The sequence below is a fragment of the Scyliorhinus torazame genome, chromosome 3 (assembly GCF_047496885.1).
Source record: "Scyliorhinus torazame isolate Kashiwa2021f chromosome 3, sScyTor2.1, whole genome shotgun sequence".
Classification (NCBI taxonomy): Eukaryota; Metazoa; Chordata; class Chondrichthyes; order Carcharhiniformes; family Scyliorhinidae; genus Scyliorhinus; species Scyliorhinus torazame.
The window spans coordinates 22290439-22412334 of record NC_092709.1 but is presented as its reverse complement, the minus strand read 5'-3'; the positions used below and the strand labels follow the sequence as shown (position 1 = coordinate 22412334).

General features: G+C 49.7%; 1 protein-coding gene across 1 annotated transcript; it reads left to right on the top strand.

Annotated features, from left to right (window-relative positions):
- Positions 1-7942: 7942 nt before the first annotated feature.
- tex15 (testis expressed 15, meiosis and synapsis associated) lies at positions 7943-103166 on the top strand. Its single transcript, XM_072495400.1, has 9 exons — positions 7943-8242; positions 49410-49484; positions 67064-67176; positions 71466-71631; positions 73058-73295; positions 82280-82426; positions 83996-84155; positions 86145-93307; positions 101779-103166. The coding sequence occupies exons 3-9, from the start codon at positions 67080-67082 to the stop codon at positions 101854-101856; spliced, it is 8049 nt and encodes a 2682-aa protein (XP_072351501.1). The 5' UTR covers positions 7943-8242; positions 49410-49484; positions 67064-67079; the 3' UTR covers positions 101857-103166.
- Positions 103167-121896: the final 18730 nt, after the last annotated feature.

Here is a 121896-nt window from a genome sequence, read left to right as displayed (position 1 = left end):
GATGTCAGGAGTGGCATTTTCCACTAAATGGATATGGCTATCAGTTTAAAAAGTTATTCTGCCTACTGTACAATTGTGTATGAATTTTGGTGCCCATGTGATGTGCAATACATAGGCTGTATGCCCAAGCAATTGGCTGACCAAATTAAATTGCATGTTTTCTCAGTTGTCCAATATAGGCTGTGTACGGACTGTACTCAACCAGCCCACACTGGCAAATCCCAAAATAAAATATTTACTGTTAGTTGTGATTCTGCGATTGGGCACCACCTGCTGAACAATCCTGAATGCGCTAGTAGCTACACTAACACCCAATTTAAGGTAATCAGTTGTTATCATTTACCCTTGCTAAAAGCGACATACCTGCAAACAAAAGGAATATGTTCAAGCTTTGTTCCTTTTTTGAATTACCGGGGAATTTGGAGAGCCTATAGTTCCCCCATTGCTTTCTCCATGGCAACTCCTTGGCCAATCAGGGTCAACTTGCAAACAATCGCCCTTTTCTCCTGGACTATAAATTGTTGTGGTTGTTTGAAATGTGGTATTCTTGCCATTGTCCTGAATTCAAGATGAGTGCAAGACAAACATTTTACACAGTCTAGTCTTTCATTTACTTCGTAGACCTCAACTAAACTGACACTGATTCTAAGTCCCTCCAAAGTATAGAGACCCATGATTTGGAAACAGGATTTAGGCCAGATTGTAGGAGACCTCAGAAAAGAAGATTGGAAATTGCACATCGAATGTTATGTTTCAAAGAAATATTCCCAGGAACATGGGGACAGACTTTCCAATTGGACCATAGATTGGACATCACACAGGGGGTTTGTCGTTTTCATCCTGCCTGATCCAATTATCATTGGATAATAAATCAGGATGAGGAAGAACGCTCTATTTTCATTCAACCATCCAGGTGCACACTTTGCACTCCCCATTTCTGCATCAACGATTTTGTTTCTATTAAATCCATTCTCAAGATGTGGACTTCACTGGCAAGTACGGAAGTTATTGTTCACCTCCTGCTGCCCCGAGAATGCGGTGCAGGCTTTTTAATAAACTGCCGTAGCCCGTGTGGTGAAGGTACTCCCACAAGTTTTGACCCAGCGACGATGAAGGAATGAATGGCGTGTGACTTGGAAACGATTACGCAGCTCCTGCCATCATGTTAAAGCAGTGGAGGTTGTAGTTTGGCAGGGACCTCCAAGGAAACACTCCTGATTTGTTCAAGTGTATTCTCTGAAAAACAGAGGAACTGACTTCCCTTAGAAAAATCCCAACTCATTTGTTCACGGTTCAGAAATAATTATTTATATTTACCCAAGATGTTGCCTTTAACAGACAACCAGATAATATTACAGGATAACATCGATCCACTCACCAGCCGGTGAATAAATATCATTTTGAAAAGAATCAATTTGCGTTTTTAAAACAGTAGAGTTGCTCTCAAATTAAATGCATTGCATTATAAAATCAATTGAAGAGACAGCACCGCAATTCATATTTTAAAAACCGATATTCTGGAATTTTAGAATTGGTTTTCCAGTGTGATCTTTAAAGAGGACTTGGTATTTTACATAGATACATACATAGAGGTTAGGAGCAGGAGGAGGCCTTTTGACCCTTCGAGCCTGCTCCTCCATTTATCATGATCGTGGCTGATCATCCAACTCAATAGCAGAATCCTGCTTTCTCCCCATAGCCTTTGATCCCATTCTCCTCAATGAATGAAAATCGCTTATTGTCACATGTAGGCTTCAAATGAAGTTACTGTGAAAAGCCCCTAGTCGCCACATTCCAGCACCTGTTCGGGGAGGCTGGTACGGGAATTGAACCGTGCTGCTGGCCTGCCTTGGTCTGCTTTAAAAGCCAGCTATTTAGCCCAGTGTGCTAGATACAGTGTGCTGTATCTAGCCAAATCTTGAATATATTCAATGTTTTAGCATTAGTTAATTCCTGTGGCAATGAGTTCCACAGGCTCACCACTCTTTGTGTGAAGAAATGTTTCCTCATCTCTGTCCTAAATGGTTTATCCTGAATCCTCAGACTGTGACCCCTGGTTCTGGACACACCCACCATCGGGAACATCTTCCCTGCATCTACCCTGTCTAGTCCTGTTAGGATTTTATAAGTCTCTATGAGATCCCCCCTCATTCTTCTGAACTCCAACGAGAGGCAATCCCAACCTAGTCAATCTCTCCTCATATGACAGTCCCGCCATCCCTGGAATCAGCCTGGCAAACCTTCGCTTCACTCCCTCGAGAGCAAGAACATCCTTCCTCAGAAAATGAGACCAAAACTGCACACAATATTCCAGGTGTGGCCTCACCAAGGCCCTGTATAATTGCAACAACACATCCCTGCTGCTGTGCTCGAACCTTCTCATAGTTCATTTTTTCCCCCCTTTGTGATAGGTGTCATTAGCAGGATGGTGAATTGCACGCCCTTGCAATGATTGTTTGTCAGAATGGCAGTTCTCCAGGGACAGCATTATAAAGATGTGTCTTTTCGAGCTCGGCTGGTGCACATCTTGAGCAAGTTGTCCTCTGGGACACAAAGTACCCACTGGAATACAGAGGAGGCAACCTTTCAGGGGGAAAAAAGCTAATTTACCACCTTGTGGATCTGCAACTTAGTTTATGCTTCAATCACCTAACCACTGATTAAATGAAAGCATGATTCTTATTTGCAATGCAGTTCTTGAATGCAATGCAGCGCCGGAGTAGTGCAAAACCAGGAATAAAAATATAAAGATAATAATTGATTTCAGTACATTTTATCACTAAATTCTGTGCTGGGCAACAGAAATCAGAATAATATTCGGGTCAGCCTGCATGATATAAACAGGTCTGATTCATCATGCAAAATATATATTTTTTAAACTGCAAAACATAATATGCACAGGTGAAACAAAATGCAACAGAATTAATCAGTAAAGCCTTGCACAGCTGCTCCCTGAAAAGGTAAGCTGGCAACTTGTAACCAGTTATTTCTAACCAGACTGCTTCTAACCAGACTGTTTCATGTCTTCTGTGGAAACCCTGAAGATTACATTACTCCACCCAGCAATAGTCGGTGAGCAAATGAAAAAGATGTAGGATTTGCAGGGTTCCAGCAAAAGAGGGGGGGGGGGGGGAGGGGAAACAAAGGCCAGAGTCACAGGTGAGATGGGGGTGGGGATATGGAAGTCAGGTTGAAACCAGCAGGTGAGGGTGAGATGTGATGGGGAAGGCAGCAGGGACAGTTAGGAGGAGTGTTTACAGTCAGATGTGGGACAGGTTTGACTGAGGGAGGAGGGCGGGGGGGGGGTCGGTGAGTGTGGTGTTTGAGGAAAGAAGAGCCTGGACTTTGCTGACCCTGATTTGAAGGAAGGAAGGAGGTGGGCGGCCGTGTGGCTGGAGCCCGGGGCCAGTGGAGAGGCGGAGTGTTGACTGAGAGGAGGAGGAGGTCGGGGAGCAGCCAAGGAAAGAAAGGCGGAGGGTGAGCTGGTGAGCGACGCACTGGGGGGAATTCACGACCGCCTGGAGATTTGGGCGGTGCAAGGTAGGAATCGCTCTTCCCCCTGACAGAAAGGATTGTTGACTTGGAAATGAGAGTTAAAATGGGTTGAAGGCTTTGAAATGTAACTCGAAATATCTCAGCATTGCTGCAAACCCTCCTTGGCAAATATCAAAAATTGAGTTAGGAGTTGTTGCTTCATACAAACAATAATTTAGTCACCTGGGTTGTTCCTGATAACCACGATTTCTACTGTTATCTCAATCCAGTAGTTTAACCGAATTTATACCATTCGCCATCCTAAACAAGAACTCGAAAGATAAGTTAGGCTGATTGGAAAACATGTTTGTTTGTTCTTGAATAATTAAATCGTCCAATAATTTGAATCAAGCAATGCAGATAATATAGCACAGTGGGAATGGAGTTCTTTCAGAATGAATAATCAGGTAATTTTTAATTTACTATTTTGTGATTTGAGAATAATATATTTTTTTTCTGTATATTTGACGTACAAGTTCCAAAGTGCTGGAAAATTGGGATTAGAAGAGATGGGTGCCTGATGGCTGGGGCAGACACCATGGGCCAAAGGGCCTGTTTCTGTGCTGTAAAACTCTTATGACGACAATGAAAATCGCTTATTGTCACGGGTAGGCTTCAATGAAGTTACTGTGAAAAGCCCCTAGTCACCACATTCCGGCGCCTGTTCGGGGAGGCTGGCACGGGAATTGAACCGTGCTGCTGGCCTGCCTTGGTCTGCTTTAAAAGCAGTTATTTAGCCCAGTGAGCTAAACCAGCCCATTGATTGAACGTGAGATGCTGCTGAAAACATCTCTGCAGTTTACAGCAATGGGTTACGCACCAGCACTGCTCGTGTCACCACATATGTTAAGTTCCCTCGCCATGGAGAACTCTTGATTGCAAATGTCTTCTGAGGAAATAAATCTGCTTTCCTTACCTGGTCTGCTCTACATATGACTCCAGAACCACAGCAATGTTGTTGGTGCTTTTTTAAAAATTATTTATTGTCACAAGTAGGCTTACATTAACACTGCAATGAAGTTGTTTTTTAAAATAAATTTAGAGCACCCAATTCATTTTTTTCAATTAAGGGGCAATTTAGCGTGGCCAATCCACCTAACCTACACACCTTTTGGGGGCAGACACAGACACGGGGAGAATGTGCAAACTCCACACGGACAGTGATCCAGAGCTGGGATCGAACCTGGGACCTCGGTGCCGTGAGGCAGCAGTGCTAATCACTGCTCCATTGCGCTGACCAAACACTGCAATGAAGTTACTGTGAAAAGCCCCTAGTTGGCACCTGTTCGGATACACGGAGGGAGAATTTAGAATGTCCAAATTACCTAACAGCACGTCTTTCGGGACTTGTGGGAGGAAACCGGTGCACCCGGAGGAACCCCACGCAGACACGGGGAGAACATGCAGACTCTGCACAGACAGTAACCCAAGCTGGGAATCGATCCTGGGACCCTGGCGCTGTGAAGCAAAAATGCTAACCACTGTGCTACCATGCCGCCCGTTAACTGTGCTCTAAATTGGCGAGCAAACCACTCTGGTGTACCAAACTGTTACAGAAAAGTCAGAAAGGAAGAAAATTATACAGACCACCTGTCATCGACCTAGGCACTGGAAACCACAATGGCACACCCCTGCTGACCTGCACAGTCCTCCTTATTAACATCTCGGTTCTTGTGCTAAAATTGGGAGAGCTGTCTCACAGACTGGTCAAGCAACAGCCTGATGTAGACATGCTCACGAGATGATAGCTTACAGTTCATGTCCCAGACAACACCATCACCACCACTGGTTATGTCCTTTCCCACCGGCAAGACCAACTCAGCAGAGGTAGTGGTGTACAGAGTCGGGAAGAAGTTGATCGAGGTGCTCTCCATATTCATTCCGGACCCCATTAAGTCTCGTGGCATCATGTCATACAAGGCAAGGAAATCATTTGATGTTGAACACCACTTGGAGGTAGCACGGAGGGTGGAAAGGGCACAGAATGTACTCTGGGTGGGGGACTTCGAAGTCTAACACCAAGAGTGGCTCAGTAGTATCACGACTGGCCAAGTCATAGATCATAGAATTTACAGTGCAGAAGGAGGCCATTCGGCCCATCGAGTCTGCACCGGCTCTTGGAAAGAGCACCCTACCCAAGGTCAACACCTCCACCCTATCCCCATAACACAGTAACCCCACCCAACACTAAGGGCAATTTTGGACACTAAGGGCAGTTTATCATGGCCAATCCACCTAACCTGCACATCTTTGGACTGTGGGAGGAAACCAGAGACGGAGGAAACCCACGCACACACGGGGAGGATGTGCAGACTCCGCACAGACAGTGACCCAAGCCGGGAATTGAACCTGGGACCCTGGAGCTGTGAAGCAAGTGTGCTATCCACAATGCTACCATGCTGCCCGAAGGTGTACAATTTGGACAAAAGTCATGGAATATATAGCTGCCAGACGGGTGAGCGAACCAGCAAAAAGGAAAAACATACTTCACCTCGTCCTCTCTAATCTAACTGTCGCAAATGCATCTGTCCATGACAGTATCGGTAGGAGTGACCACCGCACAGTCCTTGTGAAGATAAAATCAATCGTGCTAAATTATTTCAAACAGATCTAACTGCTCAAAACTGGCGCTGTGGGCCATCAGCAGAAACAGAATTGTACTCCTCCATAATCCGTAACTAAATGATCTGGCATATCTCTCACTCTACCAATACCTTCAAGCCAAAGGATCAGCCCTGGTTCAATGCAGAGGAAGATGGTGGTGGTTGTTGAAGAATCATCTCAGTCCAGGGACATCGCTGTAGGAGTTCCTCAGGGAAATGTCCGAGGTCTAACCATCGTCAGCTGCTTCATGAACAAACTTCTTTCCATCATAAGGTCAGAAGTAGGGATGATTGCTGATGATTGCAAATGTTCAGCGCCATTTGTGACTCTTCAGATACTGTAGCAGTCAGTTTCATATGAAGAAAAACCCGGATAACAATCAGACTTGGGCTGATAAGTGGCAAGTAATATTTAATATTTGTGCCATACAAGTGCTAGACAATGACCATCTCCAACAAGAGGAAAATGAATCATCTACCCTTGATGTTCAGTGGCATTATCATCTCTGAATCCCCCACTGTTAACATCCTGGTTGTTACCATTGACCAGAGACCTAACTTGACCAGTTTTAAATACTGTGGGTACAAGAGCAGGTCAGAGGTTGGGAATCCTGCATTGAGTAACTCACCTCCTGACCACCCCAAAGCCTGTGCACCATCTATAAGGCAGGTCAGGAGTGCGATGGAATACTCCCCACTTGCTGGATGAGTGTGTCTCCACCACATTTAAGAAGCTTGACACCGTCCAGGACAGCGCAGTCCACTTGATTGACACTCCTTCCGCCACTTTAAACATGCACTGCAGCAAGTCAACAAGACTCCCTCAACATCAACTTCCAAACCTGTGACCTCTCCCATCTAAGAGGTACACAGGCAGCAAATACATGGCAACACCGTCTGCAAGTTCCCCTCCAAGCCACACACCATCCTGACTTGGAAATATGTCACCGTTCCTTCACTATCATTGCATTTACATCTTGGAACACTCTTCCTAACCGCACTGTGGGTGTACCTGCACCAGCGGACTGTAACGGTTCAAGGCGGCGGCTCATCAATACTGTCCCAAAGGCAATTGAGGATGGGCAACAAATGTTAACCCAGCTAGCGAAATATTTTGTTTAAAAATGCAGATCAAGAATATTTGTATGACTGTGTCAATTGGACAGTTTAATTCTGGTCTCTGCAACTGCCTTACAATTCTGTTTTATCATGTTCGGTTACCCATACCTTTACAAAATTACTTGCTTTTTCCTTTTTGTTTGAATGTGTGTCTTGCTACATTTATTAAATTAATGTTTTTGAAGTTCCAACACTGTAGTTCAAAGCAAAGCCAAGCGGATGGGATCAACGCCAGCAGAATGGCACCAATCCTGCCGTACTGTCATTTTCATCAGCATATTTTTGAGCCATTTCAAATGTAAACAAGCGGCAAAGTTACCAGCCATTTGTGACAATTGTATTGCATAGTCACAATATTCATACTCTGGAAGTTTTCTCTTGCAACGCAATATTTTTAAAATTAAGTTTGTGAGCAAAATAGGAACTCAAATTTGAATTTCTATCGGTGACATGAGTATGAATTTGACTTCAAATCAGGCATGGCTCCGCCACTGAAAGTGTGGACCACAATATCACACCCATTCATCATTTGTTTCTTGCATTCTAATTTCAGAAACAAATCACGATTCCAAACAGTTTAAAGGACAACACATTCCATCTCACAGTTGCAGGCAGCATTCTGTGCATTGTTTCCCTCTTGTTCTGCATTCCGTAAAACATCTGCACACGTACGCACCGGGTGACCAACAAGACAAACGGGGACCAGGAGGCCCATTGATCCAGAGGGAGAGGCCTACCCCATCACACTGCGACACCCAACAGGCCACTGGGCGTCACCATTACTCTCATTCGAAGTCTGTTTCCAGTGTTGATGACTGCTTGTGTGAAGAATTCTCCCTGACAGCAGTCCTGAATTTGCCCTTCAACGGTTTTGGCCCGTGCTACTGTGTAGCCGCTCTCCTGTTTACCTCATGGTCCTAATGCTCCGGATTTAACTCCACGCCACTTAACATCTTGCTAGCAGATCTTCTGTGGCACTGCTCATGGTGAGTCGCAGGGTTATCAACAAGGTATGACGGGATTGTGTGACATTTGCGTTAACCGTTTCAAATGGGGACAATGCAAACATAATCATAGAATCCTTACAGTGCAGAAGGAAGCCACTTGGCCCATCGGGTCTGCACCAACTTGGTGGAAGACTAATGAAAGACTTCTGTCATAGCAGCTCTTTTTGGAAATGTTCATAGGAGGTTGGATGAATTTTTCCAATATAGAACAGAGAACATAGAACATAGAACAATACAACAGAACATAGAACATATAGATGTTATGAACAAACTGTCATTAGGAATGTGTGACAAAAAGTGTAGGAGCAGAATTAGGACATTTGGCCCATCGAGTCTGCTCCGCAATTCAATCATGGCTGATCGGTTTCTCATCACCATCCTCCTGCCTTCTCCCCATAACCCCAGATCCCCTGATTAATCAACCTCTGTCTTAAAGACACTCAGTGATTTGGCCTCCACAGACTTCTATGGCAAAGAGTGCCACAGATTCACCACCCTCTGGCTGAAGAAATTCCTCCTCATTTCAGTTTTTAAAGGGTAGTTAGTCCCTTCCGTCTGAGATGGTGTCCTCTGGTTTTTTTAGTTTTTCCTACAAGTGGAAACATCCTCTCCACATCCACTCTATCCAGGCCTCACAGTATCCTGTAAGTTTCAATAAGATCCCCCCTCATCCTTTTAAGCTCCAAAGAGTACAGACCAAGAGTCCTCAATCGCTCCTCATATGGCAAGCTCTTCATTCCAGGGTTCATTCTTGTGGACCTCGTCTGGACCCTATCCAAGGACAGCACATCCTTCCTTAGATACGGAGCCCAAAACGGCTCTCAATACTTCAAATGGGGTCTGACCAGAGCCTTAGACAACCTCAGAAGCAAGCCTCACTCTTGCATTCTAGCCCTCTCGGCATGAATGCTACCATTGCCTTTGCCTTCCTAACTGCCGACTGAACCTTCACGTTAACCTTAAGAGGATCTTGAACAAGGACTCCCAAGTCCCTTTGTGCTTCTGATTTCCTGAGCCTTTACCCATTTAGAAGATAATCTATGCCTCCATTCTTCCTACCAAAGTGCATAACCCCACACTTTTCCACATTGTATTCCATCTACCACTTCTTTGCCCACTCTCCTAGCCTGTCCAATCCTTCTGCAGCCCGTCTGCATCCTCAATACTACCTGTCCCTCTACTGATCTTTGTATCATCTGCAAACTTAGCAACAGTGCCTTCAGTTCCTTCTTCCATATCGTTAATATATATTGTGAAAAGTTGTGGTTCCAGCATCGACCCCTGAGGCACACCTCTAGTCACCGGCTGCCATCCTGAAAAAGACCCCTTTATCCCCACTCTCTGCCTTCTGCCAACCAGCCAATCCTCTACCCATGCCAAGATCTTACCCTTAACACCATGGGTTCTTAACTTAATTAACAGCCTCTTATACGGCACCTTGTCAAAGGCCTTCTGGAAATCTAAATAGATCAGTTCCACTGAAAATGAAATGAAATTTGCTTATTGTCACAAGTAGGCTTCAAATGAAGTTACTGTGAAAAGCCCCTAGTCGCCACATTCCGGCGCCTGTTCGGGGAGGCTGGTACGGGAATCGAACCGTGCTGCTGGCCTGCCTTGCTCTGCTTTAAAAGCCAGCGATTTAGCCCAGTGTGCTAAAACAGCCCCTTATTTATCTTTATCACCAGGTTCTTCTTTATCTAACGCCCTTGTTACCTCCTCAAAAAATTCTAACAGATTTATCAGACATGACCTCCCCTTGACAAAGCCATCCTATTTTATTATGCACTTCCAAGTACTCTGCAATCTCATCTTTAATAATGGACTCTAAAATCTTACCAATGACCGAAGTCAGGCTAACCGGCCAGTAATTTCCTGTCTTCTGCCTCCCTTCCTTCTTAAACAGTGGTGTTACATTAACCACTTTCCAGTCCTCTGGGACCTCCCTGCCTCCAGTGATTCCTGAAAGATCACCACCATTGCCTCCACAATCTCCTCAGCTATCTCTTTTAGAACCCTGGGGTGTAGTCCATCCGGTCCAGGTGATTTATCCACCTTTAGACCGTTCAGTTTCCTCAGAACCTTCTCCTTAGTGATGGCCACTGCACTCACCTCTGCCCCTTGATTCTCCTGAAGTCTGCATTCCTCCAATTCTGACCTCTCCTACATCTCCAATTCTCTTTGCTCCACCATTGGCAGCCATGCCTTCAGCTGCTTCAGTCCTAAGCTCTAGCATTCCCACCGCATACCTCTCTCCATTAAGATGCTCCTTAAAATCTATCTCTTTCACGATACAGTATGAATATTTTAAAATAGGTCACTGTCAAATTTTGTGCGATAGCATTCCAGTGAAATTCTTTGGGACATTTCATTTCTTTAAAAGGTGTGAAGATAAATGCAAGTTGTTGTTGTAGTGCATGTCCTCCGACATGGAAAGTTGGAATTCATGGCCATCTCTTTGTGTTAATGTTCCTGTCTCCACCTTCTTCTCAATGTCTCTCTGCTGCTTCTCCATCTTTGTTTTCAGGGAGACGTGTCTTTTGTGGCTTTCTGCTTCTAGCACTCTCGCTCTTTCACTTTTTCAGTAGGGTAGGCTAATCACAGCGCATCGCAATCCAGCCACAAGGTGGAAGTGGATGGTGGGAGCTTGTGGGATCCAAAAATGGCGGGAGGCAGTTGGCAGACATGGATGGAGGGTTTGGGGTTTTTTTTTCCGAGTCGTGGGCACTGATGTGGAGTAGATCGCTCACTTATTATAGGACCTGTTCAATTTTCACCTTGTTGATTTTATTGCGATGAAAATCAGAGGGGTCCACAACAGACTAGTGACCTGTTCCATCACTTTACTGCTCAGATAATGACATTGGAATTTAACCTTGTGATCCGTTCATGGCTCCAGGTTCTACCCCTCACTCGTGGTTGATCCCAAAGCCATCTACCCAACGCCACCATGCCCCAGTCCTTCTATTTCCAGCTCACCCCCATCTCTGTGTCTCATGATATGAGTGATCCCCGGGACAATTTCCTCCCTTGAAAGATCCACTTTTGCTTGGCCGCTGGCTGACATCACACCCCATTCTCTCCATTGTACGATTTTTGATTCACTTCTCCTTCACACTCCCCTCCTCCTGGTTGGCCCCTCCCCCATCCACCATAATTCCCACCCTTTCTCTGAACCCTGGTACACAGCCTGGTCCAAAGCCCTTAATTTAAGATGCTACGCTCTTTTCACAAGAGTGTTTTGAGAGCTGGGTGCCTCAAAAACATTTTCAGGACTGCTTCCATCTCACCAGTTTTATTGGCAATGAGACGGGCAGCAGGATGGTGACGAGTGAGCCGGAGAAAGGAGGACTTTATGTCCTAAGTTTAAAAGGTATTTGCAGCAGCACCGACGTGAGCCGCAAGTCGGGACATAGGAAGGAGGGAGAGAAAGATTCGGAGTTCAGGCTGGAAGCCTTGCTGAAGAAAGATGCAGAGATGATGGAGAGCAAATTCACTATTCCCTATTCCCTCATAAGTGGGAATAATCTTTCCCTGTATACCCAAACTGCAGGCCTCCATATTCTACAGACTCTTTTTCTGCTTGCCCCTCTCAATGCCATTCCAGCTCACCATGTTGCCCATGCTGCTCCCAGTGTAGTGTTCAATTGTTCTGTGTTTGATTATGTGAGTCTGATAACAGATCGACACTCATTCGCTTGTTTGGTTAAGTCTGGCTGTTGAATCAGAGAAAAGTAAACAGAAGCACAGAAGCTACTAGAAGCTGAGTTTTGAAGCATGGAGTAGACATTTTAAAAGCACTGTAAATAAAGTTACTGCGCACCTGGAAGTTGGTGTCATCTCTACATAGATCCGAGATTTAAAAGCTACGACACCAAGCTCTGTGAGAAATTCTCAACTCCGTGCTGACTCACTTCCCCCTCTCTGAAGTCAGTGTCGCACACTTTCCAAAGCCAATCTCTTTCCCTGAGAGCTGTCATTCAGCGATACTTAACCCTCGTCTTCTCACCCGTCCAGCCTACCGTCTCTTTTGCCTGAACCACAATCTTCCACTTCCCTCAGCCCCTGGCCACCCCAAGCCCGGCGGCGAGCAAACTGCGGGCTGCGACTCCAACTGCGACCAGAGAAACAACGATTGAGGTCGGGACAAATAACGCCACATTAATACCTCCCCTGCCCACATGGGCAGCCGCCCCCACACCCCACCTTGTATTGTTCTGTTGGCGGTTGATGAATTACTGGTGGCACAGTTACTTTTCCTGCGACGGCTCTGATCAGGCATATTGTGATGTACCAATAGATCAACATAAATACATGAGAGGTTTCCTGGAATGCCTGGTCGCAATGGGCACGAATTTAGTGCCCAGCAACATCCCGGTGACCGAGGGCCTGGGACTTTCATCACGGAATTTCATATTGATGTTGATCTGTAATATGCTAATTTTAATGATATACTGTATGTGACAATGCTGTTTTATTGCTATTTTGTTGGTGCCTGGGGTTGTGTTAATTTTTTACTATCGAAATGGGTTTGTTTGGACAACAGTTTGGGAAGCACTGCCCGGGTCCCTATTCTTCAAAAGCAGCTCCGCACCTCTCTATCCTCCATGGAAATAACGTGCATCTTTTGCTTCCATGACTTGTAACTCCACTTCCAGTGTCTCCCTCACCAGCTGTATATCGAGGCACAAGCCATCAACTGGAGCGATTATTAAGGTGACTCTTGGGATTTTGAAGGGAAGTCTTCAGGAGCCTCAGTAGGTCAGGACGGATTGTGCTGTACACTCCCAAACGTGGTTACTTGTTGTGCCCTACGTAACGTCAGAAAATAAGGAAATAGGCTCCCATTTACTTAGAAATTCCAGAACCTCAGAATATGCCAAACCCCTTTCAGGACAATCAAGTCAATGTTGTAATGTAGGAAAAGCGATAAAAAGGTGATCGAGACATTGGCCAGGATACTGAGAAAAACTTCTCTATTCTTCGAATTGTGCCATGAGGTCTTGCAGTCCAAACGAGAGGGCAAAAGGGGCCTTGGTTCAGTTTCTCATCTGAAAAATGGCATGTCTGACACTGCAACACTTTGCCCGCACTGCGCACTGAAGTGTCGGCTTGGATTTTGTGCACATGTCTCTGGAAAGGGAAGGAATGGAGTCGGCACCTTTGGAGGGAATAGGCTGTTGAGGAAGCTGAGAAACCTGAAGTTTAACCGACTTGATCAAGCACGGATATTGAAATGTTTTGGCGGACAACCCTAAGATATAGGAACAGGAGTAAGCCAAGCAGCCTTACAAGCTGCACCGTTTAATAGGATTGTGGCTGATCTAACACTCACAAAGTCCACTTTCCTGCCTTATCTCTGTGACCCTTAATTCCCCCACTGATTAAAAACCTATCAATCTCAGCCTTTAAAATGTTCAGCGACCCTCAGGTGCTACAGCTTTCTGCAGTCTCTCTCCATTTAAAGAATAATCCGTGAGGCCCTGTGAGTTCGGAATCTCTGAGCATGTTGTGATACATATGAGCATACGAATTAGGATCAGGAGGCCACCAGGCCTCAAGCCTGTTCCGCCATTCACCAAGGTCACGGCTGATTTGATTCTAACCTCAAATTTACTCTCTTCCTGCCCTCCGATGACCTTTCATGCCCTTGCTAAACAAGAATCCATCTACTTCTGCCCTTCCCTGCTAACCAGGATTTGGGCCTAACCTTTCTCTGCCTAGCTCTGCTTGTTCTGTGTAAAGGCACAAATGGTTTCATTGGTTACCTCTGCTGCTTGGCAATTTTTAACGGTCGTTTTTATTCATTACTTTTACTAGTTCATTGCTTTGACATTGATTTTTACCTTTTCTTTACACTTGAACATCTTTTTCCTTTTTTAAAATCATGTTTATTGCTGTGTGTGTTAATACCAGGTATTGCGGTACCTGAGAGGTGGATGACCATTGGTTAGACCCAGGAGTCTACCATTGGCTGATGTACATAGCTCCGCCCAGAGAGGCGGGGTATAAGAACCGATGCCGTCCCAGCAGCCTTCACTTTCTGTATCGAAGCTGCTGGGGAAGAGTTCTACCAGATTAAAGCCTATTAGTTATGACTCACCTTGTCTCGAGAGTAATTGATTGCGCATCACTGTGCCAAGCCAGAGCTCAGGCAGCGGCTGCTGGGTTTCCTGCTGGGGATGAGAGGCTCACGAGAAGTCTTGACTGCTTTTTGGAGGGCTGGCAAAAGAGGTTATGTTTGCTCCAATAGAAAGGCAAATGATCAAAATGCCTGGCAGCATGTGTGCAGAGAGAAACAGGTCCGTGACCCTTTGTTCGAACCAGTGCGGGTTGTGGACCTGAAGTGTTGACTCGGTTTCTCGCTCTATTATATGCTGCCTGACCTGCTGTGGATAATGGGCGATAAGGACTGCCTTGAGGTGCTGAATCCGTCACCTATGGTCTGTCGCTTCAGAAGCTCAAAACGAACATCCTCTATAATAGAGAACTACACATGATGGGGTGTGGGGTAGCTTTAAGCTAATTTTGCTGGATAAGAAATGGGAAGGGGCTCAGTTCAGCCACCTGTTTAGTACTCTCTATCGACGTCCATGGCAGGGTAAAATCAGGAGGGTGTAAAGTGGGCTTCCCACGGGCAGTTAAAATGACTACTCTCTTGCCCATTCTTTATAAAGCATCGACGATTGCAACTGCAATTGAGGTACCTGCCCCCTGTTGTCTGCACAGGATGTCCCTTGTTCTGTGAATTGGAAAACGGCCCAATGAGACAGCAGCAAAGGAGCACGGTCTGCATCATCCCTTTGTGATGGTGTAATCCAGACTTACAGTGAGAAATAAAGAAGCTTGGCAAAAGAGCAGCCTATCTAGACACACCCCACACTATCCTCGTAAGACCATAAGACATAGGAGCAGAATTAGGCCATTCGGCCCATCGAGTCTGCTCCACCACCAGGAACCATGCCTAACCTTTCTAGCACCGCCAGTCCACCTAACCGGCACATCTCTGGACTGTGGGACGAAATCCACGCAGACACGGGGAGAACGTACAATCTCCACACAGTCACCCAAGGCTGGAATTGAACCTGGGTTCCTGGGTCCCTGGCACTTGTGAGGCAGCAGTGCTAACCACTGTGCTCCCGTGACACCCTTAATACCTCCCATTCTTCTACCTCACGCACCCACTGCCCCACAGCTCCGCTGCTTCCCCAACTACCTGTTACTCTCCCCAAGATATACTCCCTCCCTCTCAGCTGGCTACTCCCCCAGCTCCTTTAGCTCCTCCCATGCCCTCTCGCGAATCAGTCTCTGTCTCCCAAACAGCGTAGCCCCTCACACGGGTGTGATCAATGCCACAGATTATATGCCGTCCCTCGTAAGGCACTTGAGACTATTTTGAACCATAGACAGTGGAAGGGGATGGCAGAGTGGTAGAAAAGCAATGCAATCAGAAAGAGGCAGGTTGGAATATGACAGGAGGCCGATCACTGATACCCAGAATCAGCCTGGCTGTGTGTGCTGATCGCCCACAAGCAATGTTGCCGATCACATCACTTGGTAACTGGTACGTGTCACACTCCAGACAGCACCCGCTAATGTTGCTTGCTTCTGACTGGCTGCCTGAAACTGATGGGAGTTTCCAAACTGCAACATTCACTGGCCAAGGAAGAACTGAACCCGGGAAGACCCTGGGGTCACTTTAGAAAGGTGCTGTCGGCCCCCATTTTGTTTTGCCAGCCTATCAACTGCACTCCGGTGAATAAAAATACAGTTTGTAGCATGCATAATTTTCGAACCTTTTTCAACCTTCTTGCAAGATTAGCCCAATTGCAGTTGGAAATGCGTCTGTAAATGTTCCTCGCTCCCCACTCGCGGCCGAGGGCCTGAGTTTGGTGCCAGTGGTGTGTCTTCTCTGTGAGTGACGCGACCACCAATTCACACGAGACAGAGAATGAGGTGTTGGGTGCTCTGAGGTACAGACGAACCAACACGGTTGCGATTGGTACAACGCAGTTTTATTCCATTCAACTATTTATACATCAGACTTGGTACTCAGCACGTTGTGACTGTGTAAGTGTCTTGCTATGAGGTCCTGGCCCTGTGCCGTCTCCAGGTGGACTGCCCAGGAAGTGTCGTGTTTCTTGTTTTATACTGTGACTGCTCTTGTCTGTGATTGGCTGTCGTGTAATGTGTGCTAATTGGTCCGTTGGTCTGTCTATCATTATGTATGTGTTATGATGTATGTTTGAATATCATGACATCCCCCTTTTTACAAGATTATGTGCCTACGTGGTTATAAATATAAATGTGTCCTGAGTGCAGCTAAAGGTGTGTGTGTGTGTGTGTGCGTAATATTTACATCATGTACATGGGGCTTAACTATATACAAGGGGCGATGTCAGGTGTGACATGCTAACGAGGTTGTACCAGAACAAAAAGAAGAACAACGTGGAAATTTGGAACGATCAAACCAAGCCTGTAACGCTAAAACAGTGACATGTTATAAAACAGTGGTTGCAAAAGTTTGACGTGTGAACAGTCTCATAAGTCCAGTCTAGTAGGTGGGCGCCGAATTCGGGTTGACCGCCTCAAGGGTGGGTCAAGAACCACCGGCTGAGGTGCGAGCCTGGCCACGGGCGGCGACAGAAGGGGCATGGTCTGTGGCAGCTCCACGAAGTCGCTATCAGGAACCAGTGGAGGACACGGCGTCTGTGTAGGGTCCCGTTGCGAGCGTGGAAGTAAGCGAAGGGCTCGGCGATTGCGCCTACGCACGGATCCATCCGGCATGCGTACCAGGAACGAGCGGGGAGCCACGCGTCGGAGAACTTCGGCAGGTGCTGACCAGCCACCGTCTGGTAGGTGGATGCGGACGTTGTCTCCAGGGGCCAGGGAGGGAAGATCAGTTGCCCGTGTGTCGTACGATCTCTTCTGGCGACTGCGCTGCAGTTGCATCCTATGCAGTACCGGAGCATGGTCTATTGTTGGTGCCAGGATGGAAGGCACAGTGGTTCTGAGGGCGCGACCCATCAGCAGCTGTGCTGGTGAGAGACCAGTGGCTAGTGGGGCCGAGCGATAGGCCAGCAGGGCGAGGCAGAAGTCCGACCCGGCAGCAGCAGCCTTGCAGAGGAGCCGCTTGGCAATGTGAACACTCTTCTCTGCCTTTCCATTTGACTGGGGATGCAGAGGGCTGGACGTCACGTGTGTGAAGCCATACGAGGCCGCAAAGGACGACCATTCATGGCTGGCAAAACAGGGCCCATTGTCCAACATGACAGTCATCGGAATGCCGTGGCGAGCAAAGGTGTCTTTGCAGGCCCTGATGACAGCAGACAACGTCAAATCGTGCAGGCGTATGACTTCAGGGTAGTTTGCGAAGTAGTCAACTATGATGACATAGTCCCTGCCGAGCGGGTGAAATAGGTCGACACCCACCTTCGCCCAGGGGGACGTCACCAGCTCATGGGGCAGAAGCGTCTCAGGAGGTTGCGCCGGCTGAAACCTTTGGCAGGTTGTACAGTTGAGCACCATGTTAGCAATATCGTCACTGATGCCCGGCCAGTATACCGCCTCTCGGGCCCTCCGTCTGCACTTCTCGACCCCCAAGTGGCCTTTGTGTAGTTGATCGAGAACCAGCTGGCGCATGCTGTGCGGAATCACAATCCGGTCCAGCTTCAGAAGGACGCCATCAATGACGGCCAGGTCGTCTCGGACATTGTAGAACTGCGGGCACTGCCCTTTGAGCCACCCTCCCGTCATGTGGCGCATCACCCGCTGTAGAAGTGGGTCGGCCGCAGTCTCTCGGCGAATACGGGTCAGACTGGAGTCGTCAGCTGGCAGATTTGCCGATCTGAAAGCCACCTGTGCCTCGACCTGACATACGAACCCCTCCGCATCTGGCGGCGTGCTCACTGCTCTGGATCGGGCATCCGCAATGATGAGGTCCTTCCCTGGGGTTTAGACCAGATGGAAGTCGTACCTCCTGAGTTTAAGTAGGATGCGCTGGAGGCGAGGGGTCATCTCGTTCAGGTCCTTGTTTATTATGCTGACCAGGGGGCGGTGGTCAGTTTCGACAGTGAACTGGGGAAGACCATATACATAATCATGGAACTTGTCTACACCGGTTAGCAAGCCCAGGCACTCCTTTTTGATCTGCGCGTAGCGCTGCTCTGTGGGGGTCATGGCTCGCGATGCATAGGCAACTGGGGCCCATGATGCCGTGTCATCCCTCTGCAGGAGCACTGCTCCAATGCCGGATTGGCTGGCATCAGTCGAGACTTTGGTGGCACGAGACGTGTCAAAGAACGCCAATACCGGTGCAGTGGTGAGTTTGAGTTTGAGCTCCTCCCATTCCAGCTGGTGTGTGTGTTGCCACTGGAACTCTGTGGACTTTTTGACGAGGTGGCGCAGAGCCGTTGTGTGGGAGGCAAGGTTGGGAATGAACTTCCCCAGGAAGTTGACCATGCCAAGGAAGCGTAGGACAGCTTTCTTGTCGGCCGGCTGCGGCATGGCTGTGATGGCGCTCACCTTGTCTGCATCCGGACGGACCCCTGACCGGGAGATATGGTCCCCCAGGAACTTCAACTCGGTCTGGCCAAAGGAGCACTTGGCTCGGTTGAGGCGCAGGCCGTTTTCCCGTATGCGGGCAAAAACGCGTTGGAGACGATATATGTGCTCCTGCGGTGTGGTGGACCTGATGATGACATCGTCCACATATACGCGCACCCCTTCGATGCCTTCCATCATCTGCTCCATGATTCAATGGAAGACCTCGGATGCCGAGATGATGCCAAATGGCATCAGGTTGTAGCAGAACCTGCCGAAAGGGGTGTTGAAGGTACATAGCTTTCGGCTGGACGGGTCCAGTTGGATCTGCCAAAATCCTTTAGAAGCATCCAGTTTTGTGAATATCTTCGCCTGGGCCATTTCACTGGTGTTCTCCTCCCGTTTGGGTATGGGGTAATGTTCCCTCATGATATTATTGAGGTTTTTGGGGTCAATACAGATCCGGAGCTCGCCGGAGGGCTTCTTGACACACACCATGGAGCTGACCCATGGTGTGGGCTCCGTGACCCTGGATAGGACCCCTTGGTCCTGGAGATCCTGCAGCTGCTGCTTGAGGCGGTCTTTAAGTGGCGCAGGAACCCTGCGAGGTGCGTGAACGACTGGGATGGCGTCCGGTTTGAGGCGAATTCGGTAGGTGTATGGCAGTGTTCCCATGCCTTCGAATGCCTCCTGGTTGTGGGCAAGGAGCGATTGGAGCTGTGCGTTGAACTCTGCAACCGGGAAGTCAGACGTGCCGTCTGGAGAGAGAGAGAGGATTTGTTGCACAAGGTGGAGAGCCTTGCATGCCTGTGCGCCCAGCAGGGAGTCCTTCGATGAGCCGACTATCTCGAACGAGAATGCGGCCGTGTGTGTGTTGTGTGTCACCTGGAGCTGGCAGGATCCCATGGCCAGGATGACGTTCCCGTTGTAGTCGACCATTTTGCACCGGGATGGCCGAATTGGTGGTCTGACCTTCATGGCGTAGAAGGCGGACCATGTTATGAGGTTGGCGGAGGCGCCAGTGTCCAGGCGGAAAGTGATCAGCGATCGGTTGACCGTCAGGGTGGCACTCCATTCATCGCCCGGATTGATGGTGTTGACCCGGTTCCCATCAATGACCGCAACCCGGAAGGCATCTTGGTCATCTGTGTCATCGGTTTGGATGTCGTGATGTGGATGCTGAATGGTCCGCACGTTCCTGCGAGGTTGTCGGAGATGTGGAAGATCAACAGGTTGAGCCGCTCGACAGTAGGCAGCGTAGTGGCCCATCTTGCCACAGCGTAGGCATTGTCGGGTTTTTGCAGGACATTGCCCTTTTAAATGTACAGCTCCACAGTTGCCGCACGTCATGACGTCATGGCGTTCGTTACGCCACTGCGCATGCGCAGTTCGGTCTTGCGTCGGGCGCGCCTGCGCAGCACGTCCCTCAGTGTTGCCGTAGGTTTTGGCGCGCACAAACGCAGGAGGCCTTAAAAGCACGCGAAACGGACGCCCTCGTCCGGGCCGCGGGCCGGGAGAAACTCGATTGCCTGGACGCCTTCGGCCTCGTGGGTGGCCTGGCTTGCCGATTCGGTCGCGTGGGACCCCCTCCGTGCTGATTCCGTCGCCTGAAATTGGGCATATCGGCTAGTCGCATTCTCATGCAGGACACAGGCTTCAACTGCAGATGCTAAGGTCAGGCCTTTTATTTTTAGAAGCAGCTGGCGTAGGCCACTGGAGGCAACGGCAAAAACGATCTGGTCCCGGATCATGGACTCTGAGGTGGTGTCGTAACCGCAGGACTGCGCGGGCATGCAGAGGTGGGTCAGGAAGGACTGAAAGAGCTCATCCTTACCTTGCAGGCGCTGCTGAAAGACATATCTCTCAAAGCTTTCGTTGACCTCAACGTTGAAGTGCTTGTCGAGCTTGAGGAGGACCGTGTCATACTTAGCTTTGTTCTCGCCTTCCGCGAACACCATGGAGTTGTATACATCGATGGCGTGCTGACCTGCGGTAGTGAGGAGCATGGCAATCTTTGTTTCGTCCCAGGCGCCCTGTTTTTTATTGGCTTGCATGAAGAGTTCGAAGCGCTGCTTGAAGATCGTCCAATTTGTGCCCAGGTTCCCAGCGACTTGCAACGGCTGCGGTTTGTTGAGGGTGTCCATGGCTCAGGATGGCAGATTTGCCGGTAGGTATCGATTCACTTCTGGTATCATGAAGTGTTGGGTGCTCTGAGGTACAGACGAACCAACACGGTTGCGATTGGTACAACGCAGTTTTATTCCTTTAAACTATTTATACATCAGACTTGGTACTCAGCACGTTGTGACTGTGTGAGTGTCTTGCTATGAGATCCTGGCCCTGTGCCGTCTCCAGATGGACTGCCCAGGAAGTGTCGTGTTTCTTGTTTTATACTGTGTCTGCTCTTGTCTGTGATTGGCTGTCGTGTTATGTGTGCTAATTGGTCCGTTGGTCTGTCTATCATTATGTATGTGTTATGATGTATGTTTGAATATTATGACAGAGAATAGAAGTGAACTGTGGCTTCAATCAACTAGAACAGTGCCTGCCTGCGACTGCTCTGCAATGAGAGCTGCCTACAGGGCAGCTGCTCTTTATACCTCCACTCAAGGGGACGGAGCCCACAAGGGCACCAACATGATACAATCAGTGTAGGACAGTACAATGGTCCATAGGTGGAGCCCACATGGGCAGCAGCATGGTTCAGTGTAGTACAGTGGTGAATAGTTACCATAATACGTTCACCACAGTGAGCAATGCCAAAGATAGCTGTGCCGTACAGCTCTGCTCGTCCGAAGCCTGGCCTGCCATATCCCCCCTGGCTCGTTTCCATCCTATAGTGAAAGTGACCTGTCATTCTCAGCATGTGTGAATCGCTGGCCAAGGCCACACTTGCAACCCTTCCGCATAGTCATGAAACAATGGTGGGTGGCCGCCTTCTGCTGCCGTCCACATGGTGCAGGCACTGTTAACAATGCTGCTCGGCAGTAAGTTAGTGGCTTAAGGCTCGCTATCCCACAGAAGAGGGACGTTGAGTCGACCAGATGTTGTGGAACCCGGGCCATATGTGTATTTAATGTTTATAGACCAGACCTGATAACATCGACAGGTTTCCATCACGAAAGGATATTAACAAAAAAAAAACAACCGATTCACTCGTGACCATTGAACAGCTTCTTGATCACATTTTATGACACCAGCCATGGTGTGATTTGAACTCGCGTTCATCTGGATTATTAATCCAGACCTTTGGACCACCACGCGGTGTCCTTTAGGCTCCCATAGTCCAATAACGTAACCGTCAGACCACCTTACCTTCACTCCCCCATTCCCCTCGACAATTGTACCATTCCCCTACTTTTTGTCTTCTGCCATGTTTGGCCCTTCGTGACTTGATGCTACATTTAACTTTACGCTCCACTTCCTTGATGGAATGGGAATTGCCGCAGATTTTTAAAAGTAGGAACATTGACCACTGCAATGAGACTGATGCTGAGGAATAAATACTTCAAACGGAATGAAATATATCTTTCAAATATTATCTGACAATATTTGAAAGATAAACCAAAGACACACGAAGTTGGAGTCACTGCTAATGTCAAATACTGATTTCAAACACCAGGTGGCAGCGTTAACACTCAGAAGCATTCTCCTTATTCCATCAGTTGGAAAATCAAAGGACAAACTCACAAATTAAGGTTGCCATGTTAGCAGACAAGTAAACACTTCTTTGCCTGCCGTTTTAGTGTGCTGTTTTATCCTATTTATTAACCACAAACCACTGGCAGCTGGCTAATTGGGAATCTAGATGTGGCTAATTGTATTTTGATTAGAAATGAACACCATGCACTGTCATTAGGTGTGCGATAAAGCAGATTGTCAGGTGTTTTACTTTCTGGGTTAGGGGATGGCGGTGGATCTGTGGCACAGTGGTTAGCACTGCTGCCTCTCAGCGCCAGGTTCAATTCCGCCCTTGGGTGACTGCCTGTGTGCAGTTTGCACGTTCTCCCCGTGTCTGCGTGGGTTTCCTCCGGGTGCTCCGGATCCCTCCCACAGTCCAAAGTTGCGCAGCAGATTAGGTGGATTGGCCAAGATAAATTGCTGTCCGTGTGGAGTTTGCACATTCTCCCCGTGTTTGCGTGGGTTTCGCCCCCACAACCCAAAGATGTGCAGGTTAGGTGGATTGGCCAGGCTAAATTACCCCTTAATTGGAAAAAAATCAATTGGATATTCTATTAAAAAAAAGAATGTGCAGGTTAGGTGGGGTTACGGGGATCGGGTGGGGGAGTGGGCCTGGGTAGGGTGCTCTTTCAGAGGGTCGTTGCAGACTCGATGGGCCGAATGGCCGCCTCCTGCACTGTATCAATTCTATGATAATTTCTCTTTCTCTACGAGCGAAATACATTACGGGATTGTGGAAGGGCCTTTCTAGAAGACTAGATACACGTGGCTAAAATGGTGTTGCTGGAACCTCACTTGTAGCTAGTCAATTGTTCCTATTGGACAGCACTGGTTTAGTAGTGGAGCTGTTAACCTGTTTAAATTAAAAGGACTGAAGCCGGCAGTAACAAAAATTTCACCCTGTATTCAAATAACACCTTTAACACTGAAAAACATTCTGACAAGCCTCACAAGAGCATAATCAGACTCAAATTGACACAGAGCCAAAGAAGGAGAAACTAGACAAAGAACAAAGAACAAAGAAATGTACAGCACAGGAACAGGCCCTTCGGCCCTCCAAGCCCGTGCCGACCATACTGCCCGACTAAACTACAATCTTCTACACTTCCTGGGTCCGTATCCTTCTATTCCCATCCTATTCATATATTTGTCAAGATGCCCCTTAAATGTCCCTATCGTCCCTGCTTCCACTACCTCCTCCGGTAGCGAGTTCCAGGTACCCACTACCCTCTGCGTAAAAAACTTGCCTCGTACATCTACTCTAAACCTTGCCCCTCTCACCTTAAACCTATGCCCCCTAGTAATTGACCCCTCTACCCTGGGGAAAAGCCTCTGACTATCCACGGGTGGTTTGAATAACAGCAAAGCACTGCCGATGTCAAAAGTCTGAAATTAAAAACCAAGTGTGTTGGTAAGAGTCAGCAGATCTGGCAGCATCTGTGCAGATTCCAAAGAAGAGTCACATACAACTTGAAACATTGGGCGCGATTTAATGGAAACATTTCTGAGTGTCATTTTGGGCGGATTAGCAGGGTGTTACTCAACGGCCGTGTTGGGGAAATCACAGCCCGGATTTAACAGCACTCGGTGCCGGGAATGAGCCCCCACAAGATTCTCAACATTACTGGCTGGCCGGTTCGACCAGACGTCCCGCCGCTAACAAGGGGGAGCAGCTATTAATCGCTCACTCGCCGCTCACTCCCAGTCGACACACAAGAACGGCAGCGCGCAGACCTGCTCCTCGCTTTGGGGGTGCCGACCTCACCGGGCTTCTCGAAGCTGCGGATGAGGGATGGGACACCCTCCTGTTCCTCCGAGGGGCTCGGAGGACCAGCAGCAGGGTCAGCTGTACCGCCCGGGAGGCAGAGGCAGCGGCTGTCAGGTCGGGCAGCATGACAAGGAGGAGGACCGCTGTCCGGTGTAGGAGGAAGACAAACTACCTCCACCGAGCTGCATGGGTAAATAACCGCCTCTCTCCTGGCATCGGTTCCACCTGCCACCCCTCGATTTGCCAACCCCCCACAAACCACCTCGCACCCTCCCCACATGTGATCTTAGCACTTGTCTCTCAGAACCCCCTGGCCCCCAGCAACACAACCTCTTCATGTCCAGGTGCGGTGCCCACACATGCTACCTGCTACAGACCCCCCCCCACCCTGATCCATCAAGCACGTGGCTCACATAGCCCTCTCTTTGTCCCCACAGCAGAAGATAACTGATAATAAGCGGGAAAGGACCAAGATGGGGGGGGGGTACCAGAGATTCGAGTCTTCATCCCCTATGAGGAATGGGCCCTGGAGATCACGGGGTTGTCCGAGCAGACAGCAGTCACCGACTGTGCGGTTGGCGTGCGCTGCCGAGGTGATGGTCCGCTGCCCCTTCACCCAGATGACCTGCCTCAGGAGAGTTATTCATGTCAGACAAAATTGTCCTTCCCTCTCACTGACCATGTGTCCATTGTCTCGCAGGATCGCCATCCGATGGGACGGGGCCATTCTGAGTCCTCCCACTACCCAAGAGACCACCTCAGAGGAGAGCTCCGAGGAGACCATGATCGAGGCGTCACACCTCTCACCCCATCCTTCCACCAGCGCAGAGACACACACCTCGGTGGGTGACATTAGTGGACAGGCTTCTGGGGCACAGTCTGGTGAGCAGCGCACAGTTGCTGTTGCACAGAAGGTGGAGGCAGGAACATCCAAGGGAGACATCTTACGGAGGTCGGCTGGACCCCAGGACTCAGCTGAGTCCCAGTCAGACGCCGAGTCGCTGGACAAGGTTATCCCAGAGCTGATGCAGATGCTAGGGCACGGCCGTGAGATTCAGGAGGGGATGTAAGCAGTATGCCAGCGAGTACGTAGCCGATTGGCGGAGCCCCAAAGGCTCCGGGTACAGGAGATGATGCCGACAGTGCGTGGCACCGAGGCCAACACTGCTGGGGTGGCGACCACAGTGGAAAGCCTGGAGCACGAGATCAGCACCTTGAGTGGTGGTGCCCAAGGCGTGGGTCAGTCCGTGGTGATCATGGCTGAGGGCCTCGACATCAATTCCCAATTACTGAGGGATGTGTCCCAGACGCAGGCAGACATTGCCGAGGCACTGCAGAGCATGGTGAAGTCACTGAGGGGCATCGCTGAGGGCATCAACACCATGGTGCAGACAGTGGTCATCTTCCATCCTCCCTTTCCGTACTCCCGGCTACAGAAAATGAAGGAAACAGCAGCAGACTCTGTTATTCTCTAAGTCTGAATAAAGATTATAGACTTCCAGTTGACACTAATACTTTATTCAGTGGGTTCGTTCTGTCTCCAGAGCTCAACCAGACGTAATACAGTCAAGAGGCAAAACAAGAGAAGCTAAGGTAAGCTGCCTATGCTGAGCTGTCTCTGTGTGCTGCTGCTCACTAGCCCTGTGCTTCTAAAAGAGACGGATCCTTCCTTGGGTCAGACCCTTTATTCCCGCCTCTGATGCTGCCCTCTAGTGATGCTGTGGCTGCTACATCTGTGCTGTAGTCCCTGGTGTATGTGCAGATGTACAGATCACTACATCCCCCCCCCTTTTTATTTGACATGTTTTCTGTACTGGTCTCAAGAAAACTGTACATACGCTGGTGACAGTGCTGTTCCCGCCGACTAGGTGCACCACACGTCCGGTGTGGCGGCGACTTTGAAAATTTGGGGGCAGTGGAGACGCCACAGGAATGAGGTAGAGGCTTTGCTTTGGTCCCCGATCCGAGAGAACCATCGGTTCGTCCCGGGGAGAATGGATGGAGGGTTCCTGAGCTGGCACAGGGCAGGAATTAGAAGGATGGGGGACCTGTTTTTCGATGGGACGTTTGCGAGCCTTGGGGCGCTGGAGGAAAAATTTGGGCTTCCCCCGGAAATGCCTTCAGGTTCATGCAGGTAAAGGCGTTTGTAAGACGGCAGGTGAGGGAGTTCCCGCTGCTTCCAGCACGTAGGATCCAGGATAGGGTGCTCTCGGGGGTGTGGGTTAGAGAAGGCAAGGTCTCGGCGATCTACCAGGAGATGCAGGAGGAGGAGGAGACCTCGGTGGAGGAGCTAAAGGGTAAATGGGAGGAGGAGCTTGAGGAGGAGATAGACGAGGGCACGTGGGCGGACGCCCTGGGTAGGGTTAATTCTTCCTTCTCTTGCTCCAGGCTTAGCCTGATACAATTTAAGGTTCTTCACAGAGCGCATATGACAGGAGTGAGGCTGAGCAGGATCTTTGGGGTGGAAGACCGGTTTGTCAGGTGCTCGGGGAGCCCAGCAAATCATACCCATATGTTCTGGGCGTGCCCGGCGCTGGATGGGTTCTGGAGGGGCGTTGCGAAGACGGTGCCTAAGGTGGTGAACACCCGGGTTAAGCCGAGCTGGGGTTAGCACTATTTGGGGTATCGGACGAGCCGGGAGTGCAGGAGGTGGAAGAGGCCGGTATTCTGACCTTTGCGTCCCTGGTAGCCCGGCGGAGGATTCTGCTACAGTGGAAGGATGCGAGGCCCCCGAGCGTGGAAGCCTGGATCAGCGACATGGCAGGATTCATTAAATTGGAAAGGGTAAAATTTGCCTTGAGAGGGTCTGTGCAAGGATTCTTCAGGCGGTGGCAACCGTTCCTAGACTTTCTAGCGGAGCGTTAGGGGAGGGGAGGGGGGTGTACTTTGTGTTTACTACTGTGTTTATGTATTTGTAAGATGTTTATGCGATCTTTGTTTTTCCTTTTTCTGTAAGGGGGGGTTTGTTGAAAATATGTAAAAATTTGAATAAAACTATTTTTTAATAAACAAAAACTGTACATAACAAGTGGTTGAGTGGGAATATTCATATCTGCACACTTTGAAAATAATAATGGTGATACAGAGCCAATTAACTGTGTTACGAGTCCATTGTGAGAAATGTCCGTTGTCACCTTGTTCGTGTTTTGCATTTTCGTTATAAATCTAGTCGGTCGGGTGTCTTGCTACTTCTGCTGGAGCGTCTTAGCGGTTGGAGTAGTGATGATAGTTTGATGTCGTCGAGAGTGCTGTCTGGCATTGTGTGGTGAGGGAGATCCTGTTGACGAATGGACTCGTTCACGTCAAGTGTAGGAATTACTGGTGTTTGGGGTCGAATCTCTAATAGATCCTGGCGGTTGCGCCGAAAGAGTATTCCTGCTGCCGATTTGACAATGTAGGACCGTGGTGCCGCCTGCCTGATCACTGTGGCTGGATCAGACCATCCTCCTTCTGGGTCCCTAATTCTGATGGTGTCACCTATTGTCAGTGGCTTGAGTGGGATCGCGTGTTGATCGTAGTATTGTTTTTGTTTGCAGCGTAGTACCCGCATTTTGTCGAGAACCGTTGCGTTGCCGGGGTCTCGGAATTGCTTTGCCGGTAGGGTTGTCTGGATGTCTCTGCCGAAGAGCATTTGCGCTGGCGACAGTCCTGAGCTCAATGGGGTTGCTCGGTACGATAACAGAGCTAGGCTGATGTCAGATCGTGAATCGGTTGCCTTGCTGATGAGTCGTTTAATGATGTGGACACCTTTTCCCCTTTTCCATTCGATTGTGGGTAGTGATTCTGTGTTGCACCGTTGCCTGACCTGGACTGTTTCCTGTGCTTGCAGTATTGATTCTGTATGTCATCTTTCTTGAACGCTGGTTTGCTTGTTTGCTGTGGGGCAGATATGAATTTGCGAGATTCGTTGTCATGCCATGTTATGTTTGTACTCTTGCCATTGTTTTGAGCTGTGCTGTTACATTGCCCTTCATGTGCAGAGTTGTGCCATGTTGTACAGGCCGTTGTTTCATTGTTGTTGTTTTTGTTGCCTCTGTCTTTGTTGTTTCCGTTGTTGTTTTTGTTGTGCGTGTTGTTTCTGTTATTGTTGTCTTAGTTGTTGGCCTTGTTGTTTTCATCATGCTTGTTGTTGCAGTTGTCGTTTTTGTTATGCTTCTTGTTGTTTTTGTTGTTGCTACTGTTGGTCTCGTTTCTGTTGTGCTTCTTGTGTTTTTTGTGGTTCTTGTTGCGCTCAATGACTGTTCCGTGTGGATAATTCGAGTCATTCTCAAAGTTATTTGTGTCAGTGTCTTTTTTGGCATCTGATGTTTCATTGAGCGTTTCTTCTTGAGGATTGTGTGAATGATCTGATGTTGCATTGATCTTGGTGACATCAGTCATTTGTGGTTGATGTGATTCCTCTTCTTTGCTTCCTTGGTGCTCCTCTTCTAGAGTCATTTCTGGTTCACTTGAATCTGCATTGATTTCATGGTGCTCCTCTTTTGGAGTTATTGCTGGTTCATTTGAATCATTGTTGGTTTCTTGGTGCTTCTCTTCTGGAGTCAAAATTTTCAAGATTTCATTTTCTGGTGGGTAGTTTAGAGTAGATGAGGTTTTAATTGACGTGGTCTCACTGGACTCAAGAATAGTTTCACTTTCATTGTTGAGTGCTGCTGTACATACGAGCTAAGATCTGTCAGTCTCGCTGTAATCGTGCACATCTTGTATGTTGATCGTGATCACATTGTCGCTATTCTCACATACAGTGGGTAGGCATTTAGTGTCTTCTTGTTGGTTAAATAAGCTGGGTAGACTTTCATAGTCTTCTTCTGGTGGCTCAGATAAGGTTGCTAGACCTTCATGGTCTTGTTCATGCATGGACTTCGCTATGGATTCTTGAGTTGCTCACTGTGTGGAGTCGTGCAGTGGTCTCGCTGTGGAGTCTTTCATCGCTCTCTGTGTGGAGTCGATCTGTGCTCTCTCAACGGAGTTGTTCTGTGCTCTCTGTGTGACGTTGTTTTCTCCTTGGCTGATTGACAGGTTGTTGTCATCCAATGTTTCAACGATCTGCCATTGCGTCATGGTGTTGGATTCATCTACGATGAGTAGATTCGTATTGAGCTTTTCAACCATGTTGCTGATGCTATGAACATCATGTCCGAAGAACTCATCCATGTCTGAGTAGTATTCTTCAATGTACAAATCATCTCTTTTTGTTTCGCATTCGTTATTGTGCTCGTCATGTTCAATGAACAAATCCTCTTCTTTGGTTTCGGATTTGTCACTGTGGCCTTCATGTCCAATGAACAAATCATCGTCTGAGTGGTATTCTTCAATGTGCAAATCCTCTTCTTTGGTGTCGGATTTGTCATTGTGCTCTTCACTTTGGGTGATGCAAACTGCTTGATCCAGGGAGCTGCGGAGGTTATATTCAACTGCTGGTAGAAGCTCAGGCTGTGTCTGTCTTTCCAGGTAAAAAATATTGTGTTTTGTAGCTTTAAAACTCTTTTGTTTCCATTTTTTGGGCATTTCCCCTTTAAGTGGGCGTGGTCCGCGTCCTCTGACGTCATGAGTAGGGCTCGATTGCGCATGCACAATCCGAGTTTCCTTTACTGTGTGCTCTTTTCGCAGCTGCGCATGCGCGGCTTCTCGCGCATGCGCAGAACACTTTCGTCGGTTTGCATCTTTTAGGGTAATGCGCATGTGCGGACTGGCCAGACTGCACATGCGCAAGATAGCTGCCGCTCAGAACTTCCTTCTTCTTCTGTTTAAACCCTGCCTCTGCCTCGTGGTAAGTATTCGCGCCATTTTTACCGATTTCGTTTTCTAGATAATGATTCTGTGTTTGTAGAGACTCAAAGTATTGATTTTGTTTTTGTTCATAAGCAAGGCATTTTTGTACAGCGATTTCTAGAGTTAGATACTTATTTTGTGAAAGTTCTTCCCTCAAATTTTTATCAGGTAGTCCAGAAATTAGTTGATCCATTATCATAGAGTCTCTGAAATCAGCATTATCAAAGCCTTGTGGTATTGACTTGAGATTGTTAATAAAATCAGTGATGGGCCCTCTGATTCTCTGGCATCTATGACAAAAGTTAAATCTTTCCAGCATCTCACCAGACTGACTTTTACAGTGTTCATCAAATTTTTTGAGTATTACTTCTAATTTGGTGTTGTCTTCACCATCTAATTAATTAAAGCAATTGTAGATGTTTCTCGCTTCATGCCCTCCTGTTGAGAGTAGTAGTGCTATTTTCGTTGCTTCAGAGGCCGTGCTTAACCCATTAGCTGCGATACATATTTGCAACATCTGTTCAAACATTTTCCAGTTACAACTTAAATTACCGGTTGTTTCCAGCTGCCATGGAGTTCCAATGATTTCCATCGAATCAGTTAGTCGTCGAGGATCCATTTGCTGCGCAGTCTTCCTTGGTTGAATGTCCGGTTCAAGATTTTCTTCTCTTGCTGGTGTCTAGCTAGCTTTTCTGAAATCACTCCTGGTATCATATGTTATTCTCTAAGTCTGAATAAAGATTGTAGACTTCCAGTTAACACAAATACTTTATTCAGTGGGTTTGTTCTGTGGCCAGAGCTTAACCAGAGGTAATACAATCAAGAGGCAAAACAAGAGAAGCTAAGGTAAGCTGCCTATGCTGAGCTGTCTCTGTCTGCTGCTGCTCACTAGCCCTGTGCTTCTAAAAGAGACGGATCCTCCCTTGGGCCGGACCCTTTATACCCACCTCTGATGCTGCCCTCTAGTGATGCTGTGGCTGTTACATCTGTGCTGTAGTCCCTGGTGTATGTGCAGATGTACAGATCAGTACAGACTCCAGACGTTTGCTGCTGCAGCAGCAAGCAGCAAACACAACCTCCAGCACCACTTGAGAATATTTTGTTGATTATACGGTCAATCTCACAACTAACAAGGCCAATTCCTCATTAGCAACAGCCTCCAGCTGTGAAGCTGGACACTGCTCACAGTCAAAGGGAGTTAAAGTGACCTTCAGCATAGAACCAAGAACAGGACTCTGTCCTGGAAGTGTTTGGTAGGACCGACCAGGAGCAGGTATAGTTGCTCCTGTTATGGGTATGCACAATATTTAAAGATGGCTTAAAAGCCTCATAGACAGAAAGCCCCTCTCCACCACCCCCCACACCAGCCGAGCCCAGGGCTGACCCTGGAACGCTTCAGCCCCCCCCCCCCCCCCCCGAGCACTTGAGGCAGCAGCGCAAAATGGGAATGGCTGCTCACCTCCCCAGTTCCCCTCAGCAGCCATTGCACCAGCCTCCTGTTTTTAGAATGGCGTACTAAACGACGCCTGCAGGATTTCTCACAGGGAGGAAACAGAGCGGGAGGAGAGGGCAAGTCTGCTGGATGAGATTTGGAGAGGGGACAGGAGAAATTCAGAGGCGCTGGAGGCAGGGTTGTTGAAGGAGAGGCAGACACTCTCTGTGCGGAGTCTGCGCGTTCTCCCCGTGTCTGCGTGGGTTTCCTCCGGGTGCTCCGGTTTCCTCCCACAAATCCCGAAAGACGTGCTTGTTAGGTGAATTGGACATTCTGAATTCTCCCTCTGTGTACCTAAACAGGCGCCGGAATGTGGCGACTAGGGGATTTTCACAGTAACTTCATAACAAAGATTATTATTATTATTACTCACTAGAGAAGATGCGTGGAGAGATCAGTTCAGTCCACAAGAGGGTCATTCAGGAGTCTGGTAACAGCGGGGAAGAAGCTGTTTTTGAACCTGTTAGTGCATGTTCTCAGACTTTGTATCACCTGCCTGATGGAAGATGTTGGAAGAGCGAATGACCTGAATGGGAGGGGTCTTTGATGATGCAGCCCGCTTTCCCAAGGCAGCGGGAGTTGTAGACAAGAGTCAATGGATGGGAGGCAGGTTTGTGTGATGGACTGGGCTGTGTTCACAATTCTCTGAAGTTTCTTGCGGTCTTGGGCCGAGCAGTTGCCATACCAGGCTGTGATGCAGCCAGATAGGATGCTTCGTATGGTGCATCTGTAAAAATTGGTAAGAGTCTGATCCCAGATTTGAGGGGATTAGATTATGACGAGAGGTTGAGTAGACTGGGACTGTACTCGTTGGAGTTTAGAAGGATGCGGGGGGATCTTATTGAGACATATAAAATTATGAAGGGAATAGATAGGATAGATGCGGGCAGGTTGTTTCCACTGGTCGGGGAAAGCAGAACTAGGGGGCATAGCCTCAAAATAAGGGGAGGTAGATTTCGGACGGAGTGTAGGAGGAACTTCTTCACCCAAAGGGTTGTGAATCTCTGGAATTCCTTGCCCAGTGAAGCAGTTGAGGCTCCTTCTTTAAACGTTTTTAAGAAAAACATAGATGCCTTTCTAAAGAATAAAGGCTCGGGGATATGGTGTATGGGCCGGAGAGCGGAGCTGAGTCCACAAAGATCAGCCATGATCTCATTGAATGGCGGAGCAGGCTCGAGGGGCCAGATGGCCTACTCCTGTTCCTAGTTCTTATGTTCTTATGGACATGCCAAATGTCCTTAGTTTCCTGAGAAAGTATAGGACCTGTTGTGTTTTCTTGGTCGTAGCGTCGATGTGGGTGGACCAGGACAGATCGTTGGTGATGTGCTCACCTAGGAATTTGAAGCTGTCAACCATCTCCAGCTCGGTACCGTTGATGCAGACAGGGGTGTGTACAGTACTTTGCTTCCTGAAATCAATGACCAGCCCCTTAGTTTTGCGCCCTACACTCGACCTTCAGCTGTATCAGCCCCAAACCTGACTCATCGTTGTTTGAGATCCGACCGACTACGGTCGTGTCATCAGCAAACTTGTAGATGGGGTTGGAGCCAAATTTCGCCACAGTTGTGTATAGGGAGTACAGTACGGGGCACCAATCTGCCATAACCATAGGTTTGCGCTGGCGGTGCTGGATGTGAGGTTTAGGGACTGCCGGCAGGTGGGGATTGAGCACTTTGGGGACATGTTCATAGGATGCAAATATGCGGGGCCAAAGGACTTGGAGGAATGTATGAGTTACCCAGGGTGAATGGCTTTAGGTACCTGCAGTTTCGGGACTTTGTGTGGAAGGAGGTGCCATCCTTCCCGGGGCTGCCTCCCCTGGGGTTGCCAGTCAAGATGCTGTCGAAGGATGAAATAGGGCAGGGGAAGGTGTTGGATATCCGTAAGGAATTGATGGAGTGGGAGGGAGAGCCCGTGGTGGGGGACATTAAACACAAATGGGAGGAGGAGCTGGGAGGGGAGGTGTGGGTGGGACGAGGGCGGAGGCCTTGCGGATGAGGCTAAGCCTCTTCCAGTTTAAGATGGTGCACAGGGTTCATATGACGGTGGTGAGAATGAGTAGCTTCTTTGCGGGGGTAGAGGATAGGTGATGGCGGTGCGCGGGGGCCCCCGCGAACCTCATCCACATGTTCTGGGCGTGTCCAAGATTGTTGGGATTTCTGGCAGGGGTTCTCGGACGTAATGCCCGTCCGGTGTGCTGGGTATGGGGCTGGTTCCCGGTCCAGACGTGGCAATGTTTGGGGTGTCAGAAGCGCCGGGAGTCCAGGGGGTGAGAGAAGCCGATGTTTTGTCCTTTGCCTCCCTGATACCCCAGAGAGGGATTTTGCCAGGGTGCCGTGACTCGGTGCCGCCGAAGGCGGGAGTGTGGGTGAGTGACCTGGCGGAATTCCTGAGGCTGGAAAAGGTCAAGTTTGCTTTGCGAGGGTCGACAGCGGGGTCACCTGGAGGTGGATTGAGGGGTCAGCGGGGTTGGGGGAGGAAGGGGGTTAAAATGGGAAGGCGAAGTGTGGTGGGGTATTGCTGTCGGTGGGGCAGGTGGGTAATGGTTGTTTAATGAGCTGATGGTTGTTCTTCTGATACTTTGTGCATATATGTGAAAATGCCTCGAATAAAATGTTTTTCAAAGCTCCACACCATTTTGAACACCTCCCCTTGCTCTCAGGGGAACAGTTCCTGCATAAAGGAAACCCTTCATCCTTGACCATTTTGGCGTTCAACGACCAATTGTTGTAGAGAGGCAGTGAGGCAGGTCAGCAGGAATGGCCCGACGCCGGAGCCAAGAGCGGCGCGAACCACCCCGGCGTCCGGCTGACCAGAAGGTGCGGAATCCTCCGCACTTCCGGGGGTAGGCCGGCGCCAGAGGGGTTGGCGCCGCGCCAACCGCTGCCGAAGGGCCGCCGCGGGCTGGCGCGAGTTGGCGCATACGCAGAACCTCTGGCGTGATCCTTGCGCATGCGCAGGGGGTTCCTTCTCAGCGCCGACCATGACAGAGCCTGACAAGAGGCCGGAGCGGAGGGGAAGAGTGCCCCCACGGCACAGGCCCGCCCGCAGATCGGTGGGCCCCGATCGCGGGCCAGGCCACCGTGGGGGGCCCCCCATGGCTGGATCCACCTGCGCCCCCCCCCCCCCACAACCCCCCGACGACTCCGGTAGTCGGCCTACCAACCAGGTCCCGCCGTGATGGACCATGCCTATTTCACGCCAGCGGGACTGGCCGAAAACGGGCGGCCGCTCGGCCCGTCGGGGCCCGGAGAATTGCCGGGGGGGCCGCTGCCAACGGCCCCCGACCGGCACGGCGTGAACCCCGCCCCCCCCCGCCAACGGCGCCAGAGAATTCGGCAGCTGGCGTCGGAGCGGCGGGGTGGGATTCACGCCCCCGGCGGGGGGTCGGAGAATCCCGCCCTCTGTGTCTCTTTAGCTTCCAAGACTATTATGGAGCCTGCAGTCACCCTCTGATAATGCAATGTCGTGGTAAAATACAACACTTAGCTACTGTCAAAGAGTCAAATCCTAGCAAAGTAAACAGTGAGAACAGTGTGTGAGGGGGGAGGGGGGAACCTGTAGCTTTTTCTGCTTTGCTTTCTTTCACTTTTCTGACTTTTTCCTGTGAGCGTAAATCTGCTGCCTGCTGTGTTTTGAATGTGACAGTGTTGTGAGCCCTGACACAGATGTGGAAAATGCTGATTTGTTGATCGAGGCAGAGAATGTTCCGGTACCTGCCCCTCTTAAGGAAAGATGTGGTTTTGATGCTCTGGGCTAACAGTTAGAGAAACCGCTGTTTGTTCTCCAGCTGTCAGAGAGACAGGTCTCCGGTTGTACTGGTGCACAGATATTGGATGTACTGCCTACATATCGGACCTGTATTATAAATTGTTCAGAGTACAGTAAACAATACGACAGGCCGTGTCCACTTCTCTGGTGAGTGTAAAATTAATCTTAAGTAGATGGAATTTTTTTGACGTGTGTTTTGAAATGTTAAAGGAGCAGGCAGCTAACGCAGCAGTACGTTGAAAATGGTACACTGTAATCTTTAGATTCAATGGCTAATGGAAAAGATTTAAAAAATCAAAACAGTCAAGATAAATATCTGGGTAAAAGGAATTGGTACTGAAGCACAGCAGCGGCGAGAGGAGATAAACGTGGAGAGAGCTGTGAGTAACGTGAACAAGGGATAATAAGCCCGGGAGAAAATGAGGGAGAACTGAAAATAACCATTAGTTTGTCTTGAAAAGCCACCTTGTTGCCTTTGGGTTGTCTTTCCCTTTTCCGAACTGAGGGATTATAAATATGGGGTAGGACTGAACAAGCCGGATCTTAAAACAAGTTTTTTTTTTAAACAAAGCTGAGGAGTGACCCGATAGAGGTCTTTAAAATTCTGGTTCGTCGTAGAAAAGGCATTTCCACATGTGTTGAGTTCAAAGCGAGGGGATTATAAATGTGAGACGGTCACAAACCAACTCGATAAGCAATTCAGAAGAGACGTTTTTACCCCGGAGAATGGTTAGAATGGAGAGCTGGCTACCAAGTGAGTGGTACCGCGGTGTGTGTTTACGGGGAAAGCAGACAAGAACCTGACAGAGAAGGACGCGGAAGGTTAGGCTGACAGGATGAGATGAGGAGGCTGGGGTGGAGCATAAACACTGGTGCAGACCAGTTTGGCCAGATGGCCTGTATCTGTGTAGAACTATGAAAATGTAAATGTCGCCATCGTCCCAGAGGACCTCAGGCTGATCCCCCCCCCCCACCCCCTTTGATTCCTGACTGGTGGGGATTGAACCCCCCCCCCCCCCGCCCCCTTCCCAGTTTTGATAAAGTGAGCAAGGGAAAACTGTTCCACTTGGCAGCAGGATTGGTCGCCAGAGGACTCAGATTTCAAGTCATTAACAAAGTGTTGGGGGAGGTGGGCTGTGGAGGTAGAAATTTGCTTTCCGCACAGAGTTGAGAATTCTGGAATGCACTGCGCGAAAAGTGGAAGGAAACACAAATGTAATATTATAAAAATCTATATTTTATTCAAGGCATTTTCATATGAACAAAAGCAGAACAACCAAACAAAGTTATAAACAACCAACACTCACTCTTATCCTCCCCCGCTCCCCTAATCCCTTCTCCCACCCTGCCTTTCCCATTTTAACCCCCCATTCCCCCCCCCCCGCCCCATTTGATGACCTCTCAAACCTCACTAAAGAAATCAATAAACGGCTTCCACCTGCCATCCACTGACCGCCCCCCCCCCCCCCCCCCAAAGACGGATAGCACAATTGCTTCACAGCTCCAGGATCCCAGGTTCGATTCCGGCTTGGGTCACTGTCTGTGCGGAGTCTGCACATCCTCCCCGTGTGTGCGTGGGTTTCCTCCGGGTGCTCCGGTTTCCTCCCACAGTCCAAAGATGTGCAGGTGAGATGGATTGGCCATGATAAATTGCCCTTAGTGTCCAAAATTGCCCTTAGTGTCGGGTGGGGTTACTGGGTTATGGGGATAGGGTGGAGCTGTCAACCTTGGGTAGGGCGCTCTTTCCAAGAGCCGGTGCAGACTCGATGGGCCGAATGGCCTCCTTCTGCACTGTAAACTCTGTGATTGACCTACTCCAGCCTCAGGAATTGGCGAGGTTGCTCACCCACATGCCCGCTTTCGGCGGCTCCGCGTCCCTCCACCCGATCAAGATCCGCCTCCGGGCTGTCAGGGAGGCAAAGGCCAAAACATCGGCCTCTCGCATCTCTTAGACTCCCGTGTCTTCCGACACCCCGAATACCGCCACCTCTGGACTTGGAACACCCTCCACGCACAGCGCCTCGGACATCATGTCCCCGAACCACTGCCACAACCCCTTCAGCTTCGGACATGCCCAAAACATGTGGACGTGATTCATGGGCCACCCCGCACACCGCCCACAGCCGTCCTCCACCCCCTCAAAGAACCTAGTCATCCTCACCACCGTCATATGCACCATGAGAACTACTTTAAACTGAATGAGGTTTAACCTCACACATGACCAGGACGCATTCACCCTCCGCAGGGCCTTTGCCCTTGTCCCGGCCTCCACCTCTCCTCCCAGCTACTCCTCCCACCTGCTTTTTATATCCCTCACCAGGGCTCCTTCCCAGTCCATCGACTCCTTGTAGGCCTCGGACACCTTCCCGTACCCTATCTTGTCCCTCGCCAGCACCTTGCCCTGCAACCCCAAGGGGGCAGCGCAGGAAAGGATGGCACCTCCTCACAAAATCCCGGACCTGCAGGAACCTAAAACCATTGCCCCGGGAAGCTCGTACTCTTCCTCCAGGTTCTCCAATCTAGTGAATTTGCCCCTTAGGAACAGGTCACCAAATCGCCCGCTCCCTGATCGCTGCAACCACGGAAACCTCACATCCAACCCCACGCTACAAACCTATGGTTGTCGCAGATTGGCGTCCATACCGAAGCACCCACCAGTCCCAAATGCTGCCTCCACTGCCCCCACACCCTTAGGGCCAACACCACCACTGGGCTCACGGAATACCTGGCCGGTGAAAACGGCAGAGGCGCTGACAACAAAACCCTCACACACGTTCCCCTACACGATGCCGCCTCCATTCGAACCCATGCTGACCCCTCCTCCACGACCCATTTCCTAACCATAGTGATATTCGGCGCCCAGTAGTAGTTCATCATGTTTGGCATGATGAACAGCCCCGCCCCCACCGGTCCAGGAAAACCCTCATAACCCGTGGGGTCTTTCCCGCCCACACAAACCCAGAGATCAACGCATTGACCTTCTTGAAAAACGACTTTGGGACGGAAATTGGGAGGTTCCTGAAACACAAACAGGAACCTTGGCAGCACCACCATTTTTACTGTCTGCACCTGTTCCGCCATCAACAACGGCAACACATCCACTTGCATTTGCGCCATCAAACGGCTTGTGCGGCTGCACCCAATCCTGAGTCACCTGAATACCCAAGTATCTAAAGCTCTCCCCCATCACCTTGAAAGGCAGCTCTCCGAACCTCCTCTCCTGCCCTCTAGTCTCAATCGGGAACACCTCGCTCTTTCCCAAATGCTGTACCCAGAGAACTGTCCAAATTCCTCCAAAATCCCCTTGACGTCACTGATACTGCCCAATGGGTCTGAGATACCTAACAACAGGCCATCCACATGCAATGAGACCCTGTGCCCGGCACCCCACCTACACAATCACTCTCCAGTCCCTCGACGCCTTAGGCATCATTGCCAGTGGCTCTATTGCCAAGGCAAAGAGCAACGGGAAGAGCAGGCACCTCTGCCTCGTCCCATGATGCAGCCCAAAATATCCCAAACTCACTCAGTCCATCCGCCACTTGCGATCAGCTTCTCGTATGGCAACCGGACCCAGTCCACAAACCCCTGCCCGAACCCAAACCTCCCCAATACCTCCCACAAATACTCCCACCACCCGATCAAACACCTTCTCCATGTCCATCGCCACCTCTACCTCCACCTCCTGCCCCTCCGAAGGTATCATGATTACATTAAGCAGCCTCTTAATTCGCCATCAACTGCCTCCCCTTCACAAACCCCGTTTGGTGCTCAACTATCACCCCCGGACGAAGTCCTCGATTCGTAAAGCCAGTAACAATATCGGGCGGTAAGACCCGCACTGCTCCGGATCCTTGTCCTTTTTAATTATTAGAGAGATAGAAGCCTGCAACAGTGTAGACCAGCAGTGTCCACAGGTCTGCCCCAAACTTTTTATAAAACTCCACTGGGAACCTGTCCGGACCCAGGGCCTTCTCTGCCTGAATCGCCCCCATACTGTCCATCACCTCCCTCAACCCAATTGGGGTCTCGAACCCCTGAACCATTTCCTCCTCTACCTTGGAAAACTCCAGCCTGCCAAAAAAACGGCGCATTCCCCCCCCAAAAAAAAAAACTGCCCCCCCCCCCCTCATCCTACACAAACCACCTTGAGTGCCTCCCACAGCATGACGGTGAGACCTCTTTCATGTCGTTTAGCTCCACACAGCCCTCACCCGCTCGCACACCCCCTCCTCCGCCAACAACCCGCTATCCCGCCTCCACTGCGGGCGCTGCCCCCCTCCCCCCTTTGCAAAAAGGCCACGTGTGAACACACGTGACCCTTTGACCGGCACATTCAGCACCCTCACGTTCCACATGACCAGCCTGGTCGGGGACTCCCTACCCCACTCCTTTTGGGGCCAGCCCCCGGCCCGTGTCACGCAGCCCTCCAGGGCCACCCCCCCGGATGTCCACCGTTATTGATCCATTTCCAACTGCACCATATCAACCACACCCTCTTCAGCAACTTACTGCCCCCAGTCCTGAACAAAACATCAACCCCATCCCCCCCCCTGCGCCTGCCTCCTGACAACCCCCCACTTCGCTCCTGTTAACTGGCTCGCCCAGCTAGCATGGTGGCCCCCGCCCAAGGCCTCCAACTTCTCTACCGCCCCAACCCCCCCCCCCCAATATACACCCCTAAAGAGCAACTAAAGGTGCACTCACCTTTGATGTTCCCCATGAAAAGCCTGCCCTCCAGAAAACCCGCAGTCAAAAGACTTTTTTTAAAGAAAAATCTTTTCAAAAATGCCTCCCACACCATCGCCATCAGTGGCTCGCCCGCCTGCGGCCTCCTCATTAGCGCCTGGTGCGCTCGATTGACCTCCAGGGGCCGGTCAAAGGCCCCCTCCCCCATCAGCTTCTCCAGCACCTTGGCCACATCCACACCAGCCTCTGCACCTTTGTATCCCCACGATCCTGAGATTTTGTCTTCTGGAGCGATCCTCCAGATCCTTCACCTTCTCTTTCAGCCTCTTCTGGGTCTGCCACATCACCCCCACCTCAGCCACAAATGTGGCCAGATGTCCCTCGCGCTCCCCCACCACCTCCGCCACTTTCTGGCTCAGCCGGGCCTAGGACTCCAGCCTCTGCCCAACTCTCTCTCAATCCCCGACTTAATCGGTTCCACCACCTTGGCCAGGTCTTCCAAGGCCTCTTTCCTCAACTTTCCATTGAAGAACTCTCTTAACTGCTCCGCTGACCACTGGGCAGGTAGAGCAGCCCCCTTGCCCTCCGACATCTTATCCTGTGGCGCGCCACGACGAATCTCCTCCTCCTTCTTGCCCCACTCCCTAGTCCATGGATCCATCCACATGCCACACTGGAGGAGTTACACCTTCCCCAGGCACTCCTGCACCTCCTACACTCAAATACTTCACCTTTCGGGCGGGGAAAAGACCAAAGAAATCCGCCTTGAGCGGGAGCCGCCAAATGTACGACTGCTCACTCCATGGCCGCCACAGGACGTCTGCAATTGTAACTTTAAACAGGGAATTTTATATGCGTTTGAAAAGGAAGAGAATGTGCAGGGCTCTGGGGAGAGATCGAGGGAATTGGACGAAGTGGCTAGCCCTTTCAAAAAGCTGATGTGATGGGCCAGATGTCCTCGTTCTGTGCTGTATGATTCTATGAAAAGAGGAAACAAATTTTACCAAATATCTCAGTAACTGCACTCAGTTCTACAAAATTATTCTGCTTCAGGAACCATACTTTCATTCAGAATCTCCCACCACAGTTTAAGAATGATACAGTCCTTCCAGGATTTGATGTCCATGTTAATTGTTTTTATTTTGGCTTCTCTTTCAGTATAAATATATTATTTAAATTTATTCTCAGGGGCTATGGATGAGGACTTGAAAATCGGATCACAGAGATGGCTTCCAGTGTGTTTCCCGCTGTTTTCCCTGAGTCAGCTGTTAAGGTCTAACACTGCCATGCAAATGTGGGCGCAAGGGGGAATGAAACACTCGCCTGCACACCAGAATTTTGGACAGATGCATTTAACATTTTCCTGTCTTTTTCCTCCCAGCCCCAGTTCAGCGTTACTCCCCATGGCAACTCTGAAGATCTCGCCCCCACCCTGTGGGCAAAAGCTCCTTTGGCCTGGACGTAGGCAGGGGTCTGAGGAGTCTCCTCACCTGAGCGGCCAAACAGCCACCCCTCTGAATATACTTTCCAGCCTGGAAGTCATGAGCACTATGCAATTTCCACAAAAAAAACACGTCATTTGTTATTCAAGAAGGGGGGAAGGGATAAACCAGGAAAAGACAGGCCAGTCAGTCTAACCTCCGTGGTGGGGAAGCTACTAGAAGAAATTCTGAGAGACAGAATCAATCTTCATTTGGAGAGGCAGGGATTAATCAAGAACCGTCAGCATAGGTTTGTTAAGAGGAGGTCATGTCTGACCAACTTGATTGCATTTTTTGAAGAGGTGACCAGATGTGCAGATGAGGGCAATACATTTGACATTGTCTACTTGGACTTCAGCAAGGCTTTTGATAAGGTCCCACTTGGGAGTCTGATAACGAAGGCAAGAGCCCATGGGATCCAAGGAAATTTGGCAAATTGGATCCAGGATTGGCTGAGTGGCAGGAATCAAGAGTGATGGTCACAGGGTGTTCTCTGACTGGGAGCCTGTGTCCAGTGGGGTCCCGCAGGAATCAGTATTGGGGCCCTTGCTGTTTGTGGTTTATATAAATGATTTAGACTTTGATGTAGGAGGGTCAATCAGTAAGTTTCGAATGATATGAAAATTGATGGGGTGGTAAATAGTGGGGCGGATAACCTTTGATTAAAGGTGGGCTGGTCAGATTGATTGATCAGTGACAAATGGAATTCAATCTGGATAAGTGTGAGGTGATGCACTTGGGCAGAACAAACAAGGCAAGGGAATACATGATAAACAGCAGGACCCTGGGAAGCACTGAGGATCAGAGGGACCTTGGTGGTGTAAGGGCCCTTCTTGTTTGTTCCTGTTTATTCCCTTATTTTCCCTCTCTTTTACATTTGCTGTTACATTTTTGATCCATGGACATGTGACTTTAAGGCAGAGCAGCCTGTGAGGAGCCTGTACCTTTAATTCAAACAGGAGGGTCCAGAAGGCTGTGCTGTTTTAGACTGACTTTGACTGACATCTTGGTGACTCGGTTTGATTGATTTGGCTGGTGGACAATGAATTGGCCCAAAGAGCTGTGCTCTGCTTGGTAACAGGCGGTGATTGGACCTGATCCCACTGGAATGTCTTCAAAGTCACAAGACTCCTGTTTAGTTTCACTTTAGGCAGTATGTGCATTCCCCAAACAGAAACCATGGTTTAACCGGGAGATCCACTCCCTACTGAAGGCCAGGTCTGAGGCATTCAAGACGGGTGACCCTGACCTCTACATGAAATCTGGGTATGTCCTCCGTAAAACCGTCAGGGAAAAAACAGACTAAGCTAGAATCCCAGACTAACGACACAAACTCTCTTCAGTTGTGGCAAGGCTTAAACAATATAACGGGCCGCAAAGCAAAGCAGAGTATAATCTCCAGCAACAGAGCACCCCTCCCTGATGAACTCCATGCATTCTATGTTCATTTTGAGCAAGAAGCCAGCGAACCGATGTCTCTTGCTCTAACAGCCTCGGACACACCCATTCCTACCATCACAGTCTCAGAAGTTAGATCAGCCCTCTCGAAAGCGAACCTGCGGAAAGCAACAGGCCCTGACGGAGGCCCTGGTCATGCACTCCGATCCTGCAGGGACCAACTGGCGGGTGTGTTCACAGCCATCTTCCACCTCGCCCTACTCTGTTCCAAGTTCCCACCTGCTTCAAGAAGACCATTATCACACCAGTGCCAAAGAAGAACCAGGCAACGTGCCTGAACAACGACTGATTGGTGGCCCTGACATTTATTAACTGTTTTGAAAGGTTAGTCATCAGACATATCAACTCCAGCCTTCCAGATTGCCTTAACCCACTGCAATTCCCCTACCGCAACAACCAGTCCACAGCTGATCACCCTGGCCCGACACTCATCCCTGGAGCATCTCGACAACATGGACACCGACATCAGACTCCTGTTCATTGACTACAGCTCCGCCTTCAACAACATAATCCCAGCCAAGCTCATATCCAAACTCCAAAACATAGGACTTGGCTCCTCGATTTCTTGACCCACAGACTGTAATCTGTAAGGATAAACAACAACACCTCCTCCACGATAATCCTCAATCCCGGGGCCCCACAAGGCTGCGTATTTAGCCCCCTACTATACTCCCTATCCACACATGAGTGTGTGGCAAAATTTGGCTCCAACTCCATCTCCAAGTTTGCTGATGACACAACCTTAGTGGGTCGGATCTCAAAAAACAGGAGGGAGATAGAGAACATAGTGCCGTAGTGTAACAACAACAATCTCTCCCTCAATGTCAACAAAACAAAGGAGCTGGTCAATGACTTCAGGAAACAAAGTATCGTATATGCCCCTCTCTGTATCAATGGTGCCGAGGTGGAGATGGTTGACAGTTTCAAATTCCTAGGTGTGCACATCATCAACAATCTGTCCTGGTCCACCCACGTTGACGCTATGCTCAAGAAAGCACAATAGCGCCTATACTTCCTCAGGAAGCTACGGAAATCCGACATGTCCACATTGACTCTTACCAATTTCTATAGATGTACCATAGAAAGCATCCTATCCGGCTGCATCACAGCCTGGTATGGGAACTGCCCGGCCCAAAGACCAGGCGAAACTACAGAGAGTCGTGAACACAGCCCAAAACCCGCCTCCCATCCATTGACGCCATCTACAATCCCGCTGCCTTGGGAAAGCAGGCAGCATAATCAAAGACCCCTCCCACCTGGCTTACTCACTCTTCCCAACCTCTTCCATTGTGCAGGAGCTACAAAAGTTTGAGTACACGCACCAATCAATTCAAAAACAACTTCTTCCCCGATATTTCCAGACTCCTGAATGACCCTCTTGGATTGGATTTGTTTATTGTCACGTGTACCGAGGTACAGTGAAAAGTATCTTTCTGCGAGCAGCTCAAACAGATCAATTAGTACATGAGAAAGAAAATAAAAGGAAAAGAAAATATATAATAGGGCAACACAAGGTCCACAATATCAATACATAGACACTGGCATCGGGTGAAGTATGCAAGAGTGTAGTATTAATCAGGTCAGTTCATAATTGGGCAGCACATTAGCATAATGGTTAGCACAATTGCTTCACAGCTTCAGGGTCCCAGGTTCGATTCCCGGCTTGGGTCACTGTCTGTGCGGGGAGTCTGCACGTTCTCCCCGTGTCTGCCTGGGTTTCCTCCGGGTGCTCCGGTTTCCTTCCACAGTCCACAGATGTGCAGGTTCGGTGGATTGGCCATGCTAAATTGCCCTTGGTGTCCAAATTGCCCTTAGTGTTGGGTGGGGTTATGGGGATAGGGTGGAGACGTGGGTTTGGGTAGAGTGCTCTTTCCAAGAGCCGGTGCAGAGTCGATGGGCCGAATGGCCTCCTTCTGCACTGTAAATTCTATGATAAGAGGGTCGTTTAGGAGTCTTAGGGTCTGAACTGATCTGGGCTGAACTGATCTTTCTATGCATCTTCTCTACAGGTGCAGCACTATATACCGTATACTTCACCCGCTGTCTATGTTTATATATTTTCATTCTGTACCCACATGTATTTGATGTATGTTCTATGTTTTCATATACGGACGATCTGTCTGGACTGTACGCAGAGCATTACATTTCACTGTACCTTGGTACACGTGACAATAAATCAAAATCTTTTGATTCTGCAGCTTGGATGGAGGGTTCTAATTATTTCTCTCCCAAAAGATCCAGCTAAACTTTCTTCAGAAGGCCTCACAGTGAGGGCCGACTCTCTCCAGCAAGTTGGGGCATTGTTCTCCGGAGGCTGCAGAGGCCTGGATTAAAACCGCGAGCTGGAAGCAGGATGTGATGCGAGACGACGTGCCTCAAGAAGGTAATAGGCCTGAGGCTGAACCTCGATCTGAAGGCCCAGCTTAATAACAACTAAAGTGTCCCTCCAGAGGAAAAGCTGCTGCTTGTGAGTACTGAATGAATGACCCTACAAGAGAGACCTTATCAGCTGTAATCCAGAGGCTTCAATCAACCAGCATGCTGTGTGGAACGCGTTCTTCGGAATGATCATTCAAAGTTTTTGACCTTCATCCTTATTATGTTTACCCTCCCCCACCCTGTGTTTGTCTTTCTCATGAGTGTGTGGGGGGGGGGGGGGGTGAGGGGGGGGACAGTTAAAGGGGGTTAGCTTGCTGTTATTCAGTTGCATTTAGTGCACATTTCATCTTTATTCTTGATATAAATAACAGTAATTGCGTTTCAACTTACAAACCTGGTGACTGTAATTATCGGGCGGCCAAGGGCCAAAGACTGCATGAATTCTTATCAGAATTATTGGTTAATTCACTTGTGTGGGGACGAGTGGGGCTAGAATTGACCACGCACTTGCCCAGGGTGTTGTAACAGTGTGCATGTGCACAGGTCCCTTAAGGTAGCAGAGCAGGTGGATGCAGTGGTAAAGAAGGCGTATGGTATTTCTTAGCCGAGGCAGAGAGCTTAAGAATCGAGTGGTTATGCTGGAACTGTATAAGACGTCGGTTAGACCACTGCTAGAGTATTGTGTGCAATTCTGGAATCCACATTATAGGGAGGACATGATAGCACTGGAAAGGACGCAGATTTACCAGGATGTTGCCTGGGACGGAGAGTGTTAGTTATGAAGAGAGATTGGATAGACTGGAGTTGTTTTCATTGGAGTAGAGGAGACTGAGGGGGGACATGATTGAGATGTATAAAATTATGATGGGCATAGGCGAGTAGGGGCTTTTCACAGTTACTTCATTTGAAGCCGACTTGTGACAATAAGCGATTTTCATTTCATAGAGTAGACAGGAAGAAACGTTTCCCCTTGACGGACGGATCAATAGCCAGGGGGGCATAGATTTAAGATAAGGGGCAGGAGGTTTAGTGGGGATGTGAGGAAAAATCTTTTCACCTAGTGGGTGATGGGTGCCTGGAACTCACTGTCTGAAAGGGTGGAACATAGGAATTAGGAGCAGAGCAGGCCATTCAGCCCTTCGATCCTGCTCCACCATTCAATCAGATCGTGGCTGATCTCTTCCTGGTCTCAAAGCCATCTCCCTACCTGTTCCCCAAATGCCTTTAACCTGATTTTAAATCAGAAATGTATCTATCTCCCTCTTGAACCGATTTAATGATTCGGACTCCACCGCACTATGGGGCGGCAAGTTCCACAAATTCACCACCCTCTGCGAGTAGTTCCTCCTCATCTCAGTTTTAAATCTACCGCCTCTCAACCTACATCTGTGACCTCTCTGTCAACATTCACCTGAGGAAGGAGCTGCTCTCCGAAAGCCAGTGATTCGAAACAAACCTGTTGGACTTTAACCTGGTGCTGTAAGACATCTGAGTGATAGCATGGTGGTGTTGTAATTCACCGACTGACCACCAGGAGTCTTACTAGTACATAAGTGAATGTAAAGTCAGCTGACCAGGGACTGGCTAGATCTACATTTGCCTTTCTTATTACACTTTTTAACTGCACACAGACCTTCTGCGATTCATGAATAAAGACACCCAGACCCCTCTGCCCAGACGCATTTTGAATCTACTCTCCGTTTAGATAATAATTTGCCTGACTATTTTTTTGGCCAAAATGGACAACCTCACACTTATCCACATTAAACGCCATCTGTCAAATTTTGGCCCAGTCTCCTAGCTCATCCAAATCCGTCTGTAAAATCTGCATCTCCTCTTCACTACCTAGTTTAGTGTCATCTGCAAATTTTGCCACGTTACACTCCTGTCTCTGCTTGTAGATCATTTGTATAGATTGTAATCAGTTGAGGTCCGAGGACTGAACCCTATGGGTGGTGGAGGCGAGGATCCTCCAAACATTTAAGAAGTATTTAGATGTGCACTTGCGATGTCAGGATATACAAGACTACGGGCTTCAAATGGGATTAGAATAGTTAGGTGGTTGTTTTTGACTGGTGCAGACGTGATGGACCGAACGGCCTTTTCTGTGCTGTGGACGGCTAACTGTAAAAATGCAGACCATTCCATTGTTTCTCAGGCATGACCTGAAAACGCCCATCCAACCCCCTTCACTGGAGGTGGGCACCTCAGCCTCTCGCTCAAAACAGAGGCGCTTCCGAGGCGTGTCACCCAGAAAGAGGTATGAGTACAAAGCAAAAGTTAAAGAACCGTGGAGAAAAAGGTAAACCAGGATGGACCCGGCTAAGAAATGGTTTGGGAATTTTACTTGTCGATTTCGGATTTGTCAGGTGCATCTTACCATGAATACGGGACCACGTGCTAAAGAAATGTACTGCAATATCTATTACTGTTCAACATGAGGGAACTGAAATTTAAAGTAAAGACTTGAGGCATTTGGTTGCATATTATCACAATCAGTAATTGTAATCAACTAGAAAATAGTCGCATTTTGCTTTGTAATAACTACTCAGCTTGACACAAATCCGTACCGCAGTGGAACTGGCTTTTGAAGGGTTAATGACGTGCACCTGTACATGGTGACCGAGGCTGTCTGAATTAATCCTTTGTAGTTGGTTAAAAGTTCTGATTCGCAGATGACAACCACCTGCCAGAATGTTGCCAATGATAATAAAAGCCTTATGGGTTTTTTTTTTAACCCAAGTGTTTAGATTGCTCTCTGCCCTGCTGACTCTCTGCGGTGATGTACATTTGTTGAGCAAGTCAGTGGTTTTACCTCCATACTCAGTCAATGTGGAGCAGCATAATTGGGCAGCGACAACGAGGTGGCAGCCTGATTGGTTGGCTTACTTTTGGGAAAGTGTTTGTGTTGCAATCTTATTCTTTCCTAAAACATTAATGGCTTCCCAACTGAAGGGCAACCTTCTGATATCAGGGATAAATCTTGATTATTCCAAAAATATATGATTCTAAAATTTGGAGAATAAACCCCTCAAAACCTGGAGATGCCCGTGTCAGATGGGCACAGTCTTTTCTCTGAACTCGGTTGCCATCGGAAAAGCAGCCTCGCAGCACTTCCTGGTTCTCTCCCCTGCAGCATGTGGCAGAGGTGATGCTCACCACGGTAAACAACTCCATCATTCTTCCTCTCTGAGGGAAACAATAAAAATCTCCGTGGTTTCTCTGGCATGCTGTATTTATTTTGTGCACTGACCGTAGCTTCACCTCGCGGGATGCCTCAGGGCAGCTCTGTGAGTTTGCAGTTCCCAATTGCCGGCACCTGTTGTGAGGATCTGCTTAAAGAAATTATTTCCGCGGAGAACAAAAGTGGCTGGGAATACTCAGCAGGTCGGACAGCAACTGCAGAGAAGGGTCAATGTTGGACTCGAAGTGTTGGGCGGAGTTCTCCCATGCCCCCGCCTGCAGGATCAATGGGTGTGTGGAGGGAGGGTGCAATTTGTCAGGAGGCCCAAAATTCGGTTGCACGTCAGCGCGGAATTGCGGTGGGATCTTCTGCTGGGGTCCGCCATGGTGGATTGGGAATTCCACTGGAGGCTGGTGTGGAACCGATTTGCATCCCTCTAATTGGACTGGAATCTTCACCCCTGCCAGATTCTGGCTAGCAGAAAAACACAGAACATGTCTGGACCAACCTGGGGTGCAAAAGTCGGGACTTGCCGGAAGAAGGCCTGAGGTGGCCACCGGAGTTTGGGATGTAGACCACCTGTGACCCTGGAACGCCACAGCAGTGGGTGGGCGGAGCATCCAGCAGGTGTCTTCGAGGAGGTCCATCTTCCAGCTTCAGAGTGTTCCTGGAGATCCACCTTCTTTCTTCAACGGTGTGTCACTGGTATCGGGGGTGGGGGGGGGGGGGGGAGGGGGGGGGCTTCTAAGTATGGCGCACAGGACAGCGTGCCATCAAACCCACTCCGTCGCAGACAGTGCAAAACCCCCAGATACATAATTCATTACACGGGGGGTGGAAGACATGGCGTGGTTTCCCACTGCCCTCGGGACAACGGGACCCTGTTCCCGCCCCCGGAATTCCGCTTGTTAATTCTGTTTCTCTCTCCACAGATGCTGCCCGACCTGTTGAATACTTCAGATTTCCAATACCCGCCGTGTTTTGCTTTAAATTTTACAAAGAGACAGGTGAGCTCAGAATACCTTCCGCGGTCGACGATATTTTATTAACCTGCGTGGGTTTCTACTCATGCTCTCTGTTTTGAAGTTGGTTTGTGGTAGGGTTGCTATGGTAACAGTGCTTCACAATCACCCTGTAATTCTCCATGACACTCTAGGGATCGTGGGTGTTAAGTTTGACTCTGGCTTGTTTTTGTAAGTGGGAATATCTTTATGTTGTATTCCCCCAGATCCCACAATGTCCCACCTGTTGCAGCCACGGGCGGCACGGTAGCACAGTGGTTAGCACTGTCGCTTCACAGCTCCAGGGTCCCAGGTTCGATTCCCGGCTTGCGTCATTGTCTGCGCGGAATCTGCACGTTCTCCCCGTGTGTGCGTGGGTTTCCTCCGGGTGCTCCGGTTTCCTTCCACAGTCCAAAGATGTGCAGGTTAGGTGGATTGGCCATGCTAAATTGCCCTTCGTGTCCAAATAAAGGTTAGGTGGGATTACTGGGTTATGAAGATAGGGTGGTGGTGTGGGCTTAAGTAGGGTGCTCTTTCCAAGGGCCGGTGCTCCTCGATGGGCCGAATGGCCTCCTTCTGCACTGTAAATTGTATGAAAAATTCTCTGAAAGTGATGGTCAGTCAATTGGCACGCAGGATTTCCCCATTGCTGCTGTTCAACTGGTTGATCAAAGGCAATCTGCTTCAGGGAATGCTGGAGCGCAGCCAAGGAGAGGGCAGACTGGCGCTGCCGAACTTTAGCAATTATTATTGGGCGGCAAATATAGCCATGATTAGGAAGTGGGGGGAGGGGTCGGTGTGGGAGCGAGTAGAGGCGGCATCATGCAAGGACACTATTTGGGGGCATTGGTAACTGCGCCTCTGCCATTCCCGCTGGCACGGTACTCCACCAGCCCCGTGGTGGTGGCGGCCCTGAGAGTCTGGGGGCAATGGAGGAGACATGTGGGAGCGGAGGGAGCATCGGTCTGGTCCCCAATCTGTAATAATCACCGGTTTGCCCCGGGGAGTCTAGATGGAGGTACCGGAGATGGCAGAGAGTAGGGATCGAGAGGATGGGGGATATGTTTATAGAGGAGAGCCTGAGGGAGTTGGAGGAGAAATTTGAACTGACGGGAGGGAATGAGTTTAGGTACCTACAGGCGCGGGACTTCCTACGCAGGCAGGTCGCAACCTTCCTGCTCCTACCACCAAGGGGGATACAGGACAGGGTAGTTTCCAGAATGTGGGTGCGAGGGGAGGATTTCGGACATTTATAAAGAACTCATGGGGTCAGAGGAAACGCAGATTGAGGAGCTGATACTCGAATGGGAAGAGGAGTTAGGAATAGAGATAGAGTAGAGTCAACGCGTCCACAACATGTGCCAGGCTCAGCCTGATTCAGTTTAAGGTCATTCACCGGGCCCACATGACAGTGGCCCGGATGAGCAGGTTCTTTGAGGCGGAAGACAGGTGTGCGAGGTGTGTGGGAGGACCAGCAAACCATGTTCACATGTTCTGGGCATGCCTGAAGCTTAGGGGATTCTCGCAGGGGTTTGCGGATGTCATGTCCAAGGTGTTGAAAACAAGGGTGGCGCTGAGTCCAGAGGTGGCGATTTTCGGGGTGTCGGAAGATCCGGGATTCCAGGAGGAGAAAGAGGCAGACGTTCTGGCCTTTGCCTCCCTGGTAGCCCGGAGATAGATATTATTAGCTTGGAGGGACTCAAAGACCCCAAAGTCAGAGACCTGGCTAACTGACATGGCTAGCTTTCTCTGTCTGGAGAAAATCAAGTTCGCCTTGAGAGGGTCAATATTTGGGTTCGTCCGGAGGTGGCAACCGTTCGTCAACTTGTTTGGGGAAAATTAACCGTCAGCAGAAAGGGGGAGGGTTGGGGCTTAGTTTAGTGTAGAGTAGGGGGTTAGAAAAGGTGGGACCTGTGAGGGAGGAAGACGGCTTTTGCACTGTTTATATTTGTATGTACACTGTTCCTTCTGTCAATGTTATAAAACCATAAATACCTCAATAAAATGTTCATAAAAGAAAAGGCAATCTGCTTCAGGTAATGTAGTGATTATGCAATTGCCCCAGTAACCCAAAAGGCCAGGACTAATAATCCCCTGACTATGGGCTCAAATCTCTGAGCAGATTGAAAATTGAAATTCAGTTTTTCTTTAAATCTTGAAGTGAAATGCTGGTATCGGTAAAACTGACTGTTCAACTATCAGATTGTGATTCAAACCCAATAGTCCCACTAATGCCCTTTAGAGAGAGATACTTGTCATCATTGACTATACATGACTCCAGTGGTTCTCTGGGAAGAATAATATTTCCTAATGCCACCCATTAGGGCCGCACAGTGGTTAACACTGCTGCCTCACAGCACCAGGGACTCGGGTTCGATTCCGGCCTCGGGTGACTGTCTGTGTGGATGTTTCACATTGGATTGGGTTGGATTGGATTTGTTTATTGTCACGTGTACCGAGGTACAGTGAAAAGTATTTTTCTGCGAGCAGCTCAACAGATCATTAAGTCCATGAGAAGAAAAGGGAATAAAAGAAAATACATAATAGGGCAACACAACATATACAATGTAACTACATAAGCACTGGCAACGGATGAAGCATACAGGGTGTAGTGTTAATGAGGTCAGTCCATAAGAGGGTCATTTAGTAGTCTGGTGACAGTGGGGAAGAAGCTGTTTTTGAGTCTGTTCGTGCGTGTTCTCAGACTCCTGTATCTCCTGCCCGATGGAAGAAGTTGGAAGAGTGAGTAAGCCGGGTGGGAGGGATCTTTGATTATACTGCCCGCTTTCCCCAGGCAGCGGGAGGTGTAGATGGAGTCAATGGATGGGAGGCAGGTTCGTGTGATGGACTGGGTGGTGTTCACGACTCTCTGAAGTTTCTTGCGGTCCTGGGCCGAGCAGTTGCCATACCAGGCTGTGATGCAGCCTGATAGGATGCTTTCTATGGTGCATCTGTAAAAGTTGGTAAGAGTCAATGTGGACATGCCGAATTTCCTTAGTTTCCTGAGGAAGTATAGGCGCTGTTGTGCTTTCTTGGTTGTAGCGTCGACGTGGGTGGACCAGGACAGATTTTTGGAGATGTGCACCCCTAGGAATTTGAAACTGCTAACCATTTCCACCTCGGCCCCGTTGATGCTGACAGGGGTGTGTACAGTACTTTGCTTCCTGAAGTCAATTACCAGCTCTTTAGTTTTGCTGGCATTGAGGGAGAGATTGTTGTCGCTACACCACTCCACTAGGTTCTCTATCTCCCTCCTGTATTCGGACTCATCGTTATTCGAGATCCGGGCCACTATGGTCGTATCGTCAGCAAACACATTCTCCCTGTTTCTGCGTGGGTTTCCTCCGGGTGCTCCAGTTTCCTCCCACAGTTCAGAGATGTGCAGGTTAGGTGGATTGGCCACGCTAAATTCCCCCTTAGTGTGCAAAAGATTAGGACTGGGCCGAGGCAGGGTGGTCTTCCAGAGGGGCGGTGCAGACTGAATGGCCTCCTTCTGCATTGTAGGGATTCCATGGATTCTAACTCTTTGCACAAGAGCATTATATTCTTGCTTCATAGTTTGCATCTGAAATAACCTGTCCATTTCCCAGCTCTGTGTGTGTGTGTGTCTCCTCACATCCATCTTAACACGGGGGCGTCTCATTCTTAAACTGTGTCCCCTGGTTCTAGTCTCTCCCACAAGTGGGAACATCCTCCCAGTTTCCGCCCTATCAAGTCTCCCCTGGATCTTGTTTGTTTCAATATTTCGCCTCTCATTCTACGAAACTCCATTGGGAATAGGCCCAACCTGTTCATACCTTCTTCATAAGATAAGCCCCTTATCCCAGGAATGAGTCGAGTGTATCTTCTCTAGACTGCTTCAAAGCAATTGCACCATCTTTATTTTTTCAAATAAGATGACAAAGACTGTACACGGTATTCCAGATGTGGTTTCACCCAGGCCCTGTATTTACAACTGCAGTAAAACGTCCCTCATTTTATTTTCCATCGCTTTGCAATAAATGCCAACATTCCATTTGCCTTCCGAATGTAACATTCCCAACACAACCACAACACCAATGTACCCTAATTTTCTACAAGGAAGTACATTATGTAGAAAGGCAACATACTGAGGGTGCTGGAATCTGAAACAAAAACAGAAAATGCTTGAAAAACCCCAGAGATCTGGTAGCATCTGCGGAGAAGGAAAACAGGTGACGTTCAGAGTCCGTAGGTCTCTTCTTCAGAGTGGCATTATTTATAAAGTTTGTGGAGTGGAGGGTATGATCAATCCCTTTCCTTTAGCATTGCTAAATATTTTCACTCCTCCCCATCTTTGTGATCTTCACCAGTCTCATGCACCCCTGTGATCCTCGCATTCCACCGACCCCTGGCCGCTTGCACTTCCCTATTTTAATCGCTCCAGTATTGGCTGCGTTGCTCTTAAACGCTGGGATTCCTTCTGAAACACCTCTGCCTGCAAATCGCTCTGTCTTTCTTTAAAATGCTTCTTGACAACCTATCTGTTTGACCACCTGGGTGGCTTGTTTTTAAATTTAATAACACTCCTGTGAAGTACCTTGGATGGTGGAAAGACAGTCGCCTGTCCAAATTCGCTGATCAAACAAAGATAGCATTATAAGCAGTGTTGATGGAAACATAACATTACAAAGAGATAGTGATGGATTAAGTGAATTGCCAAAACTGTGGCAAATGGATTTCATTGTTGGTAAATGTGAGCTCACCCAAAGAAAGATATTGTCATATCCCACGTGGGATAGTCAGAAACAGGGGAATGTATAATAGGGGACAAAGAAATGGCTGAGCAACTAATCACATAGTTTGGTTCTGTCTTTACAAATAAGGAAACAAATCAGATACTGGAAATGTTGGGGAACGCAGGGTTTATGAGAGGGAGGAACTGGAGATCAATATTAGTAGAGAAATGGTGTTGGGAAAATCGATGCATTGGGCAGCACGGTAGTATCGTGGTTAGCACAGTTGCTTCACAGCTCCAGGGTCCCAGATTCTATTCCTGGCTTGGGTCACTGTCTGTGCGGAGTCTGCACGTCCTCCCCTTGTCTGCGTGGGTTTCCTCCGGGTGCTCCGGTTTCCTCCTACAGTCTAAAGATGTGCAGGTTAGGTGGATTGGCCATGCTAAATTGTCCTTAGTGTCCAAAAAGATTAGGTTGGGTTCAGGGGATAAAGGGGATAGGGTGGAGGATTGGGGCTTGAATAGGGTGCTCTTTCCAAGGGCCGGTGCAGACTCGATGGGCTGAATGGCCTCTTTCTGCACTGTAAATTCTATGATTTGTGATCTTCTTCCAGGATTCTATAGATTCTGGAACAGATTCTGCAGATTGGAAGCTAGCTAATGTAACTCCACTAAAAAGGGAGGTTGAGAGAACGCAAGAAATTATAGACCAGTAAGCCTGACGCTGGTTTTGGGGAAAATTCTAGAATCCATTATCAAAGATTTTATATCTGAGCACTTGTGACAGTGGCAGGATTAGACAGAGTCAGCATGGATTTATGGAGGGGAAATCATGCTTGACAAATCTACTGGAATTCTTTGAGGATGTAACTAGTTGACGAGGGGGAGCCAGTGGATGTGAGACCGAGACAGCACAGAGACCGAGTGCCATCGGTCATACCGTTGACGACCTGCAGGGCGCACACGTTCGGAGTCTTATGTACACAGCGGTGCCAGATACACATTCATTCGACCAACTTGTGGCACAATATTTTAACCCAACCCCATCAGTGATCATTCAAACGTATTGTTTTAATATGGCGGAGAGGTCCCCCGGGGAGTCCATCACAGAGTTGATATCACGGCTGCGGAAGATAGCCGAGTGATGTGAGTATGGAACTGCTTTATCAGAGATTGTTTGGTCTGCGATATAAACAATATGGTAACACAAAAAAAACGTTTTGGCAAAACCTCCCTGACTTTTCAACAGGTGCTGCAGACCTCTTTGTCCTGAGAGAGCGCAGAACGTGGCGTCCAAGAAATGCAAGGGATGGAGGTGAATTTTTGGGGCCGTCGCCCCTTATATGGTATCCCCACGGCCCAGACCGACCACCGCAGCGACTCGGGCCTCTGGACGAACGGCCGGCCGTCGAGATGTGAGACATCTCGGGACTCGGCTGAAGGGGATTCCAGTCCGTGTGCGATGTCTGGGCACCGGTCTAGGTATAACCGCAGGCAGCTGGAGGATCAGTGCTTTAGGTGCCCCGGTCGAGGTAGGCATCAGACCCAGGGCTGGGCCTTGTATCTGGATGACCCAGAAGAGACCGAGGATGAGGTTGAGATGTAGTTACACTGTTTGGCAGCACCCCAGGTGGCCCCTATTCGGGTTCCGATACAGGTAAATGGGCACATGCTCCAAATGGAATTGGATACGGGAGCTGCCGTTTCTGCGGTGGTGCAAAACAACTTTGATCTTACTAAACGGGGTGTGCACACTTTGACTTTGGCTGACACGGCGGCTCGTTTGGCCACTGATGATGCTGGAGAGGGACTGAATATTGTGGGGACTACTCTTACTTCGGTAGTTTATGGGCGGCAACTGGTTCACCTTCCTCATTATCGTGCAGGGAATCGGCCCGAGCCTGTTGGGCTGCTATTGGTTACACCCGCTGCAGCTGGATTAGCAACATATCGTCGAAGTGGGATCTGGTGGTCTGGGTGAGGTTCTGAGCAAGTGCCCGAGGTTTTCCAGCTAGACTTGGGTACAGTTAATGGGGCCGTAGTCAAGATCCAGGTGAACCCAAAGGCCCAACTCCAATATTTCCATGCCCGTCCGGTCCCCTACATTTTAGCGCGATCAAACTTCAGCGCTTGGAAAGTTTGGGCATCATTAGACCCGTGTGCCTCACTGATTGGGCAACACCTGTGGACCCCGTCATGAAGCCAGATAAGACAGTCCATCTCTGCGGAGACTATAAATTGACGGTGAACTCGGTTTGAGGATGGACCTCCTTTACCCCGCATCGAGGATCTTTTTGCTACATTGGCAGGTGGCTACACATTTATGAAATTAGACATGAGCAACGCTTATCTACAGCTGGAGCTCGATGAGTCCTCTCGAACGTACGTCACAATCAATACGCACAAAGGGTCTCCGCAAGTACACCAGATTACCATTCGGAGTATCCTCGGCGTGCACTGCCTTTCAGCGTGTAATGGAAAACATCCTGTGCGGATTGCCGCATGTTGCGGTGTATTTAGATGACATGCTAGTCACGGGGGGCCTTGGACTAGGAACATTTACGGAACCTCGAAGCGGTGTTATTACTTTCCTGAATATGGTGTCTGCCTGCGCTGCGCAAAGTGCGTGTTTCACACAAAATAAGTTGTCCACTTAGGATATCAGGTAGACCGAGATGGCCTGCACCCAGACGCCAAGAAAGTTCGAACCATCCAGCTGACCCCGCCCCGCCAGACGCCACGGAACTTTGTTCCTTTCTTGTATTGGTCAATTATTATGGCAGATTCATTCCTAATTTGGCGACCATTCTGGCCCCCCTTCATCTGCTCCTCAAGGAGCACCAGCCTGGGTTTGGAGTGAGGCCCAGGATGAGGTGTTTTAAAAAAAAATGAAACGGTGGTTGTCCTCTTGCGGTGTGGACGCATTTAAATCCTTCAAAGCCATTGTCATCACATTTGATGCATCGCCGTATGGGATTGGGGCAGTCCTGTCTCATCAGATGTGCGATGGCCGTGAACGTCCAATCGCCTTTGCTTCCCAGACGCTGGCTATGGCTGAGCATTAGTACGTTTAATAACGGAGTCAGTCGAGTAAAAATAAAGTACTGGGGGTGGTACCAGGGGATTGGAGAGTGGCGAATGTTGTGCCCCTGTTCAAAAAAGGGACTAGGGATAACCCTGGGAATTACAGGCCAGTTAGTCTTACTTCGGTGGTAGGCAAAGTAATGGAAAGGGTACTGAAGGGTAGGATTTCTGAGCATCTGGAAAGACACTGCTTGATTAGGGATAGTCAGCACGGATTTGTAAGGGGTAGGTCTTGCCTCACAAGTCTTATTGAATTCTTTGAGGAGGTGACCAAGCATGTGGATGAAGGTAAAGCAGTGGATGTAGTGTACATGGATTTTAGTAAGGCATTTGATAAGGTTCCCCATGGTAGGCTTATGCAGAAAGTAAGGAGGCATGGGATAGTGGGAAATTTGGCCAGTTGGATAACGAACTGGCTAACCGATAGAAGTCAGAGAGTGGTGGTGGATGGTAAATATTCAGCCTGGATCCCAGTTACCAGTGGCGTACCGCAGGGATCAGTTCTGGGTCCTCTGCTGTTTGTGATTTTCATTAATGACTTGGATGAGGGAGTTGAAGGGTGGGTCAGTAAATTTGCAGACGATACGAAGATTGGTGGAGTTGTGGATAGTGAGGAGGGCTGCTGTCGGCTGCAAAGAGACATAGATAGGATGCAGAGCTGGGCTGAGAAGTGGCAGATGGAGTTTAACCCTGAAAAGTGTGAGGTTGTCCATTTTGGAAGGACAAATATGAATGCGGAATACAGGGTTAACGGTAGAGTTCTTGGCAATGTGGAGGAGCAGAGAGATCTTGGGGTCTATGTTCATACATCTTTGAAAGTTGCCACTCAAGTGGATAGAGCTGTGAAGAAGGCCTGTGGTGTGCTCACGTTCATTAACAGAGGGATTGAATTTAAGAGCCGTGAGGTGATGATGCAGCTGTACAAAACTTTGGTAAGGCCACATTTGGAGTACTGTGTACAGTTCTGGTCGCCTCATTTTAGGAAGGATGTGGAAGCTTTGAAAAAGGTGCAAAGAAGATTTACCAGGATGTTGCCTGGAATGGAGAGTAGGTCTTACGAGGAAAGGTTGAGGGTGCTAGGCCTTTTCTCATTAGAACGGAGAAGGATGAGGGGCGACTTGATAGAGGTTTATAAGATGATCAGGGGAATAGATAGAGTAGACAGTCAGAGACTTTTTCCCCGGGTGGAACAAACCATTACAAGGGGACATAAATTTAAGGTGAAAGGTGGAAGATATAGGAGGGATATCAGAGGTAGGTTCTTTACCCAGAGAGTAGTGGGGGCATGGAATGCACTGCCTGTGGAAGTAGTTGAGTCGGAAACATTAGGGAACTTCAAGCAGCTATTGGATAGGTACATGGATTACGGTAAAATGATATAGTGTAGATTTATTTGTTCTTAAGGGCAGCACGGTAGCATTGTGGATAGCACAATGCTTCACAGCTCCAGGGTCCCAGGTTCGATTCCGGCTTGGGTCACTGTCTGTGCGGAGTCTGCACATCCTCCCCGTGTCTGCGTGGGTTTCCTCCGGGTGCTCCGGTTTCCTCCCACAGTCCAAAGATTTGCAGGTTAGGTGAATTGGCCAATGATAAATTGCCCTTAATGTCCAAAATTGCCCTTGGTGTTGGGTGGAGGTGTTGAGTTTGGGTAGGGTGCTCTTCCCAGGAGCCGGTGCAGACTCAAAGGGCCGAATGGCCTCCTTCTGCACTGTAAATTCTATGATAATCTATGATTAATCTAGGACAAAGGTTCGGCACAACATCGTGGGCCGAAGGGCCTGTTCTGTGCTGTATTTTCTATGTTCTATGGTTTATTCACAACAAAAACGTGTATGCGCACAGGAACGGTGAGGCTTCAACAGGCCTTTCTCTCTGGAGGCCTGGTACAGTCAGGTCCACCTTCTATAGTTAACGGGGCAGTGCATACTCCTCGAGCCACACGATAAATATCATCAAACCTGTCCCATGTGCTTGGTGTGGGATATTACATGGCGCCCAGATAGAAAAAGAAATTCTGGCACTTGTATTTGGCATGACGAAATTTCATCAATACGCCATTTCTTTATCGTGACAAATCACGAGCCATTGCTGGGCCTTTTCCGCGAACACAAGACGATCCCGCCAATTGCTTCCGCAAGGATTCAGCTCGGAGCCTTGTTACTGGCGGCTTACGAGTACACTTTTGAGCACCACCCAGTGACCCAGATGGCACACGCCAATGCGTTGAGCCGCTTCCTCTGCAGACCAAGTCTGCAAATCCCCCTACGACGGACGAGGTGGTCGCTGTCCTGAAGTTTATAGACAATCGCCCGTCACTGCATCATGTATTTGTGACTGGATGCAAACAGACCCTATCCTTGCCAAGGTGCGGCAACTGGTGCCAAACAGGGCCAGCATCAACGGCTAGCAGGCGAGTTGAAGGTTTTCTCCTATAAGTTCTCTGAGTTAACCATAGAAGACGATATCCTCCTGTGGGACACAAGGATTGTTGTTCCAACGAAGGGCCAGGAAATCGTATTGAAGGACCCAGGAATGTCCAAAATGAAGATATTGGCGAGAAGCTATGTCTGGTGGCTGGGTTTTGACATCAATATCGAGATGTTGGCTCAGCAGTGGTCCATCTGTCAAGAGTACCAGAAGCTCCCTGCGCCAGCACCCCTACACCCTTGCGAGTGGCCAGGATGACCTTGAACTCGCGTATACCCACTGATTTTGCCGGTCCACTCCGGGGTTCGATGCTTCTTGTCCTGCTGGACACACACGCCAAGTGGCTGGAAGGTCCGAAAGATGGCGACGATTACCTCTGCGTGACTGTTGACGAATTGCGCATTTCCTTTTTGACCCATGGACTCCCAGAGGTGCTCGTAACATATAACGGGGCCTCTTCCACGAGTGCAGACTTTCATGAAGGGCAACGGGATTCGGCACGTCGGTACTGCCCCATTCCATCCGGCATCCATTGGCTTGGCAGAAGGGCTGTGCAGACGGTTAAGCGGGGGGCTAAATAAGCAGATTTCAGGCTCAATGGACACCAGGCTGGCACGCGTTTTGTTCTCGTACAGGACCATGCTGCACACAGTAACTGGAGTGGCCCCCGCTAAGATGCTGATGGGTCGCCGGCTTCATAGCCGACTTCGTTTGCTTCTCCCAGACAGCGGCATAGAATATAAGAGCAGGCAGGGTATTATGAAGCTGTATAAAACACTCATTCAGCCACAGCTGGAGTACTGTGGGCAGTTCTGGTTGCCACACTGTAGGAAGGATGTGATTGCACTGGAGAGGGTGCAGAGCAGATTCACCAGGATGTTGCCAGGGCTGGAGCATTTCAGCGATGAAGGGAGGCTGTTTAGGCTGGGGCTGTTTTCATTGGAGCACAGAAAGCTGAGGGAGGACCTGATTGAGATGTACAAAATGATGAGGGTCATAGATTCTTGATCAATAAGGGGATCGGGGGTGATGAGGAGAATGCAGGGATGGGAAAAATATCAGCCATGATTGAGTGGTGGAGCAGACTCGATAGGCCGAGTGGACTAATTCTGCTCCTATGTCTTATGATAGGGTTATTAGGAAGGAACCTTTCCCCTTAGTAGAGAGGTCAATAACCAGGGAGCATAGATTTAAGGGAAGGGGCAGGAGGTTTATAGGAGATGTGAGAAAAACCCTTTTCACCCAGGGGCTAGTTGGAATCTGGAACTCGCTGCCTGAAAGGGTGATAGAGGCGGAAATCCTCACAACATTTAAGGAGCATTTAGATGAACACTTGAAATGCCACAGCGTACAAGTCTACGGACCGAGTGCTGGAAAATAGGATTAGAGTAAATACATGCTTGATGGCCGGCACAAACACAATGGGCAGAAGGGCCTCTTTCCGTGCTGTAAAAACTCTATGACTAATCAGCCAGGAACATGTTAACTCGGTCAGTACCGATAACGTACTGGTGACTCTTCTGCAAACACAAGTTGAAGTATAATATCGTGTCTCAAAAATTAAACGATCTGTTGTGATGGAACATTTGTCATAGAATCATAGAATTTACAGTGCAGGAGGAGGCCATTCGGCCCATCGAGTCTGCACCGGCCCTTGGAAAGAGCACCCTACTTAAGCCTACACCTCCACCCCGCCTAACCTTTTTGGACACTAAAGGGCAATTTAGGATGGCCAATCCACCTAACCTGCACATCTGTGGACGGGAACCGGAGGAAACCCATGCAGACACGGGGAGAACGTGCAGACTCCGCATAGACAGTGACCCAAGCCGGGAATCAAACCTGGAACCCTGGAGCAACATTGCTAACCACTGTGCTACCGTCATGTTTTGTACTTGATTTCTTAAGTTTCCATCTTTATTTCCAATTGCATTGGCCTCCAGGGCTCTGACACAATTTCCTGGCACCCTCCTTTGATGAGTATTCCATTGAGTTGACTAAATTGTTCAACAACCTATTGACATTCTTAATTGCTGGTCTGCAGAGATTGGACATATTGAATGTTGAGTTCTGCCTATTGCTCACCCACTGGCTTGTCTACCCAAATAGTTTATGCAGCTAGATTGACACCCACACCTCATGCTTCGGGCTGATACTCACCTGGGGTAGTTGGGAAAGTTGACAATCTTTTGTCAACATTTCCCAGTTTAAATCCTTCCTTTGTCTCCTCACTCTTCGATGTGCTTTGCCATCATTCATGTTCCACAATGGAAATAAAAATTGAGAGAGCTGTGAATCGAGCTACCACGTTGCTGTCAGCCATGTTACCTGATTGCACAAAGTCAAGTTCTACCCCAGTGGCTTCAACTTTTTCTTTGGCCAGCAACTTCTGTGCAGTTGCTCTTGCTCTTGCTTCACCAGCATTGCTTAGCCAGCAATATGTCAGAACCCCATTTCCATGCATTGATGTGACATGCTACACTCTTAGCAAATTGTTGCCAACAACAACTTTTCTTTCATTCCCACAGTGCAGAAGGAGACCATTCGGTCCATCGAGTCTGTACTCACTCTCTGAAAGTGCACCCTACCCAAGCCCACTCCCCCGTCCTATCCCCGTAATCCCATAACCCCACCTAACCTGCATATCTTTGGGGCAATTTAGCATGGCCAATCCACCTAACCTGCACATCTTTGGGGCAATTTAGCATGGCCAATCCACCTAACCTGCACATCTTTGGGGCAATTTAGCATGGCCAATCCACCTAACCTGCACATCTTTGGGGCAATTTAGCATGGCCAATCCACCTAACCTGCACATCTTTGGGGCAATTTAGCATGGCCAATCCACCTAACCTGCACATCTTTGGACTGTGGGAGGAAACTGGAGCACCCGGAGAGAACATGCAAACTCTACACAGACAGTCACCCAAGACTGGAATTGGACCTGGGTCCCTGGCTCTGTGATGCAGCAGTGCTAACCACTGCACCACCGTCCCTTATATTTATATTGTATTTTAAAACTTTTAAAATTTGTATCTATATGGCATCTTTAATGTAATGAAACGTCTTAAGGCACTTCACAGGAGCATTCTAAAACAAAGAGTGACATTGAGCCACGTAAGGAGATATTAGGCCAAATGGCCGAAAGCTCGGTCAAAGAGTTAAGTTTTAAGAAGTATCTTAATGGCCTAAAGTGCGGTTTGAAGGTCTCGTGAGGGGGTTTATTTGGCGGGGTGGGGGGGCACTAATAATATTAAAATGAATGGAAATTTATGGAAAAGAGGTAATCCCATGATGCCAGTGGCGAGGAGACGAGGAAAATTGGGAAACGCGACTCTCCGGCGGGAACTTTCCCGATTCTCGCGAGATTCTCCTCCCTCGCCGCCGATCACGCGGGCGGCGGGGGCGGCCTCAAGTTTCTGCCCATTGTTATATTTATGTATTTCTAGTCTATTTGAGGACCCCATTCATCAGAATGACTTGGTTCTGTAATCTCACGGTCAGTGTTTGCATTCTGTTACCAGAGCACCCGCTCGCTACAGAAATCAGAGGAACGGTTATGATCTAAAATCACTAATCGATGGTTGAAATCCTATTCTTTGGAGATTCATTGCAACAGTGAGTGGAATCTTGTACTCTACTGTGTGCATTGGTTTGGTGGTGGGGGAGGGAGGGTGACTGGGGTGGCAGGGGGGCGGTGGTGGTGGGTGGGAACCCTGCCACCTTCCTGTGTCCATCCCGTGGTGAAAAGGCCCTGCCAACATCTGGGGCCCTTAAGTGGGAAATTAATGGTAATATTAACAAAATGCTGGGGGTGGGACGGGGTGCTGTCATGCAGGGAACACAACAGGCAAACTTGCTCACAGCCTCCGAGGGGCTTGACAACAGGAAGCCGGTGCACAGGCGCACTGAAATCCAATTCCTGCCCCCATGACCACCCCCAGCACCATCACTTTTCTGTGACTTGGTCCCTCTTTGATTCGAGGCAGCCAGCACCTCAGCAGTAGTACCGCCGGGTACAGGAGAGTTGCCTACCTCTGATTGGCCGACAGTACCCTGCTCCCCCCCCCCCCCCCCCCCCCCCCACCCCAGGTCCTTGATCCCAGGGGAAGGTTTGCCATTGGCAAGTGCCGGTGTGGCGCACAATGCAGCGGCATTCTCTAAAATAGACAACGCAGGCATCTTGCTGGCTCTCCAGCTGGCCATCGAGACCCCCGTTTGCCTCCACAATATTCAGCCGGTGTCGGAGTCCCATGATCAAGAGGTCAGTGTAAAAACAGGATGGAGAATTAAAGATGTCAAGCGCCGGGGGTCATGCTTGTGGACTGAGTGGCAATGTTTAGCCAAAGCGATCGCCGAACCTGTGTTTGGGAGGGGACTGTTCTGTGAGCAGTGAATACGGTCTACCAAGCTGAAAGAGGTACAAGCCACGTCACCCGGAAAGAAGGGTTTGGACTCTGCACTTGCTGTTCAAGCAGCAGTTTCCTAACTCGTGGAAGGAAGGTTCATGTATTTGCAAAATACCTTGTCACATCCACAAAGGCTGCAGAAAATCGATTAGTGTCTGAAGCACAGTGAATTATTGTGAAGAATGACCAACAATAATTATAACATCTTGAACTTCCTTAGATCTGAATAGAGAAAATTGTCCCAATTAAAGCACTTCACAGGGGAACCTGGGCAAAACTGGCGACGTTGGGCAGGGTGATATAAAATTGGTCAAAGGGAGGCCCTAAAGAGGGAGAATTGGAAGGAATTTAGGGAAAGCATTTGGCCTAGATAGCTGAAGGCACAGCTGCCAATGGTGGGGCGAAAGAAGTAACCAGTTTCCTTTCTTGCTTCTTGAAGTGTTAGCACAGCCAACGTTAATTGTCCAGGTGGTCGTCAACCGCCACCTTCAACAGCTACAGATCGCGTCGTCCAGCTACACCCACATTGCTTTTATTACTGTGGTTGTGGGTATCACTGAGTGGCTTGGTAGGTCATTTCAGAGGGAAAGTAAGTCCCAATCACATTGATGTGGTTCTCGAATTGCATATAGGCCAGACAGGGTAAGAACAGCAGGTTTCCTCCTCTGTAGGACATTGGTGGACCAGATGGATTTTTACGATAACCCGGTACTTTCATGATCATTACTCATGAGACTAACATTTTATTCCAGATTTAATGTCCCTCTATCTGAATCACCCTGCTTATCTTTCCAATGCTCATGGTAATGGTTTGGAAAAGGTCTGTATGAGTTTTCGGGCCTATGGGTGGTGAGATCACAGCAGTCTGCGGTGACTGCTGCACCCCTAGGTGTAATAATAATAATAATAATTGCTTATTGTCACAAGTCGGCTTCAATGAAGTTACTGTGAAAAGCCCCTAGTCGCCACATTCCGGTGCCTGTTCGGGGAGGCCGGTACGGGAAGGAGTCTCTGCTCCTTTCGGTGTCATCACAAGTTGGAAGGTGTGCAATTTTTAAATTCTTCCCAACAGGACGAGCTCACGCAACCCCCCCCTCCCCTCCCCGGTAGACACGTGGGATTCTTAGGGATCTTATCCACCGGTCAGATGTGATTTGTTTCAGCCGTTCAAGCTCGATGTTGGCTTCTTACGAGCGTGCCAGAATTGCGGGCGTTATGCCTCCACAGCTAACTCATAGGCACTTAGGATGGCAGTCTTGATCTTCTCAAATATTCCGGGACACATGATGAGGCAGCATGGAGCAGACTTTCTGGGTTTTCCCTGCCTGCTGCCCCCCAATTTAAAAAAATTCACAGATCTCTGATGGCCATTTTAACTGTCCTGCCATTTTCTCGAAAGTGGCAAAGAAATGAGTCCACGTCACTGTCTTTATATTTGGGAATGAATGTCACATTACCTGAGGGCCTCAGAGAGTGGTTCCAGGATAGAGGGATAAGGGGTACCAATAGGTAGAGAGAGATTTTTCCCTCGCCGCTTCCAATTGTCTGGCCTCTCTCTTGCCTTGATCTGCTGGCTCCGTTTCCAGTTTGTTTGGAGCTGTTTCCCTCTCCTGTGCTTCCCCCACTTTATTTCCTCTCCCAAGATTCTAGCTGTAATCTGAGTTTTTCCAACTCGTAAATGGACAGGGAGGGGGGGGGATTTGGTGTCATGGCGGAGATCCACGCAACTTCTGAACTGGCAGCGTGAGATCTAAATGAATCGACCAACGACTGGATCAGTTCACTTTGTTTGATTTTGCTGGACAATTTTAACTTTCCTCAACCCTTTAATTTTCCTCAACCCTCTAGTTTTGGAATGATCCCATCCCTTACTAATAATCCCACAGCAAACTCGAGAAAGGGTTAATTTATTTTGCACACACTCAAAATGCAAGAAGAGTGTTGGCAATGCCCCCCACCCCCCGCGCCCCACCACCACCATCCATCCCCTTTTTGCATTCATGCAATAAAAATGGGATAAGGGAAAGAAAGAGGTACAGGGGAAAGACTACAGGTAAATTAGGAATTATTTACTGATGTGGGGTAATCCACTTTACCAGTAGCGCTGACTTCCACATGGGAGAAGAACCCAGAGATGAAGTAATCTTGCAGTAGGCACTGATACCGAAGTTTCGATGTTCCAGTAAAAATAGTGAGGATGAGGGCCAGGCAATGGAAACCTGGACAGACCTCTCGTTCCGCTGTTTTGTTGATGGAACATGGCAGACCGCCTTTCTTCAGCTCCACAAGGCTAGATTATTGGTTCTCGCTGTCTAGCAGCTTGGCGAGAGGAGGGGGGGCGGGTGGGGGGGGGTAGGAGGGTTCACGTCACGTAACTCCCACCTCTTCCCCTTGGTTTAAGCAGAGGATGTATATTCCCCATCAGGATTCTTCAGATGGTCAACGTTTCATCCATTAACAAGTCTACCAGAGGTTTCAACGTCCTTTGCCCTCGCAGATGGATTGTCGCCGTTGACCAGAGCTTTTGCCTCAGAAAAGTAGAAGGGGCCTTACTGCAATTCCTTGGAATTTTATTTCCACAGTCAGAGGGGGATTAACGCCTCTTTCGAGATAGCAAGTCTGTTGTGGCTTTCTGAAGACTAGAAATTCCTTTTGTGTGAGTTGTAGCCAACCATGGCCAACCTTTGTCCATTATAAACATGTTTTTAATTATTTTATCATGTCACCAGGATAATATCAATATGTGTGTAGATTTTCTTTCATGTCTTTTTGGCGTGATAACTATTCATTGAATTTAAACTTCCAAAGCAGCCGTGGTGGAATTCAAAGTCAGGTCTCTAGGCTTTTGGATTGCTAGTCCATTAATATGACGTGTTGTTGTGTAGACAAGTTGGGCTGGTAAATAATTTGAAATGTGCATTGATAGTCACTCAAAGCTGGTTTCCTTCATTGAATTCCTGCTTTTAATGCAGTATAAAACCATGAGGAATGGAGCCAAACAGCAAGACTGAAATCTCTTACATCAACCCAAACTTAGACAATTTGAAAAAGTTCACAATACCCAAGAAAAAGAGCACTGATAGAGGTAAGTGGCTGAAAGGAAATTTGTGATGGAATTATTTGTACTTGTTCTCAGGAGGATGAATTTATTGCCCACCCATAGTTGCTCTGGCAATTGAATTGGTTGCGAGGCCCCGTTGGAATGCATCAAACCTTATTCGCATAATGTGAGCCATGTGTAGGCTGGACCAGGGAGGAATGACACTCTTGCTTCCCTGAAGAACATTAGTGGCTTTCATAATTAACATTTTGTGGTACAAGCCCACAAATGACTGAAAATATTGATATCCATTTTGCAACACCTAGCAAAATTCAGCCAAGAGGAATCAAGCATTCACGTAGGGCGAAAAACAGGGAATTAGCAAAGGTTGATCTTCATGCCTGTTGGAGATGTATATCTAGGTTGGGGTGATGTGTAATTCGGAGTTGGTGCTATTCCCATGCACCTACTGCACAGGGTCTTTGAAGCGGTGGAGGTCAAAGGTCAAGAGTGCAAGAAACCTTGGCAAGTTGCTAAAATGCACCTTGTAGAAGATGCACACTCCAGCCCATGGTGGACTCGGGGTGAAGGGAGTGAATGTTTAAGCTGGTGGCTGGGATGCCAAACACTAAGCCAAGGCAATGCGTACCAGGCACTTACCACCCTCTGTGTAAAAACAAAAACCTGCCTCGCACATCTCGTCTAAACTTTGCCCCAAGGACCTTAAACTGATGCCCCTTGGTGACTGACCCCTCCACCCTGGGAAGTGCCCATCTACTCTGTCCATGCCCCTCATAATCTTGTGGACCTCTATCAGGTCACCCCTCAACCTCCGTTGTTCTAATGAAAACAGCTCTCGTCTATTCAACCTCTCCAGGTGGCTAACACCCTCCAGATCAGGCAACACCCTGGTTACACTTCCTGCAGACTGTAGTTGACCGGAACGCTGGCAGTGTCACAGATCTCCCACATCTCACAGTTCGAGCACTGCATCCCGCTGAGTTACATTTAAGCACTAGTTAATTGATTTAAAATAAATACTTAAATAGTTATTAGATTAAGTTACGATTAACTATATGGTCCCTGGCGCTAGATTTTTACAGTAAAATTAAATGCTAAATATTAATCTCCGCCCTCAGATTTAGTTACTCCTCTACCTAGTTTATTTATTAGTTTTAATTAGATTTTCAATATTTTTTTCAAATTTAACACAGATTCCCACCAGCCAATCAGGTCACAGCTTTGCTGTGAGGTCACTTCTCGGTTTTTTTCATCCCAAAATTTGAAAACACAGAGAGACACAGACACAAATTCCACTTACCTTCCCAGTCTGCACTCCGGATTTCTCCTGCTCAGAGACACAGACACAAATACCACTTACCTTCCCAGACTGCACTCGGGATTTCTCCCGCTCAGAGACACAGACACAAATACCACTTACCTTCCCAGACTGCACTCCGGATTTCTCCCGCTCAGAGACACAGGCACAAATACCACTTACCTTCCCAGACTGCACTCCGGATTTCTCCCACTCAGAGACACAGACACAAATACCACTTACCTTCCCAGTCTGCACTCCGGATTTCTCCCACTCAGAGATAGTCACAAATTCCACTTACCTTCCCAGACTGCACTCCGGATTTCTCCCGCTCAGAGACACAGGCACAAATACCACTTACCTTCCCAGACTGCACTCCGGATTTCTCCCACTCAGAGACACAGGCACAAATACCACTTACCTTCCCAGACTGCACTCCGGATTTCTCCCACTCAGAGACACAGACACAAATACCACTTACCTTCCCAGTCTGCACTCCGGATTTCTCCCACTCAGAGATAGTCACAAATTCCACTTACCTTCCCAGACTGCACTCCGGATTTCTCCCGCTCAGAGATAGACACAAATACCACTTACTTTCCCAGTCTGCACTCCGGATTTCTCCCGCTCAGAGATAGACACAAATACCACTTACCTTCCCAGACTGCACTCGGGATTTCTCCCGCTCAGAGACACAGACACAAATACCACTTACCTTCCCAGACTGCACTCCGGATTTCTCCCGCTCAGAGACACAGGCACAAATACCACTTACCTTCCCAGACTGCACTCCGGATTTCTCCCGCTCAGAGACACAGACACAAATACCACTTACCTTCCCAGTCTGCACTCCGGATTTCTCCCGCTCAGAGACACAGACACAAATACCACTTGCCTTCCCAGTCTGCACTCCGGATTTCTCCCGCTCAGAGACACAGGCACAAATACCACTTACCTTCCCAGACTGCACTCGGGATTTCTCCTGCTCAGAGACACAGACACAAATACCACTTACCTTCCCAGACTGCACTCGGGATTTCTCCCGCTCAGAGACACAGACACAAATACCACTTACCTTCCCAGACTGCACTCCGGATTTCTCCCGCTCAGAGACACAGGCACAAATACCACTTACCTTCCCAGACTGCACTCCGGATTTCTCCCCCTCAGCTCCCATATGAAGGACTTACCTGCCTTACCTGCTACTCACCAATCAGCTCTCTCCCTTGTAGTCACCTGCAGCAGGGAAAGGCCACTCACTGAAAATTTGAGTGTCACAAGTGAAGGGATTAAAAGCACCTCCTCCCACCCAGCCTGGAATTCCCACCTAGCTTCAAATTCCCAGCTCCCAAAGTCACTCTTCGATGTGTCTCACTCTGGATGTGTCTTCTCTGATTCACTGGGAGTGCTCACCTGGACACTATTCAGGTTTGTGCTAATGAGTGGGAAGTAATATGTACACCACATAAGTGCCAGGCAATGACTATCTCCACATGTGAGAATCTAACCATCTTAAGAAGATCAGAACTAGGAGCAGGAGTAGGCCACCTGGCCCCTCAAGCCTGCTCCTCGCCATTCAATAAGATCATAGCTGATCTTTTTGTGGACACAGCTCCACTTACCCGCCCGCTCACCATAACCCTTAATTCCTTTATTGACCAAAAATCCTATCTATCGTTGTCTTGAAAACATTAAACGAGGTAGCCTCAACTGCTTCACTGGACAGGCTGTTACACAGATTCACAACCCATTGGGTGGAGAAGTTCCTCCTCAACACAGTCCTAAATCTGCTCCCCCTTATTCTGAGGCTATGCCCCCTAGTTCTAGTTTCACCCACCAGTGGAAACAACATCCCTGCTTCTGGCCTATCTATTCCCTTCATAATTTTATATGTTTCTATCAGATCCCCTCTCGTTCTTCTTGCTTTTCAATGGCATTACCATCACTAAATCCCCCACTATTAACATCCTGGTGGTTACATTTAACCAGAAACTGAATTGAACTAGCCATATAAGTACTGTGGCTGTCCTCCGGTGACGGCATGTGAGAGCAAGTCGCCCAAAAGGTGAATCCTGCCAGGGCCTTTGCTTTTTATCCCTTTTGCCCATTTACCAGCGGAATTTTGGTTCCAAACTTAGTGGGCTGATCCAGCGAACATTTGCTCGAAGGAGTTATGTCAAAAGGTTCGCTGAAAAAGCCCGTTGGGGAGAAAATCCAGGTGGTAGTCCGTTGAAGGAATCTGAAGGGGTGAAGATGGCGGAAGCAAACGCGCCCATTACACGCCAGCAGTAGTGATGGCGCGGGATCTGTAAACATTTGGAAAGCAGATGAATACCGTAGCTACAAGAGCAGGGTCGAGGCTGGGAATCCTGCACAGAGTAACTCACCTACTGACTTCCCAACGTCTGTCCACCATCTACAGGGGACAAGTCAGGAGTGTGAAGGAATACTCTCCACTTGTCTAAACGTCTCCACTTGCTCTAACAACACACAAGAAGCTCGGCAACATCCAGGCCAAACTAGCCCACTTGATTGGCACCCCATCCACCACCTCCAACTTCCACTCCGTCCACAGCTGACGCATAGTAGCAGCTGTGCGCACCATCTACAAGACGCACTGCGGGAACTCATCAAGGACCCTTGGGCAGCACCTTCCAGGCCCACACCCACTACCATCTAGAAGGACACGGACAGCAGATAACTGGGAAGCCCACCACCTGGAGGTTCCCCTCCAAGTCACTCACCATACTATCTTGGAAATATATCACCATTCCTTCACTGTCGTTGGGTCAAAATCCTGGAACTCCCTCCCTAACAGCGCTGTGGTGTATCTACACCACATGGACTCCAGTGGTTCAAGAAGGCAGCTCACCAGCACTTCAAAGGCAATTAGGGACGGACAATAAATGCGGGCCAGCACCCACATCCCGTAAATGAATAATTGTTTTTTAAAAAACTAATTCTTGTTGCCATCTTTGCACTACTGCCCTAATATGAACCACTTTATGTTTCCAAGCTTACTTAGAAATTTGTCACACGGATTGGCGCGAGTACAGTTTCATACAGTCAACGTTAGATGGGTCCAAGCTTGACAGCAGTTACAATTTGAACTTCCTGTGGAAGTTTGGTGATATGAAACTCATACACAATGTGAAACTTGAACAGCGTTTTGCAGAGAAGAGGTATGTACAGGACAAAAATTGGTATAAAATGCATGTGCGATCTGCAGTTTTTGAGCAAAGCTGCTCCACGATTCTGACAGGCTATGAATAAAGCTTGAGGTGTAATTTGGGGTCGTAATTGGTTCCCCTTCTAAATCTGTCCACACATTCTGCCTCAGGAAGCAGTGGTGGGGGTTGGGGAGGGGGGGGGGGGGAGAAGAGGAAACTGGATGGGTGCTACAAGGGGAATGATGCCCAGCATGATGTGGTTAAGCCCAGAAGACCCATATCCACTGAGAGCAGGCACAGGTACCCAAGAAGGGCCAGGGAAGGTTCCCCAGGATTTAAAAGAAATGTGAATGCAATGCTCCCCATAATGGGAGTTTTAAGTGTTTCACGGCCAGTTGTCTTTGGATACTGTCAAACCCCCTCAGAATATTACATGTTTCAATATGGTCCCCTTTCATTCTTCTAAAACTCCAATGCATGTCAGCCCCCACCTGATTAATCCTTCCTCTGAAGACAACCCCTTCATCACAGGAATCAGCCTGGTGAACCTTCTGGGAAGTACTTCTTTAAAAAATGTTTTTTTCATTCTCCTCACTTTCCACATTTTCATCAAAATACACAACAAAAGATAACCAACAATAACAAATACAATATCAATCCCCCAACCAGCATTCCCTTCAATATACAAACCCAAACATCACCCATACATTCCAAGTAAAACAAAGCAAAAAGACCAAAAGAGAATCAACAGTCATCCCATAAACAATATGCTCACCCCCCCCCCCCCCCCCAATAGCTCCACCTTCCCCCCCTAATGTTCGATGGCATCCAATTCTTGAAATGCAAGATAAACAATGCCCATGAATTGTAGAACCCTTCCATCCTCCCCCTCAGCTCAAACTTCTGTGAAGTACTTCCAATTAAAGTTTATACTTCCTAAAGTAAAGTGACCAACACTGTACAACCCGGTACTCCAGATTTCGAGGCTCAGGATTCCACTTTTAGCAAGAATGATTAAATTGTCTGCCTTTCTACATAATTGACAATCTGTTGTTGTAATTGAGGGAATATTGTCATTTTAAATTGTGCAAACGCCAACCAATTTTTTGTCAGGTTGTTAAGTAATTGGGAAATTTTGATATTTTTCATTATGAAAGAAACTTCCTTTTGGGCGAGAACTTGATCAGGCTTGTCTGTGATGCCCATGCAGTTGAATATCCTGCAAACACTCAATGGGTTGACCCGCACGCAAAGGAAAGCTACCAAAGTGATTGGCCCTCGGACTGCCATGGCCCATTGAAATGGGCCTCGCCAACCTTTAAAGAGGAAGGGAGGAAATTAGAAAGGGGAGTCCTAAGTGCAGAAGTTCTTTACCAGTTGACTTCACCTCTTAATCCTGTAGTGACTGTGTTGCATTTCAAACGACTTTTAACACCAGGGCTAAGCTGCGCGAGGATGGCAGACGTGGCAAAGAACTCGAAGAAAACACATTCTTTTTGGTGACATCCTACAGTGCAGCTTCGAAACTGTACCAGGAAGGATTGAACATCAACTTTTCTACTCTGAGGGCACTAGGAAATCCAGCTTGCGGTGTTTATCTTCATCGACATATTGATGTCCTCCTGAGGTACCATCAGCAAAACAACCTGGTCACAGAAACAATTGTCTTTTTTAAGGTATGGTTATTTAACTTTTAGCAAATTCATAGTAGTGTACATTTCAACTGCCCTGTGGTAGAAAGGTTCGCAGCCTCTGGCCTTCGTTTATTTATTTAGAAACTCCCTTGATTCTGAAACAAAGACTTCCTTTTTCCTGCAAAGTCACTGACTTTCAGCGATCATCCTTCGACTCCCCGGGTGAACCTAGACCCTGCCCTGCTCCTGCGCATTCCTCTGCAGCGATCCTGCTGATGGCGGTCTGTGCTGCTGATTTCATTAGAATAGCCGACTTCTAAATTCAATACAAAGCCAACTTCTTTGAACGTTCCAGTGAACCAAGCACATTTTGTGAATGTTAACATCAGCTGGTGAATACTGGGCCTCCTGAGCAAGCAGGTGAGCCAGTGCATCTATTAAGTCCAAACTGTGGGTCATAAATACAAGAGAGTCAGCAATAAATCCAAGAAAGAATGCCGAAGAAACCACTTCACTCAAGAGTTGAGGATGTGGAACTTGCTCCCACGTAGAGTGACTGAGGCCGATGACATAGATACATTCAAGGGTAAGCTAAATAGTCACCCAAGGGAAAGATGTGGGGCGCAATTCTCTTGGCGGCGGGATCCTCCGCTCCGCCGGCAGCACAGACACGCCCGCAGGTTTCCCGACGGCGTGCGATGGCCACAATGGGAAACCCCATTGGCCGGCTGCTAGAATGGAGGATCCCACTGCCAGCAGGGGTGCGCCGGGCCGGAAAACGGGGCAGGTGGGAGGGAGAATCCCACCCATGATATGTTGACAGAGTGTTGCCACCAAACTCACCCCAGGGGTGGCACAAAATTCTACCCATAATCTTCAAGTCTGATTCAGGCCATTCAGTAGATTCCATCTTTGTTGATAATTTTAAATCTGAGATTCTTAGACTTTTGCTCGCCAGGGGTAAATGTAAGGGCACAAAGCTAAGGCAGATCATGGATATAAGATATCGATCAACTCTGGTGTCATTCAATGGAGGAACAGGCTTAATGGACTGAATGATCTCCTCATGGCCCTGTGTTCCTATGAGGTAAAATAGCAGGATAGTTGTGTGGATCATAAACTGGCATAAACCTGTTGGGCCGAATGGCCTGTCTCTGCTGTAGAATCCTAGGTAATTCTATCTAATGCGCACATACTTGGTTGTAATTCCATTGATTGGATTACCTATTTTCCTTCCATTTATTCTTGGGGTCTGGACAATGTTCTCAAGGTCAACATTTACTTCCCATCTCTGGTTGCCCTGGAGAAGTTGGGATGGGCCTTCTTTAACTACAGCAATTCTTGTGGTGGCCTTGTCGTGAACTCTCTTATTGTTCTGTTTTGTTGCACTATAATTGGTATGCTCAACATGAAGAGGACATGAAGAGTCAACCACATATTATAAGACTGGAATCATTAGTAGACTGAGCCAGATCGAGAGGGTGAATTTCTCCTTCCTAGAGGGACATTAAAACTTTTAACATTTGTTGTGAAAATTAAACTGTCCCACAAAGAGCAGTGGACGCTATAACTCAGAGATTGATAGATTTCTGCTCGCCAAAGGTAAACAAGGGTATGGAGCCAAGGGGATGGAGTTAAGTTCCAGATCAACTACGATCTTATTGAATAGAGGAACAGTCTTGGGGAGGAAGGGCTGAATGGTTTACTCCTGGTCCTGATTAGCTGCTAGATTACCACTTCAGTTTTTAATTTCACATTTTGCCACAGTGAGATTATGAATTTATTTTAAAGTATAAACACAGTTTAAATGTAAGTGGTCTCCCTTTTCAGACAGGGATGAGGAGAATATTTTTCTCTGAGGGTCATTGGTTCTCTTCCCCAGAAAGCAGTGGCGGCTGCGTCATTGAATTTATTCAAGACTGAAGTTGACAGATTTCTGACAGACAAGGGTCTTGCGGGTTATGGGGGAGCGGACAGGAAAGTGGAGTTCACACCACAATCAGCCACGATCTTATATAAAGTTGGAGCCACGCTAAGACAGCCAAATGGCTTACTCCTGCTCCTAAGTCCTATGTACCAACAGCCCACAACCTCTGGGTCATTAGTCCAGTCCCGTACCCGGTAGGCTGCCACACCCAGGTTTTCCATCATTTCTTCAGTATTTTGGCTTGGGCTGAGGAGAGTGGTAAGATCTTGCATTTGTACCGTACCTTTCATAACCTGAGGACATCGCAAAGAGCTTCACAACCAATGAACTACTTTTGAAGTGTGCCATTGTTGCACTCTAAATAAACAACAGTGGGATCATCTGTTTTGGTTGCCATATCAACATTGGCCAGGACGTCAGAGGAACTCTCCTGCACTTCTTCAGGTGGTAGCATGGGATCTCTTGCATCCATCTGTGAGAGAAGATAAGTCATTATTTAACATCTCACCTCATAGTCAACTTCGCTGACAGTGTAGCACTCCCACTCTACTGCACTGAAGCATCAGCCTGGATTCTTCGCAAATCTCTGGAGAAGAAGCTAAGCAGACAACCAAATGCACAAGCCATGGCTGGCTACAGGGGTAAATGCACAGTGTTCAGAATGCAGAGTGATAATCCAGGGCTCTCGGTTACCTGCCAATGTCCATTATTCACCGTGAGAAAGTGGTCTCCATAATGTCACGGATAATTGAAATATGTTTTTTTTTAATTTAAAACCATTTCTAGTCTTAACAGCATAGTGAAGCTACTGTCGTAGCTCCTATGGGCTAGATAAAAATCTTGAGAGGAGAATTTTATTTGCTGGTACGGGATGTTTCAAAGATGGAAATTGGAGACTTCCGATGAGGGTGGTGTGCTGAGTAGACACACATCAGGGGGCTCTCCCCCAGACCAGAACCAAGTAGGCACTTATGGCGAATTTTGCCGGGAAATCTGAAGGCAAATTAACCTCAACGGCGAGAAGAAAGCAACCACACAAATAGGCCAGAAAACGGAAGCTCGAGAGGTCGAAGGGATGGCAGAAGTGGCGGAAATGGCCACGAGCAGCAAGCGGACGAGCCGGCGGGCCAAGAGGGGAAAGGGCCCCAGGCCCAGGAGAGAGGGAGACCAACGACCCGAGCAACCCCCCCCCCATCCCAACCACCACCACCACCTGGAGATGGAGAATGGATCTGGTCCCGAATCATGGAAGATTCCACCGATGAAAAATTACAGGTTTTAGCTTTTAACTTTAAATCAGCGATGAAATGAATTTTGGACTCTCCTGTCTTCTATAAACGTGATATAAACACATAGCGTCCATAAATTTCATTCTTTCTAGGGCTGCAATGTGCATCAAATCTTCAAATTACTTCATTAAAATTTTACTATCTTCATCGTTTGCAAATTTAAACGTATTAAACATAGCAATTGCTTTGGGCCCTGCCGATGTCAGGAGCATCGCTACCTTACGCGAATCTGGTTAATCTTCTAGATTTACTGCAGTAAGAAACAGATTAAATTGTTGTTTAAACACAGTTGCTGTCCACGTTACCATGAAATCTGAGACTGGTGGCTTCACGGACTCTATTCTTGCAGTCTGCAAAATCTTTAAATCTCTGTGGATCTCGTTGCAGTCTTGTTTTTTTTCTCAGTCTTTAATACCATCCAGCCCTGGCACCATGTAATGTTCTTGTTGGATGGCCTGATTTATGTTACAAGAACACTTGTAGCTAAAGCTATAAATGATTTATTAACATTAATTGTGGGTAAACTATATACAAAACAACAGATGAGTAACAGTAAGATCAAGCATAAGCAACCTCTCTCCAGCTTCCTCCAGCCAGTCTGAGGGGTCACCTGACTCTAACATTCACTTATATACTAGTGAGACTCCTAGTGGTCAGTTGGTGAATTACAACACAACCATGATACCAGCACAAGGGACAGGCGAAGCAACGAGAAAGTCTAATCAGAGGAGGATCACTAAAGAAATAGGGACTCATCAGACAGTTAACATGTTTGCGAGGGACTGTGTTGCCTCGCTCTAATCCAAAAAGACCAGGTCACAGGAAAGAGCGAGGACAGGGGAACGAAGGTGAGGGTACAGACAGAGAAAGCGGACAGTCAGCGGGTTTAAGTTAAGGGCTTGACCAGCCCCAGGAGGAGAGCCACCACACTAGCAGGGATAGCTAACATGGGAAGACAGACAGCATGGGGGGGGCCGTGGCGTACCTCCTGGCAGGGAAAGAGCACCTGGTCGAGGTGGGGGGCACAGAGACAGGGAGGGGGAACGCAAAGGAGACAAGAAATTGGTGATGCAGGGAGAGGGGGTGGGGAAAGGAACACAAAAGGAACAGGACAGGAAAAATTAGTTTTCGGATTGGCTTCGGCAGGTAAGCTGCAGGCTGAAGAGACAAGATGGCACCGCAAGCAGCCACTTTGGAGGGTCCCTAAACAAAGGGGAACGGTGGAGTGCAGGGGCGCACCCACATGGCGTACACAGAGTTGCCGGCCATGTTGGGTGGCCCCTGGACAAAGGGAATCCCCGGAGTGCTGGGGCCCGCCCTAATGGTGAGAGCGGCGACCGCGGCCATTTTGGACGGCCCCCTGACAAAGGAAAACCCCGGAGTGCAGGGGCGTGTCCATCAGGTAAGTATGGTTGATCCCTCAGGACCGGGGTGTCAGAAACCTCCACCAGGATTATCACCTGGAATATCAGGGGACTTAACGGCCCAGTGAAAAGATCCAGAGACTTCGCCCACTTCAGAAGTTTGAAAGCCGACATAGTCTTCCTGCAGGAGACACACCTGAGGGAGAAGGATCGACTCTGGGTAAGAAAGAGCTGGGTGGAACAGACCTATCACTCGTGTTACAGGACGAGGGCTAGGGAAGTAGCCATACTGATCAGCAAGAGGGCGAGGTTTACAGCGACAAGAACGGTTAGGGACTAAGGGGGAATGGTACATCATGGTCACCGGTGTCCTGGACGGAGCACCGGTAGTTCTGGTAAATGTGTACGCTCCCAACTGGGACCTCAGAGACTTCATAAAAAAGACCATGGCGGAAAACCCTGACATTGATACACACTGACTGATCATGGAGGGTGACTTCAACTGTGTGCAGCACCCACTGACGGTCCGATCGACCCCCAGATCGAGGAGAAGGACCGGCACGGCGAGGGAACCCACGGCTGGGAGCATTCATGGTGCAGATGGGGACGGTGGACCCATGGCAGTTCCTATACCCTGGAGAGAAGGAATTTGTGTTCTTTTCGCCGGTGCACAAAGCATACTCAAGGATAGACTTCTTTACAGTGGTAAAATCAGTGCTTCCAGGAATAGTATGGGCGGAATACTCCGCGATAGTGATCTCTGATCACACCCCACATTACATGGATGTGAGGATGTAGGCAGGCCATGCCCAACGCCCCACGTGGAGGTTGGACACGGACCTCTTGGCCAATAAAGCCTTATGCCAGAAAACATCACAGGCCATAGATGAGTACGTTACTAATAAAAAAAACGTGGAAGTCTCAGCTACACGTTCTGGGAGACACTAAAGACTGATTAGGGCAGAGATCATAACCTATAAGGCATGCAGAAACAGGGAAGAAAGGGCGACCAGGCAACAACTGATTGACTCCATTCTGTAGGTCGAATGCCCGAGGCCCCGACCGTAGAGCTGCTTGCGAAGAGGAAAAAGCTATAAATGGACTTTAACCTGCCATCCACCAGGAATGCAGTGCACCAACTCCGACAGACACGGGGGACCTTTTACGAAAACGGAGAAAAGGCTTGCCGCCTACTGGCTTACCAGCTGAGAAAGCAGGCAGCCTCGAGGGAGATAGCGCAGGTGAGGAACGGCAGAGGCAGACTGGTAACCGAGCAAAAAGAGGTCATACGACCGTTCGAGACCTTTTACCAAGGGCTGTACACGTCCAAGCCCCCCGAGGGGGACACGGGGATGAAACGGTTCCTCGATGGACTGGACATGCCAGCCATGGGAGATGATAGGTGAGGGGAACTGGAAACAACAATAGGATTGAGGGAGATCATGGATAGCATCAGCTCCATGCAGGCAGGGAAAGTGCCGGGAACCAACGGGTTCCCGGCGGATGTCTATAGAAAATTTGCACCAGTCCTGGCCCCACACCTACATGATATGTTCACAAACATACTCTGCCTCCTACGCTAACACAGGCCACGATATCGCTGACACCCAAGAAAGACAACGACCCGACGGAATGTGGATCATACAGACCCATTTTCCTGCTCAACATAGACACGAAGATACTCGCGAAAGTCCTGGCCAAGAGATTGGAGAACTGCGTACCAGCGGTGGTTGCAGAGGACCAGACAGGCTTTGTTAAGGGTAGACAGCTAACTGCGAACATCAGGCGGCTGCTGAATGTAATAATGACCACATCCGAGGAGAGAACACCAGAGCTGATCGTCTCCCTGGATGCAGAAAAGGCCTTCGACAGAGTCGAGTGGAAGTGGGTACTGGAGCGGTTTGGACTGGGAACGGTGTTCACTGTGTGGGTGAAACTCCTGTACAGCACCCCCAAGGAGAGCGTTCAGACCAACATCACCAGCTCTGAATACTTCCAGCTGCACAGAGGCAAAAGGCAGGAATACTCACTGTCCTGGCTCCTGTTCGCCCGGGCAATTGAACCTCTGGCAATCGCTCTGCGAGACGTGAAAAGCTGGACGGGCATCTGAAGAGGGGGCAAGGAGCACAGAGTCTCTCTCGATGCGGATGACCTGCTCCTTTACGTCTCGGACCCACACAATGTCCTGAAAACAATCAGGCAACTCCTGGAAGAGTTCAGAGCCTTCGCGGGCTGCAAACCCAACCTGAGCAAGAGCACGGCATTCCCGGTGAACCCAAACGGGGCGAGGGCAGAGCTGGAGTGACTAGCATTCAAACTAGCCCAAAGCATGTTCGGCTACCTGGGGATCGAGATAGACCATGATTGGACACAGATCCACAAGTGGAATCTGACCAGTCTGGCGTAGGAAGTTAAAAGAGACCTACAGAGATGGGACGCACTCCCGCTTCCCCTGGCGGGGAGGGTGCAGACGGTCACGGTGAACGTACTGCCGAGGTTCCTCTTCCTGTTAAGGTCCACATCGATCTTCATCCCCAAGCCCTTTTTCCATAAGGTAGACAAAATGATAATTGCATTTGTGGCGGGGGAGCACCTAAGGATCCTTAAGTCAACACTGCATGGGAGGAAAAATATGGGCGGCCTGGCCCTGCTGAATCTACAATGCTACCACTGGGCAGACACAGCCGAGAAGGTGAGTGGATGGGTACGAGAACCCAACACAGAATAGGTGGGGCTGGAGGAGTCCTCCTGCGAGGGAATGACCCTCCGAGCCCTCGCCACTGCACTCCCGTTCCCCTGACAAAGTACACATCCTGCCCAGTGGTGGTAGCCACACTGAAAACATGGAAGCAAATGAGGCAGCACTTTGGTTTAATCGAGATGTCCCACATCTGCGGCAACCACAAATTCACATCAGTCATGCTCAACGCCAGCTTTACAAAATGGAGACACGCCGGGGGGGGGGGGCAGGCAGGCAGGGACTTTTACACAGGGGACAGACTCGCGACCTTTGACTAACTGACGGAGGAGCTGGAACTACCGACAGGACAGGAACTCAGACACCTCCAAATTAAACACTTTCTCCCCAAGGAGACGGCAGTTACCTCAGAGCCCTGAGAGACATTCTGCTAGAGGAACTAATAAACACGGACAGTAAGGATGGGGGATCTGTGGGAACATCTACGGACGGTTACTGGATAGGGCAAGAATACCACTGGACGCAGCCAGATGAAAATGGGAGGATGAACTGGGGACGGAAGTGGGTTGAGGACTCTGGAGAGAAGCACTGAGCAGGGCCAACTCCACCTCCTCCTGCACTAGGCTAAGCCTCACGCAAGTTCAAAGTGGTGCACAGAGCCCACCTAACCAGAACCCGAATGAGCAGGTTCTTCCCGGAGGTGGAGGATAAATGCGAACGATGCCAGGGCTTGCCCCAGACTTGTCGGGCTCTGGACAGCCTTCTTTGAGGCGAAGCCCAAGGTTGTGGGGATGAGTGTGGAGCCGTACCCGGGTGTGGCAGTCTTCGGGGTATCAGACCAGCCAGAACTACATATATATCCCTAATAGCACGCCGGAGAATCCTGCTCGGCTGGTGATCGGCAGCACTACCCACAGCTGCAGACTGGCTGACAGACCTGCCGGAATTTCTCCACTGGAGAAGATCAAGTACACCATCCGAGGGCTGGACGAGGGTTTCCACAAAGCGTGGGGACCATTCATCAGCCTGTCCAAGACCTGTTCGAGGCCGACAGCGACTAGGAAGAGATGTGGGTGGTGGGGGGGGTATAGAGGAAAATAAATAAGGGCACACACTGTGGAGAGGAGCAGAGGGGGTAGGGGAGAGGAGGGAACCTAAGGGAATCACAGAACGAAACAGGGGGAAAAGGGAGGAGGGGAGAGGCCATGTAGCACCCTCCCCCATCCCACAAAGACAACAACTAAAAACTGCAGCAGAATGGAGCAGGACACAGTGTATGATGCCCAGGCCAGACATCAGAGGGAAAGCTAGACCACCAACGGTGTGGGGGGGGGGGGGGGGGGGGAGGAAGGCAGACGGGGGGGACCGCATGTAAAAATCTCTATAAATAAGAAACAACTTTATATGTAAATACCAGGTACAGCATAGAGTGAGTTGTTACCCTGTAAAAACTGGAAAATACCAATAAAAATATATTTTTCAAATTAAAACTAAATATGGAAATTGGCGAGGAGAGTAAAGGTATTTATTATCCGACATACATGAGGAATGGCTGATGCGGGTTAATCAAAATCAACAGATACCCAAGAGGTCCACGCTAAAAAGCTGATTCAATTGATTTAGATTTATTTACTGTCGCGTGTACCGAGGTACAGTGAAAAGTATTGCTATCACCCTTCTGGGTGTCTCATGGTGTGCTGTAGTTTTACACAAACTGACGTTTTAAAAATTTTCTTCCGCTTTGAAAGGTATTATTAGGGAAAGTGAAGACAATTGCACCATGCATGAAGAAGAGAAAGACTGATGTGGAGCCGACGGCAAAATTTGATTGCCACATGTCTCAAATTCCACCCAACCTCAAGGACCCGCTTGAAATGCAGATTGTCAATTCGGCGGTGAGTTTTGGATTTGAAACCCGAGTGACTCGATCACTGAATCACGTAATGCTTGGGATTGGGGACCCACTCTCGTCCCAACTGCATTTCAGTACAGATTTTGGCATCAGTGCAACAGCATTATCACCAAACGGATCCCAAAGTATATCTAACCATTTACCGACTGGCACTACTGGGTCACTCCAGTCGACACCTCAGTAGTTCAGATTAGGTTGACCTACTTCAGAAATATTACAAATAATCTGACCTTTTCTAAGCAAATACAATAGCCAATTTTTACATCAAAGTCCCTCAAACTGACTTAAAAGATATTAATGGGGATTTTTTTTTGGTATATGCTCATGAGCTGTGGATGTCATTGGCTAGGACAGCAATTATTGTCCATCCCTAATAATAATATAATTATTTTTATTAGTGTCACAAGTAGGCTTACATTAACACTGTAATGAAGTTATGTAAAAATCCACTAGTCGCCTGCTCGTGTACACTGAGGGAGAATTCAGAATGTCCAATTCACCTAACAGCACGCCTTTCGGAACTTATGGGAGGAAACCGGAGCACCCGGAGGAAACCCACGCAGACACGGGGAGAACGTGCAGATTCCACACAGACAGTGACCCAAGCCGGGAATCGAACCTGGGACCCTGGAGCTGTGAAGCAATAGTGCTACCCACTGTGCGACTGTGCCGCCCTTGCCTTCAAAAAGGTGGTGGTTTAGGTACACCCACGGTGCTGTTGGGTGGGAGTCCCAGCATTTTGGCCCAGCGACAGTGCAGGAAAGGCGATATATTTCCAAGTCAGGGTGGTGAGTGGCTCAGAAGGGAATTGCCGATGGTAGTGTTCCCATGCGTCTGCTGCCCTTGTCCTTTCAGGTGGTATAAATCTCCTGAGGAACACGCCTTGTCGCATCCCTGCCCATAAGATAATGTTTCCTTTATCCCTACATTCTGACAATTGCCAACATGTGTCATAAGGTCACCTCCAATTGCATTTTGGTTTTTGATAATCTCTTGTGCAGAACATTACTAAATCCCTTCTGGAGCTTCATGTGGGACAGAGACATGGACACTTCTCTATTCATCATGCCAGTTCCATCCTCGAAGGATTCAATCAGATTTATCAGACATGACCAGCCCATCACAAATTCTCTTGGGATCATCTTTCAAGGCACACAACAGCTCTGTAGATTTCCAGTTTTTCCCTCCCTTCTTCAATAATGATGTGGCGATGCCGGCGTTGGACTGGGGTGCGCACAGTAAGAAGTCTTACAACACTAGGTTAAAGTCCATCAGGTTTGTTTTGAATCACTAGCTTTCGGAGCGCTGCTCCTTCATCAGGTGAGCGATGAAGGTGATTACTCACCTGATGAAGGAGCTCCGCTCCGAAAGCTAGTGATTCGAAACAAACCTGTTGGACATTAACCTGGTGTTGTAAGACTTCTTACTGTTCTTAAATAATGGTGACATGCGAAATCTTCCCAGTCACAGGCACAATTCCTAAATTTAGAGAGCTTTGTTGTTGTTGCATTCATTTTAACGACATTCTTCTTATTGTATGTGCCATGTTTAGGTTTACTTATACGAATTCAATGATTTGTGTGAGACGATGGAATTCCCGAGGCAGTGCCTGCCTTACGCTCTTGTTACGGCGAGGTTCATAGGTCAAGAGGTGAAAGCCGCTGTGGCACCTTTGCGGTTTGGTTCGGTTGCAACAAGCACTCCACTGTGTGGTAAGGAAAAACTTTGGGCCCAAACACCCTCGGCCTTGCTGCGCTGGCTTAATCCTGCTCCACCACTGACCTCTGGCCTGATCCCTATAGGAACACCCAGGATCACCTTGGCAAACTGGTTTTGGCACACTAACTGGGGACACTTGTAAAATCGGGGTTCGTGGAAGTGGCACTGGTCAAACAGAATGCCAGCCCACACCATTGTCTCCAAATATAAATTTTTTGTGGGGTCGAACGTGGGTTTACCTAAATGGAAGCAGGACTTAAAGGGTTAAATTAAGAGGCCAGGTTGCAGGTACTTGTCACATTCCATTGAATTAAGGGGAGGGAGAGTTAATCAGATGTTAAAGGGATTTCATCGTGTCAGTGACAGAGAAACCATTTCCTCCAGTTGGGAAATCCAAAACAAGGAGAAAGAACTTTGACATCAGAGTTTGGTCATTCAGGAGTGAAATTAGGGAGCACTTTTTCATAAAAATAGCAGTGGATATCGGGAACTGTCTCCTCCAAAAGGCTACAGTACCTGGAACAATTGGAACTTCCAGGATTGAGGTTTATAGGTCTTTGTTGTGTAATGATATCAAAGGATGTTGATTAGAAGCAGGTAAATGGAGATGATCCCTCTCATGATCTAATTGAATTCTGGAATAGGCTTGAGGAGCTGAATAGCTTCCTCCTCTACCTTTAATCTGACCTTCCCTCTTCACACACACTGCGCCCAGTTATGAAGGAGCCAGGTGTTTTCAGGGCACCCAGGCCAAGATCCCGGGCTTGCACGTCAAGGTGGGACCACATTTTTGCTGTGGACTTTGGTGGGTTACTAATGCGGTTAGGTTTTGGGCATGATGCAAGATGTAACTTGTAGACTGGCTTGTTGGATTCTTTCATATTTCTCTCCATCGGTCTTCCCCTACCTAGGCCATTGAATCTGGGTCTTCAGGTACTCTATGGCAACTTGCCCAAGGGGGTCATGCTCAATATGTCAGCTAAACAATGGCTATTTTGGCCAGCTGGTCTACCTCAGGCACATCCTATCCCATTCTCACATGGCATCCCCAGACATTAGACATTAAGCAGGCATCCTTGAAGAACTACCAGTGGCTGGAAGATCTTACCTTCCCCAAAGCAGTGTCTCTGATGCCAACAGTAGCAGATTGTCACCCATTCAGCCCACTGAGATGAGCTACCTCTGCACCAGAACCAGGACCAGTAGTAACGTTAGAATATAAAAAGGTAGCAGAAAGGAATCTCAGTGTCCAGAAAGTTGTCTGGATCTGCCTACCAATGGCCAATGCTTTAACGCTTATACCCTGCCACTGTTTGTGCTGTGATCTTGACACCAATTGGGTTTGTGCCCTCTGGTGGCAACCTCATTGGAGTAGGTGGGGCTCATGGAGTGTGGTCCACGTCATTATGGGTATCTGCCTTTCTCCACAGATCAGGATGTCTGGTAACTGCTGCCACACCCCTGGGGTTGGGTTTGAGAAATGTTGGGGTTTCCCTTCAAAAGACAGACTTTGTGCCTCTTCCCCCCCCCCCAAGGTGGACCCCATTATCCACCATGTCTCAGGCCTCTTCTGAGTGTATTGACATTTGAAGGTCAGTCAAGTCTCTCAGAGGTTGAAGATGGTGGGTGTAGGGGTTTCTGGTCCCACACTTGAGTGGCCTTGTGTTTTTGTTGGGAAGTGGCTGAGGTTTTTTTCCACACCGTTGCACCTCCCCCAACCCCCACCACCCCAAACATCAAAGAAAATCTGTCGGAATCCCCCCGTGTAAGGCTGAGAAGCCACAATTCAGCCTGTTTTCCTGCCCTTTCACTGCACTTCCAGCAGGATTGGAATGAAAATTATTCCAAAGGACCAAGGTATTTGGGACCCTGTTGGAGAGGATAGTTGTCATATATATGTTGCTGAATAGGGTAGGATGTTTATAACCAAACAATTTGATCTAATTTGAGCTTTTATTTCTTCCATTATCCTATTTTAACAGAGGTGCCGAAACTGGGGCGCTGTACGGTCGCTCAAAGACTTGGCCGAGGAAAGAATGCCAAAGTGGTCTTCCACCGTTTTGGGAAAAAGGAAGAGACTCCTGCTCCACCCGTTCCGTCCTCGCCTGTTAATAATCTTGGCAAAGTTGTAACATCCAAAACCAACCAGGATCCAAGGCTACTGAAGCGGCCCAGCTGTGCAGAGGGTGAAAAGGACTGCTCCATTCCCAAGCCTGTTCCTCTGCCCATCGAACCCCTTTACAGTATTAACAGCCTCATGAAGACTCTTTGCTTCCTGACAGCTTGTTCCTCCACTCCTGCACAGCAGCTGTGTGCGGCGGAAGCCAGCCCTCGAGCAGTTGATGGGACTGTGCCAGAGCCAGCACGGTTCCAGAATTCAGCAATGGAGCAAGGGGAGCTGGCACCTCTCCCAGTGCCAACAGCAGTGGCTGCGGGGGCTGGGGTCGGCTTGCAGAGCACCCCGGATATCACGGCACTCCTTTCTCAAACTGCTAATCACCAGCCGCTAAAGACAGCAAATCAAGACAATGCCCTCACTTTGCTAAGCGGGTTAGATGAGAAAATGGACTCAGATGTACAAATAAACAACATTCCACCCAAATTCAGCACGGACAACAAACCTTTGGATGAACCCTTTTTTGAAGACATCAAGTTATACGAAAGTGAGGTCAAGCAAAAGTTGCAAAAGTATTCAGCCTACTTGGTACTGTGTGACAAGGAGAGAGTCTCAAAGATTCAGGCACTGAAGAAGTTGAGCAGGATAGACAGAAGGGCCTTCTACTGCAGGCTCAAGAAATACGAGAAGTATTATGAAAGATACCAGAGTGAGCTGGGCCTTGACAAATGCTGCAGTGCCACCGTGCCCAGATCTCACGACGTTACTTATCCACACAGCTCGCCTGTTTCCACCGGAGCAGCTCTGCAGCCCTGCTCCTGTGCGCTCACACATGGAGGTGGCTCGTCTGGCTGCAGTGCGGAGCCGGCCTTTAGTGCCACTGCTGACTGTCTCGTGGAGTCTAAGGGACGCGGGCAAACTGAAACCACACTCTCTGATTCAAAGGGGGTGAATGATAAATGGACGGGAGGTGTGCAGAGCAACCAGTTAGGTGATTTGAGCTGTGCTGCCGGTGGAATCTTGCACAGTGCAGAGGATGTAACGACAAAGAGGTTTGACCTGACCGAAGAAAATGTTCCTGAATCTGGCAATACGGCTGGAGAATGGAAGAGAGAGCTGCAAAGCTCTCTTGATGATAATGAAACGAACATAGTTGAGGATGCATCAGTGGCCACCGAGCCCCAGAGGCAGATAGACTCTTCACCTATTATCCCCAGCAAACACATACAGATCAGCAATGAATCAACACTGCTCAACTTCCTCAGCACTGTTGATCACTCGCCTGATCAACATGTGGAGATTGCCTATTGGCATGGTGCACCTACAGTCGTGGAGATCTCCGAGACGAACATGAATGTTGGGTTAAAGGAAGAAATAGTGGCTTCAGAAGACATGCAGAGCTCTTGGGAAAATGGAGAGTTCAGCGAGGACAGGTTGTTTTCCAACCTCCAGCTGGAGGAAGTCGTCTCCAGTAAATACACAGACGAAGCTCAGGACGAACCACCCAACGTGGACTCTTTGCTCGATTTCTTAGCGGCGCGGATTGAATGGGAAAATCTGTTCGAGAGGTCAAAAGAGAATGAGCTGAAAGCAGGTCCAGAACAGGCCTCAGCGTCCGCAATTGCCAACAGCATTGGTCAGCAGATCCCACCTCTAGCAGAAACTACAATCGGTCAACTGACCCGTCATTGTCCAGAGTTTGCAGATGGTCCAGAGGAAAGGAACCAGCAGAATTCCGCATCAATCCGTGCAGAATTACCTACCCCAGGCAGCCAAACGGCGATTCCTCCTCTGCAGGTAACTGTAAACGGTGATTCTGTTGCAGAATACAGTCTGAATACAGTTCTGTTGCAGAATCACACACTGACATGCGTTCCAAATGGTACCTGTTCAGGGCACTCTGCAGAACAATGCACAGAGTTGAGAAACAGCACTGAAACCCAAACCGAGGCACTTGTAAAAACAGCAGGGAGAGATTGTGAGGGAGTTTTGGTCACAGGAACCAATAAACCTGCCCCCACAGCTGAAAACGTCGAATTTAAAGATGCATTGCAGGTAGGGAGCAAAGAGCTAAACCACGTTTTCGCAAATACAGATGATGATACTTGCGAGCTCCCATCTAAAAATGATTTGCAGCATATATTAAATAAACTATCAAGTGACCCACGTCCCCAGCCTAGCAAGAACTGTACGCAGGAAGATTTGCTCTGCGCATTGCCATTGAATAAACAGCTTCCAGGGGGTATTCTTCACACTTACAAAGGGGAAGCAACGTATGTTAGACAGTTGACAAACATCCAATCTAACAAGAAGGCCACGGCACCTGCCAATACAGAGAGAATAGCAGAGATGGAGTTTCTGAAGGAATTGCGCGGTGGTGCCCAGAGCATGCACACACATAAATCCAAAGGTGAATATCCCAGTGTATTAAGTGACAACTTGCGCAAATTAACTGAGGTCAAGAACAAGAGCAGGAAGAAATCAGCATTGAAACCCCATCGTAAGAAAATCAGTGGCTTGAAGGACCATTCAAAGGTTACCTCAAACTACAGTGCACGGCATGTGGGTAACGAATCTGACGTGAACAAAATAAAGAAAACTGCAGCCAGCCAAGAGAAAGGAGTTCCACCCCTCAGAAACGGGCAACATAAAGACATTAAAAAGGGCTGCTCGGTTCAACTTGCTGGTAAACCCAAAGGCTCATTGGGTTCCGATGATAATGTACGGTCAATACTCCGGACACAAAGGTTCCCAAACCATAAAGCCCTGGCACTGGTTCACCCAGGGACATCTGCAAAGCGTGTCCCATATGTGGGAATACACCCAACAGGAAGTGTTAACGGGAAAGTCCAAGGGAGTGACGGCGGCTCCACAGGCAATCTCCCTTCTCCCTATGAAGGGCGTATCGGTGCCTTTCTCAACTGCAAAAGGCAAATTGCGCAAGTGGCAAGTGTTTTGTCCAATGAAGCCTCCTTAAGCAAAAGCAGCCGACTGGCTAAGCTGCTCACCAAAGCGGTGACTAACTTAAACAAAGCTTATGAGAGAGTCGGTAAGTCTTCGGAAATTGTGAAAAGAATCGGTGTGGGGATGAGCTGGAATCCACTGCCAAAATCCTACCAGAGTAACTGCAATACTTTCTGGGAAAGCTGTGATGCCGACGGCCAAGGGTATCATAAAAGACACCGGCATCGACCCAAGAGAGAATTGACCCCAAAAGGCAGTAAATTCAACATTCAAAAACATGTGAAGGTGTTGGGGGTTCCACGCCAGTGCTGTGAGCGACTCTGTAAGGGGGAGCCAAGTACAGGGTTCAGGAGAGAGCCCAGCAAACACGAGCAAACTACACGTGTCCAGGATACCAACAGAAATGCAGAAGAAACACTGGCCTGCAGGATAAACAGTGCCGATTCCATAACCATTCAAAACGCCACAACAAAAATACACCCCCACTGTGTCATCGGCAAAGAGACTGGGGCGCATTCAAACCAGAATTATTCCCAAGGATTCAAACCTTGTGAAGCTAAGCCTCCAGTTGGAATGTCTGAATGGACTAACCCGCCTATTATTGACTCTCAAGACGGGTCCACACAAGCACAACATCATCTGGTGAGTGGTGACTTAATAGAGCATCCAGCAGGAACCAAACCGTGGCAATCCCCATCCAGCAGCAAACTTCAGGAATGCCAAATGGAACTGCATGTCGACTCCCCAGAGGATGGGCTGTTTGTTGGGGAAGAAACCGGGACTGAATCGATAACGGAATTTCCTGTCGACTGGCTGGCAGTCGAATCTGGCTTGGACCCTCAAACGGCAGAATTCTCAGACCAGCCCCCAAAAGTGAAAACTACCCTTGCTTTCCAAACAGTGGGCTCACTGGGACAAAGTCATCAGATCAAATCCCCCATTGAGCTGCCAGGAGCAGAGAGCCAATTCGAAAATCGGCGACCTCAAAACTCCCAGTGTGAATTCGGAGGGATGCAGGTCAAAGATCGAACGGCCGACAGTAAACATGCTGGATCAGGAATGGGATTTTCCGACCGGTTTCAAAGGTTGGGTCCTCCAGCACCTCCCAGGATATCTAAACTGCCCCTAAAACCTGGGGCAGATAGCCCCCAGCAGATAGAACTGCAGATCGACTCCTTGGAGATATCATCACACCTTGACACAAAACTGGGAGGTCTTTATCGAAGTGTCAGGGTGGGATGTCCCATTCGACCTTTCCCTGCAGAATCCCAGATAAGAGAATTCAGACAATTGGATCGCAGCTTGGATGGCGCTTTGCGGACAGTAGCTGCTGGACCTTGTGTTGCATTGAGAATAACGGAATTCCAAGTGGATATTCCAAAGCTCAAACCTCAACTTGAGTTCAGCGCAGAATATCGGACTGAATACCACGTCGCAAATAGCGAAAGCAGTGGAGCAAACCTGGAAAGTCCTGCTCCACGGAAGGTTGCACCATCCCCTGTACTGTGCGGCAGAACGGCACACACCGCCCGCCCCCGGGTAACGGGCGCCCACACGCAATCTCAACCTGCAACTTCCCAGGCCAGACCCCGCACGCTAAAATTCCAAGGAGAAGATCCCGGGATCGAATCCAAAAATAAGGATGATCCTAAAATGGAGAGGGAGGAAGGGGAAATCACTTCAGACAGCGAATCTGCTTTGGCAGAAAGGAGGCAGACTGCGCTCAGTCAGAAGGCAGGCAGTGTCAGAGAGCTGAGTGTGTGCACGGGGGGGGTGGTGGGGAAAAAACACCCGCCGCAGAGTGGGAAAGAAGGCCAGCCACCTGGAAGTCTTGTGGCTAAAATCTCTGAGATTTTACAGCACGCTGACAGCACGTCTTTGCTCGGCAACTTGGAAAGACTGAAGCTGAACTGCGAGAAGATGCTGCCGCCACTCGTCTCTAGCTTCGAGCTCTCGCAGGGCGAGTGCTTTGCAGACACCTTCGTTTGCAGAGACTGGTTTCTGCGAAATAGCATGCAGAACACGGTCAAGGCTGTGCACTTAAAGCCAAGCGCGCTCCATCCATACGTGGAGCTCCAGATGATGATGGAGACGGTGCAGTTCTTGGAAAATAAGATTCGTTTCCTGCGGGGTCTACCAACGTTTCGGAGCCTCCTGTGGTACGATGAGACTTTGTACGGCGACTTACTGAGTGAGAAAGCGGGCTATCAGCAGCAGTCGATACTGTATCCTTCTTTCCAAGAAAGAGTCCAGAATAACTGCTTTGAAGCACTCAGTGACTATCGTGCCCAGGTACTGAAATCCTGCCATACGGAAACTAAAGGGAGAAATGCCTATTATGTCTACCTCAAACACAGACGGGAATTGGAGGAATGCTCGGCAGTAATGCAGAGCATCTCTGACTGCTGCTCATTTTGCCTTTCTGTCCCAATAACATCTAGTATTAACTACGGCGATGATGTGGAAAGTTTAGAAACCCTGCGCAGGCATGTTTGGGCGGCAATAAACGGGCACACCAGCCTGCCCGAGGAGCAGCAAGATGTGGCGAAACTGCTCCATTTGTGGATCGTGGTCGATTTTGTAAATGCCAAAACCCGCACTATCCACAGCTGCCTGGCGGTGAATGGAGAACTCTGGTGGTTTGGCCTGGAGCACATGCAGTTCAGCGCTGCCAAGGTGCTGGTTTGGGAGAAGAGGGCAAAGCGCCACCAGCTGAACAACGGTTTGACCCAAGTCGGAATGGGCAGCAGTCAGAAGGATAAGATGAAAGGGCTGATCCTGGAGCTGAACAGGAATGCATTGTGCATGATGTACAACCGATACAGCAGCTTGGCTTCCAAGAAAATGGGTGTTGGCGGTTCTGAACAGACAGACCCATCGCCCAGTGACGGCAAGCTCCTGGAGTCTGCTGGCCCGGCTGCACTCCCATCAGCAGACGGTCAGCTCCCAGGGCAGCCAGACTCCAGACTTGGTGATCCCCACAGGAATTCCTTCTGTCTCCTTTTGGACCAGTTTGGCTCTGTTGGGAAAATCCTGGAGCGTTCACGGGTCGCCAAGAAGGAAGAGCTAGAGCAACTCTTGGTCAAATGTGAAGATCAACTGGACTCCCTAATGAAGCTTTTCCAAGTGCTGCAGGAGGTTGAATCAGAGAACGTCCTACTGACCGAAGCCAGTTTTCTAGCCAAGTTTACTGCTGACAATACCAACCCCGTCCTCTTAAACCCTGAAACTGTGGAGATCTACATTGAGCTAATCATGATGTATGAAACAGTTCACTACCTGAAGAACCTCATGGCACACCAGCTGAACCAGGAAACGTACAGAGGGATGCTGTGGTTTGACCCGGCCTTACTCCCTGAACTTCTTCACAATCAACAAGACACCTCCATCTTCTCATTATTCCGTGAGAAATATTTGCATGACCCCGCCGAAGCGCTCGAACGCGCAATTTCTACCCTGCAGCAAGAACTGGATTTAATCTTCGAATACAGGCAAAGTACCAATTATGCCTATGCAGTTCAGCTTCTGTCACGAGAGCTGTCCGAGATTATGGCCGTGAAAAAATACATGCGGCAACATAACATTGGTGTGAAAACGTATGTGAATGCTGTCCCTTATGCAGCATCCATAAACTATGGCTACACCGAGTCGGACTTGACACACAACTACAGGCAGCTAGTGCAGGTTCTGGAGAAGTTAGTCAAGGCGCCTAAGAAAGACTTGGGGAAGATGGCACATATCATGGAAGCGATGAAGAGCATTATGGACATGAGACAAGTGGCTTCCGAAAGCAGCACCTCGACCCTTCACATTCTCACCTACCAGATGCGACAAAATAGTAAGAAAAGGAAGATGCTGGAGGACTCCAAGACAATTCAAACTTCACCCAAGATTGGGAGCAGCCCGAATTGTGCGGGGGAGCTTCAGTGGAGTATACAGGCAGGTTGCAAGAGACACACTGTGCAATTGGTCAACATGAGGAAAAGACAGCTTTGTGACACTCCATTCTTTCAAAACCAGGAAGATCATGAAGCTGATGACCCTCCCTTCAATAAGCAAAAGATGGTAAGATCAAAGTCTTCTGATTTCAGTACCTGTGGAAAGTGAGTTGGTAACACTTCAGTGGAATACTTTCCGTAGAATTACACAGGAATTGCAGTATAGAAGCAGGCCCTTTAAGTCCATGTTGGTGTTTATCTTCCACACACAAGACCTGACCCTAAGCCCATGAGCCCATCCTCTTCCCAAATCATTTAATTAAGGTGGAGAGAGATGGGAAAGGAAAGGCTGGGGGTCCAATAAAGGACGACATTAGCACATCATTTAATTAAGGTGGAGAGAGATGGGAAAGGAAAGGCTGGGGGTCCAATAAAGGACGACATTAGCACATCATCATTGAACAGCTCGGCATGTCACATTTCACCGTCAATTTCTAGCCACTGTCATTTGGCCCTATAGACTACCTTAAATTGAATGAGACTTAGCCTGGCGCACGAGGAGGACCCATTCACCCTCCTCAAAGCTTCCTCCCATAGCCCAGCCTCCAGCTCCTCCTCCCACTTTCGCTTAACTGCTCCTATCGGGGCGCCCTCCCAGTCCATCAACTCCTTATATACCTCTGACACCCTGCCCTCTCCAACCCCTGTTCTCGACGGCACCTTGTCCTGCAACCCCGGGGGCGGCAGATCAGGAAAGGACGGGGAGCGCAACAATTTGGAGGAGATGGTGACATAGTGGCATTGTCACCAGACTAATAATCTAATCACTCAGAGGCCAAGGCTAATGCTCTGGGGACATGGGTTCAAACCCCACCGCGGCATTGAATTATTCAACAAATAAAATCAGGAATTATAAAGCTATTCTCAGTAATAGTAACCATGAAACTATCACTGATTGTAAATCTGGAATATAAAGCTAGACTCAGTGATGGCAATGGTCGTGAATTGAAAAAACTCATCTGGTTCACGAATGCCCTTTAGAAACATAGAAAATAGGTTCAGAAGTAGGCCATTCGGCCCTTCGAGCCTGCACTACCATTCAGTGTAATCAAGACTGGTCATGCAAATTCAGTATTCCCTCCCGCTTTTCTCCATACCCCTTGATCCCTTTAGCCAGAAGGGCCACGTCCAGCTCCCTCTTGAATATATCCAATGGACTGGCCCCAACCGCTCTCTGTGGTAGAGAATTCCAGAACTTCACAACTCTCTGAGAGAAGAAGTTCTTCCTCATCTCAGTCCTGAATGGCTTACCCCTTATTCTTAGGCTGTGACCACCTGGACGTCCCCACATCGGGAACATTTTTCCCGCATCTAGCCTGTCCAGTCCCATCAGGATTTTATATGTTTCTATGAGATTCCCTCTCATTCTTCTAAACTTCAGTGAGTACAAGCCCAGTTGATCCAGTCTTTCTTCGTGTGTCAGTCCTGTCATCCCGGGAATTAGTCTGGTGAACCTTCGCTGGACACCCTCAATAGCAAGAATGTCCTTTCTCAAACTAGTTGACCAAAACTGCGCACAATACTCAAGGTGTGGCCTCATCAAGGCCCTGTATAACTGCAGTAGGACATCCCTATTCCTACACTCAAATCCTCTCGCTATGAAGGCCAGCGTGCCATTAACTTTCCTCACCGCCTGCTGTACCTGCATCCCAACCTTCAGCGACTGTTCCACCATGACACTCAGGTCTCTTGCACTTCCCCTTTTCCTAAACTGCCACCATTCAAATAATAATCTGCCCTCCTGTTTTTGCAACCAAAGTGGATAACGTCACAATTATCCACATTATATTGCATTTGCCAAGTATTTGCCCCTCAGGCAGCCTGCCCAAGTCACCCTGCAGCCTCTTTGCATCCTCCTCACAGCACACACTGCCACTCAGCTTTGTGTTGTCTGTAAATTTGGAGATATTGCATGCAATTCCTTCGTCAAAGTCATTAATGTATATTGTGTACAGCTGGGGTCCCAGCACTGAACCTTACGGTACCCCTCTATTCACTGCTTGCCATTCTGAAAAGGACCCATTTATTCCCACTCTCTGCTTCCTGTCTGCCAACCAGTTCTCTAACCACACCAATACATTAACCCAATACCATGAACTTTAATTTTGCTCACTAATCTCTTGTGTGAGACTTTGTCAAAAGCCTTTCGAAAGTCCAGGTACACAACATCCACTGGTTCACCCTTGTCATCCTCAAGAAATTCCAGAAGATTTGTCAAGCATGATTTCTCTTTAGAGAATCCATGCTGACTTGGACCGATCCTGTCCCCACTTTCCAAATGCTCAGTTATTTCATGCTTAAGAATTGACTCCAGCATTTTCCCCACCACTGATGTCAGGTTAACCGGCCTATAATTCTCAGTTTTCTCTCTCCCTCCTTTTTTAAAAAGTGGGGTTACATTAGCTACCCTCCAATCCATTGGAACTCTTCCAGAGTCTATAGAATGCTGGAAAATGATCACCAATGCGTTCACTATTTCTCAGGCCACTTACTTAAGTACTCTGGGATGCAGAGCATCAGGCCCTGAGACTTATCGGATTTTAATCCCATCAATTTCCTCAATGCAATTTCCTGACTAATAAGGATTACCTTCAGTTCTGTCTTCATGCTAGACCCTCTGTCCCCTAGTATTTCCAGAAGGTTATTTGTGTCCTCCTTGGTGAAGACAGATCCAAAGCATTTGTTCAACTGGTCTGCCATCTGTTTGTTGCCCATTATGAGTTCACCTGATCCTAGCTGTAAGGGACCTACATTTGTCTTCACCAGTCGTTTTCTATTCATATATCTGTAGAAGCTTTTGCAGTTAATTTTTATATTTTCTGCAAGTTTGCTCATATTCTATTTTCCTCTTCTGAATTAAACCTTTTGTCCTCCTCTGCTGAAGTTTACATTTCTCCCAGTCCTCAGGCTTGCTGCTTTGTCTGGCCAATATGCCTCCTCTTTGCTTTTAACACTATCCCTGATTTTTCTTGTTAGCCATGGTTGAGTCACCTTCCCCATCTTACTCTTGCGCCAGATAGGGATGTATAATTGCTGAAGTTCATCCATGTGTTCTTTAAATCACTGCTGCCTCACCGCGCTGAGGACCCGGGTTCGATCCCGGCCCCGGGTTACTGTCCGTGTGGAGTTTGCACATTCTTAGCGTGTCTGCGTGGGTCTCACCCCCCCCCCCCCCCCCCAACCCAAAGATCTGCAGCACAGGTGGATTGACCGCACTAAATTGCCCCTTAATTGAAAAAAAAAGAATTGGGTACTCTAAATTTAAAAAAATAAAAACAAATTTTAATAATGTGTTCTTTAAATGTCTGCCATTGCCTATCCACCGTCAACCCATTAAGTATCCTTTGCCAGCTTATCTTAGCCAATGCACGTCTCATACCTTCAAAGTTAGCTTTCTTTAAGTTCAGGACCCTGGTCTCGGACTTAGCTGTGTCACTCTTCCCTAAGGGATCTCACACCACAAAGTTGCAAATTAATCCTCTCTCTTTGCACAATACCCAGTCTAGGGTGGCCTGCTCTCTAGTTGGTTCCTCGACATATTGGTCAAGAAAACCATCCCTTTACATTCCAGGAAATGCTGCTACATCGCATTGCTACCAGTTTGATTAGCCCAATCAATATGCAGATTGAAGTCAGCCATAATAACTGCTGTACCTTTACTGCACGCATCTCTAATTTCCTGTTTGATGCCACCCCTAACCTCACAACTACTGTTTAGTGGTCTGTACACAACTCCCACTAACGTTTTTTGCCCTTTCGTGTTCCGCAGCTCCACCCATATGGATTCCACATCGTCCCGGCTTATGTCCTTCCTTACTATTGCATTAACCTCCTCTTTAACCAGCAACGCTACCCCACCTCCCTTTCCTTTCCTTTTATTTTTCCCGAATATTGAATACCCCTGGATGTTGAGTTCCCATCCTTGGTCAATCTGGAGTCAAGTCTCCGTGATCCCAATTACATCATATCTGTTAATGATTGTCAGCGTAGTTAATTCATCAACCTTATTACAAATGCTCCTCGCATTGAGACACAGCGTCTTAAGGTTTGCTTTTTTTTGCCCTTTTAGAATTATGATGTAATGTGGCCCTTTTTGATTTTTGTCTTTGGTTTCTCTGCCTTCCACTTTTCCCTTTACTGCCTTTTGTTTCTGTCCCCACCTTATTTCCCTCCAACTTCCTGCATTGATTCCCATGCCCCTGCCATATTAGTTTAAACCCTTCCCAACAGCATGAGAAAACACTCCTCCAAGGTCATTGGTTCCAGTCCTGCCCAGGTGCAGACTGTCCAGTTTGTACTGGTCCCACCTCTCCCAGAACCGGTTCCAATGTCCCAGGAATTTGAATCCCTCCCTCTTGCAACATCCCTCAAGCCACATATTCACCTTAGCCATCCTGCCTTTACTACTCTAGACTAGCACATGGCACTGGTAGCCAATCCTGAGATTACTGCCTTTGAGGTCCTGCTTTTAGTTTAACTCCTAACTCCCCAAATTCAGCTTGTAGGACCTCTTCCTGTTTTCTTACCTATATCATTGCTGCCTATATGTGCCAAGGGCAGGAAATCTGCCATCCTTAACAAGTCTGGCCTACATATGATTCCAGACTCCCAATGTGCGGTTGCCTCTAAACTGCCCTCTGCAATGCAAGCCATTCAATTCAAGGGCAATTAGGGATGGCAGTCAAATGCTGGCCTTGCTAGCAGTGCCCACATCCCATGAAAGAATAAAGGAAAAAAAATCCGCCTCTGGATCTACCCCTGGTGCCCGACTCAAGTGATGGTTCCAACTACAATGGGATATCTGGGTCTTCTGATATTCCGGGCAAAGTGTATGTCACATGTGTGCCATCCAGTATCAGCCAAAGAGCATCCCTTGGGAACTTTGTGTTTAGGCCTCAATATTATGGCTCTGGTCCCTCTCCGTGGCCGTGGCTATAAGATTGGGAGGTGCTTCAAAGTATGCTGGCTGTAGAGTGGTCCTTGAAACAAGTCTGAGGCTCAAGACGTTTGGCCAGAAAGGTGTCATGATTAAGGCAAGGCTGAAAGGGGCACTTGGGAGTTTACAGAACGTGTATTGCCGCTGGTGCAGAGGAGTGCCAGGGCAAAATGCTTAGAACAAATGCAAAGAGGAGAGATCGCATCACACTCCAAGAACGGAGTCAATCTGATTTTCAGACCATTTAGATGAATACATAACTTCAGTTATGTGAAGAGACGAGAGAAACTTGGATTGTTCTCCTTAGAGAAGTTTAAGGGTGACTTTCATGGAGGTGTTCACAAGTACTTTGAGTACAGGAGCAGTGCTGTCTTGCTGCAATTATACTTAGTGAGACCGCACCTGGAGTATTTTGTGCAGCTTTGGTCTCCTTGTCTGAGGAAGGACGTCCTTGCTCTCAAGGGAGTGCAGCGAAGGTTTACCAGACTGATTCCTGGGATGGCAAAACTGACATATGAGGAGAGATTAAGTTGGTTTGGATTGTGTTCGCTGGAGTTCAGAAGAATGAAAATGAAATGAAATTAAAATTGTTTATTGTCACAAGTAGGCTTCAAATGAAGTTACTGTGAAAAGCCCCTAGTCGCCACATTCCGGCGCCTGTTCGGGGAGGCTGTTACGGGAATCGAACCGTGCTGCTGGCCTGCTTTGGTCTGCTTTCAAAGCCAGCAATTTAGCCCTGTGCTGAACAGCCCCAGTATGACTGGGGATGTCATAGAAATCTATAAAATTCGAACAGAATTATATAGTGTAGATACAGGAAAGATGGGCCCGATGGTGGGGTTGTCCAGACCAGGGGTCATAGTCTAAGGATACAGGGTAAACCTTTTAGGACTGAGATGGAAAGAGATTTCTTCACCCAGAAAGTGGTGAGCCTGTGGAATTTGCGACCACAGAAAGCAGGTGATACCAAAACATAGGGCGCAATTCTCCGGAAAAAGTTCTAAGTGTGGGAGCGAACGGAAACTGCCGCAATCTTCCCGTGCTCGGCCCAGCGAGGCCACCAATGCAATTCAACGTTAATTGGTCCCTTTAACAAGGCCCCAAGGGCTTCTCGTCGCAAATAAAAGCTCGCCAGCTGATTCGCCGGGACCGCGCTTGGGGTTGCCCCCGGAACGGGTAAACATGATCCAGGGGTTGGCATGGTTGTGCCGCGAGCGTTTACCCACCGGTTGCCCCCCAGGGTGCACCTCCCCGCCACCCCCCCCCCCCCCCCCCATGGCGGCCCACCCCCGCGGAGGGTCCTCCACCCCCAGCCAAGCGTCCCCCCACCGAGCACTGGGATGGCAAGACCAGCACACCCGGGCTCTTTGCCTGTCAGCAAAGATGACTTCTGACCTCCTTGGCTCCCCACAGAAGCCTTTCCGCCAGGTTCACATTTTTAAAAAGGAATACTAAATGGCGTGACCACTTGCTGGGGAGGCCGCTGAATGACAGGAGGCCGTTGGATATGGGGTGGTTCTCGTTAAGTGTATGGAAATGAGGCTTAAGTGGTGATAATTGGTTTCTCGCCTCGCTATGGCAAGAACCCACTTTCGCCTATGGAAGCGAGCCGGTTGCAACGCAAACTGTCTGGCGCCTGGCGAGGATCTCGTTTTTGGCCTCTCCCGCTATTCACCGACGTGGTTACGCTTGAGCTAGAGCACAACGAGGCCGGAGAATCGCGCCCATATGCTGCGGGATTCTCCGTCGGCGGGATCCTCCACTTCGCTGGCAGCGCACCCACGCCCGTGGGTTTCCCGACGGCGTGGGATGGCCACAATGGGAAATAATACTGACCGGCTGCGGGAACGGTGAATCCCGCTGCAGGCGGGGGCGCGCCGGAGAAGGGGGCTGGCGGGACGGAGAATCCCACCTATGATTTCAAGAAGGAGATGCATATAGAACCTGGGACAAAGGGAATCAAAGGATATGGGGAGAAGGTGGGATCAGTTATTTGAATTGGATGATCATCATGAATGGGCTCACCCTATTTTCTATCTGTTTCTGTGAAGGGCTTCGAATGGAGTAAATAAAAGGATCTTCATCCTCTAGCAGGATGAAGGGTAACCAGTAAACACAATTTAAAATAAACAGAAAGAACAGGGCAGTGGGACTGACTAGATAACTCTTTCAAAGATCTGGCAGCAGGATGTGAGAATCTATGATGGAAACTGGAGAATGTTAGACAACTCCACCTCAACCCTGACAGTAGGAGCGTTGTCAAAGACTGAGTATTGAGCTGGCTTTTACGTGGGGTTCCTCCTTTTTAGGTACAACTCAGCTGAACACACAGACCTGCAGACACATCAACTCTGGTTAAGGCGGCTTTATTTTTCCAAGCTTAGTCCTCGGGAGAGTGATTTGGATAAATGCCAAACCCACTCTGCTTTACACTGGTGCCCCAATTATACAATTTTCCAAAAATCAATAGCCCACCGCTGTTGGACTTGATCCAATCCTTGGAGCTATCAATTTTATATTGACCAATGAAGGTTACCTTAAGTAATATGGTGACTGTGATCAACTCATGATTTAACCCCATCCTGCCACCTGTTGTTTACCAGGACACTTTATCCATTATGAATTTGTGTTGCTGCCATTTCCATGTTACTTATCGCAGCCAGTTCCTGCCCACTTCATTGTTCGGCTCGGGGCAGGATGCTGAAGTTGGTTCCTCTTTACACCATGGATTGTCTGAGACAGGATGTTGGGGCACTGATAAGAACTGCTTACTGAGCTGACTGTGTTATTGCTGACCACACTATTTCTGTCTAATCCTGTTTGTCTTAAAAACATGGGCAAGTTAGCTATCTTAAATCCCATCATGCATTGTGGCCACTGCTTTCAGCAGGAGTTTGAATGCTTGTTACTGCTATGTTCTAAAAATAAATGTTTAAAGGTTAATAATGATAACTGGGTATCATTTCTTAGAATTTACAGTGCAGAAGGAGGCCATTCGGCCCATCAAGTCTGCACCGGCCCTTGGAAAGGGCACCCTACCCAAGCCCACACCTCCACCCTCCCCGTAACCCAGTAACCCTACCCAAACATTTTGAACACTAAGGGCAATTCAGCATGGCCAATCAACCTATCCCGCACATCTTTGGACTGTGGGAGGAAACCGGAGCACCCGGAGAAAACCCACGCACACACGGGGAGAACGTTCAGACTCCGCGCAGACAGTGACGCAAGCCGGGAATAGAACCTGGGACCCTGGAGCTGTGAAGCAACTGTGCTAACCACTATGCTGTGCTGCCCCGGGTATTCCCATTTCTATGAATAGTCTCAATCCTCAATAAACTAACTCATGTAGAACTATTCTAGTATTATCCTAGCTAGCCGGTTTTAAGGGATCTCATCTGAGGACACCCCCCTTCACTAACTATCCTCTAAACCCTATGTCCCACATTTTTGGAAGATCATCATGGGGCAGCTATGAGATAGAGTTAACCTGATCGGGCCCTATGAACTCTTTGATCTGGTTTTACTGTCATTACCTATTCGCTTTTTAAAAATTGTTTTCTTTATTTTGCAAAATAAAAATAAATGTTTTAAATATGTAGGTCACGGGCAACAACCTGAAGAGCCCAGAGTGCCAAACATCCTCCCATCCACGTCAAGCTCCGCTGTGCACTTCCTGATCTGTATTTAAGTTGGAATGACAAGGACTATCACAAAACCACATAGCAGGGTGAACATTTTCGCAACAAATAAATAAATCTACTAACAAACATGATCTTGGTAAAAATGGATTGATATTTGAAGTAGGATTACATGTTTTATTTGCTTGTCATTGTGAGTAACATCGGAAGTAAATACAAGGTAGTCCGGACGTGTTAAAATAAAGTGTAGTGGGGGCACTCCATACATTAGTTCATACTTGTTTGTAAATGCATAAAACCGGACCAAATGAAACATGGGTGGCAGGTCAAAGTAAATGTCTGATCAATGGAATCGCAAGTTAAAATAATACCAATAGGTCTTTATGACACAGGAGTGGAACAGAGCACAGCAAATGTGAACTTTGAGTTTTCCACTAGTTTAATTGGGAGTACGTTTACAATGTGTTAAATGGGTTTTAATTTATTTTAATAGGAAAGTGTTTTATTCTGTCCCTCTGAAGACTACCAGTAGTTTGACAGAGGTCTGTGTACTCAGTGCAAGGCAACGGGAAATAACCTCAACGTCTTGAACACGATAGAAACTAAGTTGCTGGGAGATGAAGATGATTTTTGCCGATGTACAGTTTGGTGTTTTAATTCAGTAATTTATTTTTGCCATGTTTGTTTAATTGTGAGTTTTAATTGTGCAACACATTTTTTTTGTGGTTGGCTTTGAAGAAAATCCCAAAATGGGACAAAAGTTTAATCCTAAAACATAGTTATTTTGTGGTGAGTTTTCTAATGTGGTATTTTCAAATAGGATGCCTGAATGGGGGGGGGTTTCAGCAGACAGGTCTTCCCTCTGTTGATAACAGGGAGGAGTAACAAATTCTAACGTGGCATTTTTTTCCCTGAAGTACACCAGACTGGAGCACTCTGAGACAATTTTAAAATGTCTGTCGTTCCCACTTGAGTTTTCTTTAATTTGTTAAATGCCAAAAAATAAACACGGTGTCAGATATTTTTTTTAATTGTGTATACCAGTCAGGGGATAATTCCGATTACTGACATACTTGTCATGGCTGCTTGCATTGTTGAATGTTCTTTTTTTTGTCTCTATCTGCGAGATGAATGTGAAGATGTTGCAATGATGCATAACTTTTTCACCCCACTGTCACTGTTAATGATTCTGAGTGGTGCATATCAGTGTGATGTGTGCCACCTATTAAGAAACGTGAGCTGGTGTGTATTTTTCTACCTTACTAAGTTTTTGCATTTGATGGAAATACACATTTCGTATGGTGCCTATGTTAAGTGCTTTATTAAACAAGCTTTGAAAAGCAAAATTATTCTGAGGCCTTTACTTTATTGGGCCCAGGTTGAGGAGGTCTATCGTAAGCCAATAAAATGCATACCTTACACAACATCTGCAGAAATTACTTAATTCATATTAATGAATCACAGAGAATTGCACGACTGGGGAAAACTTCACTATTCTTAGACAAACTACTTTAAGGTTTTGCTCAATGTTACAAAACACCACATGAAGTCATCAAATCCTGAAACTGTGAGTGACAAAGAATTTGCATTTATATAGCACCTTTCACAACTTCAGGAAGTTGCAGAGCCAGTGACGAACAGTTTTAGTGATGTCACTAGTTGCATTGAGGAAAAGACAGCAGCGAATAGGCACACAGTAATGTCCCATAAACAACAATGAGATTAAACTAGATCACCTGTTTTAGCAAGGTTGGTGGAGTTATAAATATTAGCCAGGACACCGTGGAAAAAACCCTGCTCTTCTACAAATTGACAGCCTGTGAAGGGAGTTAACAGAACAATACCACCTCCGCCATTGCAGCGCGCCCTCAATACTGCACCAAAATGTCAATCTGGATTATTTTATCAAGTCTGTGGAGTGCCACCCAAACTTGTGACTCTGTGACAGAGGTGCAACTGAGCCATGGGTAACACCTTTCAGCGTTTGTAGCATCTCAGAAACAGTTTCCAAATATCCCATGTGAACTAGGTAAGTTTCAGACGCTCTTCTGTGCACTGAAACATCATCCATCCCTCAGGTGAATGCAAACTTAATTCATACTGCAGGATGCCAACATGTTGTGATTCAATCCTTGTTACCCGCGGATTTATAGAAAATGGTCACTTTCCTTCCAAAAACGAAGTGGAGAATAGGCAATCTGTTTTGGATCAAGGTGGAGTTGAGAGGTCAGGTGACCTCCCTTCTTGTCTTCTGATACACCCGGATCTGCATTTGCCTGGAAGTTAGCCAACTTGTATGATCAGGACAGTAAAATGCACATAACCCTTTGGGACATCCCTTTGAGAGGATGTTAAAATGCAACCGATCTTTTCCCATCAAATTAATGGCTCCTTTGTCCAAATATCTGCAGAAACTAGCCCTGCAGAACTTTTGGCTATAAAAATGGAATTCCACAGAAAGGGAGTAAGGAGGAACCCATAGTATCACAAGGAGATGCAAATTGCTGAAACCCAAACCCTAGTGTGTGCCAGTGCTTAAGTCCTCACAGACCATTTCTGTGGGCAATGGCAAAATAGATAGTACGGCCACCTGACAGAAACCAGGATGTGATAAGGAACATTTATTAACGCACATTTTGAGAGCAACCTCCCTCAGCCAGCCCATCTGGGAGAGAAGGAAACTCAGATGGAGTAGATCCAGTCCAGCAAAAACAGCACCCTGCCACCCACAGGAAGAGATGTGGAGCTGGTCTTTTACCGACTGATTTGAAGACCCAAACCAAGACCTAGCTACACGTAGGCACTTTGACCACCTCGACTGGGGCAAAGCCAGAAACCTGCTACCGCGAAAGGTAAGCCACTATGAACTTGTCACCTGAACTTCCAACCTCCATTTCAGAAGAGACCTACTTGAAGGAGCCTCCATGGGTTGAAGGGGTACATTTCTTCAAGGACGCCCGACAGCAAGATAAGGCCCGGAAAAGGAGCCTAAGAAAAGAATACCAGAAAACTCGAGTCCAAGGACAGGTCCCACCTCCCGGAAACACCTGCCGAGTGTGCAGTGGAAGATGCAGCTCTAGGATCGGGCTCATCAGCCATTCAAGAACGCAGAGAACCCATGACTGGTAACACGGAGTTTCTTAGACAATCAAACTCATTAGCAAGTGATCGCCGAAGAAGAACCAAAATGAATCATCGGGCCTGCAATGTTTTGTGCTTCCATCTTGAAAGACTCAAATAAAACTGAATTTTTAGACTTTTCAAAAATATAAGTGCGTGCGACCTCTTTTGTAATCATGGGCGAAATTCTCCGGTATCGGCGCGATGTCCGCCGACCGGCGCCCAAAACGGCACAAATCAGTCGGGCATCGTGCCGCCCCAAAGGCGCGGAATCCTCCTCACCTTGGGGGGCCGAGCCCCAACCTTAAGGGGCTAGGCCCGCGCCCGACTAATTTCCGCCCTGCCAGCTGGCGGAAAAGGCATTTGGTGCCCCGCCAGCTGGTGCGGAAATGACATCTCCGGGTGGCGCATGCGCGGGAGAGTTAGCGGCCGCTCACGGCATCCCCGCGCATGCGCTGTGGAGGGAGTCTCTTCTGCCTCCACCATGGCGGAGACCGTGGCGAAGGCGGAAGGAAAAGAGTGCCCCCACGGCACAGGCCCGCCCGCGGATCAAGCCACCGTGGGGGCACCCCCCCGGGGCCAGATCGCCCCGCGCCCCCCCCCCCCCCCCCCCCCCCCCCCCCCCAGGACCCCGGAGCCCGCCCGCGCTGCCTTGTCCCACCGGTAAGGTAGGTGGTTTAATCTTCGCCGGCGGGACAGGCATTCTAGCAGCGGGACTTCAGCCCATCCGGGCTGGAGAATCGCGGGGGGGGGAGGCCCGCCAACAGGCGCGGCGCGATTCCCGCCCCCCGCCGAATATCCGGTGCCGGAGAATTCGGCAACCGGCGGGGGGCGGGATTCACGCCAGTCCCCAGCGATTCTCCGACCCGGCGGGGGGTCGGAGAATCTCGCCCCATGTTCTCTTGTTTGTGTGTATACGTATCTGTGTGCCTGTGTAGCATATGCTGTTGTACATATATTTGGGTGTTGAGAAATAAAAATTATTAATCTTGTTCTTTAAATTTATGGGAAAATCAGCTCTTTGTCTGTTCCGAGATTGTTACCCTGGGCAATTCCAGCCCCACTTGTCCCGGAGTCACAACACAAGTGAATTAACCTATAATACTTCTAAAAATACCTTGGGCGCAATTCTCCCATCGGGAGTCTAACTGCCGACGCCGGAGTGAAAACCGGAGTGTTTCACTCCGGCGTCGGAGCCCACTCCCAGCCCCCTATTCTCCCGCCCCCGGGGCTCGGAGCGGGGGTGCGTCATTTCCGTGCATAAAAGCGGCACCGCGTAAATGACGCGGCCGACGCCAAGTAAATTACGTCACCCCGTCCGCCCCGCAACAAGATGTCGGATGGATCTTGCGGGGCGGCGGAGGAAAGGAGGTCCTCCTGCAGAGAGGCCGGCCCTACGATCCGTGGGCACCGATCGCAGGCCAAACCCCATTTGAGGCCCCGATGCAGGAATCCCCCCTCCCCCACCCATAGGCCACCCACCCCCCCCACCAGCTTTCCCACGCTGTTCCCGCCGGTAGCGGCAAGGTGTGGACGGTGCCGGCGGGAACCGGTCATGTTGGGCAGGTCGCTCGGCCCATCCGGGCCGGAGAATTTCCAAACGGCCAGCCGTGATTCTCGCCGCGCAGTTTGGGGGGTTGGGAGAATCAGGTGCGGGTGGCGGGACACACGCAGCGCCCCGGCGATTCTCCCACCTGGCGTGGGGGGGGGGAGAATTACGCCCCCAAAGTCTTTGGCCCTTGCCTGCCTAATAATTACTGTCACCTGGGGCGTCATTCTCCGACCCCCCAGCCGTTGGCCGCCGTGAATCCCGCCCCCGCCGGTTGCCGAAGTCTCCGAAGGGAGAAAAGTCGGCGGGGCGTTAATGGCACCGCAGACATCGGAGAATGGCACGGGTGGGCGCAAGGCAGCCGATTTTGGGCCTGCCGATATTCTCCCGTCCGGATGGGCCGAAGTCCCGTTGACGTGATGACGGGTCACGTCGACGTAAATCAAACCTCCTTTTAATCGGCGTCAACCTGTGCTCCAGGTTCACGCCGACCAGCGTGGAGGTGAGTGACGGCCTGGGGGGTTGGCCGCTGGGCAGGCGATGGCGTGGCCGCAGTCTGAATGTGTGGGGAGAGGTGTGTGCAGGGTTGTGTGTGTGTGTGTGCGGCGGGGGGGGGAGGGGGGTGGTTAGAGTGGGCTGGGCTCCGGGGGTGTGCCGGGAGGGGGGGGTCAGTGCCAGGGAGGGGGATGGGGGGGTCCGTGCCGGGGAGGAGGATGTGGGGGTCCGTGTCAGGGAGGGGGATGGGGGGGTCCGTGCCGGGGAGGGGGTCCGTGCCAGGGAGGAGGATGGGGGGGTCCGTGCCAGGGATGGGGGGGGTCCGTGCCGGGGAGGGGTATGGGGGGGTCCGTGCCGGGGAGGGGGATGGGAGGGTCCGTGCCGGGGAGGGGGATGAGGGGGGGGCCCGTGCCGGGGAGGAGGATGGGGAGCCCATGCCGGGGAGGGGGATGGGGGGGGGTCCGAGCCGGGGAGGAGGATGGAGAGGTCTGTGCCGGGGAGGAGGATGGGGGGCCCGTGCCGGGGAGGGGGATGGGGGGGGGGGGGGTCCGTGCCGGGGAGGAGGATGGGGGGGTCCGGGGAGGAGGATGGGGTCCGTGCCGGGGAGGGGGGTGCGAGGGGCAAGTGAGTTGGTCCACCTGGCCAGGTGCCAGCCTCCAACAGTTGGACCCATGCGGTCCATGCCACCTGGCTGGGGGGAGGAGGGGGTATGGGCAATGATGACATGTCGTCGTTTCCCCCCCCCCCCCTCCCCCCCCACACCAGGCCGTCATGTTTTCCGATCATCCAGCGATGTTGGCCGCCGTGGCGGCAGCCGCTAATGTCTATGTTGCCCTGGATGAGGAGGAGGAGCGTGCCAGGAGGTGGCGCAGGCTGCTGCAGAGGGGCAGGCGGCAGCCGCCCAGGCTGGAGGGACACCTTTTTTAAAAAAATATATTTTATTCAAGTTTTTTGGCCAAACATAACAATACGTAGTGTTTCTTTTACACAACAATAAAAGCAATATAAATAACCGTGGCCAGTTTTAAACAAATAAATAAGTAATATATAAACAAAAAAAAACAAAACTAAATGGCAACTGCCTTGTCCAAAATAAATACTCTCCAAAAATACAATCCAACAATCCAATATACAATTACATATACCAAATACCTATACATATACAATAACATCCCTGAGAGTCCGTCCGATTCCTCCCCCCCCCCCGTCCTTTCCCCCCCCCCCCACCTCCCCCCTGGGTTGCTGCTGTTGTCTACTTCTTTTCCATTCCCTCTATCTTTCTGTGAGGTAATCGACGAACGGTTGCCACCGCCTGGTGAACCCCTGAGCCGAACCCCTTAACACGAACTTAATCCGTTCTAACTTTATAAACCCTGCCATATCGCGTATCCAGGTCTCCACACCCGGGGGTTTGGCTTCCTTCCACATTAACAATATCCTGCGCCGGGCTACTAGGGACGCAAAGGCCAACACGTCAGCCTCTCCCGCCTCCTGCACTCCCGGCTCTTCTGCAACCCCAAATATAGCCAACCCCCAGCTTGGTTCGACCCGGACCCCCACCACCTTCGAAAGCACCTTTGCCACCCCCACCCAGAACCCCTGTAGTGCCAGGCATGACCAAAACATGTGGGTGTGATTCGCTGGGCCTCTCGAGCATCTCGCACACCTATCCTCTACCCCCAAAAATTTACTAAGCCGTGCTCCAGTCATATGCGCCCTGTGTAGCACCTTAAATTGTATCAGGCTTAGCCTGGCACATGAGGACGATGAGTTTACCCTACGAAGGGCATCAGCCCACAGCCCCTCCTCAATCTCCTCCCCCAGTTCTTCTTCCATTTCCCTTTCAGCTCATCTACCATGATCTCCCCCTCGTCCCTCATCTCCCTGTATATGTCCGCCACCTTACCGTCCCCCACCCATGTCTCTGAGATCACTCTATCCTGCACTTCTGTGTCGGGAGCTGCGGGAATTCCCTCACCTGTTGCCTCGCAAAAGCCCGCAATTGCATATACCGAAATGCATTCCCTTGGGGCAACCCATATTTCTCCGTCAGCGCTCCCAGACTCGCAAACGTCCCATCTACAAATAGATCTCTTAGTTGTACTACCCCAGCTCTTTGCCATGCTCCAAATCCCCATCCATTCTCCCCGGAACGAACCTATGATTGTTTCTTATCAGGGACCGCACCGAAGCTCCCGTCCCTCCCCTATGCCGTCTCCACTGCCCCCAAATTTTCAATGTAGCCACCACCACCGGGCTTGTGGTGTATTTCTTTGGTGAGAACGGCAACGGCGCCGTCACCATTGCTTGCAGGCTAGTCCCCTGCAGGACGCCCTCTCCAATCTCTTCCACGCCACTCCCTCCCCTTCTCCCATCCACTTACACACCATTGAAACATTGGTGGCCCAGTAGTACTCACTTAGGCTCGGTAGTGCCAGCCGCCCCCTGTCCCTACTACGCTGCAAGAATCCCCGCCTCACTCTCGGGGTCTTCCCAGCCCACACAAAACTCATAATGCTCTTCTCAATTCTTTTGAAAAAAGCCTTCGTGATCACCACCAGGAGGCACTGGAACACAAAAAGGAATCTCGGGAGGACCACCATTTTAACCGCCTGCACCCTACCTGCCAATGACAGGGACACCATGTCCCATCTCTTGAAATCCTCCTCCATCTGTTCCACCAACCGTGTTAAATTGAGCCGATGTAATGTACCCCAATTCTTGGCTATCTGGATCCCCAGGTACCGGAAGTCCCTTGTTACCTTCCTCAACGGTAAATCCTCTATCTCTCTGCTCTGCTCCCCTGGATGCACCACAAATAACTCACTTTTCCCCATGTTCAGTTTATACCCTGAAAAGTCCCCAAACTCCCCAAGTATCCGCATTATCTCTGGCATCCCCTCCGCCGGGTCCGCCACATATAGCAACAAATCATCCGCATACAGAGATACCCGGTGTTCTTCTCCCCCCCTAATTACTCCCCTCCACTTCCTGGAACCCCTCAGTGCTATGGCCAGGGGTTCAATCGCCAATGCAAACAATAACGGGGACAGAGGACATCCCTGCCTCGTCCCTCTATGGAGCCGAAAATACTCAGACCCCCATCCATTCGTGACCACGTTCACCATCGGGGCCCTATACAGCAACTGTACCCACCTGATATACCCGTCCCCAAAGCCAAATCTCCTCAACACCTCCCACAAATAATCCCACTCCACTCTATCAAATGCTTTCTCGGCATCCATCGCCACCACTATCTCCGCTTCCCCCTCTGGTGGGGGCATCATCATTACCCCTAGCAGCCTCCGTATATTTGTATTTAGCTGTCTCCCCTTCACAAACCCAGTTTGGTCCTCATGGACCACCCCCGGGACACAATCCTCTATCCTCATTGCCATTACCTTGGCCAGAATCTTAGCATCCACATTCAGGAGGGAAATGGGCCTGTATGACCCGCAGTGCAGCGGGTCTTTTTCCTTCTTTAGGAGGAGCGATATCGTTGCCGCTGACATAGTCGGGGGCAGCTGCCCCCTTTCCCTCGCCTCATTAAAGGTTCTCATCAGTAGCGGGGCCAGCAAGTCCAAATAGTTCTTATAGAATTCAACTGGGAATCCGTCTGGTCCCGGGGCCTTCCCCCGCCTGCATGCTCCCAATCCCTTTCACTACTTCCTCCGTCTCAATCTGTGCTCCCATCCCCACTCTCTCCTGCTCCTCCACCTTAGGAAATTCCAGCTGATCCAGAAAGCACATCATTCTCTCCTTCCCGTCCGGGGGCTGCGCTTCATATAATCTTTCATAAAATGCCTTGAACACTCCATTCACTCTCTCCGCTCCCCGCTCCATCTCTTCCCCCCTATCTCCCTCGCTGCTCCCCTTTTCCTCAGTTGGTGGGCCAACAACCTACTCGCCTTCTCCCCATATTCGTACTGTACACCCTGTGCCTTCCACCATTGTGCCTCTGCATTACCCGTAGTCAACAAGTCAAATTCTACATGTAGCCTTTGCCTTTCCCTGTACAGTCCCTCCTCCGGTGCCTCCGCGTATTGTCTGTCCACCCTCAGAAGTTCTTTCAACAACCGCTCCCTTTCCCTAACCTCCTGCTTTCCTTTATGTGCCCTAATAGATATCAGCTCCCCTCTAACCACTGCCTTCAGTGCCTCCCAGACCACTCCCACCTGTACCTCCCCATTATCATTAAGTTCCAAGTACCTTTCAATACACCCCCTCACCCTTAAACACACCCCCTCATCTGCCAATAATCCCATGTCCATTCTCCAGGGTGGAAGCTGTTGTTTTTCTTCCCCTATCTCCAAGTGGCTGGAGGGACACCTGACCGACAGGACGAGGAGGGGGAGGAGGACGTCGCGGCCCCACGGCAACAGAGGTACCCGAGGGCGCCCCGTGTGTACCGGCCCCGGCAGTCATGCCAGGACCTCACGGACCGGGAATGCAGGAGGAGACTGCACACATCTGCCACCCGCTGGCACACCTGTCACCGTGTGGCACTGGCGGGGGACACCCTCTCCCCGTGTCCGTCAAGGTTACGGTGGCCCTGAACTTTTATGCAACTGGGTCATTCCAGGCTTGACCTGTCCGGCATATCGCAGACATCGGTGCACCGGTGCATCCGGGCAGTGACAGACGCACATCATGGCAACAGCCGACCACCCACACCCCCCACCCATCCACCACCCAGCACCCTCACCCCCCTCCCCAACCCCACCCCCCCCATTGCCAATCCACCTGCGGCACAACGGCCGGGCTCACACAGTTGCCGGTGGACGCGTGTCTATTGCAGGCCATGGAGGATGGTGACAACCCGCCCTGCGATGAGCTCCTGGCTCCACATCGTTGGACTATGTCTGACTCATGGCCACAGTACCACCATCCACCCGGACCATCCCTGCATGCGTCTGTGACACTGCAGCGCACGGTCCCGTCCTCTGCCCGGGGGGATGTTGATGGCGGCCCAGGGGGAAGGGGCAGACTCACCTGGGGCTGAGGTAAGACCACCCCTCACACACACACACTTGCGCTCAACGTACATGACACCCCCACATGCTTTGGACAGAGCACAAAGGCAGCTTCTGTAGGTGTAACATTGACTTTAATAACCAAAGGAGTTCATGCACGTGCCCTAGCCCCTAAAACTCATCTGTGCCCTGCACCCGTGCCAACTTACTCAGTGTCTAATTGTTTGGCCTTACGGGCCCTTTGACTACGTCTACGTGGTTCCCCAGACGGTACAGCAGAACTGGAGGTGGACTCCTGTGATTCCTGCCCTCTGACACGGGATCCCTTTGGCGGCCGTTTCCTGGGGCGTCCTGGCCTCGATGGGCCAGGCTGCGGCCCGGGCGACTGGGATGGCGAGCTGCCAGCCTGTCCTGCCCGTTGCCCACCCGATGCACCTGGGACGGAAGGAGGGGAGTCCGAGGTGTCGCGGTGTTCCAGGACCTCCCCTACAGGGGGACCCGGGACGGACCACAGCACCTCCTCCTCCCTCGGGGTGCCCGATGGCCCCCAGGCCTCTACATGGGTGGGGGATGCGAACGGACTGGCCATCCGACGCCCCCTGACATCTGGCGCTGCCAGTCCTGGAGGCCCGTGCTGGTATCGACAGGGGTCTGCAGGTTTGCAGCCATGGAGCCCAGGGGATTGGCAAACCCTGTCTGACTGTGCAACACCGGCTCGCACATGGCCAATGGCGCCGATGCCCTCAGCTGAGACTGGGCCATGGACTGCTGTGACTGGGCTATGGCCTGCAGAGACTGAGCTATGGACTGCTGAGACTGGGCCATGGCGTTGAGCGCCTCTGCCATCTGCCGCTGGCACTGGCTCATGGCCTCCTGTGAGAGGGCAGCCATGTCCTGGGCCACAGACGCCGCCTGCACAGAAAGCCCCAGGCCTCGCAAACCGTTCCCCATGTCTGACACCGTCGCACCTCCACCGCGGACGCCACCCGTGCGGTGTCGGCCTGGGTGGCACGTATGACCGGCACCACTCCCAGCTCCTGGACACGGGTGGACTCCTCCACCTGCGACTGCAGCCGCCGCAAGCCGGCCGTCACCCTCTTCGCTCGTCTCCGGGTCGGTGGTTGCATCGGATCTATGGGTGGGTGTGGTAACTCCAGGAACCCGGGATCCATCTGGGCGGCAGATGTTCGCTTGGGCTGGGCTGCCCTCCGACCGCCCGGCCCCTCTGCTGCTCCTACCTCCACCTGCTGTACCGGGACGGCTGTGTTGTGCGCACCAGTGAGTGTACCAGACGCCTCATCACTAAAGTGCCCAACCAAGGTGAGTGTTTCTGCGATGGTGGAGGGTGTTGGTGACAGCAGTGGCGTTGAGTCGTGCTCTTCGTCCCACTCTGAGTCCATGGCACTTTGGGGTGGGGGTTCGTCTCCACCCATCCACTCTGTGTCACTGTCCGGTATTTTGTCTTCCTGGGTAGTGCTGTCCCGGGTAGGGGTGTCCCGGGTAGGGGTGTCCTGGGTAGGGGTGTACTGGGTAGTGGTGTCCTGGCTCGGCTGTGACGGGGGCCTGTGGCTGCCCCTCTCGTCGCTGGGTGGCACGCCTGCGTCGTCGCACCCGCACGAGACGGGGGCGTCGTCTCCCTGTTGCTCCAGGTCTCTCCGTCTCCCGTGGTCTCCAAGGGACATCCTGCGGGCATCGCATGCCGGAGGGTCCGGGTCTCTCCGTCTCCTGTGGTGTGCGAGGGGCATCCTGCGGGCGTCGCATGCCGAGGGTCCGGGTCTCTCCGTCTCCCGTGGTGTGCGAGGGGCATCCTGCGGGCGTTGCATGCCGGAGGGTCCCGGTCTCTCCGTCTCCCGTGGCCTCCGAGGGGCATCCTGCGGGCGGTCTGCATCTGCGGCGATGGGTGCCTCGACGTTTGCTCCTGCGGTACACGATGAAGCATGCATGGTTAGACACGCAGGCAGTGACCAGGTGATATGGGGGAGGGGGATATAGGGGACGGGCTGTCGGTGGCTCACTTGCTGGTGAGCCCCTGACCTCTGCATCAGCAACCTCCCGGTCCTCAGGTCCGCCAGCCTGTTCCAGGGCCCTTTCCTCGTGTTCGGTCAGTGGCCTCTCATCAGCGGGGCCTCCTCCAGTCCTCACATGCTCCCTGGTGTTGTGTGCGCGTTTCTCCTGTGGCGGGGGGGGGGGGGGGGGGGGGGGTGCGGTGGCAGGAGTAAAAGGCAACAGTGTTAGACAGGTATATGAATGCACGCCATCGGTTGCGCGTGTATTGCAGAGGTTAAGGATAGGGCTGGATTCACTTGGGGATATGGGGGAGGGGAGATATGGGGGAGGGGGATATGGGGAGGGGGGATATGGGGGAGGGGGATATGGGGAGGGGGGGATTATGGGGGAGGGGGGATTATGGGGGGTGATATGGGGAGGGGGATATGGGGAGGGGGATATGGGGAGGGGGGGATATGGGGGAGGGGGATATGGGGGAGGGGGATATGGGGGAGGGGGGGATATGGGGGAGGGGGGATATGGGGGATATGGATATCAGGCAGGGGGGAGGCTCACCCTGCCTGCTCTGACGAGGGCGTTCACCTTCTTGTGGCTCTGGGTACCTGTCCGTGGTGTCAGGGACACAGCGGTGACGGCCTCTGCCACCTCCCTCCACAGACGCCGGCTGTGGCGTGGGGCAACTCTGCGGCCGTGCCCGGGATACAAGGCCTCCCTCCTCTGCTCCACTGCGTCCAGGAGCGCCTCCATATCCCGTGACTGGAACCTCGGTGCTGAGCGGTGGCCGGCCATCCGGTCGAGTGTTCCGGTCGGGTGTGGGGGAGCAGCGCGTCCTTATGAGCCGTCACGCCGTGCGGCGTGTATGACGCTGCATGGCGTGAACCACGTGAGCAAGCGCGGATCCCGTCACGTCGCTGCTAGCCCATTTCGGGCCGGAGACTTCGCGACGATTTTTGCGGCGTGACGCAGGTCGGATTTGCGCCGTTTTTTGCGCCTATCGGCGGACTTTGCGCCGATAACGGAGAATTTCGCCCCAGGTTTGTAAATGTAAACACAATTACTCTTTATAACAAGACCTATAACAAAATACATAGCAAATACAGTTGGTTAACGAATAACAAATACCTAACTCCCACTTAAACTCTTCCTCCTGCCCCATCCTCTAGACACACACGCACGATAGACAAACACAGAAGGATGGAAAGGGGTAAAAAGCATAAGTGAAAGGGTAAAAGAATCTTTGTTTCAGGTGATGGTTCTTAGCAGACTTTACTTCACAGTAAGCTTGCTGTTAAAGTCTTGATATCAGCCTGTACTGATCTTCCCTGTAGTTTAGAAATACAGTATTTGCAACTTTCCTGAAGAGGCAGAGTCATTGTTTCGTAAGACCATGAGACATAGGAGCAGAATTAGGCCACTCAGCCCATCGAGTCTGCTCCGCCATTCAATCATGGCTGTTGTGTTTCTCATCCCCGTTCTCCTGTCTTCCCATAACCCCTGATCCCTTTATTATTCAAGAACCTGGCTCTCTCTGTCTTAAAGACAGTTTCATCAAACTTTGCTTTCAGTTCGGCGTTTGTCTTCAGCCCTCTGTAGTTTCAGGAAAACAGAACCTTCAGACGACTGGAAAGAGGGATAACCCTTACAGCTGCATTTGTGGAGAGAGCTCACCGGATCTTTCCGGAGTGAATTAGCTGGATCCCTTCACCGTGCTACCAGAATCAACACTAAAACCTCCTTAGGTCTCCACTGGGATAAGATCCAATCACCACCTGTTACCAGGCAGAGTACAGCCTTTTGGGCCAATCCGTTGGCCACCAGCCAAATCAATCAAACTGAGTCCCACCCCATCTCTCTCTGACTGGAACCGGCCAGTCTGCAACTCCAGATAAACCAGCACAGTTTTCTGCATTCTTCTGCTTGAATTAAAGATATAGGCTGCTTTCCTTAAAGACACGTGTCCATTAATCATCCATGGATCAAAATTCTAACAGCAAAAAATAAAAGAATAAACAGGAAGGACCTGACAAGAGCCATAGAACTCAAGGGGTTAAAACACTTGTTTCAAACACAACTATCTGCAATTAGTCATCTCAGCCCCGCCTGTAACAATATGCAAATTGTGAGCATGAACAATCTCTATACTCCCAAAACACTGCCAACTGCTAAAGATTTCCTGTAAACTGCACAAGATTGTATGTTATTTTCTGGACACCTGGTACACAACATTAAGATTAATTCCTGTAAACATCCAATTTTTGTTTGCCAAGGTTTGCAAAGGATATGGAATCAAGTCAGGTAAATGGGCAAAAAGATAGAGATCAGCGTTGATCTAATTGAATGGTAGAGTTTTCTCCAACCGCATTGCACTTCTCTATTTTAGTCGATCCTGTGTGAATTGAACCTAAGCAAAAATCCAAGGGCCGGAATTCTCCAAAGTGCCAGCCAACTGTTGACGTAGGCGTAAACACCGGAGTGTTGCGCGCCGGCGTCAACGGGCCTCCTGGCCCAGTGATTCAGTGGGCCACAGGGAGCCAGCACAGTGCTGCTCCGGCGCCAATACGCGGCCCTGCATGCCAGCGCGGGTCTGCGCATGCGCGTGGTGGCCGTTTCCGCGGTGGTGCATGCACGTGATGGCTATTTCCGCGCTGGCGCCGTGCAACATGGCGGAGCCACACAGCGGGCCCACACGGAAGGAGGTGGGCCTCCTCCAGATTGCGCTTGCGGCTGCGGGTCCGAGCTCCCTCCGGGTGGTACCAGGTTGGAACTACGCCAGCGGAACTCAGCCGGTCGACCGCGGAGAATCGCCGCGGGGGCCGTTGCCGCATCCACCGGGCGCGCGTGACTGGCGCCGATTCTCCGGTCACCGGAGAATCGTGTCCAAGGTCTTTCCCACCTATATTCAGCCACCTCTTACCAGTATGAGAGGGGTGCTGCCGAAGGTTTGTTCCCTGGCCTTTGGAAACTTGATTCTTCAAGAGATGATTGAAATATAGTATCGACTGGAGGGTTTGTCGTGTTGGATGCTCTGCTACACAGACGAACCAACATGGTTGCGGAAGGTACAACTCAGTTTTATTACTAACAGTATTAACATTTGTAAACTGGTTACTGTGGTTCGTTCATTACCCTCTAACCTGTGGACCCAGCCCTAACACTATCTTGGAGAGGCACTCAGCACATGGTGAATGTCTGAGTGGCTTGCTATGAGCTCTGTGCCCTGAGCTGTCTCCTGCTGGGATGAATCATAAGTGTTGTGTTCCCCGTTTTATAGTGTGTCTGCTCTTGCTTGTGATTGGTTGTGATGTTGCGTGTGTATTGATTGGTCCGTTGATCTGTCCATCAGTGTGTATGTGTGTTTGCACCATGATGTTTATCTGAATATCATGACAGGGTTTTGTTTTCTTACTTGCTCTGCATTATCTTTGATGCATTAGGGTGATGTCATTTGCTACTGCATTTTGGCAATGTTGCCATTAGAACTCTGTTGTCTAGGAATACTCCAATGGCAGCTTAGGATCTTGAAGAGGAAGGAGGAACAAAAGCAGGTACAACTGCGCCTCATGCCTCTGGCATAAGCTCAGCCTCATCCATGAATCTGGGTTCCCAAACCTGGACACACCTGGGGCGAAATTCTCTGTAATCGGCGCGATGTCCGCCGACCGGCACCAAAAACGGCGTAAATCAGTCCAGCATCGCACCACCCCAAAGGTGCGTAATCCTCCGCATCTTATGGGGCCGAGCCCTTACCTTGAGGGGCTAGGCCCGTGCCGGATTGATTTCCGCACCGCCAGCTGGCGGGAAAGGCTTTGGTGCCCCGCCAGCTGGCGCGGAAATGATATTGCCGGGCGGTGCATGCGCGGGAGCGTCAGCGGCTGCTCACGGCATCCCCGCGCATGCGCAGTGGAGGGAGTCTCTTCCGCCTCCGCCATGGTGGAGACCGTGGCGAAGGCGGAAGGAAAAGAGTGCCCCCACGGCACAGGCCCGCCCGCGGATCGGTGGGCCCCGATCGCGGGCCAGGCCACCGTGGGGGCACCCCCCAGGGCCAGATCGCCCCGCGCCCCCCCCAGGACCCCGGAGCCCGCCCGCGCCGCCTTGTCCCGCCGGTAAGAGAGGTGGTTTAATCAACGCCGGCAGGACAGGCATTCCAGCAGCGGGACTTCGGCCCATCCGGGCCAGAGAATCGCCGGGGGGGGGCCCGCCAACCGGCGCGGCGCGATTCCCGCCCCCGCCGAATCTCCGGTGCCGGAGACTTCGGCAACCGGCGGGATTCACGCCAGCCCCCGGCGATTCTCCGCTACACCCGCTATTCTCCGGCCCGGATAGGCCGAGCGGCCTGCCCAAAACGACGGCTTCCCGCCGGCGCCATCCACACCTGATCGCTGCCGGAGGGAACAGCGCAGGAACGCTGGGGGGGCGGCCTGTGGGTGGGCGAGGGTTTTTTTTTCACCGGGGTAGGACTCAAAAGGGTTCTGGCCCGCGATCGGTGCCCACCGATCGGCGGGCCGGCCTCTCTGAAGGAGGACCTCCTTTCCTCCGCGCCCCGCAAGATCCATCCGACATCTTCTTGCCAGGCCTCGGGGAGGACAGCAACCACGCATGCGCGGGTGACGCCAGTTACGCGGCGGATGACGCGGTGCCACTTTTATGCGGCGCCAATGCCTGGCGCCCGCTGACGATGCTGCTTTCGCGACACGCCCCCCGGGTTTCTCACATCCCCAATCCTAGCCCATTTTCGGGCCCTGGATCGATCGAGATCGGGGCCGTTCCGCGCCGTCGTGAACCTCGACGTCGTTCACGATGGCGTGGGCATGCAGTCGCGGGAGCGAAGAATTGCACCCTAAATTTATGAACTTTTCAAATTTATGGACTCTCTGAATTGTTTCGTTGCTTTGTTTGACCGTTTCCCTGGTTTGTATATAGTGTTGATCTTGTTACTCTTGTTGCATACTGCTTCTCTGCACCAGGCACCTTCCCATGTAAATAGCTTAGTTCTCATGTACATAGTCCTATAAATATGTCTTCGCGCCCCACGCATAGTTAGGAACATTATCACCACACATTATTTATTGCCACACACATACATTTTTTAATAAAAGGGGGGATGTCATAATATACACCAATATATCATGGTGCTGACACACACACTATGGACACACAGCAAGATCAGTCAACATACACAACACCGCAGCCAGTTAGAGCACACTCACTATAAAGACAGAGGGCATCAGTTTTCCCGCTCATTCGGGATGCAGCCTCTCAGAAGGACAGAGCTTACAGCTTACAGCACAGATCTTCACCATGTGCTGAGTGCATAGACTGGTTAGGACAGGCATAGGTCTTTAGTTTAATCTAACATCGTGTTAACCCACAGTGAAAGTATATTCAACAGTTTCTAGCTTAATAAAATAGTGTTGTACTATTTTAAGTGTTGGTGGCCTGTATGTGTTCCACGGATCCAGTGCACCCAACACATCATCTATCAAATCTCCTCTTAGCCTTCTTCTCTCCAAGGAGCACAGACCCAACCCCTTCAATCTATTCTCCTATAACTGAATTTCCTCATCCCTGGAACCATTCTTATGCGCTCTCTCCAATGCGTTCACATCCTTGGCTACTGTGGCATCCAGAACTTTACACAATACTCCAGCTGAAGTCTAACTAGTGTCTATTATAAGTCCAGCATAACCTCCTTACTCTTGTACTCTGTGCTGTTATTAATGAAGGGCAGGATACTGTATCCTTTATTAACTGCTCTCTCCACATGTCTTACCACTTTCAATGATCTATGCACATTTACACTCAGGTCCCTCTGCCTTCCTCCAGCCCGAAAAATATTCATTGACCATTACTCTCCATTTCATATAACTCAGCAAATTGTACATCCAAGTTGTTACTGTCATATTTTCTACAAAGCGGGACTTCCGGTTGTGACTATGCGGAGCTAAGTTGCACGTTTGGCAGCTCCCGCTACAAACGGACTTTGGGGCTCTTTTTAGGGCCCGTAACGGCGCTTGTTCGACGTTTCCCGGTGTGGGAAGGGGACAGCAACATTCCCCCGATAGTGTATTCGATTGGACCAGGAGTGGGGCGATTAAAAAAGTGGCATTGAAGCAAAGAAAGGTGCGAGGGAGGAGGACCAAGATGGCGGCGGGCGGAGACCAGGCAGCGCGGAGGCAGTGGGCGCAAGAGCAGCAGGAGCTTCTCCAGCGCTGTTTTAAGGAACTGAAGCAGAGCTGCTGGAGCCGATGAAGGCTTCAATCGATAAGCTGCTGGAGACCCAGACGGCCCAAGGGGCGGCGATCCGGGAGGTCCGGCAGAAGGTCTCGGAGAACGAGGACGAGATCCTGGGCCTGGCGGTGAAGCTGGAGGCGCACGAGGAGCTCCACAAGAAATGGCAGGCAAGGTTCGAGGAGATGGAGAACAGGCGGAAGAACCTGCGGATCCTGGGTCTCCCGGAGGGGCTGGAGGGATCGGACGTGGGGGCCTACGTGGTCACCATGCTGAATTCGCTGATGGGAGCGGGGGTCTTTCAGTGGCCCTTGGAGCTGGAGGGGGCCCACCGAGTGCTGGCGAGGAGGCCCAAGCCCAGCGAGCCGCCGCGGGCGGTGCTGATGCGGTTCCACCGGTTTGCTGATCGAGAGTGTGTTAAGGTGGGCCAAGAAGGAGCGGAGCAGCAGGTGGGAGAATGCGGAGGTCTGGATCTACCAGGATTGGAGAGCGGAGGTGGCGAAGAAGAGGGCCGGTTACAACCGGGCGAAGGCAGTCCTGCACAGGAAGGGGGTGAAGTTCGGTATGCTGCAGCCGGCGCGTCTGTGGGTCACCTATAAGGATCAACACCATTATTTTGAGTCCCCGGAGGAGGCGTGGGCCTTTGTTCAGGCCGAAAAACTGGACTCGGACAAAGGGTCGGGGATGAGGGGTCGCGGTGGAGGGATGGTTGGGGATTGTTGGGTTGTGTTTCGAGGGGGGGTTCTTTGTTTTTCGGGGGTTGATGGGGCATTGTTTTGATTAGGTCCGCTGGGTGGGCTCATGGGGGGGGTAGGTAAACTGCTTGGGGGGTTGATGGTCAGTAGGGGAGATGGGGCCCCGCTGGGGTGGGGGGGGGGGAGGCCTGAGTTGGGGTAATGGGACTGGGCCTGGAAAGGGAGCTGCGCCAGGGGAGGCGGGGCCGGGCGAGTGGAAAGCGCGAGCTTTTTCCCGCGTTTAGGGCTGAAGGGGCGGGGCCGGAGCTGGGAAGCGCGGGCTTTTTCTCCCGCGCTGGGAGTGGAATGGATGAGATCCTGCTGGTGGACAAGGGGGGGGGGGGGAGGGGAAGTTCCACACAGGGGGGAGTCTATGAAGCGGCGGGAGTGGCCGGGGTCAGCAGGAGTCAACTGACTTACGGGAGTGCAATGGGGGGAGCAATGCAGCTAGGGGGGGACCTAGCTGGGGGGGGTGGGGGACCGGATTGCTGCTGGAATGGCCAAGGAGGAGCTGGAGTTGGTAGAGGAGGTTGTTGCGGGGGTCTGCCGCTGTGGGGAATGGGTCGTGCGGGGGGCGCGGGCACGTGGCTGGCCTAGGAAGGGCTATGGATAGTCGGCGTGGAAGGGGGGTGAGTAGCCCCCTGATCCGGCTGATAACCTGGAATGTAAGGGGTCTGAATGGGCCGGTCAAGCGGGCCCGGGCCACGCACCTGAAGGGGCTGAAGGCGGATGTGGCCATGCTTCAGGAGACGAACCTGAGGGTGGCGGATTAGGTAAGGTTGAGAAAGGGGTGGGTAGGGCAGGTGTTTCATTCGGGTTTGGATGCAAAAAATCGGGGGGGTGCCGATCTTGGTGGGGAAGAGAGTGTCGTTCGAGGCGTCGAGCATTGTGGCAGACAATGGCGGTAGGTATGTGATGGCAAGTGGCAAGCTGCAGGGGGAGCGGGTGGTGTTGGTCAATGTATATGCTCCGA

Coding starts and splice junctions, on each gene's coding strand:
- tex15 (XM_072495400.1), top strand. CDS start 67,080: ATGGAGCCAAACAGCAAGACTGAAATCTCTTACATCAACCCAAACTTA. Junction 71,632..73,057: donor CAGCGTTTTGCAGAGAAGAG/GTATGTACAGGA, acceptor TTTTAACACCAG/GGCTAAGCTGCGCGAGGATG. Junction 82,427..83,995: donor TGCAGATTGTCAATTCGGCG/GTGAGTTTTGGA, acceptor TGCCATGTTTAG/GTTTACTTATACGAATTCAA.